This window comes from Nycticebus coucang, chromosome 7 (assembly GCF_027406575.1).
Source record: "Nycticebus coucang isolate mNycCou1 chromosome 7, mNycCou1.pri, whole genome shotgun sequence".
In the NCBI taxonomy this organism is placed as follows: domain Eukaryota; kingdom Metazoa; phylum Chordata; class Mammalia; order Primates; family Lorisidae; genus Nycticebus; species Nycticebus coucang.
In genome coordinates this window covers 134,354,237-134,476,131 of record NC_069786.1, presented here as the reverse complement: position 1 = coordinate 134,476,131, position 121,895 = coordinate 134,354,237, and the positions used below count along the sequence as shown (strand labels likewise).

At 47.2% G+C, this 121,895-nt stretch overlaps 2 protein-coding genes and 1 long non-coding RNA gene across 10 annotated transcripts; 1 reads left to right on the top strand and 2 right to left on the bottom strand.

The window, feature by feature from the left end:
* Positions 1-610: 610 nt before the first annotated feature.
* On the bottom strand, positions 611-46,253 carry SCLY (selenocysteine lyase). Of its 6 annotated transcripts, none has more exons than XM_053597150.1 (12): positions 46,098-46,253; positions 43,258-43,370; positions 37,245-37,345; positions 28,341-28,521; positions 12,824-12,951; positions 12,456-12,620; positions 11,168-11,274; positions 9,147-9,183; positions 6,807-6,890; positions 5,588-5,687; positions 3,512-3,587; positions 611-1,740 (listed from the first exon to the last, which is right to left on the bottom strand). In XM_053597150.1, the coding sequence occupies exons 1-12, from the start codon at positions 46,184-46,186 to the stop codon at positions 1,584-1,586; spliced, it is 1,338 nt and encodes a 445-aa protein (XP_053453125.1). In that variant the 5' UTR covers positions 46,187-46,253; the 3' UTR covers positions 611-1,583. The 6 variants fall into 6 exon arrangements, with proteins under 6 accessions (XP_053453125.1, XP_053453126.1, XP_053453130.1 ...); XM_053597151.1 differs by having other exon boundaries at positions 12,824-12,948; XM_053597155.1 differs by having other exon boundaries at positions 46,063-46,249.
* Positions 46,254-46,356: 103 nt separating this feature from the next.
* LOC128590065 (uncharacterized) lies at positions 46,357-51,475 on the top strand. Its single transcript, XR_008381204.1, has 3 exons — positions 46,357-46,789; positions 47,525-47,793; positions 51,211-51,475. It is a non-coding gene; the product is annotated as an uncharacterized LOC128590065 (long non-coding RNA).
* Positions 51,476-56,704: 5,229 nt separating this feature from the next.
* Positions 56,705-119,700, bottom strand: UBE2F (ubiquitin conjugating enzyme E2 F (putative)). 3 transcript variants are annotated; one of them, XM_053597431.1, is made up of 11 exons: positions 119,529-119,607; positions 115,327-115,460; positions 105,539-105,568; positions 103,908-103,973; positions 95,986-96,015; positions 85,916-85,983; positions 71,154-71,224; positions 66,203-66,260; positions 64,804-64,836; positions 62,143-62,205; positions 56,705-57,464 (listed from the first exon to the last, which is right to left on the bottom strand). In XM_053597431.1, the coding sequence occupies exons 2-11, from the start codon at positions 115,442-115,444 to the stop codon at positions 57,414-57,416; spliced, it is 588 nt and encodes a 195-aa protein (XP_053453406.1). In that variant the 5' UTR covers positions 115,445-115,460; positions 119,529-119,607; the 3' UTR covers positions 56,705-57,413. The 3 variants fall into 3 exon arrangements, with proteins under 3 accessions (XP_053453406.1, XP_053453407.1, XP_053453408.1); XM_053597432.1 differs by lacking the exon at positions 95,986-96,015 and having other exon boundaries at positions 119,529-119,700; XM_053597433.1 differs by lacking the exons at positions 95,986-96,015; positions 103,908-103,973; positions 105,539-105,568 and having other exon boundaries at positions 119,529-119,641.
* Between the last annotated feature and the right edge of the window lie 2,195 nt (positions 119,701-121,895).

Below are 121,895 nucleotides of genomic sequence, written 5' to 3'. Positions count from 1 at the left end.
GCCCTCAGGAAGCCCTTGGCCCTAAAGCAGTGGTTCTCAACCTTCCTAATGCTATGGTCCTTTAATACAGTTCCTGTGGGTCGCCACCCACAGGTTGAGAACCACTGCCCTAGAGACTCCCATGAACCTTCAAGGAGGCTGGTGGCCCCGAGGGGCCTGTGACCGGGTGCAGGGCCCTGACCCTAGGTCTGTCCAAGTGTGCAGGGCAGGAGGGCTCTAAGGTGAGGGCACGGGTCTCATAGCTCCAGCCTTGGCCATCTCTAACCCAGCAACTGGGTCCTGTGGCCATAGCTAAAAGGCCACAAAGGCACATCCTCCAGCTGCCAAGCGTCTCCCCACAGTGTTCTCTTCAGGGCCCTGCCAGGAAGAGGACCACTGCGGCCTCTTGCTGAGGACAGGAGGGAGCTACAGAATGGAGACTCGCTTTCTAGGGGCTCCCAGAAATATAATTTCAAGAGGAATGTCTTAGCTAATGTGTGACCACACAGTACTGCCCTGGCAGCGAGGCCACCCTCCACCCCACTCAGTCACTTGTGCCCTGCCCCGAGTATGCCGGGCAGAGGCCTGCAGTGCCCAGAGACACAGGAGACAGCCAAGCCAAACACTGGAATCTTTAATCAGTCATTTAATTTCCACAATTTCATCACATAGTTCTTCCTTCCTCATACCACACGTTGAAGGTGTCACTGCACTGACACCACCCTATGCAGACATCCACATATTATGTGGCCACCGTGTGCACGTAAGAGGGACCTCTGCAAATAAAATCAGGATGAAAGCCAAGTGGGGGGCATCTAGTTTTCTCCATCAGGAATGATCCAGGGTCGCACGGAGACCCTGTGACTCTGAGGATCATGGGCTGCCCAGGACTCTCAGGCATTTGTGACAGTTGAGCCCGAGTAAGAGATCAGAGGAGGGAAGGCTGCAGCCCCTGGGGTGGGAGGTGCACAGAGGCTCATGGCTCACGGCCTGAGTGACGCAGTGGGGCAGGGGCTTGTCTGCAGGTCTCCTGAGACAGGCAGGGCCATGGAAGCACTGGTGGGGGCGGTCCCCACACGTTGAGCTCAGGGATGGATGGTCAAGGGGGCATTTGTTAAGGGCCCGAGAAGGGGCTTCAGGGGCCCACTCTGCACACCCACGTGGGAGGCCATGATCAAAGCAGCAAGTCAGGTTTCCTATTTTCACGACAGAGATTAGCTGAAAATGAATTATAAGCACTTGGACTTTACCTTCCAGATAAAAACCCCACCTTTTAGGAAGGGAAGTTCATGACAGGCCCAACTCCCTATGGGCAGCGTGGATGTGGCTGAAGTCCCACTTCAATGTCACACCTGACAGTAGTAGCTGGGGGACGGTCCTATGTGGGCTCTGATGTCCTGGCCTGTGGGCCGCACGTGGGGTCTGTGTGCTGGGCAGACCCATTTCTGGGGAAGGATGCCCAGAACACCCCTGCACCCCCCCCAGACACCCCAGGGCAGAGTAACTACTTGAGAGACGAGACAGTCATCCCAGCACAGCCACCAGAGCGATGGAAGGTGAAGTGCCTGGTGCCCTGTGATATCTTCCTATGAGTGAGGGTGGCCTCACGAGGCCTGGCCCTCCAGCTGGGCCACGGCCTGCTTCAGGTCCTGCACGGCCAGGTCCACCTCAGCCCGACTGGTGCTGCGGCCCACGCTGAGCCGGATGGCGTTCCTGGCCACATCGAAGGGGATGCCACAGCTCAGCAGCACTGGGGATGGCCTGGAGAGGGAGGGACCGGGTGTCAGCTGGGACTGAGGCGGGAGCTCCCCGAGGCACATGGGGAAGAGATGCTAAACCTCCCTCCCTTCCCCCCTTGACCAAGGTCCTGAGCAGGCTGTTGGCCCCATGCCCAGCCACTGCCCCACCTCCCTGCTCACAAACCTCCAAGGCCTCCCTCAGCCCAAGGTCCAGCTCACTGTTGCCCCTGACCTCCCAAAAGGTTTCTCCCATGCTCAGCTCTCTCTGGGGATGCACAGCCCCCACTGGACCAGAACCCTTTCTCCCTGTCCAGGCAGCCAGTTGTGCCCGACTGGGTGCTAAGCCCTGAATCCACGGGCTTTCCCAAGGCCTTGGGGTCATTTGTGCTGACACGGTGCTGAGTTCCTTGCCTCTATGGGCTGCCTGAGCCAGCTGCAATTCCACAGCCAGCACCAGGCTCGGTGCTCGGCACATAAGGGCCAGGCCAGGATTTATCTGCCTGGGGCCTCCCTGAAGCAGGACAGCCAGAGGCTCCCAGCAGTAGGCGCTCAGCTGTGAGGGCGCACGGGGCGCAGTCAGCAGCCCGTCCCCACGCAAGCCCTCAGTCCCGCGTGCCTCTCACTATTTCCACGCAGCAACTCTTATCCTAGCTGAAGGCAGAGCAGAGGGCGGCAAGGACACAGTCCCCTCTCTCGGCTCTGCTGCAGCTCCCCGGCCTCCAGCCCGCAGCCCGCCCCAAGCCTCTTGCTGCCTGAGCCTTGCACAGAGGGGCCCTCGACGAGACCACAGGCCTCAGGGACACACTGTGGGCTCTAAGTCAATGCTCCTCCCCCACCCCTCAAGCCTCCCTCCATCCTCTTTCCAACCCCGCAGCTGATCTCACTTCCCAGTACAGGAGGGCACTGAAGCCCCCAGAGGGGAAACTCCCACAGGGTTACCGCAGCCCCTGCGCTCCCCCTGCCCTCCCAGGGCCTCTTGGGGCACTCATCCCTTCCAAGCTGTGCTGCCTGCCTCTCCTTCCCCACCCCTCTGCCCTCCAGCCTCTCCCTCGCCCAGTACCTCCTTCCCCAGCCAGGCAGGTTTGCTCCTCCAGGAGCTGGGCCCACGGTGCCACCCCACGTGCTGCCACATAATCCCCTGCCCAGACTGTGATGACCATGTGTCGCTGACCACAATCCTGCTGTCCCGGAGCCTGGCCTCCTCCTCTAGCTCCACTCTGACCTCTCCCAGGTGCCTCACTTACAGCCACACCGAACCCCTCCTCTTCCTCCAGCAAGTTCTGCCACTTCGGTGCCCACGGGTGCCTGGCCCCAGCCTTCTGCCATCAACCCTGCTCACCTGGGCCCTGCCACCCCATAATCCCTGCTACACCTCATGGCGGGGGCTTATCTGAAAACCTAAATCTGCTCACATCACTACCGGGGCAGCTCCCCTTTTCTTCAGGGTGACGTGAGCCCCAACATGAGACTACAACCCCCCCGTCCCCCCCACTGAGAGCTGTACGGCCTGGGAGCCCACCAGGCCCTGCCCACCGCAACTTCAGGGAAGGCACAAGCAGCCCCTTCTCCCACATGGGTCCTGGTCCTCTTTAGGCTGCTCCTTGCAGGCCTCTTCCTCTAGGAAGCCCTCCCTCTGCCCTCCTGAGGGCCCACGTAGGGCTTTACTTCCAGCCAGGCCAGAGCCTTGGCCCCGCGATGGCCACAACTGTCAAAGCCCAGGCCCAGTGGCTGCCCACCACACCCAGCACCCGGGGTGTCCACATGCCCTGACTGGGTTTGTGGAGAGCACTTACTGGTCCCCCTGGTCTGAGTGGCAAGCGGCCCCCACACTGGCCAGCAGCGTCCGGCACTGTGCGAGCACGACATGGCCTGCAGAGACAGAGTACACAGAGCCCCTGTCCTCCCCACCCTGGTCCTGAGCCACTCAGGCCCACCACCCTGCCCAGCCGCCTGCTCCAACGCCAGTGTAAAGGCCCTGACGGCAGGTGGGAGACCTCGGAGTGGGACCCAGAGAAAGCTTCCATGCTCAGCCATAGAGCCAGACACACTCCAGCCTCACAGAGCTGGCCTTGAAAGCAGCATTTAGCACAATAAGTGAGGTGAAGGTTATGTCAACCAGTTTGATGTAAGCATTCCAAACTGTGTATCAAATCAGCACAATGTACCCTGTAAATGCATTAACGTACACAGTTATTATTTAATAAAAAAAAAAGGAAGCGGCATTTCCAACTGCTGACTTCCCAGACATGGGGCAGCAGTGTCACTAAGTAAGTACTCTGTTGCTCTGGCAATACTGAAATTTACACCTGTTTTCTTTTTCTTTTAGTTTGCATCCAGGATTTTTTTTTTTTGTAGAGACAGAGTCTCACTTTATTGCCCTCGGTAGAGTGCCGTAGCGTCACAGCTCACAGCAACCTCCAACTCCTGGGCTTAAGCGATTCTCCTGACTCAGCCTCCCGAGTAGCTGGGACTACAGGCGCCCGCCACAACGCCCGGCTATTTTTTTGTTGCAGTTTGGCCGGGGCCGGGTTTGAACCCGCCACCCTTGGTACATGGGTCCAGCGCCCTACTCACTGAGCCACAGGCGCCGCCCCAGGATTTTTTTTTAATCGTTTGGGATTCATTGAGGGCACAGGATTAGGTGGCGCTGATCGCGTCTGTGAGGTAAAGCCCCTCTATAATTGTGCCCTGCCCTCTACCCTGTGCTTTCTAAGGTAGAGACACTGGGACTTCTCTCTATTAAGTAAGAAGGCACTTCCCTTTACTTCACAGACACAGAGATTAAACATTTTTTAAATCGAATGATTACAAGAATGTCTGTCTCATTTAAATCAAAATAGGTTATCACTGAACACCAAGTCTGGTCCCAGAAAAAAAGGGGGAGGGAGGGGCCTGGTGATGGTGAATGTTACCCTGACAGTGGACACATTTTGGCCCCCACTCTCAGGTCAGACATGGCTGCCGGCTTTCTCAGCCTGAGCCCCGTTGACAAATGAAGCAGTACCCCTTCTTCTAAGAAGTCAAAACCCTTCTGCAGACAGATGGTCTCAGGGCCACCACAGCTGCCTCCCAAATGCAACGCTGCGGCTGATGCCCTGGACTCCACCCCCAGGAGGCAGGTGCGGCTGGGCTCCGTGTAGGCCTGGATGGTGTCATCCTGGCTGCACATGGGTGGGAGGCACAGGCCACAGGACAAATGAAATCCGCAGACTGGCACTCACCCTTAACTCTTACCCAGTTTTTTAAAATCGATTACCTCTAATTCCCTTACTCTCCTAAAATATTTTATAAAAAATGCTAACAAAAATGAGCAAGTTGGGCTGGGGGCAGTGGTTCACATCTGTAATCCTAGCACTCTGGGAATCCGTGGCCAGGGGGATTGCTTGAGCTCAGGAATTTGAGACCAGCCTGAGCAAGAGTGAGACTCCATCTCCACCAAAAATTGAAAAACTAGCCAGGCATTGTGGTGGGCACTCAGGAGGCTGAGGCAGGAGGATCTCTTGAGCTTAAGAGTTTGAGGTTGCTGTCAGCTATGACGCCAAGGCACTCTACCCCAGGGCAACTTAGTGAGTCTTAGTCTCCAAAAAAAAGGGCAGCTGGTCTAAAATTTAGCTAGAATGTTATTTTCTGCACTGACAGCTTTCCAGAGTGTGCTAATACTGACAGGAGCCCTGAGCACTGGCCACATTTAGAGCATTGAGATGTGTCATGTTGAGGAAGAAAGCACTGCCCTCTAGAGCCCCAGAAAGGCTCCCTAATCCTGCTTTCATTGTGAGGCCAATGACCCAGCAAGGGCCCTCTGGTGGGATATCCACATGGTGTGGGAGCCACGCACCCCACAGAGAGACTAGCAGGAGGTAGGCACTCACCTTGAAGCTGGGGTCCCCAAATGGAGAAGTTACAGGTGTTGGGAAGCCGCTCAGCCCCTGGAAACTGGCTATTCAAATGGATTCTCTTATCAAATTCAGCCTGAAAAAAAATAAAATATTTGGTGACAGCTTCAAAGACCCCACCACTAGCAACTGCGTGAACGTCAGACTTCTCTGGGAAACAAAACCTCAAACTATAAATATTTCTTATCAATAAGCACCCACTGGCTGGATGCGGTGGCTCATATCTGTGATCCCAGCACTCTGGGAGGCTAAGGCAAGTGAATCACTTGAGTTCAGGAGTTTGAGACCAGCCTGAGTAAGAGCAAGACTCCATCTCTAAAAACTAGTTGGGCAGGGTGGTGCCTGTGGCTCAAAGGAGTAGGGCGCTGGCCGCATATGCTGGAGGTGGCGGGTTCAAACCTGGCCCCAGCCAGAAACTGCAAAAAAAAAAAAACAAAACTAGTTGGGCATTGTGGTGGGCACCTATAGTCCCAGCTACTCAGGAAGCTGAGGCAGGAGGGTTACTTGAGCCCAAGTTTTAGGTTGCTGTGAGCTATGACACCACAGTACTCTACCCAGGTTGACAGAGTAAGACTCTGTCTCAAAAAAAACAAAAAAATTTCCAGGCACGGTGGCTCACACCTGTAATCCTAGTACTCTGGGAGGCCGAGGGAAGTGGATTGCTTGAGCTTAGGAGTTCAAGACCAACCTAAGCAGAGTAAGACCCGACCTCTACTTAAGATACAAAAACTAGCTGGGCATTGTGGTGGGCACCTATAGTCCCAGCTACTCAGGAGGCTGAGGCAAGTGAATTGTTTGAGACCAGGACTTTGAGGTTGCTGTGAACTATGACACCACAGCACTCTACCCAGGGTGACAGAGTAAGACTCTGTCTCAAAAACAAACAAACAAAAAAACACCCAGCCCCCACCCATCACAGTTAAGGGGACTGACTGTGGAAAGTAATTAGGAGGAAAAATCCATGTGCAAACATGGATTGTCTATATAATTGTCAGGTGCGTGACCACCGGGACACTAGCATTTTCTTCAGGTGTCTGTGAAGGAAATCCCCCTGGTCTAAGGGCTCCTTTTCAGGCTTCAGACTCTACCTCCCTTCTCGCCATGGTTCTTCCCTCTTTCCTCATTTCCATGCACACGGGTTCTGCTGTCTGGCACCATGGCACCCTCCCACCTGGGCCCACACCCCCTGGCTCACCTCCAGCCTCTCCTCCAGATAATCCCGGACGTCCCTCATGTGGGCTGCATAAGCCTCACAGTTCTGGGCCACCAGCTCAGCGGCCTGGGGACACAGACACGTAATGTGCATGTTAGTACATTCCAGGTGTGTCAAACAGAGGGGAGGGAAGAAGCTTAAAGCAATACAGGTGACATCTTCTGACTCGAGAGGTGACATTTCCTCAAACTGCTGGCTCTTCTGAGCATCACAGACAGTCCCTTCCAGGGATGCTCTGAGCAGGTGGCTGCCATGCTGATAAGAACTTACCAAGCACTTCCTGACAGCACCAGGCAAACAGGGCCCTAAAGGCGTCCCAATCCTTAAGGAGCCCGTCCCAGAGAGAGAGGGACAAAAATAAGGGAAGAGGCGAACGGCCTCCCACCGACCAGGTCAGTGCTGTGACGGTTCCATGCAGGCTGTGTGAAGATGAGGAAGGGCATCCAGAAAGGCCTGCGGGAGACAGACAGCCCTGTCCCTGAACAGAGGGGCCCGTGTGGCGGATAGAGCACCTGAGGGAAGACAGCGGATCTCAGCATAAGGCCAGCAGGTCTGGAGGCAGGGACACAGGACCTGACTTGCATGTTTACTGGTCCTTGGTGGCTATGTGGACAATGGCAGCAGCAGACCCTCAGGAGGCCACCACATGTGTCTAGACCCTTGGCCTATGGGTGGTGGCCATAAGAATCAACAAGAGGAAGCTCCTGGACGTATTCTTGGAGATGGGACTGCTGCCACCTGAGATTCCGGGGCAGGAACAAGGGAGGACCAGGGGCATTTTCTAGACTTTTGGAGGAACCATCTGAGCGTTGGGAGGCGCCTCGGTTGAGGGGGAGGACAGGGGAGAGATCGTGAATGTTTAGGAAGCAGCTGGGACCTGGGTCTCCCAGGAGAAAGATGAGAACATGGCCAAAGGCATCAAGTTTAAAGACAAGAGCACTGGCTAGTGTTACAGCAACGGGACCCGGGTGTGATCCACGAGGGCACAGGTGCAGGGAGAGCTGCCAACAGGGACAAAGGCGGAGAAGTAACCGATGTGGGGGGCAGGCTGGGAGGGAAGTGTCTCGACAGCAGCCAGTGGCCAGCCATGGCCAATACTGCTAGTGAACATGACAATGTGGCGGAGGGCGGGGACTTTCTCAGAAGTGCTGGGAAGAGGAACAAGCAGTGGCGCGGGCATGGGGAGCGAGGGGGCCACTCCAAAGGGGCTTCTGGCAGGAAGGCAGCTGTAGGTGCACGGGCTAAGGGGTGCTTCCAGTAGGGCAGTGATAGTACAGCAGAGGGGTAACAGGAAGATCCAAAATATTTAGGAAGCTGCTGCTTCGAGGCCCACCTCGCAGGTGGGACAGCTCAGGGAGGCAATGCCACTGAGCCCAAGGCGTGTGGTGAGAGGATCCTCAGCCAGAGTGCTTCTGAGCCGGACCTCACTACCCCTCAACACTCAGCTGCACACACGCAGGTGCTGGACTCCCGCTCCAAACTCCCTTCCTTCAGTAAATACCACCTAAGTCATCTTAGTCCAAGGTTTAGATCAGCGGTTCTCAACCTGTGTGTCACGACCCACAGGGACTGTATTAAAGGCTTGCGGCATTAGGAAGGTTGAGAACCACCGGTTTAGATGCACCTGCGGTCAGTCAAGCGTATGGCTGTGAATACCTGAGTGACAGTGACCCCACTCATACTTCCCCAGGGGCCTGAGAAGCCCTTTCTTCTGTCACAAGGACACTGAAGCAGACAAGGCCAAGGCTGTGCTTGAGAAGCTAGGCATGTCCACACATACAGTACAGAAAGGACATTGGATGGGGGCAGCAAGGCAGGGTCGGGGACAAAATGACACTGAGGGACTCTGGATGGACTGCTGCTGTAGCTGCAGCTCACGGAGGGCTGCTCGGAAGAAGCAGCCTCTAAGTGGAAGCCTGTGTGTAGTGAGAAGTGGCTGCAGATGCTCAGGGCGTGACCCACCCTGCCTCCCCATCACACGGACACTGCACTGGCCTCGCGCCCCACAGGCCATTCATGGACTGAGCACCAGTGGTGCAGGGCTCCAACACCCACGGGAATGCGCAGACCTGTGGCAGGACACATCACCGCGGGGTTACTCTTACATTAGAAGAGGCGGAGACAGAGCTTTTCCTTTCAACCCATCCTATAGATCTCGAAAAGCACAGTTCTAGGATGTGAATAAAACCCTAGGCTTTTTCTTATCAGTCGGTTCATAGATCATGACTGTGACCTCCCTAAAGCCCTGGATTCCAGTGAAACCTGCTGAGGAAATGGAGGACAAGGCAACCGACTCATCTGCTCAAGGTAACCAGGGCTCACCTTCCCAAGGCCGGCAATCATTGGGGTGTTCTCTGTCCTGCAAGAGACAAGGGAATAAACAAGAATAAACAGATGTCAAAGGAAGGAGTCCTGCCTACATAAAAGTCATTGTGTTAAAATAAAAACTCACACCAACGTCTTTCCTAAGCTTGTGACACATGGTTGCCCAATGGCAGCTGCAGTCCCCAAATACCTCCCAAGTAAATTGTGACTCGTCCGGCCTAGCAACAGTCGTCATTACAGCCCGCCACGGACGACATATGTGAGCTGTCCACAGGGAAAATTCTATCTGGACTCTTTCTATCCAAAAAGAACGCTCCTCCTGCTACAGGAGCCAGGACATGCCTCTCTTTGGTCCCACGGCCAAACCAGCAAGTGTGAGGAGCCCCTTCGGGGACGGGCTGCCACCCCCACCGCCACCAGCAGAGGTCAAGTGGGAAACCAGACTTCCACCCACACAGGTTAGGGTTAGGATTTTCTATTTGGTTTTTTATTCTGGGTTTACTTTTTTATTCTCTCTTTTTTTTTCCATGTCTTCCTGTGGGTTACTGAACATTTTTCAGAATTTGATTTTGAAATATACATGTAATGTTTTTGAGTGTATCTCTTTATCGCTTTGTGTAATTTTTTTATAATTACTTCTCCAAGGGCTTTTTCTGCCTGCTCTTTCTCCTCTCTCTCCCGAGGACCTCAGTGGAATGCTGGATCATCTGTTACGGTCTCACAGGCTCCCGGTCCCTACCCTCTCTCGTTGGGCTTCTGTCCTGCTGACACTTCCCTTTGCCCCCTCTATCCTGCTGCTGAGCCCATCCACTGAGCTGTTTATTTTTGTTATTGTAGTTTTTAGTTTCAAAATTTCCATCTGGTCCTTTTTTACATCTTTCTCTTTGTTGGTACTTTCCACTTCATTTGCTTCAATTGTGTTCATGCTTCCTCACTGAAGCGGATTTGTGTCTGCCACGAATGTTTGTTAGATGAGCTTAACATCTTTGCCATCTCAGGGCAGGCATTTGTTATCTTTTTTCATTCAGTTTGAGAACTTTCTGGTTCCTGATATGACAAGAGATTTTCATTTGAGACCAGGACATGTCCGTGTTGTTAGGGGCCGGCTCTTATTTAACCTTTCTGTGTGTGCTGGCTTTTTCTGACATTGCTCTGGCAGAGGAAGGGCCAAGTGGAAGCACAAGTGCAGGCCCCTTACCGGCCTGTGCTGACACCCAGAGGGAGCGTGCTCCCTGTTACTGATGGCTGCGGGTCAAGTCTGGGTTGCCCGTGTGGGCTCCATGACACCACTCGGTGGGCCTGCCTCATGCTGGTTGGTAGGGACGTCTCGTGACAGCCCATGTGGGTGGAAATCTGGTGTGGGTGTGGGTGGCCGCCCCTACCCGGTAGTGCTTGTCTGGAGTAAAGTGGGTACTGTCTAAAAGTCATCTGTCTCGCTAGCTGTCCCTGTCCTGGCTGAGGGAAATATTCTGTCTGTCCTTCCTGACATTTCTAGGTTGCTAGCTTCTTCAGTTCTAAGTGTGGGATGGTGAGGCGAAAAGAAAACCCAGGGAAGTCACCTCTTATTGTGAAGTTTCTGACAAAAAAGCGTGGTGCTGGTACTAATTTCCCAGCTAACACTTCACTGTACACAGGGGACCCGGGAGCTTGTCCACATGGATCTGCTAATCCCGGCGATGAAGGGAGCAGCAGCCCTCAGCCAGGAGCTACCCAGTAGCATCTCTTCAGAGGACTGGGCCAAAATAACAAGGGGAATTAGATGGTTTGAAGTAGTTAAGAGAAACAGAGATTTCCTCCCTTGCTTGGAACCATCCCCAAAGAGACTGCAGATCTTGTGCATTCTAAGTGTGGAAACGGTTGGCAGAACCAAGACTGTGTTAGTACTAACATAGACTGTGCCATTACCAAGCTTCCAAGAGACAAAAGAAATAGCAAAATACCTCTTAGAAATGTTGCTGCGCTACAGACAAACACATGATCAATAGGTAAGAGACTCCTCTGCTAACTTTCTACCTTACCCTGGTCTGAAATTCCGCTCCTGTCCACCTCCAAACAGCATAGGGTACAGAGGGGTGAGCTCACCGAGCCCTCGTACGTAAAGTGCTCCAATCCTGGGACCGTAGAACTGGAATAGAAGGTCAATCATTTATTACAAGAACTCCCCCAGAGCATGGTGTGCTGCGCTGAGCACGTGCAGGCTCACAGGAGGGACACCCTGCAACACGAGATCCCAGTGCTACCTTGCGGCCCCTGGCTGCACATCTGTCACCTCTGTGACTTGCTGGAGTTGCAGGGCAGAGCCCCAACCTAATAGGCAGGGTAGTGCCTCCTGTCCACTCCTAGCTCTGTGGCAGGCTGAGCTCCCTGCAATCGTGGGTCAGAATTTGTAAAAGGAGAGAAGCTCCTAGAAATTTCCGCTGGTTTTTCCTGCATGAGATTCCAAGTTTCTAACTGGTAATGACGCAACATTGGTAAGTGCCACAGTGTGGGGCCAGCCTTTGGAAACCAGCTAAGGATCGTGCTGCAAAACAGAGTAATAACACTATTTCAGGCCCTCGTCGGCTGCCGGAAAGATGAACAAAAGCTTCAGAAGGATCTTTGCTAGTAACTACTCTCCCCATACTCCATCTAAAAGATACACTCACTACATTTATGAAGAGTCCTAGCTTTGTGCTGGTGGTGGAACGGGTCTTGACTCTGTCACTGGATAAAGTAGGGTGGCATCACCACAGCTTACCACAACAAGATCCTGGGCTCAAGTGAGCCTCTTGCCTTAGCTTCCTGAGTAGCTGGGACTAAAGATGTTAAGTTTTTTTGATTTTTGTAGAGATGAATTCTCGCTATGTTGCCCAGGCTGGTCTAGAACTCCTGAGGTCAAGCGATCTTCCCACCTTGGCCTCCTGAAGTGCTGAGATCACAGGGGTGAGCCACTGCCCCTGGCCAGAGCTGCATTTTAAATCAAATTAGGGAAAGCAATCTCTTGAATCCCACCTCTTCTTTCTGGGGTTCTACTGTGGCTGAAATGGCCCCTGCACGGGCTCTGCCTGCTACAGACGTCGCTCACGACCTGCCAGCCCTGCCTTGTCTCCTCCTCAGACTCGGTGCCTGCCGACCACCCCGCTGCCCCATATCCCTATCCTGGCCCTTGTCAGTGTCTTCTGGGAGGCTGCTGGTCTCCCTCTGCTGGTCCCCGCAGCCTCCCTGGGTTCCTCCTCAGGACAGGCTGGCAAGGCTCCCAACACATGCGTGATCCCCAGTGCTGTGAGCCTCTAAGTCAACACGACATGTCCCCCTAGGAAGACGCACCTTGTGCCCCACAATTGTGAGGAAGTCCACACCCAGGTCCTCCACGTCCACGCGCCTCTTCCCTAGTGCCTGTGCAGCGTCTGTGTGCACAAGGACAGGGGGCAGGCCGGCAGCTGCCCGTCTCTGGTTCAGGGCTTTAATGCGGTGACTGATTTCAGGGATGGGCTGAGTGGGGAAAACAGAGTGTGTTGCTTTGATTTGATGAAAACTGAATGAAAGAAATTAGTAGTAGTTAATAAGCACAGACCAAAAATTACAAAATTGAAGAGAGAAAAAACAGAGGCCCTAGCTGCGAAATACCATCAGAATCAAAGTCACTTTTCTTTCCCCATGAGATTTTTCTTAAAAAGAAAAAGTGGCCAACTCACCATGATGACACCGGTCTCATTATTGGCCAGCATGATGGTCACGAGGCTTGTGGTTGTGCGGACAGCGGCGAGGATGTCGTCAGCCTCCGCTCGCCCGCTCACCTTGGACACTGGGACAAAGGTGACTGCTGAGAACAGAACATAAGCACCAAGGTGAGCCACACAAATTAATGTCTTTTGAAATTTCATTTAGAGGTTAACAAAACTATTTTCCACAATTATAAAAGTTATATTATCAAAGTTTTTTTTATTATATTGTCAAAGTTCAGAAAACTATAATGAAGGAAGATAAGCCACACACGTAACCCCACCCAGAAATAACCACTCGGTTGCTTCAGATCTAAAGGCTGGATTTGTTCCATGGAACTCACTCCCTTCTGCATCCACAGGGAGAGTGAGGCAGTGACAGGGCAGGGGTGAAGGCCACCAAGCTCCACATGATCTCACAGCACAAACACTGCATCTTCACACACTGGACACTGAGCCCACATTTGTGAAGCATCTGCTGTGGGCTGGGTGCCTTCCAGGAACGAGTGATCTCACTACTGCAGATGGAAAATAAGCAGGTGTGAGAACAGTGAGCTTTTAGAACAGTGAGCTTTTTAGTTTAAAATGGTGGAAGACAAATGTATCTACTATCCCTTCAAAGTTCCACTGAAATGAAAGGACAGCTATTTCTCTAAATCAGAAACAAATCAAAACAATATCAAAGGAGGGTGTCACCTGTGAGCCAGTAACTTTGAAGAATCCACAAAATATAGGAAGATTAACAGGAGTAGGACAACCCACTTGGAACACTTAATGGCAAAATGGAAAGGAGCTGGTGATCACTCAAGTCCAGGATGAACAGCATGGCGAGCAGGGCCAGAGGTCAGCAGAGGACAGGGTTCAGATGCCCTGGCACCCCCACTTCACACCTACCAAGTATGTGGCAGAGACACTGGCCTCCTTCTGAGACAGAGCGCCCCAGTAATGGGTGGCAACAGGCAGGCTCCTGGGATGGGAGAGGGCGCTGGGAGAAGGCTTGACCCATCTGCTATAGGACTCAAAAGAGAAGCAAGGAGAGAAGCCAAGCCCAGGGTAGATACAGAGAAGGGGGGAACCGGCTTGCAGCTGCTGTTCCTGCCACCTCTACAGAGTCCCCAGACGGCCCTTTCTCGAGACCCCTCGTGGGAGACAGACCCAGGACTGGAAATGAGCACCTGACTGCCACACCCTACAATAGAATGCTTCATTCACCAACAGCAACAGCAAAGGATCCCCAAGACCCCCAGTAGAGACAAGAAGAGCCAAGACGGAAAGGCTAGTGACTGATTCCAGAGCAGATCCTAGCAGCAGGAAACCTAAACAGAGAATTCTAACTAGTCCTCAAAGACATTCAAGATATTCAGTATGCCTTAGCTTCTACAGTAAGAAAGTAATTATATATTCATTGCACTATAAAAATTCATTAACAGCCTTTTCTTTAAATAATCAACGATAAAAAAATGAAAGGTAAATTATACAAGGTGTGACAATTAAGTTCATAAACTTACCACTGTGCGCTTACATTGGCAGCTCTGTACTAACGGCTCACTAGGGTTTCATAACTGGGTGTACCAGTGTCCCACAGCTGTGTTCATGTGGACGTGTGGTGGTGTCTTATTGAGTGGCATTCATTGTTGCGTGTTTTTTTGCTGTCATACGAATGTTGAAACTTGAATTAGAGCAATGAACAGACATTAAATTTCTTATTAAACTTGGCAAGAGTGGATATAAAATCAGAGACATGTTAGTCCAAGTTTATGAGCATAATGCCATGAAGAAAATGGCAGTGTACAAATGGATTAAATGTCTTTCTGAGGGAAGAGAAAGTGTCACTGATGAAGAGTGGTCAGGGTGGCCAGAACTGAGGAAAATGTTGATAATGTGTCTAATGTGCATCAAAATTGTCCGCTGTCAGCAGCACAGCAGACCAAGTAAACACAGATAGAAAAACAAGAAAATCTTAACTGAAAATCTTTTTTTTTTTTTTGTGCTGCAGAGCCGATTTATTTCAGCAAGGGAGAGTCTCCCCCTAGTCACAAAAGGGGACCCAAGAGAGGGTTGTCATTAACTGAAAATCTTGGCCAAAAACTCATGGCTCTTGCATCACAACAATGCACAGCACTGTCTGTGAGGGAAATAACTTCACTGGAACACCCTTCCCACTTACCTGATCTGGCCCCCAGTGACTTTTTTCTTTACCCAAAGATAAAGGAAATATTGAAAGGAAGACATTTTGATGACATTTAGGACATCAAGGGTAATACAATGATAGCTGTGATGACCATTCCAGAAAGACTTCCCAAACTGCTCTGAAGGAAGGACTAGACACTGGCATCTGTGCACAGCTCCCTCAGGGGAGCACTTCAAAGGTGACGGTGGTGATATTCAGTAATGAGAAACGCAGCACTTTTACTAGGATGAGTTCGCAAACTTAATTGTTAGAACTCATAGTTACAGAAAAAATATAATTGTTTTAAAGCTTGACCATAAAAAAATAGTAAAATATAAAAAGATAAAGTAAAATATTTCACCCAAACTGAGACTCAAAGAAAAGATAGAGGTGGAAAGATGGACATGTATACTGATTTCCTCCTTTCTATATAAAAATGAATTGACAGATAATCTCTAAAATTGACAATTTAGGAAATGAAAGTTTAAATACAGGACTTAAAAAGCAACGGGCAGAGGGCCAGCTTCCAGAACAAGCTTCCATAGACTCATTCCCTAGCACAGTAATGATAACTGGTGAAAATTAAAAAACAATCAACCATTTCAAGTCTCCGGAAATTGCCTTAAGGGCATATGGTAAAGGAAGAAACATTTATTCAAGAAAATGGACTGGGCAGCGCCTATGGCTCAAGGAGTAGGGCGCCGGTCCCATATGCCAGAGGTGGCGGGTTCAAACCTAGCCCGGGTCAAAAAAAAAAAAAGAAAATGGACTAAATCTTGGTAACAATGAAGAGAGTCTGTAGCACCTGAGCTCTGCCCTGTTTCCCCCCACCAGCTCCATGTGATGAAAGCCCCACTCTGGGTGGGTACTGACAAGACCTAGGACTGCCTGTGACCAGCACCCTGTCAGGGGTCCGGTGCTGACATCTCTCAGCCCACCTCCTGGCTCTGGAATGCAGAGGCTAAAACTAAGAGAGCCGGTCAAGAGGTGGGGACTCCACCCCCTCACTCCCCCAGCACCCGCTTGCAGGGCAGAGGCTCTGCTACAGGTGCAGCAGGGGTGGGCAGTCCCGACGCCTTCACTCCAGCTTGCTGTGGGAGGGAGGCTCTTGCCCGGCCAGCACTCTGCCTGGAGGGGAGGGGACACTCTGACCAGTGGGCCTGTCCCTGCCCTTACTCCAGGGAAGTGGCTCCGAGGTCAGGCCAAGGGGGAGATAGATAAAACAGAGAGATCCAAAGTGCTCCTCAAAAGAAGCAACTTATTTGGACAGAGTGTGGGGAAGTTCAAGCTCACACATAGGTGCTCTCAAACAGTTGAGGTGTGGCTGGTGAGTAGTTAAGAGGAGGCAGGCAGTTTCATAAGAGCAACAAGCTAAATCACTGGCCAACGAGGTTACCAGACAGACCCCAGGAAAGACTGCTAAGAAGAGCCCACCTAGGGTCAGAACAAACTTCAAACACTATTCACAAAAACAATACACAAACAGGCCCAAATTTTACTGGACAGACTCCAGAGCAATTGAAGCCCCAGAGCATTGTTGAGAACAACAGAGCAACCAGCCCACAGTCAGAGGAGCCCAATAGCTGGCCAGACAAGCAACAAAAACAAGCATCAGAAAGAACACAGGAGATGGCACCACGTGCGGCCTGGAATGGACAGTCTTCAACAAAGTAACAAGACAGGCAGAGGAACAGGGACATGTAGAAAACCAAGCAGGAAAAAGGACTCACAGCCTACAAGCAGCTTAAAGAAAAGTGTAATGGCAACGTCTCATGGGTTGAGAAGGATCAATGAGATAGAGGCTTGGTGCCCGGAACACAGTGGTTACAGCGCCAGCCACGTGCACTGAGGGTGGCAGGTCTGAACCTGGCTGGGGCCAGCTAAAAAAACAAAAATAAAAATGTGGCATGAACTTTAAAAATAATAATAACAATGAGATAGAAATTATGAAAAAGAACCAAAGGGAAATTCTGGAGTTGAAAAGTACAATAACTGATATGGAGAATTCACTAGAGGGGCTCAAATAGTAGACTGGAACTGGCAGAAAAAATAATCAGTGAACTTGAAGATAAAACTTATGGAGCTTGTGCAATCCAAATATCTGAGAGAAAAAAGAATGAGAAAAATAAATGAGCCTCAGAGAAGTGTGGGTCAACACTAAATATACCAAATTTGCAGAATGAGATTAACAGGAGAGGAAGAAGAGGAAGAAGAAAAGTCTTTGAAAAAGTGATCAGACAGACATGGGTGGCTCACACCTGTAATCCTAGCACTCTGGTAGCCCAAGCTGGCGGATCGCTGGAACTTCAAGACCAGCCTGAACAAGGGCAAGACTGCATCTCTACTAAAAGTAGATAAACTAGCCAGGAATCATGGCCCAGGCCTGTGGACCCAGCTACTCAGGAAGTGAGGCAAGTAGTTGCTGTGAGCTATGATGATGCCATAGCACTCCACCCAGGGTGACACAGTGAGACTGTCTCAAAAAAAAAAAGAAATTGGGCGGCACCTATGGCTCAGTGGGTAGGGCGCCAGCCCCATATACAGAGGGTGGCGGGTTCAAACCTGGCCCCAGCCAAACTGCAACAACAAAAAGTCGCCAGGCATTGTGGCGGGCGCCTATAGTCCCAGCTGCTGGGGAGGCTGAGGCAAGAGAATCGCCTAAGCCCAAGAGCTAGAGGTTGCTGTGAGCTATGATGCTACAGCACTCTACCAAGGGCGATAAAGCAAGACTCTGTGTCAAAAAAAAAAAAAAAGAACTTTAAGAAAAAAAAGAAATTGGGGCAGTGCCTGTGGCTCAAAGGAGTAGGGCATTGGCCCCATATGCCAGAGGTGGTGGGTTCAAACCCAGTCCCGGCCAGAAACTGCAAAAAATAAAAAATAAAAAAAATAAATTGTTGAAAACTTCCCAAATAAGATAAAAAACATTAATCTACACATTCAAGAAGCTCCATGATTTCCAGGTAGATAAATACAAAAACATTCGTTCCCTGACACATAATAAAAATGTTAACAAGGAAAGACCAAGAAAATATCTTGAAAACAGCAAGAGAAATAAATGACTCCTTGTGTACAAGTGAATGCTAACAAAGTTAACACTTGACTACTCATTAGCAACAAAGGAGGTCAGAAGGCAGTGTGATGCTACTCAAGTGCAGAAAGAAAGTCAACCAAGAATCTCATATCTAACAAAACTGTCTTTCAAGAATGAAGGTGAAGGTCTCTGAAGCTTTCCCTGAAGTGATAGCGGAGAGAACCAGGCAGGCCAGAAACCTGGGCTTGGAGATTGGTTCTGCAGGAGAAAGGGCTTCATCATGGTGGATAACCTAAAGCAATTCCTGTATAAAAGGTTACCAAGTGTGGATGGACTCATGCTATTGTGTTGGATAGCAATGGAGCACTCATTATTAAAGTGGCCAGTGATAATACTCTGGAACATGCTTTGAGACCTAGTTTCTTATCTACTTTTCTCCCTGCAACAGACCAAGAGAGCAAACTTGGACTTACAAAAAACAAAAGTATCATCTGTTACTATAACACTTACCAGGTGGTTCAATTTAATCGTTTACTTTTTTTTTTTTTTTTGTAGCAACAGAGTCTCACTTTATCGCTCTCGGTAGAGTGCCGTGGCGTCTCAGCTCACAGCAACCTCCAACTCCCAGGCTTAGGTGATTCTCTTGCCTCAGCCTCCCGAGTAGCTGGGACCACAGGCACCCGCCACAGTGCCCAGCCATTTTGTTTTTTGTTGCGGTTTGGCAGGGGCCGGGTTTGAACCTGCCACCCTTGGTATATGGTGCCGGCGCCCTACCCACTGAGCCACAGGCGCCACCCCCTAATTGTTTACTTCTGATGGTGAGTTTCACAGCCAGCGGCAATGCCAATACAGGACTAATTGTCAACCTAGAAAAGGATATTTGAAGAACTGGGACAAGCTGTAGAAGTTTCTTAATCTGACAGTAGTTTCAGTTTGTACTTTATGTTCATTACAGCAACATAGTATTAGTCCAAGAGTCTGCAGATCACAGCAATACTTTTATCCATGTGCTCAAGTAAGGGCCCCTTTTTACACCTTATACTAAAGAAAGAGCTTAAAGATATAATTTTTAGACAGATTGTTACATTTTGGGGGTAGGGTCTTTTCTTTTTTTTTTTTTTTGTAGAGACAGAGTCTCACTTTATCACCCTCGGTAGAGTGCCATGGCCTCACACAGCTCACAGCAACCTCCAACTCCTGGGCTCAAGCGATTCTCCTGCCTTAGCCTCCCGAGTAGCTGGGACTACAGGCGCCCGCCACAACACCCAGCCATTTTTTGGTTTGCAGTTCAGCTGGGGCCGGGCTTGAACCCGCCACCCTCGGTATATGGGGCCGGCGCCTTACCGACTGAGTTATAGGCGCCGCCCGGTAGGGTCTTTTCTTATTTAGTGAGATCTGAGGTTACCACAAACATGGTTCTATTACAGCTCTCATGGAGTTAGTCCCATCACCAGATAAGGACAAGATTCCATTCAGTGAGTCAGAATCAAAATGGTGCATTGATCCACCTGGGGCACTAAGTATTCCCCAGTGCACAGTATGCCCAGGCCTACAGAATGAAGCAGACTCTTTTTATTGTGAATAATGATAAGGACATATTTTTTTTCAGATTATGTTTTATTTCTTTGTACTGAGTGCAAGGAAAATAAAATGGCTTAGTAAAAGTAATAAAATCAGTACAATCAGTAAAAAAAATAAAGAATAAAGGTAAAATAAAGACATTCCAAGATAAACAAAAATGGAGAAAATACACTGCTAGTAGCCTGCCTTGTAAGACACACGAAAGGGAATTCTTCAGGCAGAAAAGCAACCCAGATAGTAATTTAAATCCATGAGAACAAAGACAAAGAGCAGCAGCAAAGGCGGCTATTGAGTCACAGGAGGCAGCGCAGCTGGTTTCTTCTTTCTTCTCTCTTTCTTTTTTTTTTTTGAGACAGAGTCTCACTTTGTCACCCTCTGTAGAGAGCTATGGGGTCACAGCTCACAGCAACCTCCAACTCTTGGGCTTAAGCGATTCTCTTGCCTCAGCCTCCCGAGTAGCTGGGACTACAGGTGCCCGCCACAACGCCTGGCTATTTTTTGTTTGGAGTTGTCATCATTGTTGTTTAGCAGGCAGGCCTGGGCTGGGCTCAAACCCACCAGCCTAGATGTATGTGGCTGGTGCCCTAACCACTGATCTACGGGTGCCGAGCCACTTCTTTCTTCTCTTAAGTGATTCTAAAGTATCTGTATAAAATAGCATGCACACACACGTATATGTATTTGGGGGTTATAACATAAAAGAATGTAAAATATTTGGTAATAATAGCACAAAAGAGGTGGCTGGGACCAAAACTGTATTGGACTAAGGAATTGACACCAAGTGATAATTCAGATTCATGGAACAAATGAAGATAATCAAAGACAGTAACTAAGGAGGTGAACAGAACAATTTCTAAAAATGTACACTTTTTCTTTCTTCCCTCAGCTTCCTTAAAAGACATTAGATTAAGTAATAGTTGTTACAATGCGCTGCTGCGTATGAAACATATACAGATGCAACGTGCCCAACAATAAGAATACACAGACGTAACATCTCCATAATCTCACTGAAGTCAATGCTGATAAGTTAACATGCATGTAGTAAGCCCTAGGGTAACCACTAAGAAAGCAACTAAAATTTTAAAAGTAAAAAAAACCATCAAAGGAATTAAAATGTTATACCAGGAAATGTTCAATTAATGCAAAAGAAAGCAGTAAAGGAGGAATAGAACCAAAGAAGATACGAAACATCTAGAAAACTGACAGCATAAATCCCACTGTATCAATAACAACACTAACTGTGAATGGATCAAGTTGGTGCAACCCGAATCAAAGACGAGCTTTAGACACTGACTGACGTAGCACTATGACAAGACGGACAGCAAAAGCAGCAGGTAGCACAGGCCTGTGCGGTCAGGAATCAGACGACACCATTCTCAGAGTTTGGGGGATTCCTTCCCCTTTCTTATACTTGCATTCAGTCCAGGTCAGTTGCCGGATTTTTGTTTCAGAAAGGGAGTGTAAACTATTCTTTAAGCTTTCCTTTAAGGTTTACAAGAGTTGCATCAATGTTTAGGTGGTCTTGTTTCCTGGAAATCCCCAAGACAGACTTTGAAATCCCCAGATGTGTCATCATATTCCTAACTGACACACAGTCACAGTGTCAGCAATGCAAGATGTTTGAGTGGGCCTCACATTAATCATTAATCTTATACCCACAATATGTCTCTTATAGTATATGACAACATGTCAGATTCAAAGATATAAAAAGATTAAAAGGAAGGAAAGATATATTTATGCTAGCAGCAATGATAAGCTAGCTGGAATGGCTATACTATTAATAATATCAGATAAAAGAAACTTAAGACAAAAAATATTACCAGAGATATAGGGGGACATTGTATAATGATAAAAGAATCAATTCATCAAGAACATATAACAAATATAAACACATATGTACCTAACAATAGAGCCCCAAAATACATAAAGCAAGAACTGACAGGTGTGAAAGGAAGATACACAACTGAGCAGTGATAGTGGGATAAGTCAAAATTACATCCTCAGTAATAGCTACAATAACTAGGCAGAATTTTAACAAAGGAGCACAAGACATGAACTACACTGCAAACCAAGAAGACCTCTCAGACACCCATGAGATGCTCCATCCAATACTAGAATATATATTTTTCTCAAGTGCACACTAGGCCATAAAAATAAAAAATTTTAAAGAAGTAAAATTAATGCTTTCTAACCATTATGGAATAAAATTAGAAATTCATAATAGAAAGAAATCTTAGAACTTCAAAAGTAATGTGGAAATTAAACAACAGACTCTTAAATATCAAATGAGTCAATGAAAAAAATCACAAGGGAAACTAGAAAATACTTTGAGATGAATAAAAATAAGGATGAATCAGGCCAGGCATGGTGGCTCACGCCTATAATCCCATCACTCTGGGAGGCCAAGGCAGGTGGATTGCCTGAGCTCACAGGTTTGAGACCAGCCTTAGTAAGAGCAAGACCCCATCTCTAAAAATAGCTGGGTGTTGTGGCAGGTGCCAATAGTCCCAGCTACCTGGAAGGCTGAGGCTAGAGGGTCACTTGAGCCAAAGAGTTTGAGGCTGCTGTGAGCTGTGATGCCACAGCACTTTACTCAGGGTGACAAAGTGAGACTCTGTCTCAAAAAATTGAAAGATACTAAAATGTTAGATGCAGTTAAACTAGTGCTTACAGGGAAATTTCTATCCATTAAGAAAGGAAAATCAGGGCGGCACCTGTGGCTCAGTCGGTAGGGTGCTGGCCCCATATACCGAAGGTGGCGGGTTCAAACCCGGCCTCGGCCAAACTGCAACAACAAAAAAAATAGCCGGGTGTTGTGGCAGGCGCCTGTAGTCCCAGCTGCTTGGGAGGCTGAGGCAAGAGAATCACTTAAGCCCAGGAGTTGGAGGTTGCTGTGAGCTGTGTGAGGCCACGGCACTCTACTGAGGGCCATAAAGTGAAACTCAGTCTCTACAAAAAAAAAAAAAAAAAAAGAAAGGAAAATCACTTCAAATCAATAATTAACTTTCCACCTTAAGACCCTGGAAAAACAAAAGTCCAAACTAAACCTAAACTAAGTAAAAGGAAAGAATTAAGGGGGAAATCAATAAAGCAAAGATCAGAAAAAATCAAAAGAAAGATATGGATACATGGATGGAGCTGGAACATATTCTTCTTAGCAAAGTATCCAATGTACTCAGCCCTTCTATGAAACTAATTTATAGCTTTCATATGAACCCAATTACAGCCCAAGAATATGGGGAAGGGTCAAGGGAGGGGAGGGGGAAGGATGGGTGGAGGGAGGATAATTGGTGGGACCACACCTACGGTGCATCTTAGAAGGGTACAGATGAAAGTTACTAAATGCAGAATATAAATGTCTGAACATAATAACTAAGAAAATGCCACGAAGGCTATGTTAACCAGTTTGATGAAAATATTTCAAATTGTATATAAAATCAGCACAATGTACCCCATGGTTGCATTAATGTACAAAAAAAAAAAGAAAGAAAGATATGGAAAGGATTATATACCATGACCAAATGGTATCTATTCCAGGAATGTGGGAGAGGTTTAATATCAAAAATAATGTAATATACCATTATCAATACAATAAAGAATCGTGATCATATCAGTTAATGCAGAAAAAAGCACTTAACAAAATCCAACACCCTTTCCTCCTAAAGACATTCAAACAAACCAGGCACAGAAGGGACCTTCCTCAGTCCGACCTCACACACTCCTCCTGGGATCCGCAGCAAGGCAAGGACTCCACTCCCGCCATTCCCACTCAGTGCTGTGCTGGAGGTTACAGCCAGGACAAGGAGGCAAGAAAATAGAATCAAAGGAATACAGATTAGAAAACAAGTAAAACTAGCGCTATTCACAGATGACAGAAAATCCAAAGGAACCCACTAAAAAACTATCAGAGGTAGCAAACAAGCTCAGCAATGTTGCAGTACACAACGTTAACATACAAAACCAATTGTTCAATAGGTCCTTGAACAACATGGCGGACAGCGCACAGGCGCCACCCCAAGAAGCTAAAAATCTGCATATAACTTGATTCCTCAAAAAATTAATAGCCTACTGTTAACAAGATGCTGATAGCAAGAGCAGTTGACCAACACGTATTTTGTATGTTAACATGTATATACTGTATTCTTACAATAAAGGAAGCTTTGCAATAAAGGGAAACGTTACTAAGAAAATCATAAGGAATAAAAATATATTTACTATTCATTAAGCAGAAGTGGATCATCATAAAGGTTTCCACCCTCTTCACACTGAGTAGGCTGAGGAGGAGGAGAGTCTTGGTTTTGTGTGAATAGCATAAGTAGGAGAAAATCCACCAGTGAATGAATGACCCCAAAATGAAATGAGAAAACAATTCCATTTACAATAGCATCAAGAGAGTAAAATACTTAGAGATAAATTCAGCAAAAGTGTAAAACTTAACTCTGAAAACTAAAAACTTGTTGGAAAAAATTAAACAGAAAGACATCACATTTTCCTGGGCTGAAAGGCTTAATATAGTTATGATGCCAATATTGACCAAATTGATCTACAAATTCAGTACAATCTTTATCAAACTCCTAGCTAGAATTTTTGCAGAAATTAACAAGCTGATCCTAAAATTCTTTTGAAAATTCAAGGAACTCTGAATAGCCCAACAATCTTGAAAAAGAAGAACAAATCCGGAAGACTCTTAATTTCCAATTTCAAAACTTAATATAAAGCTACAATAATCATAACAGTTAGGTAACAATCTAAGAATAGAAATACTGATCAATGGAATAGATCAAAAAATAAACTCTCATGTATTACAGTCAATTGATTTTTGGTAAGGATGTCAAGATCATTCCTGGGAGAAGAGTCTCTCCAAAAATGTGCTGGGACAACTGGATACAAAAGAATGAATCTGTACTTCTACCTCATATCACACACAAGATTAACTCAAAATGCATCACAGACCTGAGTGCAAGAGCTAAAACTAAAAAACTCTTACAAGAAAATACAGGAGTACATCTTTATGATCTTGGGTAGATAAAAATCTTTTAGATACAGTGCAATGGACAAAAAAAATCAAGACTTCATCAAAATGAAAAACTTCTGTTTTCCAAAGGATACGGTTAAGAGAAAGAAAACCTGTACAATGAGAAAACATTCAAAACGTATTTGATAAGAGACTCATCTCAAGCATATACAAAGAACTCGTATGACTGAGTGAAAGGAATCCAGTTAAACTATGGACAAGGATTCTAAGGGACATTTCTGCAGAGGATATATGCAAATCACCAATGAGTCCCTGAAAAGACACCCAACACTGTCAGCCACAGGGAGCTTGTAAATCAAAACCACAGTGAGGTATCACTTTACAGCCACGAGGAAGGCTATTAAAAAAAGATGGATAACAAATGTCAGTGAAGATACGGAGACACACGGCTGATAAGAATACAAAACGGTGCAACTACTTTGGAAAACAAAGTTTAAGGTTAAATTTCCTTGAAGTTGTCAAATAAACACGTGACCCAGCAATTCGACTCCTAGATATAAACCCAAGAGAAATGAAAACACACGTCCACCCACAGACCCATGCGCCGTGCTCGTAGTCACACACCACTCACAACAGCCAACAAATGGAGTAGTCTAAAGGTTTATGAACTGGTAAATTAATAAATAAAATGTAGTGCATGTGTACACCATCTTTTTTTTTTTTTTTTTTTGAGACAGAGTCTTACTTTATCGCCCTGGGTAGAGTGCTGTGGCGTCACGGATCATAGCAACCTCCAGCTCTTGGGCTTAGGCGATTCTCTTGCCTCAGCCTCCCAAGTAGCTGGGACTACAGGCGCCCGCCACAACGCCCGGCTATTTTTTTGTTGCAGTTTGGCTGAGGCCGGGTTTGAACCCGCCACCCTCGGTATATGGGGTCCTTGCCCACTCACTGTATGTATGATCTTATTCATTCACAAAAAGGAGTTAAATACCATGCTGTACCCTGGGGGAGCCTTGGAACACTGTATAAAATGGAAGAAGCCGATCACCATCACAGAAGACCACGCCTGTGTGTTCCCACTCACAGGAAGGCCCAGCGGGCTCCACGGATGAAAGCAGATTAGTGGCCGTGTAGTGTTGGGGAAATGAAATTTTACGGTTGATTGGTACAAGGTTTGTTTTTTGGGGTGACAAAAATGTTCTATAATTGACAGTTACACACTCTGGGAACACACTAAAAACTGCTGAACTGCCCACTTTAAAAAGGTGGACCATATGCCGTTGAAGCTGGTTCTATAAACCACACTTTGTGTTTACACCTCAGGCAACAGATGCTTGTGTTTGTAAACCAAGAAAGGAGGGGAATTGGATTTTTTTTTTTTTGAGACAGAGCCTCAAGCTGTCGCCCTGGGTAGAGTGCTGTAGCATCATAGCTCACAGCAACCTCAAACTGCTGGGCTCAAGCAAGTCTCCTGTCTCCGCCTCCCAAGTAGCTGGGACCACAGGCATCCGCCACAATGCCCGGCTATTTTTTGGTTGCAGCTGTCATTGTTGTTTGGCAGGCCCAGGCTGGATTCGAACCCGCCAGCTCAGGTGTATGTGGCTGGTGCCTTAGTGGCTTGAGCCACAGGCGCCGAGCCTGGGAATTGGATTTTTAAATGATTTATCATAAACCAAGAAACTAGAGATTGAGTTTTTAAGTGATTTAGCATTAAGCTGGAAGTAATTAAAATGACAATGCCCACAAAGGAAACTCCAAGCAAACCCTAAACACTGGTTGCCCCTCCAGGGGATCACACGCAGCCCAGGAACAGGCCTGACTTTTACTTTGTACTTTTGAATAATGTTTTAACTATTTACATCACATGCATATCTTTACTTTTTTAAAATTTGTATCATTTTAAACAAAAGGTTAAATATAACACTAACTAATAATGCTAAGTTACCTTACCCTGTATTAGATGCAGGGAAAAAAAGACACCAGGGGTTAAAAGCAACCATAATTTAAGAAAGGTAGATCTGACTTTTTTTTAAGTGATAAAAAAATTAATCTTGGCATCTAAATCCTTCATATTTTTACTTATTAGCAAGCACTGAGATAGGACCATAAAGGGGAAAAAAAATTCCAAGAGTCTCACAGGAAAATCAATAAAAAGGCTTCATAGTCGAAACCAGTGGTTCTCAACCTGCGGGTCCCAACCCATAGGAACTGTATTAAAGGGCCGTGGCATTAGGAAGGTTGAGAACCACTGGAAACCAAGCAGCTCCCTGCCTCCCTTAATCTTCAAGACAAAACACTTCCCTCTATTCCCTTCCGGGTCCCAGGCAGATTAGACTAGAAAGCTGTGGTGGTTAAGAAACCCCAGAGTGTTACTTATTGGCTCCCTTGGGAGGTGACTCTTAATGTTTTCACTAGTTAAGTGTCTAACCCTGTGAACTCACTCCTAACTTGAGAATTCCTAGTCAGGAAAAGTGAGAGAGGGCTCAGCCACCTTGCTGGCCTGGCCCCCTCTGCGCTGAGATGGGGTGTGGCAGGAGCGCTTTAATTCTTGTTTCACACCTAAGTTTACTCCGATCCTTTTCCTCAGATAAGTGGGAGCTGTGAACCAAAAATCCCAGGGTTCTGAATGATCCCTCTTGACCAAGGGGACTCTAGAAACACCTTAAAACTGTGTTCTCGGTCATGCTGGGATAGAAAAAGAAAAAGCACGATTACACGTGTGTGATTTCCCCACACAAACCTCAGAATTACTAAATATGTATCATTGACTCCCTGGCTCCATATGAAATCCTGCAGCCTTTGGTCTCTCCTTCCAAGCTCAGGTCCCTGGTTTCTGGCTGCAGCAGGCTGCTACCCCTTGATGAGAAATAAAGTTCTCCGTTTTCCAAAGTATAAACCTCATTAATATTTTTTTTTTTATTAACAGAGCCAAGATTTAACTATTAAAAGCAAGAAATAAAAAGTATATTTGTTGGCTCGGTGCCCGTGGCTCAAGCGGCTAAGGTGCCAGCCACATACACCTGAGCTGGTGGGTTCGAATCCAGACCAGGCCCACCAAACAACACCAGGCCCCACCAAACAACAATGACGGCTGCAACCAAAAGAAAAGTATATTTGTCAATTTGTAGATATCCTATTTAAAGGTTATTACATACAAGAATTTCAAATATCATTCCAAACATAAATGACTAGTTCTTTTTTTTTTTTTTTTTTTTGTAGAGACAGAGTCTCACTTTATGGCCCTCGGGGTAGAGTGCCGTGGCCTCACACGGCTCACAGCAACCTCCAACTCCTGGGCTTAAGCGATGCTCTTGCCTCAGCCTCCCGAGTAGCTGGGACTACAGGCGCCCGCCACAACGCCCGGCTATTTTTTGGTTGCAGTTTGGCCGGGGCCGGGTTTGAACCCGCCACCCTCGGTATATGGGGCCGGTGCCTTACCGACTGAGCCACAGGCGCCGCCCATAAATGACTAGTTCTACACATTTATCAGCAATGTCGTGCCAAAGGAAAAGTGTGGTGGCATTGCTAGCTGGCAGCACGTGCAGCCTCGGGAGGCAGAAGAGCAGCCAGGAGCCCCCCCAGCTGGTGGAAATCACTGGCAGGTGCCATGGGGTCTGGCTCCCTCTAGGCGGGACCAGTGAGTCAGGGGAGTGCAAAGCTGAACCCAAGGCCACCTTCCTTCTTCCCACTGGAGGTGGCAGGTGGGTCCAGGCTGGTCCCTGTCATCACTCACCGGCCACTTGCTCTTTCACCAGCTGCTCCAAAGGCAGGCGGATGGAGTCGTGTTCCACTGTGGAAGTAATGAAGTGGGGCTTGGCCCCCTCCACATGGCTGTGACACTCAACTGCATCCCTCTTTGAGGTCTGGTTTTCATGGAAATGTTTCACCACAGAATGGATTACTAAATTATTTGACTGTGAAGATACAGCAGAGAAAGCATTTACAGAACTTGTCCTAAAGGAAGAATCTGAGTAATAATCTCTCTCACTCATTGTTTTCTCTCCTGGCTAACATTTCTTTTTTTTAAAGCTTCAAAGAGATTAAACTTCCTGAGTTGTACCTTTTAAAAGACTTGGGAGTTTCAAACTTTCAAAAACTTGGGATTCATTTCAGGTCAATTATGTCTGTGTTAAGCAGTATTATGAATTTCCAAATTTTATAAATCTGTCAAAAAAGAATGTTTTGCTCAGGTAACCACTGCTGGCTACCTCGAGAAGGGGCCTCTAGGGGAACTTGTGCAGTATGCCCTGTGACCCAGCAATTTATCTCTTGCCTTTCTCCTAAACCAGCATCCATGCTGCGGCAACACACTGTGTAAGGGCTCTGAAGCGCAGTGCTGTGTAACAGCAGAGCCCCAGGAGGCCTTTGAATGTTAGATTACACAATGTCCAACCAGTTGTAGAAAACACCAGGAAAATGCTCTATGTGCTGATATTGAAAGATTTCAAATATACTTGTAAAATACGAAGAGGTGGCCAACATTGTGTATAGCATAGCACACTTTATTTTAAAAGGGGAGATACATACACATTTGCTTATAGGTGTATGTGAAAAAAATACTTGAAAAGGGGGCCGGGCGCGGTGGTACATGTCTGTAATCCCAGCACTTGGGAGGCCAAGGTGGGTGGATTGCCTGAGCTCACAGGTTGGAGATCAACCTGAGCCAGAGTGAGACCTCATCTCTAAAATAGCCGGGCGTCGTGGCGGGCGCCTGTAGTCCCAGTACTTGGGAGGCTGAGGCAAGAGAATTGCTTGAGCCCAAGAGTTTGAGGTTGCTGTGAGCTGTGACACCACAGCACTCTACCAAGGGTGACAGAGTGAGACTCTATCTCAAAAAAAAACTTGAAAAGATAAAAAGGGAAGAAGAAAAGAACACATAGAGGTAAACACATGCCCTACTGTGCAGCAGGCCATCTCCAGAGGACACGAAATTAATAACATTGGTCTCCAGTAGGGAGAAGTGAATGACTGCAGCACTGCGAGTGGCAAATTTAAAAAAAGAAAAAAAAAACTTTGTTGTTAATAATAGCAGAAAAGTGTGTAAAATATAAATGTGCAGCTTAATGAAAAAGCATAGCAGTGAGTCTCTGAGCACTCAAAGAACCTGTCCAGAGCACCGGCACTGCAGGTCCCCACAGCCAACTCCTATCCTGATCTGCGTACTCATCACTCTCCGCCATCTCTTTACACTACGCTTCCTATGTGAGCATCCCTAAACAACACTGGCTTCTTTTTACCTTCATCTGAATGGAACTGAACTGAATTCTCAGTGAAGTAAAGATCCAACCTATGTGAGTGTCTGAAAATCTGGCTAGATGCTGACATGACATGCTCTGAGCCACTCACGTCCAGCCAGACTGTACTCAGAAGACACAAAATGCCACAGACAGCTTAACAGGTGCACCTGGGGAGAACTAAGGCAGTGAACTGAGTATGCTACCCAGGTCTGAGATACATCAAATTAGATAAGGGGAGGAGACTCAGGGCTGGGCAACACAGATACGTGCTTCTGTAAAAAGGCCGTGTTCCTGTAAAGGTCCCAGGTCATCACCTTGTGAGAACACGGACAACCAGCAGAGTGATTCCAGGTCCAGGAAGACGCCTCCTCCGCCCCATGTGGCCGTGGTGGCCCTTTAACCCCAGTAGAGGGGTCCTTTGGTCACTGGAGGAACCCAAGAAGCCAGAGAGGTGTAACAGATGACTCAGACAATGGTGATGTCCTGGCTCCACCTCCTCAGCCATCACGGGGGCTGCCAAGAGCAGGCTGTAAGTCCACATTGATTGCCAGAACCCCGTCATTCTCAAGAAACCTGGCAATGGCCGCACTGCCCCAAGGGCACTGGGAACACAGTGGCTATCTGTCACAACAGTCACATCTAAAATGCACCTATGCCCTCCCTGGCCCCAGACTGAGAAAAGGAGGGCCCCATTGGGAAGCTGGGCCAGGGGGGGCTCTTCCTGGAGAGTCACAGGGAGTCTGGTCCTGGGGTCAAAGTTGAGCGCCCATGCCATGGCCACATGCTTAACCGCCAGGTAGCTCTGCTGTGCTCTGCTGGGCAAAATTTGTCCTTCTGACACAGCGTCATCTGTGTTGTACACACAGCTGTGGCCACACAGCATTAATAGCCATCCATTCTGATTCTGAAGGACACCTGGGCTGCTCCCCATCATTGGCTGTTGTGAACAATGCTGCTGTGAACTTTCCAGCACTGGTTCCCCAGTGCACCACTTCACTTCCTGTGCTGTCCCCCCGCACACCACTTCACTTCCTGTGCTGTCCCCTGTCCCCCGGCACACCACTTCACTTCCTGTGCTGTCCCCTGTCCCCCGGCACACCACTTCACTTCCTGTGCCTGTCCCCCGGCACACCACTTCACTTCCTGTGCCTGTCCCCCGGCACACCACTTCACTTCCTGTGCCTGTCCCCTGGCACACCACTTCACTTCCTGTGCCTGTCCCCCGGCACACCACTTCACTTCCTGTGCCTGTCCCCCGGCACACCACTTCACTTCCTGTGCCTGTCCCCTGTCCCCTGGCTCACCACTTCACTTCCTGTGCCTGTCCCCCGGCTCACCACCTCACTTCCTGTGCCTGTCCCCCGGCACACCACTTCACTTCCTGTGCCTGTCCCCCGGCTCACCACTTCACTTCCTGTGCCTGTCCCCCGGCTCACCACTTCACTTCCTGTGCCTGTCCCCCGGCTCACCACTTCACTTCCTGTGCCTGTCCCCCGGCACACCACTTCACTTCCTGTGCCTGTCCCCCGGCACACCACTTCACTTCCTGTGCCTGTCCCCCGGCACACCACTTCACTTCCTGTGCCTGTCCCCCGGCACACCACTTCACTTCCTGTGCCTGTCCCCTGGCACACCACTTCACTTCCTGTGCCTGTCCCCCGGCACACCACTTCACTTCCTGTGCCTGTCCCCCGGCACACCACTTCACTTCCTGTGCCTGTCCCCTGTCCCCTGGCTCACCACTTCACTTCCTGTGCCTGTCCCCCGGCTCACCACCTCACTTCCTGTGCCTGTCCCCCGGCACACCACTTCACTTCCTGTGCCTGTCCCCCGGCTCACCACTTCACTTCCTGTGCCTGTCCCCCGGCTCACCACTTCACTTCCTGTGCCTGTCCCCCGGCTCACCACTTCACTTCCTGTGCCTGTCCCCCGGCACACCACTTCACTTCCTGTGCCTGTCCCCCGGCACACCACCTCACTTCCTGTGCCTGTCCCCCTGGCACACCACTTCACTTCCTGTGCCTGTCCCCCGGCACACCACTTCACTTCCTGTGCCTGTCCCCCGGCACACCACTTCACTTCCTGTGCCTGTCCCCCCGCACACCACTTCACTTCCTGTGCCTGTCCCCCGGCTCACCACTTCACTTCCTGTGCCTGTCCCCCGGCTCACCACTTCACTTCCTGTGCCTGTCCCCCGGCTCACCACTTCACTTCCTGTGCCTGTCCCCCGGCACACCACTTCACTTCCTGTGCCTGTCCCCCGGCTCACCACTTCACTTCCTGTGCCTGTCCCCCGGCTCACCACTTCACTTCCTGTGCCTGTCCCCCGGCTCACCACTTCACTTCCTGTGCCTGTCCCCTGTCCCCTGGCTCACCACTTCACTTCCTGTGCCTGTCCCCCGGCACACCACTTCACTTCCTGTGCCTGTCCCCCGGCACACCACTTCACTTCCTGTGCCTGTCCCCCGGCACACCACTTCACTTCCTGTGCCTGTCCCCCGGCACACCACTTCACTTCCTGTGCCTGTCCCCCGGCTCACCACTTCACTTCCTGTGCCTGTCCCCCGGCTCACCACTTCACTTCCTGTGCCTGTCCCCCGGCTCACCACTTCACTTCCTGTGCCTGTCCCCTGTCCCCTGGCTCACCACTTCACTTCCTGTGCCTGTCCCCCGGCACACCACTTCACTTCCTGTGCCTGTCCCCCGGCACACCACTTCACTTCCTGTGCCTGTCCCCCGGCACACCACTTCACTTCCTGTGCCTGTCCCCCGGCTCACCACTTCACTTCCTGTGCCTGTCCCCCGGCACACCACTTCACTTCCTGTGCCTGTCCCCCGGCACACCACTTCACTTCCTGTGCCTGTCCCCCGGCACACCACTTCACTTCCTGTGCCTGTCCCCCGGCACACCACTTCACTTCCTGTGCCTGTCCCCCGGCTCACCACTTCACTTCCTGTGCCTGTCCCCCGGCACACCACTTCACTTCCTGTGCCTGTCCCCCGGCACACCACTTCACTTCCTGTGCCTGTCCCCCGGCACACCACTTCACTTCCTGTGCCTGTCCCCCGGCACACCACTTCACTTCCTGTGCCTGTCCCCCGGCACACCACTTCACTTCCTGTGCCTGTCCCCCGGCACACCACTTCACTTCCTGTGCCTGTCCCCCGGCTCACCACTTCACTTCCTGTGCCTGTCCCCCGGCTCACCACTTCACTTCCTGTGCCTGTCCCCCGGCTCACCACTTCACTTCCTGTGCCTGTCCCCCGGCTCACCACTTCACTTCCTGTGCCTGTCCCCCGGCACACCACTTCACTTCCTGTGCCTGTCCCCCGGCTCACCACTTCACTTCCTGTGCCTGTCCCCCGGCACACCACTTCACTTCCTGTGCCTGTCCCCCGGCACACCACTTCACTTCCTGTGCCTGTCCCCCGGCACACCACTTCACTTCCTGTGCCTGTCCCCCGGCACACCACTTCACTTCCTGTGCCTGTCCCCCGGCTCACCACTTCACTTCCTGTGCCTGTCCCCCGGCACACCACTTCACTTCCTGTGCCTGTCCCCCGGCACACCACTTCACTTCCTGTGCCTGTCCCCCGGCTCACCACTTCACTTCCTGTGCCTGTCCCCCGGCACACCACTTCACTTCCTGTGCCTGTCCCCCGGCACACCACTTCACTTCCTGTGCCTGTCCCCCGGCACACCACTTCACTTCCTGTGCCTGTCCCCCGGCACACCACTTCACTTCCTGTGCCTGTCCCCCGGCTCACCACTTCACTTCCTGTGCCTGTCCCCCGGCTCACCACTTCACTTCCTGTGCCTGTCCCCCGGCTCACCACTTCACTTCCTGTGCCTGTCCCCCGGCTCACCACTTCACTTCCTGTGCCTGTCCCCCGGCACACCACTTCACTTCCTGTGCCTGTCCCCCGGCACACCACTTCACTTCCTGTGCCTGTCCCCCGGCACACCACTTCACTTCCTGTGCCTGTCCCCCGGCACACCACTTCACTTCCTGTGCCTGTCCCCCGGCTCACCACTTCACTTCCTGTGCCTGTCCCCCGGCACACCACTTCACTTCCTGTGCCTGTCCCCCGGCACACCACTTCACTTCCTGTGCCTGTCCCCCGGCACACCACTTCACTTCCTGTGCCTGTCCCCCGGCACACCACTTCACTTCCTGTGCCTGTCCCCCGGCACACCACTTCACTTCCTGTGCCTGTCCCCCGGCACACCACTTCACTTCCTGTGCCTGTCCCCCGGCTCACCACTTCACTTCCTGTGCCTGTCCCCCGGCACACCACTTCACTTCCTGTGCCTGTCCCCCGGCTCACCACTTCACTTCCTGTGCCTGTCCCCCGGCACACCACTTCACTTCCTGTGCCTGTCCCCCGGCTCACCACTTCACTTCCTGTGCCTGTCCCCCGGCACACCACTTCACTTCCTGTGCCTGTCCCCCGGCACACCACTTCACTTCCTGTGCCTGTCCCCCGGCTCACCACTTCACTTCCTGTGCCTGTCCCCCGGCTCACCACTTCACTTCCTGTGCCTGTCCCCCGGCTCACCACTTCACTTCCTGTGCCTGTCCCCCGGCTCACCACTTCACTTCCTGTGCCTGTCCCCCGGCACACCACTTCACTTCCTGTGCCTGTCCCCCGGCTCACCACTTCACTTCCTGTGCCTGTCCCCCGGCACACCACTTCACTTCCTGTGCCTGTCCCCCGGCACACCACTTCACTTCCTGTGCCTGTCCCCCGGCACACCACTTCACTTCCTGTGCCTGTCCCCCGGCACACCACTTCACTTCCTGTGCCTGTCCCCCGGCTCACCACTTCACTTCCTGTGCCTGTCCCCCGGCACACCACTTCACTTCCTGTGCCTGTCCCCCGGCACACCACTTCACTTCCTGTGCCTGTCCCCCGGCTCACCACTTCACTTCCTGTGCCTGTCCCCCGGCACACCACTTCACTTCCTGTGCCTGTCCCCCGGCACACCACTTCACTTCCTGTGCCTGTCCCCCGGCACACCACTTCACTTCCTGTGCCTGTCCCCCGGCACACCACTTCACTTCCTGTGCTGTCCCCCGGCACACCACTTCACTTCCTGTGCCTGTCCCCCGGCTCACCACTTCACTTCCTGTGCCTGTCCCCTGGCTCACCACTTCACTTCCTGTGCCTGTCCCCTGGCTCACCACTTCACTTCCTGTGCCTGTCCCCTGGCTCACCACTTCACTTCCTGTGCCTGTCCACCAATGAACCACCTCATCTCCCGTCCCGTCCCCCGGTGCACCACCTCATCTCCTATACCTGTCCCCTGGCACACCACTTCACTTCCTGTGCCTGTCTGCCCATGTACCATCTCATCTCCCATCCCCGGCCCTGAGCACGGCCTCATCTCTTGTACCTGCCCCCAGGAGCACTGCCTTAGTTTCCAGGGCACATACCTGTGTGTGGAACTGCTGGCTGGCAGGAGTTCACTAGACAATGCCAACCCATATTCCGAAAGGGTTTTGCCATTTATACTGCTGCCAACACACCCCAGGTCAACGCCTGGCAGTGTTCACTATTGTTTTGTGTCACTCTGATTCTGCTTATGTACAAACCATTTGGCTTCTCCTTTGTGAAGTGTGTCTTCGAGTGGAGAGCCCGTCTTTCTGCTGGGCTGTCTGCTGGACGCTAGTCTGTGTCAGTTACTGTTGCAGACCCCTCCTCCCACTGTCTCACTTGTCTTTCTATTCTCTTCAGAGTGTTCTTTGACGAACTGATGTTGGTTTTGTTTCGTTGTGATAGATTTCATCAATATTTTCCTTTATGCTTAACACTTTCTGTATCTTATTTAAGAAATCTATTCACTCTTTGACATCATAAAGATATTAACTGATCACCTAAAAGTTTTATAAATTTTTCTCTTCACAATTTGGTCTTGATTCCAACTAAAGTTGTATTTTTTGTATATTTTGAGCAGAAGTCAAATGACTTTTACCTTTGGGATGGCACGACTGTCCCAGCACCGTTACTAAAGAGCCTGCTTTTCTTCCCACTGTCAGTAAGGCAGGGCGGCCTCATGATCCGCCACCTCCCGGAAGACACGGGGGAGTTGGGGGCATCAGCACAGCTGTGCCAGGTCAGTGGGTGCACAGCAAGACGCATGGGCCCCCTGGTCACAAGAGTGTCTACCCACCCAGGACTCTGTCCTTGCCCTGAAGCCACCCTGCCTCACTCACCAGACCTTTATAAAAGGCCGGGCTTCAGGTAGAGTAGTTCTCTCCCTGGGCTCTCAACCTTCGGGAGTCTCGACTCTTCTCAGTCTTTTCTCTTTCCACACACGCTAGTTTGTGAGATTCGACTAAGAGTGCCCAAATTTTGATTGCAACTACAATGATTCTACCAATCTGGGAAAAAGTGACATGAGCCTTCCAATCTGTGAACATGAGGTATTGCCCTATTTATTTAGAACGTCTCTGAAGGCTCTCGGTAGTATTTTTAACTTTCCCAGTGTGTATACTCGGTGGCGGGGTGCAGGGGATGGGGGGTAGGGGAGTGGTGGTTACAAATTCTTTTTTACTAGATTTATATACTAAGTATTTAACTTTTTTATTTGATGTTCTGGTAAATGCTTGCTGCTGGAATATAAAAATACAATTGGTTTTTATATCTAAAAACTTTATTAAATTTTCTTATAAGTGCTAGTCCTTTAGCTGTACATTCTTTTTTTTTTTTTAGAGACAGAGTCTCACTTTGTTGCCCTCAGTAGAGTGCCGTGACATCTCAGCTCACAGCAACCTCCAGCTCTTGGGCTTAGGCGATTCTCTTGCCTCAGCCTCCTGAGTAGCTGGGACTACAGGCGCCCGCCACAACGCCGGACTATTTTTTGTTAAAGGTTGGCCAAGATTGGGTTCAAACCTGCCACCTTTGGTATATGGGGCCAGTGCCCTACTCACTGAGCCACAGGCACCGCCCTAGCTGTAGATGCCTTTGGGTTTTCCACGTGGATAGTCCAATCCCCAGGGAATGGCCTTGGGCCCTCGCTCCCAGGAAGGAGATGAGATTGGGAGTGTTACTGACTGAACAGAAGCCCTGGCGCCCACCACACTGTCTTTGAGCATCTTCTATCAATTTAAAAGTGAGTACATTTGGAATGGGTCAAGCCCTTAAACTCTTAATAGGGCGAACAAATTAGCAGGGATTCAAGGAAATGATTGAGGGCAAAAATGAAGGGGAAACCCTCTTTATTGAAATACCAGTATAAAACCAGTTACTTTATATATTATATTATAAATATCCTACCAGCCACTTAGACTTTACTTATTAATATTAGCTAAACATCTCAAGCTCACTTGCAATATAGCAACACCATGCATCACTTACTCTTACACCCAGAGGGACCCACTTCTGTGCGGCATTACCTCAGTGCCCCCGGAAGTGAAGAGCACGTCTCGAGCAGGGGCTCCTATCATCCTCGCCAGGCTCTCCCGAGCAGCCCCGATAGTGTCCTTGGCCTTTCTGCCTGGGGACCAAATAAGGAAACGCGTGAACAATGCTTACCCAAGTCCAACCAGCACACTAAAAAGAACAACCACACAGAGGAGGAAGAGATCCGAGTGGACAACTCTAAGACGAAACACGTCCTGCTAAGGTGAGCACAACACACGCTACAACCTAGAAGTAACTCGGCAAGAGAGCAGCAGTGAGGTGTTAGTGAGTCGGGAGACTGCCGGAATTCACGCAACTTAGTGAGATCCAGCGACAAACACCGAGGATGCCTGGGGACCCCGAGGGCCCTTGGACACGCTGTCTTCTTACCGGGTGCTGAAGGAGGGAAGCTGTGGCCATCTGCCTTGCTCCCCATTCATCAAGACAGCACCATGAAAGGATGGATAATTTGCTTAAGATCACACTGCAAAACAACAAAAATAAGCAAAAATAGAACTTATAACTCCTCAACACAAATCCTGATGCCGTATCTCACATCATAAGTCACCCAGGTGCTCCTAAAATCAAAAGGTTACTGCCTCAGGGACACATCTGCTTTTAAACAGGGGCTCCCCCTCCAGCTATTACCCAGTTCCATTGGCCAGATGGAAACACAGAACCAAACTTCGTGTGGTAGAGAAAAGCCCTAAGATGGGAATTGCTAGGAGAATGGGGACTGAAGACCCCACTCTTGGCAAGGGAAAGCACCCCCAGAAAAAGGAAAATTAAAAAGTAAGCTGAGTGAGTCAGAACAAAGAAAAGTCAGCTAGTTTACATTTAAGCTAGCCATTGCTAGCAAGCTTCCTGCCTTTCCTGAAATTCTAGCCTGTTGGGGATACAGCTTACAAACTCCCCTATTGGGTAGTGAGCACTTTGAGGAAAAATGGCCATAGAGGAGACCATGAGAAAGACCTAGAAAGATATTAACTGGGTCGTTTCCTGCTTACTAAACAGGCAAAGCAGATACCCCTTGTGGAGATATGGGCAGAAGAGCTTATATCCCTTATCACAGAGGAAGATCCTCTGTGGTGGTGTCAGGAAGAAGATTCCTCCCTCCCACTGATTCCTCAGAGGAGATTAACGCAGGTGGTATTTTACTCCACAGGGAACTAGTGGAGTTTAACACCTCCCTAGAAATCTGTGTGTGTGCGATCTCAAGCGGGAGGCTCTCCCAATACAAGGCTCAGATTTCAGATTTCTCAAGGCTGCCCTTCAGGTTAGTAATAGTAACAACAGGAGCTGGTCTGCTCAGTCAGAGACACTGCTGGCATCTTGGTTCCCTCCCTCATCTTTCCCTCTGGGCAAACAGACTTCAATAAAGCAGAGTGGAGCAAACACTCGGGGCCATTGCTGGGATCCCCCTAACGGGCAGTGGACCCCCGAGCTCCCGCCCTTCATTCTACACCACGTCTCTTGTCTCTGTCTTTACCGTCGTTTCTAACTCTGGATTTCTTCAGTCAGCCTCCAGTTTCCACGGGTCTTAGAGGACCCTGCTCCTGGGGCCAGACCCTGACAGGGAATTCTGAATGCTTTGGTGACCATTCTTAGTGTATAGAACAGTAGTCTCCAAACTTTTTTGATTATTCAGTCTTTTTTTTTTTTTTTTTGAGACAGAGTCTTACTATGTCACCCTGGGTAAAGTGCCATGGTGCCACAGCCCACAGCAACCTCAAACTCTTGGGCTCAAGCCATCCTCTTGCCTCAGCCTCCCATGCAGGTGGGACTACAGGCACCTGCCACAGCGCCTGGCTATTTTTAGAGATGGTGACTCATTCTGGCTCAGGCTGGTCTCAAACCCATGAGCTCAGGCAATCCACCTCCCTGGGGCCTGCCAGAGTGCTGGGAGCCCACCACTCCTGCCTAATTATTCAGTCTTATTTGTAAAAAACAAAACAAAAAAAATTAAGCAGGTATTACTAAAATATATACATATGTTATAAAACATCATAAAAATAGAAATATAAAAAGATGATTAAAATAAATATGTAAATAATTCTTATGCTCTGTAAAACTGCTGTATAGGTTTTAATTTTAAGTAATAAAAGTCTATGGTGTTTAGGAAAACTTAGTCATCTGAACTGACACTACATTAAAAGGCCTGTAATAAACTGCCAATAAACTTGGCCAGGACACCTGGGACATGCTCGAGCTCCTCTTGGGATTCTGCTCACATCCTGTCCTCCAGACACATTCCCCTTCTTCCTTCAGGATTCTGTTCAAGGCCTCCCCTCTGAGAAGCCACTGGGCCATTCCAAAGCAGCGGCTCCCTTGTTCCTGCTTCCCTTCCCTCCCCTCCCCAGGGAGACACAGCCACCTGACTTCCTAACCTCTGATGTACTCATACAAGCATTTCACAGGTTTTTTCTTTCCAAAAATGGGTTTCATAATTTACATATTGCTTTGCAAATACTTTCTGTATTCCACTTACCAACAAGTCTGGAGACCCGTCTATGAAAAGGACACACAGGGCAAACTCACTACCACTACCTACCAATCAGCAGCCAACTCAAAAGACTTCATCTTCCAGGGTTTGGGAGGGAGCAGAAGGGGCAGTGTGCCCACCTGCTGCCACCACCTACTCTTTAAAGTCACGTGTACATCCTAGGTACTTACAGTAAATACGGCTCACTCAAAAGAAAAGAAAGCATGTGACTGTCCACAGGCTCGACACAAATGTTTGCTGCAGGGTTACTCACAGCAGCCCCAAACTGGAGACAGCTCAAGCACCCACCACCAGATGAATGCGTAAACAGAATGTGGTTCCTCCCTCCAACAGAATGCCACTCAGAAAGAAAGAGGGACGCACCACTCACACCCCAGCCACAGGGAGGAGCCTCAACGCAACTGCACTGAAAGAAACTAGACCCGAAGAGCCTGCCTCCATTGCCACAGAACTGCAGAAAGCGCACACTGACACAGGGACAGAGAGTGCCTTGGTGGCTGCCGGGAGGGGTATGCAGGGAACCAGGAAACTGCTGAGAGTGACAGATACACATGTTGAAGACATGCTTTTTTTTGTTTTTTGCCCTGTGTAGAGTGCTGTGATATCACAGCTCACAGCAACCTCTAACTCCTGGGCCCAAGCGATTCTCTTGCCGAGCAACTGGGACCACAGATGCCCGCCACAACGCCTGGCCATGTTTTGGTTGCAGTTGTCATTGGTTGGCAGGCCTGCCAGCTCTGGCGTATGTGGCTGGCACCCCAGCCGCTTGAGCTACAGGTGCCAAGCCTGAAGACACGCTTTAGAGACACACATGCTTTACTCCGGTAGTGACCCGTCTCGCTGGCTGTGACTCCAATGACTCAAGAAAACTCACATAATTTTAGAAAGAAAGAGATGAAGCAAACATGGAGAAACTGTTGGATCTGGGCAGAAGATTCACGAGTGTCCCCTCTGTTACTCTTTCCACTTTCCTGTGTGTTTGAAGTGGGGAAAATGCACCATTGTTAGGGTAACAAATGTAAACAGCAAAGTTACAAAACCACAGAGGCAGAAAATAATCCAGTGATTGAAACAAAGCATCAGAGGGGAGGTGAAGTGAACTCAAGAGTAAACAAGGCGGGTGTGTGTGTGTGTGTGTGTGTGTGTGTGTGTGTGTGTGTGTAGTGAACTCAAAGTAAACTCAAAGTAAATAAGCAGAGGGGGTGGTGTAGTAAACTTAAAGTAAACATGCCGGGGGGCAGTGAAGTAAACTCAGAGTAAACAAGCATGGGGGAGGGGGGTGAAGTGAACTCAAAGTAAACAAGCAAAGGGGGGGGCGCAGGCCACCCCTGGGCCGCCCCTCACTCTGAGACCCTGACCCCTACCTCCCCCCAAGCCTGGCCCTCTTTTCTTTCCCTTTGCTGTCTCCACTCTGTCCTCTGTCTGAACCACTGAGGGCAGGCGCTCAGGCTCCAGGGCCCCGTACCTCAGCCTGACCCAGGTGTGCCTTGGTCCTCACCTCTGCCGCCCCTGTAGCTTTCCCCTCCAACTCCTTCCCTGTCAAGGCCAAGGCTCCTCAGTCTCCTTGCTGGGCCCAGCTCTGATTCCAGACTGCAGGTGGCCATGTGCCCCACCTGGCTCCTCAGACCTCCCCACAGCAACTCAAGACTTTGATCCCCAGTTTCCAGCCTGGACTTTGCTCTGCACCTCACTCTCTCCACCCAGATGCTCGAGGATGGAGGATAAGTGCCTGATCTCCCCCCTCCTCTTCTCTTGGCCTTTCCAATCTCAGCCCGAGGGCTCAGCCAAAGTGCCACACTTCCCTTCCTCAGGCCCCACCAACCGGCAAACCCTGCAGACTCTCCATCCACACATACTCACACCTCGACTCCTCTCTCCACCACCCCAGCCACACCAGGTAAGGCCACTGCCACAGGATTCTCCTAGCAGGCCCTGAGTCCAGTGACCCCAAACATGGTCCATTCTCCACGGAGGGGACAGACTAATGCCTCAGAAAGTCATTTCGTGCACTGCACTATCTCCCCCCAGACCAGAGGAGGCCATGCAGCAGGTGCCTGGGTAAAGGCTGGGTAGAACAGCTGCTCTCACATGTGGTTCAGGAAAGCCTAGAGCGCCCAAGGCCCCCTCAGGGATTCACAAAGTCTAAAGTATTTTCATCATCTGCCTTCCTCACCCATCTCTGGGGATACCTTTCTGAGCTACGTAAGTTAGACCCTGGTGTCACACAGGATAAGCCAGCTGTCTGCCACTCAGCAGACACTGAAGAGATTTCAAAGCCACTTGTCTCGCTAAACTTGTTCTGCTGTGCAAAAGACAGTTCATTTTTCATAAAAGTTAACATGTAATGAATTTATTACTATCTTTAATGAATTACTAAATACCTATTTTTTAAGTTTCTCAGTTTAATTCCTGCCCACATATATAGCCTGCAGAAACAGAAGCTTCTTGGAGTCCTTAGTAATTATAAGAAAATAAACGGGTGGTGAGACCAACTGAGCAGCTCTGGGTTGAGCTGAGTCTTCCACACTTTACTCAGGACAGGGACATTCTTCTCCCAGTCTTTCCCAGACTCCTTCTTGATAGAATGCTCTGTATTGGCATTCACCATTCTACATATTTTCAAGTTTAAAATATCAGAAAGTTCGATTTTAGTAGAGGAGAGATCGGGTATATAGCAATGTCCAGAAAAGTAGCCAGAATACAGGTACTGAATAAACCAACAGATAAACTGATGAATGACTAGTACCTGCGTTGAGAAACCTCTTAGTTAACAAGTTGCTATGAAACTTTCATAAGGAAATGGATATGGGAACACATTAAACCCTATAAAGTTGAACTTAAGTATTACCAAATCGTAGGGCTTGGCAATACTCTGTTCAAAGCTATTTTAGGTCATCACGATCCACAGAAACGGTTTAACTTACCCTGAAACATTAATCAGAAAGGTGAGCTTCAGCCTGCCTGTCCTAAAGTCAACACAGCTCTGCACTAACTCCTGACTTGAGGCAAATTACTTTCCGAACCACCAATTTAATATTCTGCATTATAATAATCAGTCAGAAACAATTAAGAATATCTGTAACTAAAGTAATGAATTAAAGGTCATTTTCATTTTTTAAAAGGCCAGGATTATATGTGATTCTGATGTTTTAAAAATATATTTTGTAAATTCTATCAAAATCAACTGAGATAAGGCACAGGGTTTAACAGGTACTACTATTGCAAATAACTCTCAGTCAGACACCTTTCTCACCTGGGAAAGGGTACAGGACAGCATGTTAAATATTAAACATTAAAGGTTAAAGATTACTGTATCAACAAGGCTCAGCTTACAAATATGGTCTTCTCAGGAAAAAAGTACCAAAATTTACAGCTAAAGATTTGCAGTTAACAGAAAACCCATTCAAAACAGAGCCATCACACGTGGGGATACCATCTCTCTACACCTGCCTCTGCCCCATCGTCTCTGTGGATGTGTGCCTGTGTGCACCCTCTAGAATCACCTGCAAGATAAGGACTGCTGGGATTTCCCCAGGCTTCCCGCATGGCCTCTGCGATGGCCTGGATGACCTCTGGCTCCAGGGGAGTGGTTGCATTATAGTCCATATAAACTTTCCTGAAGGAAAGAAAAGAAAGACACATCTTTTAAGAAGGAGGTGGGACATGGGAAAGGCAGCTGCACCATGTCTAGCACATTGACAGGAGTGAACAACATGAAGGGCACAGTGACCCTCTGCATAAAAACTGCCAATTCCACAAAGGGCATTAGGAATCTCCAGATCTTCATTGGTTATAGAAAACATGCATAATTCCTGATAACCTAGAATTTTCCAGTTTCTTTTATAATTGATGAGATTCCGATTTTTAACATTTCTTTTTTTTTTGAGACAAAGTCTCACTACGTAGCCCTCAGTAGAGTGCAATGGCATCACAGCTCACAGCAACCTCAAGCTCTTGGGCCCAAGTGATTCTCTTGCCTCAGCCTCCCAAGTAGCTGGGACTACAGGCGCCCGCCACAATGCCCGGCTATTTTTTGGTTGCAGTTGTCATTGTTGTTTAGCAGGCCCGGGCCAGGCTGGAACCTGCCAGCTCCAGGGTATGTGGCTGGAACCCTACTCACTGAGCTATGGGCGCTGAGCTGATTTTCAACATTTCTTTTTCCCCTTCCTAGGATTAATGGTCTGAAGGGACTGGATTACCCTGCTGACTGCTATGAAGGTCAGACAAGCTACCCTCTCTCCTAATTGGAGGGTGGGATGGGACAATGTCCCACATTCCTGAGGGAATTTCCTGCCCACTATTTTAATTCCACTGGTTTTCTTTAATTTCCCTACACCTGTTTCTGCAATGGCCTGTGAGACTGGTGATTTTCATGCCACTTCCTCCTACACTCCCTCCTCCTTGGGTCCCACCACACTGACCTTCACCCTGGGGGCTCTAGCCCTGGACTTTGCACTCTTGGTTTTCTTTGCCTAGAATGACCCCATCCTGCCCCCACTGTTTTAGGTTTTTGCTCCAACTGTTCTTTCTTGGTGAGGCTTCCCAAACTCTATTTAAAATTGCAGCCATGATTTTTCTCACTGCTTTGTCATCAGTGAGAGACCATGGCTGCCACATGGCAGGGATTTGATTCATAAGATGACAAAGTAAATGCCACAGAAAATTCAAATCCCCTGAAAGATCTCTCATTAAGTAAAATTTATCTGAATATCTTTTTATCAATACCCAAAATCTTCCAAAACCTTCAGAAATATATCAACATATAGCAGGTAATTCTGTCTAATACTATCGATAAATTAACCTAATTTTAAATAAACAATTGGCTTAAACCAACCCACATGAAAACTCAGATATGAGTAACTAACCATGGCTGTTAAACCACAGAGCAGGGACAGAATGCGCATTAGTTTCCTGTTCAAAATCACCCAACAGGTACAAGGCTCTGGGGGTTTAACTCGTCATCCTCGACCACTCTGGTATTAGTATCAATCACCCAGGAATGTCGCAGCCGCACTGTGACTCTGCACATGCCCTGTATATCTGTTCTTTCCTACAAGTACCCCACAGTACCTCAAGCCACTAGTGTTTACTGAGTTGACTGCAGCTTTTCAATCTATTGTCTGTCTGAACCAATCTACGGCTTGAATATCAGATCAATACTTTGTCAGTACTTTATAAAATAATCTTCTATTATTTGCCACTTCCAGACAGTGCTACCAATATTGGACAAGGAAGCTAAACTTTATCAGTTTCATAACCCCCAACCAAAAAGACATGGGAACTTCCTCTCCACTGTTTCCCCAGGGGACACTTTCCAGGCTTGTCTCACTGTTCCAACCAAAGAAGAACTCTAATGACAGAGACAGGTGATTCCCGCATGGTCCCCAACTTTAAAGACACACACACCCCCTCATACTCTAGGCCTAAGTAGTGAACAAGACTATTAAATAAAAAAAAGGGGGGGCGGTGCCTGTGGCTCAAAGGAGTAGGGCACCGCAGCCCCCATATGCCGGAGAAGTGGCAGGTTCAAATCCAGCCCCAGCCAAAGACTGCAAAAAAAAAAAAAAAGCATTTAACACACTCCTGAGTTGGAGATAGAAAGCAAACGAACAAGAAAATGCACACACACCCGTCCTGCCCCGCGCAAGCATGAGAGGCCGTGTGGAGACCAAGTGCTCCCTGTCCTCCTTATCTGCAGTGCTCAGACCAGCAGGCTGAGAGGCCTCCCTCTTAATCCTTCCTCCCCCTACACCCCAGCCAATCTCCACCACACATCCCTCTTTGGGTCCCCCCCACACCACTCTTCTCCTAGATTACTACGAAAGATTCCCAGATGGTTTCCCTGCTTCCTCCCCGGTCCCACAGCCACCTGCCCCTACTTCCAGAATTCCACCACAGCACTCCAGCCGTACTGGGCACAGGGCCACCTGCTGCCCTGGAGCCTCTTCCTCCGGTGAACTAAGACAAAACCCTCAAGCCCCCGCTGACGGAATGGAGTCCTTGGCCAAGGGAACCCCAGAAAACCTCAAACCTAAAGCCTCTTTCTGTAGGTTTTTCTGCTAACTCTGCCATGCTCTTCTTTCCCAGGCCTCGTAAACCTGAGCGCTGGATGTCACTCAGGTTTCAACTACATGTCGGCTCTCCCGCCTCGCATCCCTCCTCCTCAGCTCGAATCCAGGACGCAGGCCTTCCCCGCGGACATCCCCTGGCAGGACCCCCATCTCCGGGAGCGCCACCGGCCCGCCGCCCCCGCCCTCCGGGTGGGACCCCCAGACCCCTCGCCCCGCGGCGCCCGCAGAGCTTCTCAGAGGGGGGCGCGGGCAGCCTCCTCAACGGCGCGCACCTCTCGGGCGGGCTCTCCTCTCGGCAGCCGTCGGGCAGACACGCGGCACGTCCCCGCACATCCCTCCTCGGCGCCGCAGCCGCCTCCATCCAGGCCCGGCCGGGCCAGAGCCCCCCGCACAACTGCACGGCGGGAACCCGCTGTGCCAGCCAAGCCGGGGCGCTGGAACGGGGAGGCGCGGCCACGAGGCCGGGGAGCGTTCGGATTGGCTGAGCGGCGCACCCTCAGCCAATCCGCGCGCGCTCGTAGGTGCACAGGGCGGGGCGACAGGGCCAGCCGGGTCAGGTGACCAGCGGGGGCGGAGCCAGGGCGCGTCACTGCAGAGCCCGCAGAGCCGGGGAGCGGATCGCTGTGGCCCCGGCTCCTCGCGCCCTAGCACTTTTCACTTCCGGGCAAGACTGTGGCCTTCGCTCTCCCAGGCAGGGTTCACATCGGCCGCGACCCGGCAGCGGGCGAACGGGCGGGCGGAGCCCGAGGCGCGGGCCTCCACGCCGATGCCCCCCCTCTGCTCGGCAACTGGGGGAGCTCCTGGTGCCCGCCTGCTCCCCGCGGAGGCTGGCGCGGACGGGGGGTTGGGTGGCGGTGCCGGCCGTGCCTGGAGGCTCCTCCCCCGGCCTGCCTCGCTGTCCTCGCGGCGCCCAGACGGGATCGGGCCGAGCCGCGCTCGGCCGGGTCCCTGCACAGAGGGCTGGGTGGGTGAAGTTAATCATCTACTGAGGGTGGGTTTGAGGGGACCTGGGGTAGAGGATGGAAGTCCAGTTAAGAGGCCGTTAAAATACTCAAGGCAAGAGATGAGGGGCACCAAGCAGTGGGCGTGGACCTGCGGGAAAAGATTAAGTCCAGGAGTGTTTAGGATGTGAAATAGGAATTGGGGGCGGTTGCCTGTGGGCAAGGGTTACCTAGGTAGCTGGGAAGATGGTGGTGCCTTTATCTGCGATGATAAGAAGGAGCCAGGCGAGGTCAGGATGACAGGTGGAGTTCTCATGTCTGTGAGACAGTCAAGTTGAACTACCTACCATTCAGTTGTACCACCAACCATAAAAGAAAGTAACTTATGAGAATGTTTTAAAAGAAAAAGGGCAAAGATCCATATTTTTAAATTCTAATGAAGCCATCCACCATATCTTGCTTTTCTGGCATAATAACAGTTTTTAACTTTGAGCTATGAACACATTCTGGGCACTCTTCTAAGCATTTTTTTTTTTCACATCTTCACTAATTTAATCTTGATAATTACCCTATTTGGTAGGTACTGTAGTTCCTCATTTTATATATAAGGAAAATGAAAAATAAAAGTTAAAGTATCTTGCTCAAGTTCACACAGGTAGTGGCAGAATATGAACCCAGGCCTGCTTTGCCAAGAGATTGGATTTTAATTGTCTTTTCATAGACTTTCTCCGTTTCATCTCCTTCCTATTGGGGTCCAGAAGAACTTGGCATTTCCAGCACAACCAACCGGAACATTCTGGACTCATTTCCCTTCATTCTTGCCTGCAAACCGACCTCATTTCTTACCAAATGCAGCCAGTAACAGGGCACAGCAAGGTTTAAGGATACACAGGCACCTAAGCACAATGGAAAGAGAAGAAAAGGGCTCAGAAGAAAAGTCAAAGAAGCCAAGCATACAGATAAAGTGCGGTGGAGAGGGAGTCTGCAAGGGTCTGCTGTGATAAGCAAGCGAAACGTCAGGAACCAGGTGAGGACAGGGTCAAAGTGCAAAGAGCTGAAGAATAAATGGGATGTGAAAGAATGGAGAATGAGTCAACTATTGTAAAAAAGCTAGGAAAGAGGTGCTAAAAGGCATATAAGATTAAGGGCACGTTAACAGAAGGAAACTGAAATAGAAAAACCAAGTGCTGGAGGAGATGAGAGAGAATGGGGTTAGGAGCAAAGGTGGGTAGGGAAGTTGACAGGTGAGGAGAGATTTCATTCTTGAAATCTACAGAGGGTGCCCCAAAATTTATACACATTTTAAGAAAGGAAACAACTGTGTTAAAATTGCAATACTCAATATATACCAGTAACAAAATATGAATACAAGTCATGTGTGAGGGGGAGTCTCCTCTTATAGTTGCAGAAGATAAACATGATTTGAGTATTACAAATTTAATACATTTTTTTCCTTTCTTAAAATGTGTATGCATTTTTTGGTATCCTCTGTATTTGCAAGGCTGTAAAGATGGGCGTTGGAGGGAGCCCAAGGACAAATGGCAAGGTGATTCATCTCGAGCATTCTTTGGGCCAATTGGGCAGCCACAAGAAGGTTTGTGTTTGCAGATAGAGCAAGTGCAGTGGTGGAGACAGAGAGACAAGATAATGTCCAGCATGGCTGTTGGTACCCAGGAATAAGAGGGCACCCCCACACTGAAGACAGCGTATGGTGCAACACGCAGACAAGATAATGTCCAGCATGGCTGTTGATACCCAGGAATAAGAGGGCACCCCCACACTGAAGACAGTGTATGGTGCAGCACGCAGACAAGATGTACAGCTGGCTGGTCAGCCCATAACAAATAACTTAACAGGATGTCTGTGCTACAACAGACAAGTGCCCGATAATGACCAGACGTTTAAGGAATGCTATGTCCAGGGTGATAACACAGGCAACAAATAGAACTCCACCTAAGGGGGAAAGGTAATAGAGCTATCAGAGCAAATCTCCAATAGAGAAAGATCTACAGGAAGATAAATGGATATTTTATCAAAAAAGTGGGCAGTTGTGAAACAAGAACAAAAACAATGAAAAAAGAGACATTAGACTTTAAAATTGTAATAATTGAAGTTTAAAAACAATTGAGTTTTCAGGGGCTAGGGGAGGGAGGGCTGAAGAGGCAGAGCATAGAGAATTCTTAGCACAGGGAAACTATTTTGTATGATAACGGGAGATCCGGGTTGTTTTTTTGTTAAAACTTACAGAAACTACAACAATAAGAGTGAACCTTAATGTCAGCTGTGGGCTAGGGGTGATTATGATGTGTCATTGTAGTTCATCAATTGTAACAATGTACCGCTGTGGGTGTTAAATTCATCACTAATATTTTCTTATTTTGTGTTGTTGCAAATAGGATTTTTTTCTTAATTTCATTTTTAGATTTTTCATTGCTAATGTATGTAACACACCTGATTTTTGTATATTGACCTAAAATAGTTCTACCTGGGAAATGTACTTTTATCATCAGTGAGGTCTAAGATCAACACAGCCCTGCAAGTGGGGTCTTCCAGGGAACTACCAGATTTGTTAAATAATGATGCATCTCTCTTATGAATGTGTAGGTGATTATATATTGGTTTCATAATAGTATAGTGTACATTGGAACACACTGTACCCCATAAATGTACACAGTTATGATTTAATTTAAGAAAAATAATGACGCATCTCTCTGGGAATGAGCTCCCTCTGATGGTTACCAGGCTGCGAATTTTCACTGAGAATGTATTTAAGGATACTGTGGAGGTAGAGAGTGGGGAATGGGCCTAGTCTAAATTAAAAATGCCATAGGGCAGTGCCTGTGGCTCAAAGGAGTAGGGCACGGCCCCATATGCTGGACATAGCAGGTTCAAACCCAGCCCCAGCTAAAAACTGCAAAAAAAAAAAAAAAAAAAAAAAAGACATAAACCTCTGTTCTTACTGAGTTTTTTTTTTTTTTTTTGAGACAGAGTCTCACTTCGTAACCCTTGGTAGAGTGCTGTCACAGCTCACAGCAACCTCAAACTCCTAGGCTCAAGCAATTATCTTGTCTCAGTCTCCCAAGTAGCAGGGACTACAGGCGCCTGCCACAATGCCCAGCTATTTTTTAGTAGAGACAGGGTCTGGCTCTTGCCCAGGCTGGTCTTGAACTCCTGAGCTCAGGCAATCAACCTGCCACGGTCTCCCAGAGTACTGTGATCACAGGTGTGAGCCACTGTGCCAGCCAGCCATATTGTTTCAATAGTCTTTTAGTTCATCTCTCTTCTCTTGGAACTCAAATAGTGAGAAATGTTGGATCTTTTGTTACTGTCCCATTGAGGCCTTGTTCCTTCTTTCTGTTTCTCTGCTGTTCAGAGTAAATAAATTCTATTGGTCGCTCCTCAAATTTATGGATTCTGCCTTTTTACTATTGAGCCTATCCAAGAGGTTTTTTTTTTTTTTTTTTGCAGTTTTTGGCCAGGGCTGGGTTTGAACCTGCCACCTCCGGGCGCCCTACTCCTTTGAGCCACAGGGACCGCTCCGGGAGGTTTTTTAAGTTGCTATCATTGCACATTTTAGTTCTGTAATTTCCAATTGGTTTTCTTTCTTTCTTTTTCTTTTTTTTAATTTATTTTTTGTAGAGACAGAGTCTCACTTTATCACCCTGGGTAGAGTGCTGTGGAGTCACACTGCTCATAGCAACCTCCAACTCCTGGGCTTAGGCGATTCTCTTGCCTCAGCCTCCCGAGTAGCTGGGACTACAGGCACCTGGCTACCAGTTGGTTTTCTATAAAGTCTGTATTTTTTGTGGCGATTTGATTTTTTTTCCACCAAATTTAAAATGAGTTTCTGACACTTATTTATCACGAGTGCTGTAAAATCCTTGTAAAATAATTCCACATGACTTATCTCATCATTGATGTCGGTCAATTGCCCTTTCTCACTTAGATTGCAATGTTCTTGGTTCTTGGTATGATGCATGATTTTCATTTGTATACTGGACATTTTGTCTATTATGTTAGGAGACTGAATTTTTTTTTTGAGACAGAGTCTCAAGCTGTCGCCCTGGGTAGAGTGCTGTGACATCGCAGCTCACAGCAGCCTCAAACTCCTGGGCTCAAGCGATTCTTTTGCCTCAGCCTCCCAGGTAGCTGGGACTACAGGTGCTCACCACGATGCCTGGCTATTTTAGATTTGTTTTAGTCCTAAAAATATTTTGGGCTTTGTTCTGGGACACTTACTTTTGAAACAGTTTGATCCTGCCCAGGCTTGGTTTTAGGATTTTTGGATGGAACTAGCACAGCCTTTAAAGGTTACTTTCCCATGACTTAGCCAGCACCCTTCTGAGTCCTCTACTCTGGCCTGTGGGAACAAGACTTTTCCTGTCCCTTTGTGAGCTCTTAAGTGTCATTGTCTCTGCTCCATTTAGGTGGTTCTCCTCCCCAGCAGGTGTTCTCACAGCAGTGTGTCAGTATCTGGCTGCAGGCTGGAGAGGACTTCCCTGCGGGAGTTGGGCCTGTGCCCCTTGCAGCCTCTTCTGGGTGCTCTGCCCCGGGAGTTCTGTGCCTCTCTCGACTTGATTCCACCTCAAGTCAGGGAGCCTGTAGGTGCCACCCAGAGCTGACTTCACTGTGTTGAGACCTACCAGGTCTCAGCGATCACTGTCCGGAACTGCCTGCTGTCCAAAGTCTGGAAGTTGTTTTTCCACATGTATTTTCAGGTTTTTGCTTATTTCATAAAGGAGGGTAAATCCAGTCCTTGTTATTCAAGTTGCAAGCCCAAGACCTCTCTGTTCTTTCCGTTATCATCCCTCTGACGGCTTTTGTGTCTCCTGCACGCTGGGAGTGTTTCTCCATCTGTCTCCACGTGGTCACCTGTTTCTCCGGCACCAACCCTGCCCTCCCTGCTGGGCACGTTACCTTTAATCCAGCTGTGTTTCACTTTGGTCTGTTGTTCACTTGGGACTTTTATCCTGAGTCACAGGTGCAGTTTACTGCATTTTCCTGAATGTGGATATTTTCGAGGTCCTGTTCTACCCTTACAATCTCCTGCATGTTATTTCTTCTTTTCAGCTGTAGTTTTCACAGGCACATTTACTCAAAGAAAACCCTTTTCAACCCTGACAAACCCTGTAGCCTGTCAGCTGGTGGGAGGTGGTGGCCGCTCTGCCAGCTGCTCCCTAGAACAGACTGGCATCTGCATTCTGTGCTCCAAAACTTCTCTGCATTTACTCAGCATTAGGTAGTCATGTCGTCATAACCTAGTGAATTATGGCAGCTGGCTAAGGTAAACACTGTGCTCACAGTGAGTGCCTCCGCAGAGGCAGGATACCCATAACAAATGCAGTCCACCCCCTGGTGCTTTGGGCACCCGGAGAGATGAGGATACCTCAGGGGGTGCCGTCCTCCGTCTGTAAGCGCAGAACAGCTTCATAGCAGTGACAGTAACACTGTGTGAACTGAATCTTGAAAAGGGTCTCAGCAGGGAAGCTGAGTGTCCTGGTGGAGTGAGGCTCTGAGGCCAGGCTTCTCGGGCAGCAGCTGGCAGGGCAGACAGGGGCCCGTCACAATGGGCTCCATAGGCCAAGTACAGGGATGCTTCCTCTTCTGGAGGAGTCTGGCAGCAAAGTGGGGAAGATGTAGACAGCCCATCCTCTTTAGTGTGCTTTGGTGTCATCCGAATGTCTGGCCAGCTCTTCCTTACACTGACTGTGGGTTCTCACTGTTATTGATCTGGCAAAGCACATGTGACACCAGTGGGATGCAGGGGGCTGCACCTGTCTCCTGCCCTACCTAGAGTCCCTCACCAGTGTTCCCAGGGGGACAGGTTTTATTTTTTAAACTAATTTGAGGCCGAATGTCTCAGGAATAGGAAATAATGCTACTAACCTGCAGTGCTACACCCAACCGTGTCTGTTCAACCTCACCATGGCCCAGAGAAGGAAGGACACAGGTGGATAGGGCAATTGAAGCTGGGATAGAATTTTTTAAAAAGAGACGCTTGGTAATACTGATGACTGGCTTGAGACAAAATAATCTTCAGCATCAAGCACCATGCATTGCAGGGGAGAGATAAGTTGCTAGGAAGGTCAGGAGGTCACACTGGTCATGAAAATCCAACACCAAAAAATTACAACACAGCCAGAGAGAGGAGACCTCTGAAGCCAGAGGAGGCCTCCAGGCATCACACAGATCATCAGAGGGGGAAGCTCCCCCGGACATGAACTGTGGGTCCAAGGCTCAACAAGGACAGAATGCAGGCTAAACCAGCACGTCCACCGTCCACCCGCCTCCCGGGTACTGGCTCCTCCCTGATGAGGACTCATCCCAGCTAAGTGTGCACAGAGGTCCTGTTCACAGGTCTCTCCTCCTCCAGCACCAGAAGTTCCTGGGATGTGCACTGTTGTTTCCAACTGATCCTGAAATAAGCTTAAAAAACAGAGTTTTGGAAGAACTCTAGCTCAGTAAATTGGTAATGAAAATGAATGAGACTTAAGCTGAAGCTTTTGGAGTGGCCATTTGTACAACTCAATGTGGACAAAGAGACATTATTAACAAAGCAAGGAAGGCCCGGCGTGGTGGCTCACACTTATAATCCCAGCACTATGGAAGGCTGAGGTGAGTCAATTGCCTGAACTCCGGAGTTTGAGATTAGCCTGAGCAAGAGCAAGACATAGTCTCTAAAAATAGCCAGGTGTTGTGGCAAGGACCTCTAGGCCCAGCTACTGGGAAGGCTGAGGCAAGAGGATGGTTTGAGCCCAAGAGTTTGAGGTTGCTGTGAACTGTGACGCTACAGCACTCTACTGAAGGCAATAAAGTGAGACTGTCTCAAAAATAAAAAATTAGAAAACCAACACCCCACCCAAAACAAAAACAAGGCAATGTTCCCAATTGCCTCCATCATAGCATTTTTAAAAGAATTTTTTCAAACCACAATTCTTTCAATAAATCAAATAAACCAATAATACATTGGTTAGTAGCACGTGGAAACCCAAGGCGAGACAGGATGGGCGATGAAGATGCCTCTGACGGCCCTTGCATGCTGTAGGACATTTTCTATTTGAAGCAGGGCTACAGGTGGGAGGAGAAAACGGTGTGACAGGTTTTCTCATTTTTCAAGTTCTTTGGCAAAGGAAAAGGAAAACATTTACTAAGGTTATATCTTAGCATGTTACTGGACACTGTTTATTTTTATTTTATTTATTTTTTTGAGACTGAGTCTCACTATGTTGCCCTTGGTAGAGTGCCGTAGCGTCACTCTTGGGCTTAGGTGATTCTCTTGCCTCAGCCTCCCAAGTAGCTGGGACTGCAGATGCCCGCCACAATGCCTAGCTATGTTTTTGTTGCAGTTCATCTGGGGACGGGTTTGAACCTGCCACCCTCGGTACATGGGGCCGGCGCCCCACTCACTGAGCCAAGGCACCACCCTGGACACTGTTTATTTTAGAAAGAAGAGTGGACTTATAGCAAACCCGAAATTCCAAGATTATCATGTGGATGAAAGTGAAAAATCCTAGCTTGGTGGTATCTTCTGTTGGAATTTTTACATAAAAAAACATCTGCTTGATCTGATTCAAAGCCAAGGCTGATGTTAACAGGAATTTGTAACTGACTTTTACAACCTCTCAGGGAGTAAGGTCCCAGTTAACAAAGGTAAATTGGAACACACCATCAGGTCCAGAAGAAACTGGAACAATTGATCAATTTTAATTTGTTCTGAGAAATTTTCAAGCAGTTCTTTAAAGAAGGGAGTAGGGGTGGCTGGAGAATAGAGCAACCCCAGGGAACAGTGAGAGGCGTGGTGTATTCCCTGACAACGTGTAATGGATTCTGATCACCACAGCCTGGTAGTTTGCCCACTGGGATTCTTTTAGAGGTAGAGAGCTTGGCTATTCAGTCTCTCTGCTGCCGTAAGATAAAATAAAAGATATGCAGGGTCTGCCCCTAGCTGGCCTCTGAATGGGCCAGGACTCTTGATGAGAGTGACCTGGCCATGGCGAGCCCTTGGGAAGAACACTTGGCTCCTGTATCCACAGGTTCCCAGACAAGTGCGTAAGCTGAGGACAGAGAGAAATGTGCACGGGTGCTGTGAAACATTTAAACTGCCAAATACCGGGAAACACATTCCTTTGAAAAAAATGTACATTTCAAAGTAGTTTAGCCGCAGAAATAGTCTGACATGGCCTGAAAGTTTCTGCATGCACTTGTGTAGTGCTGTGGCATTTCCAGCAGGCACACAGCCTGGCTTACTTGGTGGTTGCTGGGAACCAAGTGAGCAGCCTCTGAGGCTCAGTGTGGAGGTGGGGGCAGGTGAAGACAACCCTAGTCCAAGGAGCTGGGCTCTGCCACACTGCCGTGCAGCATGTGAGAACCACCAGGTTCAAGGAAGGAGGCACAGACCAGAGGTCAACACTGAGTTGACCAGGGCTCCTTAGCAGGACTGCAAAGGGGAAGTCACCTGCTGGTGGGAGAGACGAGAGCCACCTTCTGAGAGGCTGGCCTCCTTGGCCAAGTCTATAGACTCCTCTCCTCTCACCACCTATTACCAGGTTGGCCAGGGCACACAGACTGGAGCCAGATGTGTCACTTGGCCTGAGGGTGAGGAGATGCCAAGAAGCCAGTGGGCCACAGGTCCCACCAGGCCACAGCCAAGCACCCACTCAGTGCCAGCACTCACTGCGATGGAGCTATCCAAGTGAGCCCCTGGAGATGGGGAGGGGTTATGTGTGCAAAATATCTCCGAAGGATGCCCACAGAATAGAATGGGGTGTTATCTGGACATGCCATTTTTTAAGAATGCTTAATCTCTGATAATAAAGTATTTTTCTACTGTGCAAATACTTTGAGGTCAGAATAATTGCCATTATTGCTTTTGGTGTGGTCCAGAGGGCACAGTCTTTCACCTCCACTGAGTGAACATTTCCATCGAACAGACACAGTGGCACCGTTTCTCCTACAGACATGCCCTTGTGACAAAGTTCATGTTGACACCTGCACCACCTGTCAGCTTGGGCAGCCCCAAGAGCTACTGTGGGATGTGCCATAGCTCAAGCTCAAGATTGACACAGGGCAGAGATAGGCATATGGGCAGAACAGCCACTACCCTGGCCTCCTACCTAGCAGAGAATGTCTCATGGTAAGTGTGTAAGGATCCCTCCCAGGTCTTGGGAAGTGGAGATTACCAGGCCTCCCAGACAGGCCCCACGCCCACCACTCATTTTATCCAGCCCCACCCATCCCTGCTCTGGGCACCGATATGTGTGGCCCATCAGCAGAGGGCCACCCTCACATCTACTGGCCACATTCTTCACCTGCTGGAGACTGATCTCCTCATCAGAGACTCTGAGCAACTAAACCTGGGAGGTGGCAGACTGGGGAATCCAGAGGTCTATAGAAGCTGGCAGTTAAATCTGAGTGTTAGGCAGGCAGCATATGAAACCAGACAAACATTTATTTTGCACTCAACTTCAGTGGTTCAAAGGTCTCAGGGCCTCTCTTTGAGCTCCTCTCTGCAGCAAGTGAACCTGGCTGAGTCTGCCCTGCACCCAGACAGGGTCAGAGCCAAAACAGACTCAGAAGACCACAGGCACAGTCTCAGTGGCATCAGACACTGTTTGGGCTGATGGCTGAGGTACCTCTCCTGCCTCTTAGGACAGTGAGGGTCTAGCACTCTGGTGAGTAGCTACTAGCTCAGGATCACATGACCAGAACAGAAACACCAGCCCCCACCTGGTGCAGGATCCAGCCAGTTTCCTCTGGGCAGCATGTGAGAATGGGCTCCCTGCCTTTTGTTGGTTTTGTTTTTTTTTAATTTTTATCATCCAGATCTAGATCTAGCTTCAAAGGGCTCTGGAATGTCCTTGCCACATATGGACCTGAAAATAAGAGTTGATTTTTAAGAGCCAGATTCTTGTTGTATTTGGACAGAATGAATAATGTGCTTCATATTTTCTTTGTATTTCTCTTCAATAGTTGATTGACCCAACATCTTTCTGTCTGCTCTATACAATGAAAATACAAACTAAATGAGAATAGAAAAAATAATTAAAGCATTGAATTGTACAAATTACAAATCTGTTCCAAAATATACTTACATTAAATAAAATACGCATTTCATTAAGAGATCTACAGTGGATGACTCTATGCATTCTGGAAAGCTTCACGACACCTAGGCAGGGCCAACATTTGTGGAAGAAGCTAAGAGAATTTGCATCCAATCACAGTTTGTAGCGGGTTTCTTATTGCCAATCTGCAAGTTACACTGAACACATCATTAGCGTCACTAGTGCAGGAAACCAATTTTGTTTGGGGAAAGGGTAAGCAAGCTCTAGCCTCAATTTTGAGTTCATTACAACTTTCAAGAATTTCACCAACAACCTATACAGTACAATTTCAAAAAAGTAAACATGTTAAGGTAAGCAGACAACTCTTTAGAAGCCCAGACACATGTTCTTGCTGTGTTTATGTTGAACTCTCCATCTACAATGGGCAGTCATGAGGATGATCTCCTTCGGACAACATGGTCACAGGGCTGGGACAATCCAGAGGGGCTGAGGGAGCGTGAGGATGGGGAGTGAAGGGGCCACCTCTTGCTACTTCACGTTGGAGACAAGCTGCGTCCAGTCCATGGGCCTGCACGCGTCCCCTTCATCATCTGGCGTAGCGCTTGATGTAGTCGTCCACTTTGTTCCGGAAGTCCTCCTGCAGTGGGAGGAGCAGGGGAGAAAGAAGAACAGGGACAGTGAGTGAGAGTGAAGCTGCACCCCAGGCACCAATCAGAGCCACCCACTAAAGGCCACGTGTGAGAGGCCAGGCCTCTCGTCACCAAGGTGGCAGAATGACCAAAGACCTGCCCAAGTGTAAGGGACATTCTCCATGACTCTGGTGCCAAATGTGCACCAGATGCTGTGCTGGGCACTGTGGGGGTGGGGCACAAACATGGGGTCTGGGCTGAAGAGCCCTAAGACAACATCTCGCCCAACTGCTTGCTTTGCAGATGAGAGAAGTGTGGTTAACTCAAGCCAAGACTCCTCTACCCACAGATGGGCGTGGGCCACAGCAGCAATTCTCAGGAAGACCCTCGTTTCCTGATCTATCCTTCCAGAAGGCTTCCCTGGGCCTTGCTGCCCACTATTCCCAGCCCACACATGGCCGCACCCTTGGTGACCATGGGGGTGGGGAGTGTGCTGTGGAGCTCCAGCGAGACAGCTGCCTGGATGCCTCAGGGGCCCAAGGCAGCAGAGACCTAGGAATCACCACTGGGGGTCGGTCGGCCTTCTCAGATCTGGCCACTACCCTAGTGTGCCCCAGGCCTGCTCTCCCCAGGACTAGAAGCAAAACCTATAGGCTGTGAGGATGACCTGCAGTGCTGAACACTCACCCCCACTGTCCCCGATGACCCTGCAGGGTCTTAATGCCAGGCGGTGCACAGGGAACACAGCACAGCTGTCAGTTCTTTAGTGGACCTGACTTACACTTCCTCAACTATGCGCTTAGTCCAGGGGGATGGGCCTGTTTTCCAACACCAGAGTGTGTGCCTCATGCCAAGGCAGGTCCGCCTGCCCAGAGGAGGTCCTGCCTGGAGCGTGGCCTTGGGCTCCTGCCAGCAGGCCAGGTCCTGCGCAAGCTTAGTTCAGCACAGCAATCTGGAAAGGGCCAGGTATATTCTCAGTGTGCGGCTATGAAAACTGTCCTGTGAAAATTGTTTGGTGACTTGTTCCTAAAGCTATGACTTTGCCCAGGTCGCTGTGCCAGCCCTTGCCTCAAGGACTACATCTGGAGACTCCCACGCTGTCCTTTTACTCCAGAGGGGGACTGTGCAGGAACCCTGCCCAGCTTCTGGCAAAAATATCTTCTCAAGCTCATTTCCATAGTCCTCAGAGGTAGATAATACCACCAGGACTGCGAAAAAACTTACAGTATGTGAAATGAAGACCCTGTAAGTTCTCCCTGCCCAACTCCCACGTCCTACCCTTAGGAGAAAAGATACCACATGCTTCGGCCCTGCTGCTCCCTCCTCTCCTGCCATGGCCTCAGAGCACAGGACCAAGTGAAGACCATGGACGCTGGAGCCAGGCTGCCTGGGTTCAAATCTTAGGCTTCCCCCTCACTAGCTGGATAATCATGAGGTCTCCAATTCCTGATGGCTGTGTCCTCAGCAGTCAATAGGGACAACAGCAGTCCCCTACTGGGGTTGTGACAAGAAGCAAGTGCCTCCTGTGCCATGTGCGTGGAACAGTGCCAATCACACTGGCCTGTCACTCTCCTCTGAGCTCCCAGCATGTCCCCACCTTGGGGCCTTTGAGCTAACTATCCCTATTCTCTGAAGTACTATCCCCACCACCCTGCATTCCCTTGCCCCTCTCATCTCTGTCCCGCCTCCTTCTACTAGAATGTGTGCTCCACGGATGGAGCAGGGACCATCACTGCCACAGCCTGCCCAAGCACCCAGCACCACGCTGGCACGTATGTGGCTCTCAGCTAAAGCTGTGATGAATGACCATGAGATAAAGTGAGTGGGACATTTGCCACTGATCCTAAGTCATGGTGATGCCCCATAACTTTGCACAAAGACTGGGCTAGGGCTGGAGCATTTCTTGGAATTCGTGTGGAGGCATCACTTTGGAGACTTGAGGTCCATTTCATAGTGGAGGCTAACAGTTTGTCAACTGCAAAGCATTCCCCTATTTCATACAAAGAAAGGTCAAATGAAAGGCATCCTTACCAAACCTCTGCCTTGACCTGTGGCAGTGCCTTCTATCACATCACTGTCACTTTCTCTAACAAGGGCTGAGTGGAATGTTCTCGTCAGCCCCAATGACAGCAGAGAGGAGTACAAGGGTGGACAAAGCCTCCAAAGAGGTGGGAGCCAGAAGCATATCTGTCCAGGCTGTGGCAGCAGAGTACCAGACCTCTGTCAGATAACGCAGCCCACAGGGACACCCGCAGCAGGTGCCTGGGGCCAAGGTCGCCTCCCATCACAGGCACTTCTTTTTTTTTTTTTTTTTGTGATTTCTGGCCAGGGCTGGGTTTGAACCCGCCACCTCTGGCATATGGGACTGGCGCCCTACTCCTTGAGCCACAGGCGCCGCCCCATCACAGGCACTTCTAAGGACCCCAGCCACTGCAGACAGCCTGATCTGCCCTCTCAGTCACACTGAACACCCTGCTGTCCCCACTGGATGTCTGGGTGGTGCTTGTCTCGCCTCCCTGACACGGGTGCTCCTGCCCACTCTTCAGGCTCTGGAAGGCACCACCTCCTGGTCTGAGCTTAGGCTCAGAGCTGGGGAGAGGACCAGGAAAGGCAGATCTCAAACGCCGCACACAGGCATGGTGAACAGCAGTCTAATGTAAACAGAAGCATCACTCTGATCATTCAACTTGATGGCTAGAGCCGTCTTGATGGCTTTCATGGGTGTGTACAGAGCAATACCAACCAAGCTAACAGTGGTGGGTGCCAGTCACAGGCAGAGGGGAGGCTGTCATAGGGAAGCTGGGTCCAGTACAACACTCAAGGTTCTACCACTCAAGCCAGGCAGAGCAGTGTGGGCCCTGAGTGCGGCTGAGCTGCCTGGCCAGATCCACAGGCCCAGGGCAGTCGCTCCAGACCCCTTTTCGGACAGCGTTTCTCTCCGCAGGCTGTGTGGCTCCTTTCGGCAGTGACAACCACCCGCTGCCATGCTGCTTACACACAGCTGACATCCAGGGACCGTAATTCTGTGCTAGCTCAGGTTTTGTTATACTTTTTCCTTCCTAATAGGTTTTAGTATTTCTAGGCAAACAGTCTACTTAAACAAGTGTGTTCCTGGAAGCTCCTGAAGTCCACTTGTAAACAGCAGCACAGAAGCACAGTCTGGAGACTTAACCTGACAGTTGCAAAAGTGACTGACCAGATTCATGTCTCTAACAGGCACAGACCCCCTAAAATTCAAAGAAAATTTATCTAATAAAAGGATGGCTCAAGGGGCGGCGCCTGTGGCTCAAGGAGTAGGGCGCCGGTCCCATATGCTGGAGGTGGCGGGTTCAAATCCAGCCCCAGCCCAAAAAAAAGGATGGCTCAAAAGTAAGAACAAGTAACTCAGAGATGCAAACAGGTAATACACACGACATAAAAAGACACTGGCTGGGCTTGGTGGCTCGTGTTTGTAATTCCAGTGCTTTGGGAGGCTGAGATGTGAGGATCACGTGGGGTCTGAGATCAGACTGAGCAACACAGTAAGACTCCTTCTCAAAAAAAAAAAATTAGACATGGTGGCATGGGCCTATAGTCTTAGCTGCGGGAGGCTGGGGTGACAGACTGAGACTCTCTTCAAAAAACAAAAAAATAGGAAGTTAAAAAAAAGACCCCAACTCTCTGGGAAGTCAGAAAGTAGGGGATACCACCGCATTGCAGAGCACACAGGGAAATGGGCACAGAAAAGCAGGGTGGCAAAGGCTATTCAAATTAAGAATACATACAATCTGACCTAGCCAGCTCTAGGACTCTCCTCCATTAAAAAAAAAAAAAAAAAAACCCAGAATTTAAGGCTATGCGTACAAGATATTTATTGTATTACTGTTTGTAGTTGGGGAAAACAAATCTGAGAAGAACCAAACCTGACAGCCTACCAAGGAGAGAACAAGACAGTAGCTGCCCTGTGGGATACATCATGCAGCTCCGGGAGTGACAGTGATGGTTTATATATTGACTTGGAGGAAAACATATAAAAAAGGAATTAAAGATCAAGAGTAAATATATAATGGGAGGTGCCTGTAGCTCAGTGGGTAGGGTGCCAGCCACATACACGGAGGCTGGCAGGTTTGAACCTGGCCCGGGCCGGCTAGATGACAATGACAACTGCAACAACAACAAAAAAATAGCCATGAGCTGTGGCAGGTGCCTGTGGTCCCAGCTACTTGGGAGGCTGAGGCAAGAGAATCACTTAAGCCCAAAAGTCTGAGATTGCTGTGAGCTGTGATGCCACGGCACTTGACCCAGGGTTATAACTTGAGAATCTGTCTCAAAAAAAAAAAGAGTAAATATATAGGACCTCATTATTTAGGGTAAAGATCAAAACCAAATGTTCGTGCACATGTCTGAGCTCAGCAAAAGGTGTGAAGGGACAAGGCAGCTGACACTGCCCATGCTCCTCCACACCCTGCATGTTAACGAGGTGAAGGACAAACCACCTATTTAATTATTCAGACTGGATTCTGTGAGGAATCAAAGCAAATAAAATCTACTTCCCTCTGACCTTGGGTTATCATGACACATCGTTTACAAACTGCTTTAATTCTAGCCCTGCACCCCATCATCCTCAGTTTCTCACTCATCCAACCCAGAGACAGTAGTGACTGCCTTTGTGCCGAACACGCCAGACCAGAACGAGCCACTGCTCACCTTGTCCCGCAGGTGATGCTCTGCAGCCTCAATGTTCAGTGGGTCATCAAAATTCAAAAGATCCTTAAAAAGAGAAGAAAGTCATAGTAAACATTGGGAAGAATCCCTTTTTCCTCTGTTAAAGCCTTCACCTCATAAAGCAACAATTTAAGTCTAATTAGCACTTTGCTGACCAACACGGAGAGTTGAGAATTCCATTAAAAATTCAAGTCCTAAAAAAAAAAAAAAAAAAAAAAAAAAGAAGTCCTTTCAATATAAAAAGTATGTTTTTCAGAATGGTGGTTCAGGGCGGTGCCTGTGGCTCAAAGGAGTAGAGCAATGGCCCCATATACCGGAGGTGGCAGGTTCAAACCCTGCCCCGGCCAAAACAAACAAACAAACAACAACAACAAAACCCCTGCAGAATGGTGGTTCATAACTGACTGAAAGCAATCGGGCAGAATGAAAACCACTTTCATTATGAGTACTTCCAAATAAAAATTCCATTCTTTTTCATAAAATTATTTTTCTTCAGGCTGGGCCTGGTGGCTCACACCAGTAATCCCAGCATTCTGAGGTGCTGGTCTCTGTGGTGGATCGCCTGAGCTCACAGGTTCAAGACCAGCCTGAACCAGAGGCTGAGGCAAGAGAATCACTTGAGCCCAGGAGCTTGAGGTTACTGTGAGCTGTGACGCCACAGCGCTCTACCCAGGGTGACAAAGTGAGACTCTGTCTCCAAAAAAAAGAAAAAATTAATTTTCCTCTTTTAATTTATTTTATGATTAACAACTTTGCCTTTGTGAGCCTATGGCTTACTTGGGCCTTCACTGGATTTCCCTCTGTATCTTCTGACTCACTTTGCAAGCCTTGCACTCATAGCTGTAGGGTACCACCCAGAACATGACCAAATGCCAAGGTTTATTTTTCTGCCAAGGGACCTGGGCAGACCCAGTGGCTCCAGAAAGCATCCACGGTGGAAGCTGAGGACAAGGACAACGTGTGGGTCCCTGGAGGGCACCTGTCCTTTTCACTCTCTCAATCAAAACTATAGGTGCAAAGGCTCAACATTACAATGAAGCATGCCCACTGGGTGGATTTGAAGTCCTGCTCAGCATTCAAGGCTCCAGAGTAAAACTTCATTCACTTTAATAAAAAGCCAAAAACAAATCCCAACACAGTGACAGAGACCCACAGGAACCGATCCAGATGTCTGAGTCCAAGTGTCTGTCAGGCATTGCCTTCCCACAGGGACACAGGGGCCTCCTGAAATCACTGGCAGCATCCTGCTGCTTTGCTGGTGCTGTAGGTGTCCACCCAAGAACACCAGGTTAGAGGGCAAAGGTGGGCAGGGACTCCCTGTTGAGTTCGAGGCTCTAGTATTTTTTCTCCTCCTGAATCTGAATGTGTGCCCTTGGGTGCAAGTGTCCTGCAGGCACATCTGTGGCTGCATCCAGGTCTTGGTGGGCTATCTCATGTGTTCATTTTCATGGAGGTGCCTGAGGTTTTACCAAAAAAGTGGCAAAACCTTTTTTTCCCCCCAGAGACAGAAGCCTGAAGCTTATTTCTTTAAGAGCTCTTTTATGACTCAAAAAACAAAAGTTCAAAGGAATAAATACTTTTACATTTAAAAAGTCCAACTACCAGTGCAGATCCTCCCCCAACTGGTGATGAAGATACAGCAGAAAAGGATGAGTTGTAGACACTGATCTGCTAGTGCTATGATATTGTAAATACTGGACTCAGGAACTTTCGTTAGGAAAAAATTGAGAGAACTTCAGTCTTGAATGTAATTGGAATCTTCACCTTGGAGTGGAGTTGAAAATGCTATAGCCCAAGTGGCTGTTTACTGCTTTTCTTTTTTTTTTTTTTTTTGTAGAGACAGAGTCTCACTTTATAGCCCTCGGTAGAGTGCCGTGGCCTCACACAGCTCACAGCAACCTCCAACTCCTGGGCTTAGGCAATTCTCTTGCCTCAGCCTCCCGAGTAGCTGGGACTACAGGCGCCCGCTACAATACCCGGCTATTTTTTTGGTTGCAGTTTGGCCGGGGCCGGGTTTGAACCCGCCACCCTCGGTACATGGGGCCGGGGCCTTCCCAACTGAGCCACAGGCGCAGCCCTGTTTACTGCTTTTCATTAGCAGTTGCTCACATGTCTTGGGGTGGGGGGAGAAGAAGAATTGGCTGTCTTAAAAACTGGGTATAAATGCTGGGTTAGGGCGTGTGTTCACCTTACATATGTTCTATTTAACAATTGGGTCATGTGCATCTGGTGTAGGAACTTTTTTCTACCATAAGTGACACCAATAAATGTTTGTTATTTAAAAAAAAAAAAAAAAAGTCCAACTACCAGCTTTTGGCCTCTTCCCATCCTATGGCCACAGTGAGATGTGCTGCTTCCTGAGCATACAAACTTCTGCAGCTTGTCACTGACAAGGAGGGACAGTGCTAAGGTTCTGGAAACAAATGAAACCACTTTGTCCCCCAAAGGCAGAGGTAGCCACCCCATGAACAGAAGTGGGGGCTCCTGGTCCCACAGACTCTGCACAAGCTACTCCAAAGCCCCCTAGGCCCTGCCTCACTGTTCTACTCCTAAAAGAAGGTAATTTAAACACATTTTTGTGTTATCCTTAAGGTGACATTTAGAACCAGTGGTCAGAGAAATGGAGAAAAACTTTATACTTACAGTAAACAAAGAGTTTAATCCCCAAACAACATCCTGAAATAAGAAAGAAAATAGGAAACATGTTTGAGGCTATGGTATATATAAAGCCTTTTAAACCCACAGCAAGAAATGGCTCTTGTACTGCTTAAAAAATCTGTCCTCAGCATGTGCCGTTTTTCTTAACTCAGAAAATTCAAACAACCTCTCTTCAAGTGTAACAACAAACTCTGGGAAATTTAAGAGCTCTGCAGTCACAAGAGCGAAACAGTAAGAGAGAAAGAAACCAGCGCCCTCCACGGTGCCCCAGAGCCCACAGATCAGCTGTGGGCCTATCACCTCATACAGTCACCAAATAGGATTCAGACTTCTAAAACAGTACCTCTGAAATAAAATCCATTGTTTTTTAACATTACTGCCCCTTGGGGTCATAGATAGACTGAGACTCCTCAATAATTTTCCTTCAGTTACTTCAAGAATCAGAGGAACCAACATTTCAAAGATCAGATTTTCATTAAGTGAAATTAAAACCAATGTCCTATCTGTCTTGACTCACCTCTGTGACTCAGTCACGAATGCTTCCTCTCCACAGCTCACCTGTCCTCAAGCTCACCTCTAACACTCTCCTCGGTGGTAATTTCATTTGCTCTTCTCTGCTTGCTCTTGTCCATCCCTCTATCCACCCATCACTGACCTCATGGTGTGAGTCTGGCCTAGAGCTGGAGCCCCACTGTCTGGTGGAGTGGGTCAGATAGACAGGCAGTGTCCCCCCAGGCGCTTAACCTGGGAGGGGAGGCTTCATGGAGGAAGCAGCAGCTACCTGAGGGGGCCTGCAGGGGAGCAGGGTCCATCAGGCAGAGGGCTGTGGGAGGGAGGCCTCTTCCCAGCAGAGCCACAGCCTGTGCAGAGGCTGAGCCATGGCTAGCGGGTGACAAGAGGCTAGAGAGAAGGCCAGGTGGACCGCCTACCACAGCAGAGATCACGGCTCAGGAGGTGCTGGATGTGACTGCAGTCTGCAATGTCACCTGATGCTGGGCCAAGGCAAAAACCCCTTCCTGTGCTGTTCTCAGGATCCTTGCTTGGTCATAGAGATCTAATACCTGCCAGTCCTCTCTGGCTGTGGCAAGCGGTCTGCACGTCAGTGTGAGCCCTCTCTCTGGGGGCAGAAGGGCTTAGGACACCGCTGCTGAACAGTGGCATGAACATTCCCCTGGTGAATGGCAGTGTGGCTCTGAAGTCTGCAATTTGGGCTCCTGTCTCTGGTTCTGGAGTGATGCCAGGCGCTGGTCACCAAGGGCACGCATCCTATCCAAACTGACCAGGCCCACTGACTGGCTGGGTACCCCCTTCAATGGGCAGTGGGGAGAGGAGGGGGCAGTATGTGCCCGGCCACCAGTGTGGACTTGACAGGCACAGGCCCTACCTTCAGTGTTCGTGTGGGAGCCCAGCCAGTGCCATCGATCGAGTGTTCTCTCAGTAAACTGAAAAAGACAAGCACAGAAATGTCAGTGAGGAGCAGCTGAGGGTGACCTGAGCCACAGGCGCGAGTCTTTGCACCACACAGCACTCACTTTCTCTGTGATCTGTCTTCTCCTCGTGGCCTTTCAGTTTCATATCTTGCTGAGGAAGGCGTGCTCTACCTCCAAGGCTATACATATGTTCAGTTATGTCTTACATTATTTTTATCTATCTAATGTACACAGAGATCTTTAATCCTTGACATGGAATATAAGGAGAGGTAAAGCATGCTTAAAAAAGAATAAGAAAGAAGGCCTGGCACGGTGACCCATGCCTGTAATCCCAACAATCTGGGAGGCTGAGGCAGGAGGATCCCTTGAGCTCAGGAGTTAAAGACCAGCCTGAGAAAGAGTAAAACCCCATGTCTACTAAAAACAGAAAAATTAGCTGGGCACTGTGGGTATGGAGAGAGGGGTGCTCTAACACACTGTTGATAGGATTGGAAACTAGTACAGACTTTTTGGGAGAAGTATGGAGAATCCTCAAAGAGGTAAAAGTAGATTTCCTATTAGAGCCCACAATACCATTACTAGGTATCTACTAGAAGAAAAAATAATCATTTTATTACAATGACATTAGCATTCGAATGTTTATAGCACTCAATTCATAATTGTCAAGTTATGGAAGCAACCCAAATGCCCATCAACTCATGAACAGATTAACAAATTGTGGTATATGCATACCCTGGAATACTATTCAGCCAAAAAAAGACGGAGACTTCACATCTCTTGCATTTATCTAGATGGAGTTAAAAACCATTCTCCTTAGTATAAAGTATCTCAAGGGTGAGGCCTGTGGCTCAGTGAGTAGGGAGCTGGCCCCATATACTGAGGATGGCGGGTTTAAACCCAGCCCCGGCCAAACTGCAACAAAAAATAGCCCGGCATTGTGGCAGGCACCTATAGTCTCAGCTACTTGGGAGGCTGAGGCAAGAGAATCAGCTAAGGCCAAGAGTTAGAGGTTGCTGTGAGCTGTGATGCCACAGCACTCTACTGAGGGTGACAAAATGAGACTTTGTCTCTCTAAAAAAAAAATACAAAGTATCTTAAGAATGGAAAACCAAGTATCCCATGTACTCAATACTAATTTGAAACTAGCAGATGAACAGCTACAGGCCCACATGAAAGAAAAATATAGTTAAATTCAAGGGGTAGGGGGCTCAGTAAGCTCAGACACTACCTAACAAATGCAAATAGTATAACCCAATCATATGTACCCTTATATTAATCTGAAATTTAAAAAAAGTCAAAGAACAAAATGATCAAATCTTTAAGCTAAAAAAAAACAAACATACAAAGAACATTTGTCAGTTTACTATTCAGAAAATGCCTAGACTGACAGGAAGGATGGCAGTTATGACTGAGGCGAGAGCTCACTCTGTGTGGCGGGCGCCTCCCTTGGTGCTGAACGCCCACCACAACCCATGTGGGAATCGCCACCACCTTCCTGTCTCCAAAGGAGGAAACTGAGGCACAGAGAGACGCGCCTGAGGGCACAAGCCTGGAAAACTTTCTTTCCACAGCTTGGCAATGTGAGGTACTCACACAGGACATTTTAACAGCTGGTTTTCACAAGTTCAAAAGAAAAAACTCAAAGATAAAAGCAGATAAATAGAAAATTCTGGATATGAGTCACTCCTTGGTTAGGAGGCCCAGGGCAGGTGACTTGGGTTTTGGAGGTATGATGAGTCCCAGCAGCTGTAAATGCACGCTTTATAGCTCACATAAATGATTATCAGAAACTTTGAAAAATTACAATTTAATGGAAACTTCCTTTTGGAGATGAAATTACTTTTGTATTTGTTGAATTCTTTTATCATGTTGTGGCTTTGACCTATACATAAAGGTCCCTAAGCTAATATGTCAGTGTCAGGCTTTAGAGGCCATACTTGTTACCAGCGGCAAGTTTTTATATTAGACTGTTTAAATTCACATAAGTCAATTTAGATCAGGAGAAAATATAAATATGTAGAATTTGAGACAAAGCTATAATCTTAATTGTATATGAAAATCAGTTGCAAAAAAAAATGTTTAACTATTAAAGTTTACTTTGAACTTTAAAAAGAAAAACCACATACCCTACCAACTAGGTAGATGGCATTCTACCCAACAGAGGTATCAGGGGCTTGTGGATCTGAAACTTCTACAACTTTTGAATAAATTTTTGGGAACCATCTATCAAATCCTAGTGGCTTTTATTATCCAATGTAAGATTCTGTTGCTAGGATGGGGGAACTATTTCTGATATAGCTCATGCTTTTCTTTATAGACTTAAAGCAACCCTTAGTTACATGCTTGTTTTCTTTTTTTTTTTTTTAAGACAGTGTCACTATGTTGCCCTTAGTAGAGTGCTGTGGCATCACAGCTCACAGCAACCTCAAACTCTTGGGCTTAAGCGATTCTCTTGCCTCAGCCTCCCAAGCAGTTGGGACCATAGGCACCTGCCACAACGCCCGGCTTCTTTTTGGCCCAGGCTGGATTTGAACCCACCAGCTCCAGTGCATGTGGCTGGCGCCCTGGCTGCTGAGCTATAGGCACTGAGCCTGCTGCTGTTTTATTGTTTAATGCCCATCTCACCCAGCAGACAGCAAGGTGATGCAAAGTGCTCCCCAATGTACCTGGCTTGATTAGCATCAGCTGACTAGAGGAAGAAGGATGGAAGGAAGGAAGCTGGCTCACAGTAGGCCTGGCAACACCCTCCTGAGCTTGCTGTCAACAGCACAGCCAGAGCAGGTGGGCTTCCACCTGGAGGCAGGGATCTAGGGAATACCTGGGCAGCAGTGAGGCCCATCTGGGGTGCAGCGTCCCTAACCCTGGTGGAGGTTCCAGCCTGGCCACAGCAGAGAGTAGTTCCAGTGGAAGTTCAGGTGACAGAGGCACTCAGCCATCAGGGGGCTTACTACGCAGGGAGATGAAGATCTACCCCAGGAACTATGCTGGAAGTGTGGACTTCGAAGAAAAAAGCTGAAGTGCAACAAGAGAGCTATGATAAGGCCTGCAGTGCAGCCTGGGCATCAGAGCCAGACCCTGTCTCTGAAAAGAAAAATAAATAAGGACGGGTGCGGTGGCTCACACCTGTAATCCGAGCACTCTGGGAGGCCGAGGAGGGTGGATTGCTTGAGCTCATGAGTTTGAGACCAGCCTGAGCAAGCATGAGACCCCCTTCTCTAAAAATAGCCGGGCATTGTGGCAGGTGCCTGTAGTCCCAGCTACTTGGGAGGCTGAGGCAAGAGGATTGCTTGATCCAGGAATTTGACGCCATGGCACTCTACCCCAGGGCAACTGAGTGAGACTATTTAAAAAATAAATTAGGCTCAGTGCCTGTAGCTCAGTGGTTAGGGTGCTGGCCACATACACCAGGGCTGGCGGGTTTGAACCTGGCCAGGGCCTGCTGAACAACAATGACAACTACAACAACAAGAACAACAACAAAATAGCCGGGCATTGTGGCAGGCCCCTGTAGTCCCAGTTACTTGGGAGCCTGAGGCAAGAGAATTGCTTAAGCCCAAGAGTTGGAGGTTGCTGTGACCTATGACACTACAGCCCCGTACTGAGGGCGATAGAGTGGAAAAAAAAATTATTTAATTAAAAATACAATAAAATGAATACTAAGTGCACTTTGGAGAAAGAAAAAGGGATCCTGACGTAAGCCTTCCCAGGAAGTGGGGTGCAGCCAAAGTTTATACATTTCTTAAAGGTGATTAGTGTTTATTAGAGAAATGAGAGAAAAACGCCACAGCAGAGCCCGAGAGCTGACTAGGTTAACTGCACGTCATGTTGACAGTGAAAGAAATATGCTGAGATCTTCAGGCCGCTTCCCACCTTGTGCCTGAGTGTGCGGCACAGGAATGTGAAACCAATGCCCTTGAGTCCTACAGCCACCAGTGGTGAGGCCGTACCAGAGCCCTGCACTCAATGCCACTGCCTCACTAGAGGAAGGAACATGTATTAAAGTAAAGCCCAAATGCTAAACTTAACCAACCCATCCATCTTCTTCAGCAATGTTAGGAGGGGGAAGTCACTGATCCATTAAGGATGGGACACACAGGTCACAGCAGACATGAAGCCCTGCCAAGCTGCCCTGCTCCAAGAGTGCTGGGCACATCTCAAGGCCACTTTGGTAAAGAGAAGACATCTTAAATATAAGTACCAAGTATGTCTTAAGCCTGTCATCTATGTTTTATTCTCCCAGGTGTCTATCAATAACCATACTTTCCCCTCTTAGCTAGAATCAGTCACATGGAGGGACTGGGAGGGCTCGTGTAGATAGGAGGGGAGACGGAAGTAAAGGCCCCAGAGGGTCCTTCTTGGGGTGGAGGGTGGTGCTGAGCAGGCAGTGCTGAGAAGTGGCAGAGCGTGGTCACCAGAAGGCAGCAGGAGGATGCTGGTCTGGAGTCAGAGCAAGGCCAGGGGCCTGGGACAAGCAGGAAATCACAGCTGCTCCTGGTGGAGCCCAGGCCTTGCCTGCCTGATCTAGGCCAGGTGCGGTGGCTCACATCTGTAATCCCAGCACTTTGGGAGGCCCAGGTGAAAGGATCACTTGAGGTCAAGAGTTCAAGACCAGCCTGAGCAAAAGTGAGACGACCCCCCCCCCCCAATCTCTACAAAAAATAAAAACATCAGCCAGGTGTGGCAGGTGCCTATAGTCCCAGCTACTTGGGAGTCTGAGGCAGGAAATCACTAGAGCCCAGGAGTTGAAGGCTGCCATGAGCTATGACGATGTCTCTATACTCGACCTGGGTGACAGAGTGAGATGAGACCCTCTCTCAAAAACAAGCCTAAAAAACAAAACAAAAAAGGCCAATGCTCACACACAACACTCAGAAATGTGGAAGACTGGAAAGATGAGAAACTCACCTTAGGCAAATTTCACCTGTCTCTGTGATGTTGGGGTGCCAGATCCTGGTCAAGCATTTCACCTTGGGAGGCTGCAACACAGAGAATGAGAGAGATCACCCGACAGTCTCCCCACATCACGTCTCTGGGCAAAGCCTTCCCACACCCGGCACCAAGAGGCTTGTTCCAGGGCTTACTTCAGCACGCAGATGTACTCATCCAGCGGGTCCCACCCTGAACACCTACCACTCATCCCCTATGCAGAAGTGCAGGACAAATGGGCACTCACAGTGCCAGTCTATAGCCGCAGAGCACTGCTCCAAGCCCTGTGTCTTCCTGGCACCTGCCACCCCCTCTAATTCGCGGGCTCAGTGCTGTGCAAGAGGAGTCTGAAGGGCACCCTGGGGCCACGTTCCAACCAGGAGCCCACAGATTGCTTTGCACTAAGTTACTGAACTGTGGCTGAAAGTTATTGCTCCTTGCAAGAAGAGCCTCTTCCCTTGCTGGGTGTTTTCAAAGATGCTATTGTCATATGCATTTTCCTAGATAAAAATCTTAGTCCGCTTTATACTTAAAGGAGTGAGAAAGAATGAAAATGAGGGCATGGGGATAAAGTATATCATCATTTATGGCATTTTTTGATAAAGTTCTTTTTAAGATTCTTCTATTATAAAACCAATACATCATTCAAGAAACAAAAACGAAAGGAAATATATGTTTATTAATAGATAATAGTATACACAATATATAAATAATATAATATAAATTACATACATGTTATATTGTATGTTTCCTTTTACTCTTATTGCCTTTTATATAAGTATACACATAAATACTCCATAACTCCACCCGGAAATCATCTCTACTGACACCTGATGTACATTTTTGGAGCCCTTTTTCTGGGCCACACACACACATAACACATTCCATGGTACAGACATCTGCCACCAGCAGGTTACTCCATCTGCCTTGGACATGTAGGTTGTTCCCACCCCCCTCCAAGCCCTGCTATGTCAAGGCCCATACCTTTGCTCACACCTGTATGAAATGTTTCCTTGGGACAAAGCCCAGGGTGAGCAAAGGGCTCCTGATACTGTGCCAGTTCCTTCAAAAGGACCCTCTTCCAGGTCCTCTCCCACTGGGAGGTCTCCTTGGTTGACACAAAGTGTCATCTCACAGGATCTTATCCAAAATGTCATCTCAAAAAGGGATCAACCATTTATCAAATGGGGGTAATACCTTCCCTGTTTACCATTTCTATTAATTTTTATTTATGATGTTTTCTAAGGAATGAAAAGTTTTATCTTTGTAATCAAATTTTTATCTTTATTTTCTTTTTTCATGGTGTCCACAGGGAGAATTTTTATCTTGGTTGTTGTACTGAGGAACTACTTCACCATCCAACATTCTCCTGCAATTTTCTATTACCCTAATAGTTTTATCTTTATAGTTGTATAAAGCAAACTTACTTTTCAGGTCCCTAGTGAATTTTCTTCCTGATTTCAAAACACTACAAAATCAATAAACTCAAAAGAAATGATTAAACTGTGCAAATTTATGTGTCTTAGGACTAAAGAATTTAGGTCCTGAGTGAATTTTAATTTGCATGGTTAGAACTTTTTCTGCAAATACAAGGGAATACCTTTGGGAGACTATCCCTTACTTCCAGTGAGGCATTCGGGCTGCAGAGGGAGGTCAGACGCTGCTCAGGCAGGGCTGTGCTCCCCTCTCTGCATACTGACGCAGTGGCAATCCGGTCGTCGGGCTGAGTCACTGACTCAGCTTTGAAGGAACCCAACAAGCTCACTCCCCCTCCCAAATTGGGTGCCCTTTCTATGAAGGTCCCAGTACATGACCGCCAGCTTAGTGTTACTCCATCTGCCAAGGGTTTGGGGGCATCTTCCCTTTCTCTTCCTGTCCCTTCACATCATCCATAGTTAGATGTTCACAGATACTTCTTTGGCCAATGGTTCTTTTAACTGTGGTCTCAGAACAGAGAGCAAAAACTCTGCTCGGGACTCTGACAAATACACTTTCCAAACTGAACTCTTTTGTAGCCCTCCTGTTCCTCCCAGACAAGCCAGACAAGCAAGAAATGCCCAGCCCCACCCCTACCTCCCCTCTCTGTGCTGGGCAGGGCATCTGCTCAGCCATACAGCCAAGGCTTCAACATCCCACAGATACAACATCAAACCAATGGGGAAAATACAGCTTGTTCAGTGGTACTGGCTGCACATTAAGAAAAATACAATTACAGTCCCATTTAGAACTTTATTAATGTACATTATATTTAACATTAAAATTAAACATAAAAGAGAACTGTAAGAAAGCTGGAAGAAAGTGCAGTGAGTGGTCTGAAGCCTGCTTTAAGCATTTCATAATAAAAAAAATGAAGAAAAGGATTTGACTACAGTAGCAGAACAAAAAAGCAAACGTTTATAGAACAAAAGATAAGTGCAAAACAAAGAAAAATATTTATAGACTAAGAAACTGAAGGAAAAAGTTTCACATTCTTTATATATAAGAACTCTTGGGCCAGGCACGGTGGCTCATGCCTGTAACCCCCACATTCTGGGAGGCTGAGATGGGTGGATTGCTTGAGCTCAGGAATTCAAGATCAGCCTCAGAAGAGTGAGACCCCCGTCTTCACTAAAAATAGAAAAACTAGGGCGGCGCCTGTGGCTCAGTCGGTAAGGCACCGGCCCCATATACCAAGGGTGGCGGGTTCAAACCCGGCCCCGGCCAAACTGCAACCAAAAAACAGCCAGGCGTTGTGGCGGGCGCCTGTAGTCCCAGCTACTCGGGAGGCTAAGGCAAGAGAATCGCTTAAGCCCAGGAGTTTGAGGTTGCTGTGAGCTGTGTGAGTCCACGGCACTCTACCAAGAGCCATAAAGTGAGACCCTGTCTCTACAAAAAAAAAAAAAAACAACAACAAAAAAATAAAAATAGAAAAACTAGTAGGGTGTCATGGCAGGTGCCTATAGTCTCAGCTACTCAGGAGGCTGAGGCAAGAAGATCGCTTGAGCCCAAGAATTTGAGGTTGCTGCAAGCTATGATACTACAGCACTCTACCCTGGGTGACAAAGTGAGACTGTCTCTAAAAAAAAAAAAAGCTCTTATAAATCTGTAAGAATAACAAAGAATAACAAATACCACAGTGGAAAAATGGGCAAAAAGACTTAATAGTGGCTCATAAAAAATATAAATAATAGGGGGAGGCGGAGCAAGATGGCGGCCGAGTAACAGCTTCCTTGCATCTGGGCACCGTGAGTCTGGGGAGATAGGACTCCAGGCATCTCTGGCTGGTGGGAACTGCCTATCATCACTCCTATGAGGATACAGGGAGTCAGCGAGAGACTTCTGGACCCCAAGAGGAGGACTAAAACAGTGGAAAACCTGCAAGAGGTCGCGTGTGTTCAATCTGTCTAAACCCGCCCACAACTGTAAGTTCAGTAGCAGCGAGACTGCAAACCAGAAAGGCCTTACCTGTGAACTGTTTTGGTGTCTTTGGACTTGGCACTCAGCTGAACTGCCTTGGGGAGAGCCTGAGCGGGAGTGCGGAGAACTTTGGCCATTGTCTAGGGCCCCAGTCTGAGCCGCTGAGCCAGACGGAGCTAATAGTGTTTGGCGGTGGGTCACACGGAACCATTGTCAGTGATCTGCCCCAGCAAGCTCCGCCCTCAGGGTCGCAGAGCTAGAATTGGGTGGGAGCTGGTAACCCAGCAACCAAGTAGCCTAAGGGTGGGGTCTGAGCCGCCTTGCAGCCCTAACCCTCAGGGGCGGAGTGAGACCGGTTTTGGCACACTGGGTAAGTGGATAGCCACTTCAGCAGTGATTCCAGCGAGAAAGCTGGGAAAGCTTCTGCTCAGCAAGTTTACAAGTTCAAAGTGCCTTTTAAGTGGGCTGAAGAGAGATTTAGGGTGTCCACCTGCTGGGGTTTGAGAAATCAGCAGCCTCCAGTCATATCAGAACTGTGATTAACATCTCATACCCCAGAAGACCACGTGTTGCCCAGACAATATTCAATAACATATACAAACTGGTTTGTTTTTGGTTGTGTATTTTTTTCTTTTTTTTTGTTTGGTTGTTTTTTTTTGTTTATTTTGACGTTGTTGATGTTCTTTTGTTTTTTAATTTCAATCTTTTCCATACAGATCCCTTTTTCGTTCTCAATTTTTCTAGTTTAATTATAATTTCCCATTGCTGCCTTTTTCAATAACTAGAACTTCATTTTTGCTAGTGTTTCTACCGCTATCATTTAGTTTTTCACCCAATTTTATCCCCGTAAAGTTTTCTGTTTGCTTGTTTTGGTTTGATTTACAGCATTTTTGTCTTTCCTCTCTACTTGGTGGAGGTGGGGTACTGTGTCTGATCAGGTTAGCAAAGAGCCGCTGACCTCAAGGGAACCACCCAACTGGGCACCCCCAGAAGGTGGGGTTTTTAAAGGTTATGTCAAAGTACCCTACTGTATACCTATATTGCCCTGTCTCCCTCTTTCTGTGCCTCTCTTCTTTTTGTCAATATTCCTTATACCCACCCCCTCTCCTTTCTCTATCTTTCTTTTTTTTCTTATCACTCGGTCCTCCTTTCTTTCATCCCTTTTTTGCTCTTCAACCTTCTCACCCTTCTGGTCCTGTAACCCTTAGTCCACAGGAACAAGAACTTAAAGAGCAAGAGGAAGTGAAAGGAAAACTAGGGCAAGGAAACAGATAAAAGAAATCACTCATGAGGAAGAATCAGCAGAAAACTCCAGGCAACATGAAGAACCAGTCTAGAACAACCCCACCAAGGGACCATGAGGTAGCTACTGCAGAGGATTCCACCTATAAAGAAATGTTAGGAATGACAGAAAGGGAATTTAGAATACACATGTTGAAAACAATGAAAGAAATGATGGAAACAATGAAGGAAATGGCTAATAAAGTGGAAAATAACCAAAAGGAAATCCAAAAACAGAATCAAATAAGAGATGAACGATATGAAGAATATAAAAAGGATATAGCAGACCTGAAGGAACTGAAACAGTCAATTAGGGAACTTAAAGATGCAATGGAAAGTATCAGCAACAGGCTAGACCATGCAGAAGAAAGAATTTCAGAGGTAGAAGACAAAGTTCTTGAGATAACTCAGACAGTAAAAGAGGCAGAAAAGAAGAGAGAGAAAGCAGAACGTTCACTGTCAGAATTATGGGACTTTAGGAAGCGCTCCAACATACGAGTTATAGGAATTCCAGAAGGGGAAGAAGAATGCCTCAGAGGAATGGAAGCCATACTAGAGAATATTATAAAAGAAAATTTCCCAAACATCACCAAAGATTCTGACACACTGCTTTCAGAGGGCGATCGGACCCCAGGTCGCCTCAACTCTAACCGAGCTTCTCCAAGACACATTGTGATGAACCTGTCCAAAGTCAAGACAAAAGAAAAGATTCTGCAAGCTGCCAGGAGTAAGCGCCAGTTGACCTACAGGGGCAAATCCATCAGAGTGACCGCAGACTTCTCTAATGAAACTTTCCAAGCAAGAAGACAATGGTCATCTACCTTTAATCTACTTAAACAGAACAATTTCCAGCCCAGAATTCTGTACCCTGCTAAGCTAAGCTTCAAAATTGACAGAGAAATCAAATCATTTACGGATATACAAACATTGAGGAAATTCGCCATAACAAGACCAGCTCTACAGGAAATACTTCAACCTGTTCTGCACACTGACCACCACAATGGATCAGCAGCAAAGTAAGAACTCAGAAATTAAAGGACAGAACCTAACCTCCACACTGATGCAAAAGATAAAAGTAAGCAATGGACTCTCACCAAATAAGACGAATAGAATACTACCACACTTATCAATTATCTCAATAAATGTTAATGGCTTGAATTCCCCACTGAAAAGACATAGACTGGTTGACTGGATTAAAAAACACAAGCCATCCATTTGCTGTCTGCAAGAAACACACCTGGCTTCAAAAGACAAATTAAAGCTCCGAGTCAAGGGTTGGAAGACAATTTTTCAGGCAAATGGAATTCAGAAGAAAAGAGGAGTTGCAATCTTATTTTCAGATACATGTGGATTTAAAGCAACTAAAGTGAAAAAAGACAAAGATGGTCACTTTATATTGGTCAAGGGAAAAATACAACAAGAAGACATTTCAATTCTAAATATCTATGCACCCAATTTAAATGCTCCCAGATTCTTGAAACAGACCTTACTCAGTCTGAGCAATATGATATCTGATAATACCATAATAACAGGGGTCTTAACACTCCTCTTACAAAGGTGGACAGATCCTCTAAACAGAAATTAAACAAGGATATAAGAGATTTAAAAGAGACCCTAGAACAACTGTGCTTGATAGACACATATAGAACACTACATCCCAAAGATAAAGAATATACATTCTTCTCATCACCCCATGGAACATTCTCCAAAATTGATCATATCCTGGGACACAAAACAAATATCAACAGAATCAAAAGAATTGAAATTTTACCTTGTATCTTCTCAGACCATAAGGCACTAAAGGTGGAACTCAACTCTAACAAAAATGCTCAACCCCACCCAAAGCCATGGAAATTAAACAATCTTCTGTTGAATAACAGATGGGTGCAGGAAGAAATAAAACAGGAAATCATTAACTTCCTTGAGCATAACAACAATGAAGACACAAGCTACCAAAACCTGTGGGATACTGCAAAAGCAGTTTTGAGAGGAAAATTCATCGCTTTAGATGCCTACATTCGAAAAACAGAAAGAGAGCACATCAACAATCTCACAAGAGATCTTATGGAATTGGAAAAAGAAGAACAATCTAAGCCTAAACTCAGTAGAAGAAAAGAAATATCCAAAATCAAATCAGAGATCAATGAAATTGAAAACAAAGAATCATTCACAAAATTAATGAAACAAGGAGTTGGTTTTTTGAAAAAATAAATAAAGTAGATAAACCATTGCCCAGACTAACTAGAAACAGAAAAGTAAAATCTCTAGTAACCTCAATCAGAAACAATAAAGGGGAAATAACAACTGATCCCACAGAGATACAAGAGATCATCTCTGAATACTACCAGAAACTCTATGCTCAGAAATTTGACAATGTGAAGGAAATGGATCAATATTTAGAATCACACCCTCTCCCTAGACTTATCCAGGAAGAAATAGACCTCCTGAACAGACCAATTTCAAGCACTGAGATCAAAGAAACAATAAAAAAGCTTCCAACTAAAAAATGCCCTGGTCCAGATGGCTTCACTCCAGAATTCTATCAAACCTTCAAGGAAGAGCTTATTCCTGTACTGCAGAAATTATTCCAAAAAATTGAGGAAGAAGGAATCTTCCCCAACACATTCTATGAAGCGAACATCACCCTGATACCAAAACCAGAAAAAGACCCAAACAAAAAGGAGAATTTCAGACCAATTTCACTCATGAACATAGACGCAAAAATTCTCAACAAAATCCTAGCCAATAGATTACAGCTTATCATCAAAGAAGTCATTCATCATGATCAAGCAGGCTTCATCCCAGGGATGCAAGGCTGGTTTAACATACGCAAGTCTATAAACGTTATCCACCATATTAACAGAGGCAAAAATAAAGATCACATGATCCTCTCAATAGATGCAGAAAAAGCATTTGATAAAATCCAGCATCCTTTTCTAATTAGAACACTGAAGAGTATAGGCATAGGTGGCACCTTTCTAAAACTGATTGAAGCTATCTATGACAAACCCACAGCCAATATTTTACTGAATGGAGTAAAACTCAAAGCTTTTCCTCTTAGAACTGGAAGCAGACAAGGTTGTCCTCTGTCACCTTTACTATTCAACGTAGTGCTGCAAGTTCTAGCCAATACAATTAGGTAAGACAAGGAAATAAAGGGAATCCAAATGGGAGCGGAGGAGGTCAAACTCTCCCTCTTTGCTGACAACATGATCTTATACTTAGAGAACCCCAAAGACTCAACCACAAGACTCCTAGAAGTCATCAAAAAATACAGTAATGTTTCAGGATATAAAATCAATGTCCACAAGTCAGTAGCCTTTGTATACACCAATAACAGTGAGGATGAGAAGCTAATTAAGGACACAACTCCCTTCACCATAGTTTCAAAGAAAATGAAATACCTAGGAATATACCTAACGAAGGAGGTGAAGGACCTCTATAAAGAAAACTATGAAATCCTCAGAAAGGAAATAGCAGAGGATATTAACAAATGGAAGAACATACCATGCTCATGGATGGGAAGAATCAACATTGTTAAAATGTCTATACTTCCCAAAGCAATCTACCTATTCAATGCCATTCCTATCAAAGTACCTACATCGTAATTTCAAGATTTGGAAAAAATGATTCTGCGTTTTGTATGGAACCGGAAAAAACCCCGTATAGCTAAGGCAGTTCTTAGTAACAAAAATAAAGCTGGGGGCATCAGCATACCAGATTTAGTCTGTACTACAAAGCCATAGTGGTCAAGACAGCATGGTACTGGCACAAAAACAGAGACATAGACACTTGGAATCGAATTGAACACCAAGAAATGAAACTAACATCTTACAACCACCTAATCTTCGATAAACCAAACAAGAACTTACCTTGGGGGAAAGACTCCCTATTCAATAAATGGTGTTGGGAGAACTGGATGTCTACATGTAAAAGACTGAAACTGGACCCACACCTTTCCCCACTCACAAAAATTGATTCAAGATGGATAAAGGACTTAAATTTAAGGCATGAAACAATAAAAATCCTCAAAGAAAGCATAGGAAAAACACTGGAAGATATTGGCCTGGGGGAAGACTTCATGAAGAAGACTGCCATGGCAATTGCAACAACAACAAAAATAAACAAATGGGACTTCATTAAACTGAAAAGCTTCTGTACAGCTAAGGAGACAATAACCAAAGCAAAGAGACAACCTACACAATGGGAAAGGATATTTGCATATTTTCAATCAGACAAAAGCTTGATAACTAGGATCTATAGAGAACTCAAATTAATCCACATGAAAAAAGCCAACAATCCCATATATCAATGGGCAAGAGACATGAATAGAACTTTCTCTAAAGATGACAGACGAATGGCTAACAAACACATGAAAAAATGTTCATCATCTCTATATATTAGAGAAATGCAAATCAAAACAACCCTGAGATATCATCTAACCCCAGTGAGAATGGCCCACATCACAAAATCTCAAAACTGCAGATGCTGGCGTGGATGTGGAGAGAAGGGAACACTTTTACACTGCTGGTGGGACTGCAAACTAGTACAACCTTTCTGGAAGGAAGTATGGAGAAACCTCAAAGCACTCAACCTAGACCTCCCATTCGATCCTGCAATCCCATTACTGGGCATCTACCCAGAAGGAAAAAAATCCTTTTATCATAAGGACACTTACTCTAGACTGTTTATTGCAGCTCAATTTACAATCGCCAAAATGTGGAAACAGCCTAAATGCCCACCAACCCAGGAATGGATTAACAAGCTGTGGTATATGTATACCATGGAATACTATTCAGCCATTAAAAAAAATGGAGACTTTACATCCTTCGTATTAACCTGGATGGAAGTGGAAGACATTATTCTTAGTAAAGCATCACAAGAATGGAGAAGCATGAATCCTATGTACTCAATCTTGATATGAGGACAATTAATGACAATTAAGGTTATGGGGGGGGGAGCAGAAAGAGGGATGGAGGGAGGGGGGTGGGGCCTTAGTGTGTGTCACACTTTATGGGGGTAAGACATGATTGCAAGAGGGACTTTACCTAACAATTGCAACCAGTGTAACTGGCTTATTGTACCCTCAATGAATCCCCAACAATAAAAAAAAAAAAAAAATATATATATATATATATATATATAAATAATAAGTAGGAAGTAATATTCAACATCCTTCTTAGGAAATGAAATTTCAAATGACAACTGGATACCAAATGAGACACCATTTTCTTCCAAAATAGCAAAAAGAAAAAAAGAATAAAAATATTCTATTTGTATAAGTATCTGGTGGCTCAGACCTGACATCCCAGCTACTTGAGAGGCTGAGGCAGAAGGATTGCTTGAGCCCAGGAGTTTAAGACCCACCTGAGCAACACAGTGAGACCCTCACATCCAAAAAAATAAATTCAGCTTGGGGAGAGTTTAGGGAAAGGAAATTTTCCAATACTGATGGTGAGAACACCAACTGGTATAACCTCTCTGATGGGTGGGTTTTTTTTTGAGACAGGGTCTCACTCCGTCACCCAGGCTAGAGTACAGTGACAGCCTCATAGCTCACAACCATCTCAAATCCCTGGGCTCAAGTGATCTTCCTGCTGAGCCTCCTGAATAGCTACAACGACAGGTCGTACCACACACCTGGCTAACTTTCTTATTTTTTGTAGAGTTGGGGGTCTTGACATGTTGCTCAGGCTGGTCTTAAACTCCTGGCCTCAAGTAATCCTCTTGCCTCAGTCTCCCAAAGTGCTAGGATTACAGGCATGAGCCACCACAAGCAGCCTGGAGAATAATTTAATAGGATTTATCAAGAGCCTTAAAATGGAGCATCAATTACTCAATACCCATAATGCCACTTCTAAGAATTTATGCAAAGGAAAGAAGTAGACAGACACAAGATGTGTGTCTTGGGCACACCTTACAGCTCTATTCTAGGGGCAGCAAACCACAGCCCACAGAACAAATCCATATCAGGCCTGTTTTCCCATAGTCAAAGATTGGCTTTTGCATTTTTAAAAGGTTTAAAAAAAAAAAATGGAGCAGAGACCATATGTGGTCCCTAGAGCATAAAATATTTATTACTTGGCCCTTAACAGAAAATCTGGTTTATACTGTCAAAAAACTGGTCAATCAAAGACCAAATGATGATAAAAGACTGGTTTAAAACCATGAAACCATCATGATGGACCACCCTTATTATTGACACATAATGTGATACTGGCTGTGACATCACGTAGCTATGATATTAATAACCAGAACACTCTCAAGTTACCAGGTTATGTGTTCTGTAGGTCCATTAAAACATCGTGGTGATTATGTCTGGTGGGGAGGTCCCAGGTGATAAATACTCTATTTTTGCATAGCAAACTTTCTCAATTTCCTACAAAGTATAGTAAATTACATAAAAAGAAGAGGGCAAGGGGAGGTTCAGGTGTACTTGTGGCCATCATTCCTGCTGTTTGACGATGTCCCTGGCTCTCCTCAGGCCAAGTGGCAGGGCTGCCCTTCCTCCTCCCCTGTAGGCTGGCTATGGCCATGATACTTGATTTGGCAACAGCATCAAGGGGATGTGACATCTGTCACTTCTAGGAGGAAACAGTCAAGGAACAAAAATTACATCCCCTTTACTAGCCAGTTAGCAGCCAGCACACACGGGGACCCTGTGATACCGTAGGCGAGGTGGTGCCTGGGCTGAAGCCCCCCTACCCTGCCCAGAGCTACTAGAGCTGCATCATGGGCCTCTCCTCTGGGCATCTCCACACCCTGAGGGATTGCCACCACCACGTCACCACCTGGGCTCACCAGCGTGGCTCCATCTGTCTTCTAGGAGACTGCAGTCCTTAAAAAGCTGCCAACTGTACTCCTCTGGCCCCCAGCGTCTGACAGAGCCTGGCCGCTGCGGGAGCTCAGCAAGAGCCAGCATGGCCAGTTTCTAGACTGACAGCTTAGCAGGCAGACCTCAGGCCAGGAGGTGAAATTCAGGGATAAAGCAAAAGAAAAAAAGGGGGGAGGGGATTTTAATTTTAACTGCTGGTATAGGGGGGCATATTAAATTACTATTTTTCTTTTAAAAGTTTATTCTAAAATAATGATTAGAAGTTTTGCAATTTACAATCTTAATAACAGAACTTCATTGTAGGAATTATAACAGGGGTTTAAAAATGTCCTCATGAAGTACAGAAATCTTACCAGAAAAGTCATGGCAAGGAGGCCGATGCACCCCAGGAGTGCCCCCAGCCCTCCAGGGGCTCAGGCTGGACGTGGGCCATGTCTCCTGCCAGTCAGCGTGGTTCCCTCAGAGCTTGCTCTCTCAATCCCTACGCCAAATACCTGTACCTACACATCTCACATGATGGGCAAGTGCAGTCTGCTTTCCATAATGTGAAGTTTGTGGAGGATAGACAGGGTCACCCCAGGACAGATGTGTGTTCTCACCCAGCGTGAGAACAAGAGCACAAGCCTGCACTGAGCAGGGAAGACGCCCACAGCCTAGTGGGCAGACACTGACAGAGTTCTGGAGGTAAAAAGCATAGCCGTACACATGGAAATGCACCCATTTTTGTATCCAACTAAGTACTTCTTCTAGTGGTCCCCTCGAGACTCCTCACATACACTGGCCTGGCACTAAGGAAGTTGCCCCACACAGGCCTGGACAAGAGGCAGAGAGGAAGGGAGGGTCAAACAGGACAGGAGCCGGGTCCAGTCCAGAGCCACCTGCTGGCTTTTCTCAGTGCTTCTGGGCTTGAGGACAGGGGTTTTGCTCCCGATGAAATGTGACCAGCCCATCATTTAGAAGCTTCCAAGGGAGAGGGCAATGAAAATATAAAAATGTTAGATCACCATAACAAAGCTAAAAGTCAATGCTGCACTCAGAACTTGAGAATGGCTGCAGGGATGAAGTGTTTCTGCTTTTCCGTGGGGCCTGGGGGCAGGGCTGAAGAGTGGACGACCAAGAGAGAAGATACCCACGGGGACAATCCAAATTTCACCCTCGACTACACTCTGACAGTAACCAATTACCAAATCTTCCTAACCACTCTGTACTCCATTGTCTCATCTCTCCATTTCTTGAAATCGCTTATGGGACAGGACAGAATGATAGACATTTCATCACCACCTGGCACAGAAGGAAAGGCCAGCCCCGGACGTGAACCAGCTGAAGCATTCAGCCATCTACACCGGCAAAGCTAACCAGGGTAGTTTTAACATTACCTGTCTGAACTCTACCCTCCTGATGTATAAATATGCAACTATTAAGGTCACCCAGTGAAAAAAGGAATAAAGTGACGTCAGCAAAGACAGCTGGCACAGGGCGGTCAGCAGGTGCCTGTGTTCGTGGTGTATCTCACATCCTGCTCTCTTCCTATAAGAACAAGAAGCTCCATTGCTAAATGATGCCCAGTGTACCTGAAGCGATGGTAGTCCGATGTCTCGAGGCTTGTCTGGAAAGCTTCTCAGCCTGTGCCACACTCCCTCCCCCAGCTCTTGGGAAGCCCTGTGTCACCCACTCACCCTCTTCAACTTTAACGTTCTTACTTTTGATCATAATCCACACAGATGGCCTATGTGGCCTATGGCAAGTCTAGAATTGCAAATGCTGTACACTTGGTTGTTTCCAGAAACCAATAAATAAGCCCCAAATTCTAAATACCTGTACTTAAACCAAACCTCTCAGCCAAGATAGCACACAGCACGCTGCCTGCTGTCTCTCAGCTGTTATTTGAAAGGATGGAAGCTTTAGTGGGGAGCTGGATGGATGGACAAAAACCTGAAATATATAATGTATTTTCCCAAATTTGCCTAAAAAGTAAAGGTGTTTTCTTGGACTGCTCACTCTTCCCCATGCCCATAGTTACAGTTCAAAAAGAACTTTTAATACAGTAGCCCAGTAAAAAAGATCAGTTTCTACAGAGTAAGCTTTGACTCAAAAAAAAAGTTGTTGCAGCCGCTGAACTCAACCCTAGTGGCTGAGGTCAAGGGACAGCTCCACTTGTCAGGCGGTGGGAAGCACACACGCTGCCAGCCATTAATGAGGCCAGCAGGCTAAGGAGACAACTTTCTCATTATGCCACCTTCAGAATTTTCTTTCCTGTTCGAGGGGCCCGGAGAGGTAGAAAATATCATGGGGACATGTGCACATGTGTGTAGTACACACATAAGTAACAGTAAGTTCAGGCAGAGACCAGCCGCACTGGTCACTGAGGCCCTGCTCAGGGCTGTGTGCAGTTGTTCAGAATCTTCAACGGCTTCTCACTGCCACACTGAAAATGCCCGACACAGCACCCAAGTCTGAGTTTTCTCACCTCACCCCATCCCTCCCCCACCCCAGCTCTTCACTCAAGCTGACCTGGTCCTCTTGCCTTCAGGGGACTGAGAGTTCTCATGGTCACACTGTCACCCAGAACACCTGCCAAAGATTCTGGACCACATAGGGACACCAGACATTCTATTTCTGCTTAAAAGCTTAACTGCCCTCAACTACTTTCCAAAAATGGTCATTTCTTTTCTTTCTCTGAATTCCCCAAAATGAGTTTTCTATCATCAATATCTCTACTCTCTCCTACTCACCACTTTTATTACTTCACCAACTTTCTACACTTTACCCCACCTCCCGAGTTGGTCTGCAAGTTTCTCAAAAGCAAAGATAGAATGTGGTAGTATAATCATTACCTGGAAGGGTCTTTGAGGGATTAACACAGATCTATGAGCATAAATCACTTGGTAATTACAAATTAGTGCTCTCTGAAATTCTAAAATATATATTTTCTCATACCAAAAACAAAGCTATAGTCTTAAATAAAATGTTTCTTCTCTTCAGTATCAGACTTCAACACTTCACATCACATACGCAGGCAGACTGCCCGGCACAGAGTACTCACATGTATTTGTTGAATAAATAAATTTTTCAACTGATACTCAATATTGCTGATGCGTGACATTCACCACAGAAACACTGAATTTAGTGCTCAGCCACATGTGGACACACCTGGAGGACAGGGCTTGGGCAAGACAGCAGTGGGCACCAGCCACAGGCTCCCCACCCACAGGCCGACGAGGCTACTCACCACCATGTTGTACGCATCGGGGACTTCAGTTTCAAACTGAAACTTTCCACCCTGGTAGTAACCCTCATCTATCAAAAAACACAAAAACAAAACAAAAAAATCCTTTAAATTAAAAAAAAGGAAAGAAAAAGCAAATACTATGTTAGGATATGGCAAACACAGAGAATTAAGATTTAAAACCTGCCTGCAGCGCTCCTTGGTGCCTTCACCAAATGCAGGCATGTGAGGGAGCTCCGGACTGGACCCAAAGAAACTGCTCCCTCCACAGTCACCTGCCTGCTGTGGGTCTCCCAGGCACAGTGGGCAGGGGCAGGATCCACACTGTCACCTGCCTGCTGCGGGTCTCCCAGGCACAGTGGGCAGGGGCGGGATCCACACTGTCACCTGCCTGCTGTGGGTCTCCCAGGCACAATGGGCAGGGGCGGGATCCACACTGTCACCTGCCTGCTGCGGGTCTCCCAGGCACAGTGGGCAGGGGCAGGATCCACACTGTCACCTGCCTGCAGTGGGTCTCCCCGGGCACAGTGGGCAGGGGCAGGATCCACACTGTCACCTGCCTGCAGTGGGTCTCCCCGGGCACAGTGGGCAGGGGCAGGATCCACACTGTCACCTGCCTGCAGTGGGTCTCCCCAGGCACAATGGGCAGGGGCGGGATCCACACTGTCACCTGCCTGCAGTGGGTCTCCCCAGGCACAATGGGCAGGGGCAGGATCCACACTGTCACCTGCCTGCTGTGGGTCTCCCCAGGCACAATGGGCAGGGGCGGGATCCACGCTGTCACCTGCCTGCTGCGGGTCTCCCCAGGCACAGTGGGCAGGGGTGGGATCCACACTGTCACCTGCCTGCTGCGGGTCTCCCCAGGCACAGTGGGCAGGGGTGGGATCCATAGTCACCTGCCTGCTGCGGGTCTCCCCAGGCACAGTGGGCAGGGGCAGGATCCACACTGTCACCTGCCTGCAGTGGGTCTCCCAGGCACAGTGGGCAGGGGTGGGATCCACACTGTCACCTGCCTGCTGCGGGTCTCCCCAGGCACAATGGGCAGGGGCAGGATCCACACTGTCACCTGCCTGCTGTGGGTCTCCCCAGGCACAATGGGCAGGAGCAGGATCCACACTGTCACCTGCCTGCTGCGGGTCTCCCCAGGCACAATGGGCAGGGGCAGGATCCACACTGTCACCTGCCTGCTGTGGGTCTCCCCAGGCACAATGGGCAGGGGCGGGATCCACACTGTCACCTGCCTGCTGCGGGTCTCCCCAGGCACAGTGGGCAGGGGTGGGATCCACACTGTCACCTGCCTGCTGCGGGTCTCCCCAGGCACAGTGGGCAGGGGTGGGATCCATAGTCACCTGCCTGCTGCGGGTCTCCCCAGGCACAGTGGGCAGGGGTGGGATCCATAGTCACCTGCCTGCTGAGGGTCTCCCCAGGCACAGTGGGCAGGGGCAAGATCCACACTGTCACCTGCCTGCTACGGGTCTCCCAGGCACAGTGGGCAGGGGCAGGATCCACACTGTCACCTGCCTGCTGCGGGTCTCCCAGGCACAGTGGGCAGGGGCGGGATCCACACTGTCACCTGCCTGCAGTGGGTCTCCCAGGCACAGTGGGCAGGGGCGGGATCCACACTGTCACCTGCCTGCAGTGGGTCTCCCAGGCACAGTGGGCAGGGGTGGGATCCATAGTCACCTGCCTGCTGCGGGTCTCCCCAGGCACAGTGGGCAGGGGCAGGATCCACACTGTCACCTGCCTGCAGTGGGTCTCCCAGGCACAGTGGGCAGGGGCGGGATCCACACTGTCACCTGCCTGCTGCGGGTCTCCCCGGGCACAGTGGACAGGGGCAGGATCCACACTGTCACCTGCCTGCTGCGGGTCTCCCAGGCACAGTGGGCAGGGGCAGGATCCACACTGTCACCTGCCTGCTGCGGGTCTCCCCGGGCACAGTGGACAGGGGCAGGATCCACACTGTCACCTGCCTGCTGCGGGTCTCCCAGGCACAGTGGGCAGGGGCAGGATCCACACTGTCACCTGCCTGCTGCGGGTCTCCCAGGCACAGTGGGCAGGGGCAGGATCCACACTGTCACCTGCCTGCAGTGGGTCTCCCAGGCACAGTGGGCAGGGGCGGGATCCACACTGTCACCTGCCTGCTGCGGGTCTCCCAGGCACAGTGGGCAGGGGCAGGATCCACACTGTCACCTGCCTGCAGTGGGTCTCCCAGGCACAGTGGGCAGGGGCAGGATCCACACTGTCACCTGCCTGCTGCGGGTCTCCCCGGGCACAGTGGGCAGGGGCAGGATCCACACTGTCACCTGCCTGCTGCGGGTCTCCCCGGGCACAGTGGGCAGGGGCAGGATCCACACTGTCACCTGCCTGCAGTGGGTCTCCCAGGCACAGTGGGCAGGGGCAGGATCCACACTGTCACCTGCCTGCTGCGGGTCTCCCCGGGCACAGTGGGCAGGGGCAGGATCCACAATCACCTGCCTGCTGCGTCTCCCTCGGAGAAGGGCAGGAGCAACTTCACACCTGCCTATTCTGAACATGTCCTGAGGCCCTTCTCCTCCTAACACCTCTCACTACATAAGCAATTTCATCTGCTTATTGTTCTTCTCCCCTGAATGTCAGTTCTCAGGCGATGACAAGGTGCTGACTAGAGCCAAATGCTGTATGCCCAGGGCCTGGTAAATAGCTGACAGGCCCTCCACAAACACTGACTCAGCACACACCCTCCACAGGGTGTGGTTTTAGGCCTTGGGGACACAGCAGTCACCCAGAGAGTGTTGGCTGCCTTAGGGCCCTCTTGAAATTCAGGCTGGTGAGCATGCAGGATGACCAGGGCTGCCACCAGCAGAGGGCACTCTGGCAGGGATGAGCCTGGAAAGCCTCCCTGGAATTAAATTATTCTCACCTTTCAAATGGGACAGAATTCACACCATCTTTAAAATGAAGTTTCAACTTCCCCCAAAATATTTATCACCATGGTAATAAATGAGCAATATTAAATCTTATATCTTTTCCTAAACTTTTCCCACAAAATGAACATTTAGCAAGTTGTTAGTCTCAAATCATCACTAAAAAATTCTATTCCTTAAAGAGTTTTGAGACCACATCAACATTTATGCTGTCCACCAGTTAGCACCAGCATTACCTGGACCCTAAGGTCTTTATTCTTTGCCAGTTTGACAGAAGAGACATACAATTTATAGAGAAATACAGTCTAAGTCTCTTTTCTTTTACGTTATCTGATGAATACTAGTGAGGTTGCAGAGTATTTCATATTATATTGGTCATTTGTATTTTTTGTAAGAATTGAATGATCAATGTTCTTTAACTCTTCTTTTACTAAGGTATTTGTCTTTTAACTATCAATATAAAAAAGCTCTTAAGAAAATTAGCCTTTGCTTCATCTGTTTTAGATTTGTTAAAAGTTCCCCTCACCCGCTGTCTGCCTTTTCATTTTGTTGTCTCTCAACACTAGTTTCCCATTTTGCAGAAGCTGTTCTTTCTTCTGGGTTCCTGTCTTGGGTATCATGCGTAAAAAAGGTCTTTCCCAACCACATTTATACAAATACCCCTCCCTCCCTAGTAATTTTCTGCTTTATAGAGCACATTTAATCATCTCGTTCGCTCACCTGGAGTTTATTCTGTTGTACAGAAGAAGGCAGAATACTTTTTATTCTGTCTTCTCCACTTACTTGGTACATATATTTCTAATTTTTATAAATACACTTGGATTTGTGGCTGACAGCATAAGTTCTTTGGAGAAAATACTTGTTAGGGAAAACTTTTAACTCCAGATATGAGAACTTTTCTAATAAGTGATAATCTCAGAGCACACCTTGTTCACTGAAGGGCTCGTGTGCTCTCACATTGACTGCTGTGGTGCAGAGACCCCATGTCAGCCTTAGCTCTGCAAACCACAGTCCCCTCTGGGAGCTGCTGTCTTGGTTCTGTGCCCTCTTCCTCAGGAAGGACTACTGTTCACGTGAGACCCAGGTCTCCTCACACTGCGCTCCAGGCGCTCCGTCCTGCTGCACTGTACTTCTCTGGTCGGCTTTCCACTTCACTGTTTACGTGGCTTCAACTCTGCTGCCTACCAGTTTCAAAGATGTCGCTTGGTCTACCATGGTTCTGGAGTCATCACACTCCCTCTGCCCCAGTCAAGTTCCCATTTCGTAATTATTAGGGTTAAATCTTCTCTCAACTCACTGGAAACTGAGAATACACGGTTCTAATTATTTTCCCTCTCAAGAAACAAATCTCTCATGAAAATTCTTTGCTCCTAAGTTAGTCCTTTTTTTCTCTTTAAAGCCACACAGATTTTAGCCCTGATCAAGTCTGCTTACTTGTCATTGAATTCCTATAGTCCAACTTACAAGGCAGCTGGGAAGGACAGACTGACATGGAACCTAAGAACGCTGCAGGTGACTTCTGATTCCCTGTCTGCACCCAGCCCTGCAGTGCACCCACCTCCGGAGCTGGCAGGGGAAGGGCTCAGTTAGTGCGTCTGTAAACATGGTGTGAGCCACAGCCCAAAGCACCGAGTTCAAGCCCAGACAGAACGATGCTATGTTAACACTGTCCACAGCTTCTGGGGCCAAAAGCATCCTTCTTCTCAAATAACTGAGTTTTAACACACAAAAATGAGATGCAGCAGGGAAACTTTCTGGCATTCAGCTCTAATCAGCCAGCTTGGCCTCCATTCGGCCATTATAATGTGTTGGCTAACTCCCTCCTATCTTCAAGGAACCTCATAACGGTGTCTTAAAAGGAGGCTACAGGTAACCCTGGGAAACAAACCTTCACAAGGGCATGTGGGCACAAACCACTTTCACAGAACCTATTTCTGGATTCTAGATGGCCAATCTCCTAAACAAATCCATGGACAATGCCCTCGAGGCCAAGCAGCCACGCCAGCTCGCCCTGCCCACTCCCTCACTGCCTCTCCCACCTGTGAAAGAAGGCCTGCCTCTAGGCTCTCCTCTTTCTAGGACGCACTGCCCCAGGCATGGACACATCCCCAGGGACAAAAAGCACTGGTTGTCGCACTATAACAGCAAGGCATTAGGTAGGTATTTTTAAAAATATATCAAATTTTGCTTCAATTCATTATTTATTCCACAAATGTTTGATGAGTGCCTACAATGTGCCAGACACTGTTGTGGGCACTGTGACTCAACAACAACAGCCAATTCCTGCCTTTGTGAACTATACATTCTAGTGGAAGGGAAAAGAAAAAAAATACAGGAGGGCTGTGTGAACAGGGAGGGCAGAGAGAGCTCCGACTTGGAAAAGGAGGGTATCAGGGGAGGGATGATCCAGGTGGGGGAAGTAAAGGGAGCTGGCAAAAGGCTGGAAGGTCCTATGAGCTCCAAAGAAGCCAGTGTGGTCAGAGAGAGAGGCAGGCAAAGGGGAGCCGAGGCCAAAGAGGGAGAGGTGCACACTGCGGCCAGCCCTGAAGGCCCTGTGAGTACACTTGCTTGGATCCCAAGATGGGCCACAAGAGGGGTCAGAGCAGAGGGAGGCCAGGACCCCCACTTGGGGGTAGCTGTTGCATCACCCAGATGAAAGATGATGGTGGTTAGGACCAGAGTGGGAGCAGGTGAAGTAGATAAACTTTGAAGGTCGCTAGCAACACCAAAATTTGCTGACAGATTAGGCATGAGGCGGGCAAAAGAAAGGAAGCAAAAAACTTCTAAGATCTTTCACTTGGCAGTGGAAATGGCAGATCTGCCACCATGAAGATAGAAGGACCGCAGAGGGCACAAATGCAGGAAGGTCAACACCGGACACAGGAAGATGCTGAGTCAACGTCCGAGGGGAAGTGTCAAGTGCGCAGCTGGCAGACCTTTTTGAGGGCAGGGAGAGGTCAGGCTGGCGAGAGCAGTGTGGGAGCCGCTTGGTGTATAAACGCAGCATTCTAGTGTTGTAAAATGGCAAGGTCACCTGGGAACTGGCTGTGGAGATCCAAAGACACGATAAAGCCCTGAGCCTCCACTTAGAGGGGCTAGAGATGAGGCCGAGGCAGGCTGGCCGGAGACAAAGAAGGAGAACCAGAAGTCAGGAACCCACACAAACAATTGAACAACCGTGCAAAAGAAACGTTTGACACTTAAGAATCTTATTGTTCAGGAAATTTTAAAGTGGTTAAATTTATCTGTCTGTCTATCCAGTTACAGAAGGGTATGAAAGAGTGACCTATAAATATAAAAATGTTTATGCTAAGATGAAATTCTAGGGAACAAGCGAAATAAAAATATGAGTGCCAGGAGAAAAAGTAGCAATGAAAAATTTCCAACCATTGAAAAAGAACTTGTTCATAATAATAATGATGATGATGATGATAAAAAACATATGATGGTGGGCATACCTATGGTATTTAGATTCCATACTGAAAACATTTTAAAAAGTAATACCAATATTTTTATTGGTATTAAATAAATGCCAATATTTACAGCTCACTGGAAATTAGATCCTATGCAAATTTTAAACTTAAAAGGCAGGAATAAGGTTGTCTTGAGGAGATGACCTTGCAGGTCAGGGCCATCGAGTTTTTTTCTGTAAAGCACTCGAGAGTACTGCAGGCTTTTGGCCACAGAATCCTTTCATGTATTCTATGTTTTATTTTGCTTTTTTATAGCTCTTTAAAAATGTAAAAACCATTCTCAGTTTGAGGGCTGTACTGACACTGTAGGATGTGGCCCACAGCCCTAGTGTGCCCATCAAGGGTGAAGTGTATGAAGGACAAAAACGTGGCATTTACCAGCCCGACACCAGGCACATGTGAAACTCGTTCCCAGGCAACTGGCCTGGGAGAGGCAGACAGACAGGGACAGAAGTTGGTGAAAGCAGAGCCAGGAGGCAGAGAGACAGGGGACCCGGCTACAGATGGAGACGCCGCCCCCTGCAACACAGAAATGCCGAGGGTTAGAGGACACAGGAACACATAGGAACGTAATGAGGAAAGAAATGGATAACTGGGAGAAAGGAACCAACTGAACATCAATAGCCAGAAAACATGATATCTGAGATTAAAAATTCACTGGATGGGGTTGACAGCCCAGCAGGTACTGCAGAAACAGAAAGTGTCCAAAATGAAGCTCAGAAAGAGAAGTGAGAGGGACCTGTGACCCAAGGCAGATGTAACTCACAAGTAGCGATAATCCACGAGATACATCCATAGATAATACATAAAAAACCGGAGTCCCAGGAAGGGATTAAGAAACAAATATTGGTTAAATTTAAATTGTTTTTAAATTTGATGAAAATTACAACTCACAGACCCAAATAGCTCAATAAAACTCAATCAACCCTCAGTGAGATAAAAAGAAAACCACTTCAAAACACATTATAATCAAACTGCTGAAAACAGTGAGGAGAAAATCTTGAAAGCAGCCCGGAAAAAAAATGCGCATTGCATAAAATGGAACAAAGAATTACCACTAACTTCTCACAAGAAAAAAATGCAAGCCAGAAGGCAGCAGAGTGACATCCTTAAAATGCTAGAATTGTTAAGTCAAGAAGTCAATATTCAGCAATGACAGAATTCATCCTGAGCAGCCCTGCACTACCAAAAATCCTCAAAAATGCTCTTTTAGGCAGAAGAAAAATACCAGATAACCCTTATCTAAAAGAGGGAGTGAAGGCCATAAGTAATAAGTACACAGAGACACACATTTTTAAAAGTAGACTGTTTAAAGCAAAGATATTGTATTCTGCATCACAACACACGTGAAAGTAAAACAAATGAGAACTATCAAAGGTTGGGATGGGGAAATGGAAATATAGTATTTGTCTAAGCACCCACCTTAAAAATTAGAAAGAGTAAATTAAACTGAAAATAAGCAAAGGAAGGACTGACAAAGACAGGAGCAGAAAAACATACTAGAGGAAATCAGTGAAACCAAAAGCTGGTTCTTCACAGAGATTAATTAATAAAATTGATAATCCTCTTGCTATCTTGATCAAGAAGAAAAAAACACAAAAATTCCAATATCAGTCATCAAAGAGAGGATATCAGCACAGAAGCTACAGAACTTAAAGGATAAGGAGATGTTAAGGACGACCTCATGCCAATAAATTTGGAAATGTGGTTGACTGGAACAAATCCATTGAAAGACACAAAATACCAAAGCTCACTCAAGAGTAAGTAAACTAAGCAGCCCTGTATCTGTTAAAAGAAAGTATTATTTGGGCAGCACCTGTGGCTCAAAGGGATAGGGTGCCAGCCCCAATGTATAGAAGGTGGCGGGTTCAAACCCAGCCCCGGCCAAAAAAAAAAAAAGAAAGTGTTATTTATACTTAAAATCTTACCATGAGAACAAGATAAAACAGCACAAATCTAGACCTACATTGTTTCACTGGTGCATTCTACTAGTCAAAAAAGAATTAATACTGTGGAAGCAAGTAGGAAAAAAAAAATAAACAAAAAAAAGAAGTAATATTAATTCTATGCAAGCTTTTCCAGAAAACAGACAGGAACACTTCACCATTCACTCTAAAACCAGCATTACCCCAGCACCAAAACTAGACAAACATATTACAAGAAAATTATAAACATCTCTCACAGACAGATGCAAAAATTCTTAACAAAAAATTAGTATCAAATTGATCAATATAGTAAGCCATAATACATGATGAATACACATAATACATAACGAATTATGGTTTACCTCACAAATGCAGGATTGGCTCAACATTGAAGAAAAAAAATCCATCAATGTAAGTTACCATATCAACAGACTAAAAATCTACTCAACATCTACTAGAATTGAAAGACTTATCAAGGTTATAGGACATACGGTCACTATATAAAAATCAGTTGTATTTGTATGTACAAGAAAAAACTCATGAAATCATGGATATCATGAAAATAATTTAAAATGTGTTTGTTTTTTAGATAGAGGTTTACTTCTCTGCCCAGAGTGAGGCCCAGTGGCATCATCATAGCTCACAGCAACTGCAAACTCCTGGGCTCAAGCAATTCTCCCGCCTCAGCCTCCTGAATAGCTGGGTCTATAGGCACCCGCCACTACACCCAGCTAATTTTTCTATTTTTTATGTGTGTGGAGACATAGTTTTACTCTTGCTCAGGCTGGTCTCAAACTCCTGGCCTGAACTGATCATCCCACCTTAGTCTCCCAAAGTGCTAGGATTACAGGTGTGAGCCACTGTGGCCAGTGCTAAAATTTCCTGTCTTTAAAAGGCAGTATTTAGGAAATAATGACAAGCCACAGACAAGGGAAAAACATTATAAAAATACACATCTGATTTATAAGACACCTACAATAAAGAACTCTTCAAATTATGTCATAAAAGCTTAATTTTAAAAAAGTGAACAACATAGTTAAGCACACACTTCTCCAAAAAGAGGCAGCATTAGAAAATGCAGATTGGGCGGCACCTGTGGCTCAGTGAGTAGGGCGCCGGCCTCTATACAAACGGCGGCGGGTTCAAACCCAGCCCTGGCCAAACTGCAACAAAAAAATAGCCAGGCGCTGTGGCGGGTGCCTATAGTCCCACCTACTCGGGAGGCTGAAGCAAGAGAATTGACTAAGCCCAGGTTGCTGTGAGCTGTGTGATACCACGGCACTCTACCGAGGGCAATAAAGTGAGACTCTGTCTCTAAAAAAAAAAAAAAAAAAAAATGCAGATTAATACCACAATTAAACGTCACCACGTGCCCAAAACAATGACTAAGGTTTTTTAAATTAAAAGCTTGTGAACATATGGATTAACTGGAATTTTCATACAGTGCTGGTGGGAATACAAAATGGTACTCCTGCTTAGGAGGACAGGCTACGTAGCTTCTTCCAATCTGAACATACGTTACCATATGAGTCAGCATTCCCTATATATTTTCCTAAGAGAAACGAAAATTTATAGCCACAGAATGACATAAGAGCAAATGTTTGTAATAGCTTTAGTCACAGTTGCCAAACACTGCAAGCACCACCTGGTGAATGGATAATCAAACTGCGCCTCATCCAGGCTGAAATGACTGCATCATGGTACCAAAACCAAAGTACAACAGCATGGAGGACTCTCAAAAGCAGGCGCCAAGTGCAAGAAGCCGTACATACCATTTGGGTTCACTCCTGGAAAAGGCAGAGCTACAGGGAGAGAAATAGGAACAATGATTGTGAGGGGCCGGGGTCCTGACTAGGGGAGGGTAGTAGTTACCTGGCTGTGTATGTCTGTCAAAATGCAGAGAATTGTATTCTTAAGGAGGCTAAATTTACTATCTGTAAATTATCGCTCACTAACCATGATTTTTGAAAAAGATAAAAAGCCTACACCACATAAAAGGCACCACTGGTGGCATAAGAAACTGAAAAAGTGCTGGTAATTTGTTAAATGCCAAAAAACTTAAGATTTAAACATCATTGTCATTTTTGGAGATTTTATACACATTATATACATTTTCAATAGTGACACCCCAAAGGTATTTTTAACCAGGGAAGTGAATGGCTTTTCAAACTATTCATTTCATACTCACTCAGGGAGCCTGAGCATCCTGTAGAAGTCCACTCAGAGCCATGCTCAAGGCGGGGACACAGACCCAAGTAGGACAGACTGGGGGTCTTAGATGATGGCACGGCCTAGTCAGCAGGCACAGTAAGCACAGAAGTACCCCCAGCAGAGTTCTTGAAAGGAGTAAGAAAAGCTCAGTGAAAGTTTGCCTGACCAAAGTTAAGATGATGCTTTGGCAGATAACTCATGTTTTAAGAACTAACATCACATTTCTATTCCATATCCAAAGAGAACTGCCATCTGTATTTTTAGGATTATTTGACAGAGAAGATATACTAGAGAAATTTTAAAAACCTGTCCTTCCTTAAATTTATTGTCCTCATAGTGGTTTTCTCTATACAGAAATAAAAATCCAGGGACGAGAGCATACCGTTCATGTGCCTAAAAACCTCGGCGTGTTAACAGTAACCTAATCATGACCAGGATGTGAGTCAGGCCCCCAGGCGGCTTCAGTGCTCTGATCTTCTAATTCTCTTCAGATCCCTAGGATTCTTTAAATATTGTTCCAAAATGTTCACACATGGAACCAAACCTGGGCATCAGGAGTACTAATCATATTTCTTTGCTCAGAATTTGGGATCTTCCTTTAATATACATTCAGAAACATATTCTTAATATAATTCCAAAGCTCTGAAATAAAGCTAGGAATGACCCCAAACTAAACGTGAAGGAAAGGCTCACAAAGACATGAGCAGCAATAAAAAATATTAGAGAGGAAATCAATGAAACCAAAAGCTGGTTTCAGATAAATCTGAAAACAGATAAACCCATGAAAATTTCATGACTCAATGTAAGCTGGACTTTCTTTCTTTTTTTTTTTTTTCTTTCTTGAGACAGTCTTACTCTGCCCAGGCTAGAGTGCTGTAGCGTCATAGTTCACAGCAACCTCAAACTCCTGGGCTCACATGATCCTTCTGCCTCAGCCTCCCAAGTAGCTGGGACTATAGGCACCTGCCACAACACCTGGCTAGTTTTTCTTTTTTTTCTTATTTTTAGCAGAGATGTGGTTTCACTCTTGCTCAGGCAATCTACTTGCCCTGAGCTCAAGCAATCCACTCACCTAGGCTAGGATTATAGAGGTGAGCCATCACCCCTGGCCTCAAAATGCTAATTTCTATAACAACTGGGTGAATCTCAAAGGCGTTAATGCTACATAAAAGAATGTAACCTATACTTGGCTTGGCGCCTGTAGCTCAAGCAGCTAAGGTGACAGCCACATATACCTGAGCTGGCAGGTTCAAATCCAGCCCGGGCCCACCAAACAACAATGACAGCTGCAACCAAAAAATAGCTGGGCGTTGTGGCGGGCACCTATAGTCCCAGCTACTTGGTAGGTGGAGGCAAGAGAATTGCTTGACCCCAGGAATTGGAGGTTGCTCTGAGCTGTGATGCCATAGCACTCTACCCAGGGTGACAGCTTGGGGCTCTGCCTCAAAAAAAAAAAAAAATGTAACCTATACCTCAATCAACATTACTTTTTATTTTTATTTATTTATTTATTTTTTTGTAGAGACAGAGAAAACAATGATCTCGATTCCACTTTCAGAAGCTAGAAAGGAAGAGCATATTAAACCCAAAGTGTAAGAAGAGAAATAATATAAAGCAAAAATCAATGAAATGGGCAAACAATTGAGACAAATAAAAGTTGGTTCTTTCAAAAATCAACTGTATATACCTTTAGCTAACTTCATCAAGAAAAAAAGAGAAGCCCCAAATTACTGTATCAGGAATGAAAAAGAGGATATCACTACAGATCTTATAAAGATGAGTAGAGTAATAAGAAAATATTCCAAACAACTTTTATGTCAACAAATTCTGCAGCTTAAGTGAAAAATTCCTTGAAAGAAAAAAATTACCAAAGCTGACTTACGCACAAACTCTTTTAGCAAATAGAAGAGAAACACTTCTGACTATTTTATCAGTCAAGCATTGCCCACATGCCAAAATCACAACACGCAATTTCAAGAAAAGAAAAATACAAACCAACATCCTTCATATACTGACACAAATTCTCTAATGAAATACTATACTGGCAGTTCATGGGTTATGAGCGAGATATGTTCCATAGGTTTGTTCTTAAGTATTTGCATGTAAGTTGGGACAGGTACAGCCATCTAACAGCCCCTGTTCGTAAGTACAAGTTGTCAGTAAGTCAGATGTTTGTAACTCAGATACTGCCTGTATTAGCAAATTGACACGAGCAATATGTATTTTTTTAAAAAGAGGTTACTATACCATAAACAAATGGTGTTTATCACACAAGTACAAGCCAGTTCAACATTCAAAAATCAATAATTCACTATATTTATAAAATAAAGGAGAAAAAGCATACGATTTTCTCAACTGACATAGGAAAAAACTCAACACATACTCGTGATAAGAGCTTTCAGCAAACCAAGAAAAAGGAACCGCTTCAACTTAATAAAGGGTATATACAAAAACCCTACAGCTAACATCATATTTAATAAATAATAACCTTTTGCCCTTAGGATCAGAAATAAGGCAGATGAATGCTCTCTCATTACTTCTGTTCAGTACTGTACTAGAGGTCACAGCCAGTGCGGCAAGTAAAGGAAGTAAAAGGCATACACACTGATGAGAAAAAAGAAAAAAAGTCTTTATTTATAGATGTAATGATCATGTTCATAGAAATCCCAAGAATACATTAAAAACTACTAGAGTAAGTGAATTTAGCAAAATCAGGATACATGATCAATGTATTTAAAAATCAACTACATTTTTATATAGTAGCAAAATTTTTTTTTTTTTTTTTTTTTTTTTTGCCGTTTTTGGCCAGGGCTGGATTTGAACCCACCACCTCTGGCATATGGGGCCAGCGCCCTACTCCTTTGAGCCACAGGCACCGCCCCGTATAGTAGCAAAATTTAAAATTAAAAAAAAAAACACACCATATATTAAAGCTTTAAAAAACACAAGCTACTTGGTGATAAATTTAACAAAGTATTTACTTGTAAGATCTATACACTAAAACTACACCCAGGCTCAGTGGCTCATTCCTGTAATACCAGCACTCTAGGAGGCCGAGGCAGGTGGATTGTTTGAGCTCAGAAGTTCGAGACCAGACTGAGCAAGAGTGAGACGCCATTTCTACTAAAAACAGAAAAACTAGCCAGGCATTGTGGTGAGCGCCTGTAGTCCCAGCTATTTGGAAGGCTGAGGCAAGAGGATTGCTCAAGCCCAAGAGTTTGAGGTTTCAGTGAGCTATGATGCCATGGTACCCCACCCAGGGCTACATTCTACACAAAGCAACAGAGTAAGATTCTGTCTCAATAAAAAAAAAAAGGCTCCATATTATTAAGAAGTAATTTCTCCCCAACTGGTCTACAGAGTCAATATAGTCTCAATAAAAATCCCAGCAGCCTCGGATGGCGCCTGTGGCTCAAGGAGTAGGGCGCTGGCCCCATATACTGGAGGTGGTGGGTTCAAACCCAGCCCCGGGGCCAAAAACTGCAAAAAAATAATAATAATAAAATAAAATCCCAACAGCCTCTTTTGTAAAAATATGTAAGATGACTTAAAAATTAATAACAGAAACAAAAATGTAGTGAACCTTGACTAGCTAAAACAGTTTTTAAGAAGAACAACATCAAAATATTTATACTATGTGCTTCAAAATAAATAGGTACTACAGAGCTACAATGATTGAAACAGTGTGGGGCCTAAGGGTAAACAGAGAGCAAAGGAACAGAATAGAGTCCAAAACACAGACCCAAGACATATATCCAGCCAATACTTTTTGACCAAGGTATTGAGGTAATTCAATGAATAAAGGAAAGTCTTTTTCTTGAAACAGCTGGATATCCAAATAGATAAACTGAACCTCTCTCTCACTCTATAAACAAAAATTTATTCAAGATGGACCATTATCTTTAACATAAAACCTAGAATCATAAAACTTCTAAAGAAAAACAATATATTTGCAACCTTGGGGTAAGCAAAAATGTCTCGGATGGTCTTAAAAAGCACAGATCATAAAAAAATTGATAACTCCATATCATTAAAATTAAAATTTTCTCAACAAAAGACAGCATGGAGAAATGAGTACAAAAGTCACAGAATGGGAGAAGATATTCACAGCTCATGTATTTGCCTGACAAAGTACTTGTCCAAGAAAATATTCACAGCTCATGAATCTAACAAAGGACTTGTATTTTCACAGAGAAAAAGCCCACAAAATGAAAAATTTTAAAAGAGACAAAAAGACTTAGATACTTCACAAAAGAAGATACTACCACATACAAACTTCCCAAGCATGAGCAACCATACACACAAAACTATGAAAGTGTTACCAGTGTGAACAGGAGCCATGAGCTGAAAAACGCTGGTGCAGTTCCTCCACCCCACAGCTGAGGTGTTAGTGAGTTTTCAGACTTACCCCCAGGACCACTGGCTGCAAATGAGCCAGTTTCAAAATGACTTGCTTCACACATTGTTAAAACTTCACTACTAGGCAAGTGATTGTATTTTCTTTCTTTCTCTTTTCCTTTTCCTCCTCTCCCTCCCTTCCTTTCTTTCTTTTCTGAGACAGGGTCCTATGGTATCATCACTCAGGCTGAGTGCAGTGGGTCACCATAGCTCACTGCAACCTCAAACTCCTGGACTCAGGGATCTTCCTGCCTCAGCCTGGGTAGCTGGGCCTACAGGCACTTGCCATCTTACCAAGCTAACTCTTCTTCTTCTTCTTCTTCTTTTTTTTGGTAGAAATGGGGTCTTGATATTGCTCAGGCTGGTCTCAAGCTTCTGGCCTCAAATGATCCTTCCACCTCATACTCCCATAGGATTATAGGCATGAGCCACCTTGTCTAGCCGTTTTTTTACAATACTAAGAGGAGTGTGACTTCAAACAACTTTTTTCTCTAAAACCTGTAATATGATGTAAATTTTTAGGGGTGGCAGGTCTTGGCCAAACTCTTCTTAATAAACAAAGGGCAGGAACTACCACTGCTTTGTGATTCACTGACACCACAAAATAAGGGCACATAAATAGTATCTAAAAAGCATGCTGAGCACACAGCTCAATGTGACAATGTCTCTAATGTGCACTTATTATTTATTTATTTTTTGAGAGAGTCTCACTCTGTCACCCTGGGTACTATGCTATCATCATAGCTCACAGCAACCTCAAACTCTTGGGCTCAAGTGATCCTTCTGCCTAAGCCTCCCAAGTAGCTGGGACTACACACGCCCACCACAGTACCCGGCTAGTTGTTCTATTTTTAAACCACCAACAATGAACAAAAAACAGTTTTCCTATCTTTAGTAGAGACGGGGTCTCACTCTTGCTCAGCCTGGTCTCAAACTCCTGATCTCAAGGGATCCAACCTCCTCAGTCTCTCAGAGTGCTAGGATTATAGGTGTGAGCCACTGTGCCTGGCTGATGTATACTCATTAATCTATAAATATTAATAAGTATTTACAGGCACCAAAACACAAGTTACTTTTTTATCTGACAGAACAGTGAATACAAAAGCTATAATGGCTATGCTCCATTTTCAAGAACAATTGTAAGAACAATATCAAAGAGGTTATCATATATACAATCGCAACAATCATTAACATTCATGTGAGTCATTAAAAAATTTCGGTTGAAAAAAGAAAATAAACGCTTGGCACCTGTAGCTCAGCAGTTAGGGCAACAGCCACATAACACTGGAGCTGGAGGGTTTGAATCCAGCCCGGGTCTGTCAAAATAACAATGACAACTACAACCAAAAAATTAGCTGTGTGTTGTGGCGGGCACCTGTAGTCCCAGCTACTCTGGAGGCTGAAGCAAGAGAATCGCTTAAGCCCAAGAGTTTGAGGTTGCTGTGAGCTGTGATGCCATGGCACTCTACCCAGGACGACAGCTTGAGACTTTGTCTCAAAAAAAAAGAAAGAAAGAAAAGAAAAGAAAACCATCCAGAGGTTAGGCCTGACAGAAACGTAATTATACGCAATAACAAGCCTGGGAAAAGAGGTCTCTGAGTGGCCAAGGACCACAGGGCCATGCCTGGGAAGGGCGAGGCAGACAGCTGCTAAGGCACCCTGGAGAGGCAGAGGGAAGAAAACGCTTCACGGCAGAGAGCTGGCCTCAAGCACTGCAGAGAGCTGGAAACTCTCTTTATTTCAGAAAATAATTTCTGAAAACATCCTACAGTGCTTCACAAAACAGTAAATGGTATCTGTGACAGTGACCATGAGTCCCCAGGAAAGCATTAGAGTGTGCTCAATACCTCTTGCTAAAAACAGCAGAATGTGCAACATGTTCTAGGAAGGCAGCCAAAAGGATGGGCAGAGTTCTCATCATTTCCTAGTTAAAGTCCTCCCCTTATCTACAGACATCAGGTATGTGGAACGCCCCATCCCTGAACTAAGTGCCATATTCAAATACCTCTGCATCTCAAGGGACAGGAACCAGACTGAACTTACACTCCTGTGTACCAGAGCCCTTTGTGGAACCACCAGGCACATAAAACAGTTTTAAAACATTTTCAAGCATATTTTGAAATTGAGATTTCTCATGTTATTATAAAATATTTTCCACAGAAAAATACCCATCCCACCCACAGAGAGACAAGGCCAGGGATTATTCATGGGCTATTATTACTTACTGAAATTCTCTATTCTCCCCACTTGTTAATTAGCCAGTGACTCATTCTTCTGATTTTCTCATTCCCTTTCCATCCCCCAAATAAAATAACACCTTATATTTCAGGCACCAAATGTCCTTATGTTAACTCCCTTTGCTCTCCTGTCTTTCTTGCCGTCCAGCAGCATGGACAGGCTGCCACCTACCTTCCAACTTCCTACCTTCCTACCAGCAAGCTGGGAAGTGCAGCAATCTGCAAATCCTGGAGTTGCACTGTAACTAGAAAAAACACCAGACCTCCTTCGTATGGCCTGGTTTGACAGAGGAGAAATATGTTGCACCCTAGGGCAGCCTAGAGATTAGACACTTATCAGTCCTACTGAGGACAGCTGGTAATCTCCGTCCACTTTCACGTGCCAGACCAGGCCTCAAGTGCTTTGCCTACACTATCTATTTAAGCCTTACAACTGTCTGTTGAGATAAGTCCCATCTGATCCCCACTTTGTGGTTAGCTGGACTACAACTAAGGGTTAAACAACTTAAGCAAGTTCATACTCCTTCTAAGATGGAGAGCAGGATCAGAACTGCTTGTAACTTCAGAGCCCACACTCTTCACTACACACCCTATGGCCTCAACTGCCCTTAACTTTGTAGTTAAGGTTCCACAGAGCCACTGGGACTACACTCAGAATGCCTCAAATTCACTTTACTATGCTTTATTTGACTGCAAAGCATATATCTTGTCTTCGTATAAAATGGTTATTAATGTATCAACTTTTTAAAAGCTAGAGGACAGATCAAGCCAAAGATTATAGATTTGAGCAGCCTTTAAAATTTGCTATCTGAAAATCACTTTCATGATTAAGTATGTAAGAATATTACCTGGGGTTACAGTTAGTTGAAAGCAATGAAGCTTGTTTGGATCAGGAAAATGCACTTTACATGTACCTGAAAAGAAACAGCACATCAGGAAGGTCTGGTAGCAAGAAACAGTCCATATGTTGAAGGCTAACCTTCTTTTTTTTTTTTTTTTGTTTGTAGAGACAGAGTCTCACTGTACCACCCTCGGGTAGAGTGCCGTGGCGTCACACGGCTCAAACACACACATAGTGGTGCTGGAGGAGTTACATAGTTTATGAAATAAGTCAGTAGATCTCCCTCGCTATTTGTTTGATAATGGTTATGCCAATATGCTAAAATTGCAAATCAGTGGTTTCTGCTATGTGTTTTTCTTATAGTCTTTCACTGGTTAATTCCAAATTGAGATGTTTTCCTTCAACCTTTTCTTCTCTCCCTCCCTCCTTTCTTTATTTTTTGAGACAAAGTCTCACTCTATTACTCTCAGTACAGTGCCATGGCATCACAGCTCACAGCAACCTCAAACTCCTGGGTTCAAGTGATCCTCTTGCTTCAGACTCCCACAATGCCCGGCTATTTTTAGAGACAAAGTCTCGCTCTTGCTCAGGCTGGTCTCGAACTCCTGAGCTCAAGCAATCCACCCACCTTGGCTTCTCAGAGAGCTAGAATTACAGGCATGAGCCACTGCAACCAGCCTACCTCCAACCTTTAAATGATCACTAAAAATTAACAGCTTTTCCCATTAATTTTAAGAATTACGCTATTTTACTTCATATCTGAGGGAGATTAATGTATGTGGGTAAAGGCTATCTAAACATGGAAAAACCAGAAGAACCCAGGTCAAACTTCTAGCCTGTTCCCCTAGCACCACAGACATTCATACCAAGCACAGTAAATGGAAATTAAAAAGTGCTGCCCAGGAGTTAGCTCTCACCCAGAATTTACCATAATGGGGTTTTAAACGTCTTCACCACCTAAGTGGTAACTCAACTTGTTTTGTTGGTGAGCTGATGCTCTGCTGACCCAGATGGCAACTTTCTGTGCCCTCTGGTCTCAAGCCACAAGGAGCCTAAGTCAGGACACTGAGCTCCTCTGGGAGAACTGGTGCAGTTCTCTTGCCCCAGCTCCCTGGTACAGGCCAGGGAAATTGGCTATATCCCACATCTGCCTCTTTCAAACAAATGTCACAGAAGAATGATAACTACCCAAGGAATAAACATCCAAGAAATCTAGAAAAATAAAGAGGAATTTTCTGTATTTATCTATAAACTCAAAAAATATTAGGCTTAATTCTGTAGTTTGCTTACTGGCTTTATTTCTCACTGGTCTCACCAAAAACATTTGTTTAGTTTGACAGTAATGTGAATTTTCATAAAAAATAAGATAATTAAAATTTAGACTTCCAAATGGCTCTAGAGGGTGGCGACAGGAGGTATAAAATCTAACCAAACACACCTCTGCCGCAGTCAGGAAGACAGCAGGGTTGTTCTTACTAGATTCTCAAAACAAGTCTATCTTTTGCACAAAATTAAAATTCATTCCTGACATATATGAAAAATAGGCTCTCTGCTATGCCAAGTTCCTAAAAGACAGAAAGCATACTTTATGCACTTAGTTTACAGTACTTAATGTTTGATTGGGGATGCTGTACTCACAAGGTAAATTAGCTTCAAGTTCTGCAACCTCTGTAGAAACAAAGAAATTGTTGTTAATATTAGTCAATTACTTCAGAAAATCAACAGGTCTAAATTGTCAATTGTCTCTAGGACACAGAAGGAAAAAAAAAAAACTGAAACCTGGTCTAAAGTTTTTTGTTTTTTTTTTTTATGGCCGGGGTTAGGTTTGAACCCTCCACGTCCGGTATATGGGGCCAGGGCCCTTACTTCTTTGAGCTACAGGCGCCGCCCTGGTCTAAAGTTTAGACTTCAGGCCACTTAGTAGCTTTTAGATAAACAAAGTGACTTGCAGCATGCCAACACATGTAAAGGTCCTTGAAAATTAACATTACTATGAATGAAAATCATTTTAAATCAACACAGAAATTATTTACAGTCATTATAATGTTTCTGAAAACTGTTCTCCCAAGTAGACCAACTCCCCTCAAAATCTGATTTATGTATCTGTATCTATGTCTTTTCCCAGACCTATTTTCAAGTTGCCTCCTTATAGCTACATACCTTGGTCCCAGGCCTCTCTCTCCTGGGGCCTCAGACATCTAATTCCTCTTCTCTCAGTCACTTATTTGTCATTTGCACCCAGCACCCTCTGTAGGACAAAGCTGCAAACCTCCACAAGCCTGCTATTAAAGATCACCGACCCATCTTTTCCTCTAAGATCTGGTATAAGATAAAATACCCAACACAATACTGAAAGTCTTAGCAAGAGTAATCAGACACCTAAAAAGAAATAAAAGCCATCTAATAAGAAAGGAAGAAGTAAAATTAACCCAGATTGCAGGTGACATATTCATAGGATAACTCCACAGAAAACTATTAACACTAATAAATGAATTCAGTGAAGTTGGAGGATACAAAATCAACACACAAAAAATCATTTGTGCTTCTATGTACTAACAACAAACTATCCAAAAAAGAAATCAAGAAAAAAAAATGCTTCAGAATAAACTAAGGAAATAAATTATCTAAAACTGGACACTAAAAACTGATGAAAGAAATGGAAGACACAAACAGAAAGATGTTCATGGATTGGAAGAATTAATATTGTTAAATTCCAATGGCATTTTTCACAGAAATAGGAAAAAAAATTCTGAAATCTGTCTGGAATCACAAAAGACCCCAAATAGCGGAAGCAACTTAAGAAAGAAGAACAAAGTTGGGGAGGCATCACACTTTCTGACTTCAAAATAGATAACAAGCTATAGAATCAAAACAGCGTGTTACTGGCATGAAAAAAGATATACAGCCCAATGGAACAGAATAGAGAGCCCAGAAATAAACTCAAGCACAGTCAACTAATTTATGACAAGGGCACCTAGAAAACACCATGGAGAAAGAATTGCTTCTTCAATAAATGGTGCTGGGAAAAATGGATGTCCACACGCGAAGGAATTAACCTGACCTTTTATCTTCACCATACACAAAATCAACTCAAAATAGATTAAAGATTTAAACATAAGACCTGAAATTGTAAAACTTCTAATACAGGAAATAAGCTCCCTGAAATTGGCTTTGCCAAAGATTTTTTGGATATCAAAGCAAAAGTTCAGGCAAGAAAAGCAAAGATAAACAAGTGGAATTATATCAAATGACAAGCTTCTGCACAGCAAAGGACTCAATTGGCAAATGAATAGGTAACCTATGAATTGGGAAAAAATATTTGCAAATCATGTATCTGATGAGGGATTATACCTAAAATATATAAGGAAATCACAGGATTGTATCTAAAATATATAAGGAATTTACATACTCAACAGCAAAAAGACATAAATAATCCAATTAAAAATGGGTAAAGGAGGGTATTGTCTGTGGTTCAGAGAATAGGGTGCCGGCCCCATATACCGAGGGTGGCTAGTTCAAACCCAGCCCTGGCCAAACTGCAACAACAAAAAAATACAAAAATAAATAAACTTAGTTAAAAAAACTAACTTCAGACATTTCTCCTGAGAAGAAATAAAAATAGCCAGCAGCTCTATGAAAAGGTATTTGACATCACCAATCATCAGAGAAATACAAATCAAAATCACAACATATTACCTTACACATAGGATGGCTATAAAAAAGAGAGCTAACAAATGTTGGTGAAGCTGTGAAAAAAAGGAAACCTCTGTACATTGATGGTGGGAATGTGAACTGGTACAGCAATTATGGGAAACAGTATTGAGGTTCCTCAAAAAATTAAAAGTACCATAAGACCCAATAATCACACTCTGGGTATACACCCAAAGGAAATGAAATCAGTACTGGAAGAAATATCTCCACACCCCACCCCCGTGTTCTTGCAACATTATTCACAATAAGTGAAATATGGAAACAACCTAAGTGTCCTCAACTAGAAACAGTTGAGAATAAAGAAATTATGGTCTATGCAATATATGTAATGAAACATAATTTAGCCTTTAAATAAGAGGAAGGGAAGGTGGAGGTCAGAATGCCCACAAACCTGGAAGAGTAGGAAGGCTGGCTGAGGCTACTCCAAAGCTCAGCATTCAAGAGACCCACAGGCCTTCCAGCCTAGCTCTTTTTGTGAAGCGACTGGGCACATGGGTAGAGGCAGGTGGCTCACTAGTGTACTAGCTCTGGGGCCCAGGTAGATGAGATGGGCACCCAGAAAGTGGAATGGGCCAGAAGAGGAGCCAGGGAGAGGAAGGGGGACCATGGCCGCTCCCTTGTGGGCCCAAGGCTCCATGTACCATGTTCTAACAGGGCACAAGGTCTCAGGCTGAGACAAAAAGCAAATCTCTTCAGGAGGATTGGGTGTGGGAGAAGAGGAGGAACAGTTCATCATCTTCTTTCTGTGACTAGAAATGGAACAAGCTCTGTGCCTGAACACAAGCCTGGGAGTCCATCTTTGCAGTCTTGTGTGACAGTGCAAACATTAAAGAATAATTCACTTAGGCAGGAGGCTGAGGCAGGAGGACTACTTGAGCCCAGAAGTTTGGAGTTGCACTGAGCTATGATGAGGCCACTGCACTGCAGCCTGGGTGACAGAATGAGATCCTATCTCAAAAAAAGAAAACAAAAAAAAGAACTTGAATTCCAAGATGAGTGCAACATGTACATTTGGTGTTCAATATTGTACACTCAGGGAAGAGGAATGAAGCTAAGGAGAGCCTGGGGCCAGCCTACTGATGACACCTACCACAGTCGAGGTCCCTGCAGGCTTCTCATCTGAAAGCTAGTGAGGCAAGGAATATAATCCTGAGGCACAGAATTTTAGTAAGGAGGCTTGGCATTTTGGTTCAGCCCAGTGCAGAATATAAGATAAGCCAGACCTTCATATGCTGTGCTCCTCTTAGGGAGCCGTCACAAACGACAAGTTTTTCTGCACTTCAATTGATTGATGGCAAATAATAACTCACTAACACAACACATAAGAAGACTGGGACCAAAAATACAAGCCAATTGCTTTGAAAGCTTGGAGGCCTGTTGGCAAAGCTGCAGCCCTTCCCTGCATACCCTTACCACCTGAAGGACACTACCCCACCTGCGAGGTATATTACAGCCATTTTTAAACTGCTGAAGTCTCTCCTGTTCCAAGCTGCTAACACCCCTACCTCTGAGTGGCCTAGCATTTCTGGGAGAAACCTGGCACCTCGCGCAATCCCATGGCTGCACAACTTCCTTCTGAGAAATGAGACTCTTTTTCCTTTCCAACTAAAGATCAAACCACAGGGCCCACTTGAAGCATTACTGTACTGAATATCAGATCGCAAAATCCACCTGATCGCCACATCACCCCCACAGAGCACACACACATCACCCCCACAGGGGCCCACAAAACAGGGTTCTCTAGCTGGTTCTTTGCTGCCAGCCCCAACCCTGTGCACTCTTCTTGGAGGGTCTGTACAGCCTGCTCCAGCCCTTCAAACTCAGCACCTTACACTGGGCTGGGAACACATGGGATGCTGGGGAAATGTGGGCACCTATGTACACCTGCCTGCAGGGTGGCAGCGCCCCTGCTGTTAGCACCCTCTGAGACGATGGTAAAGCCTTACTCCTCATACAGGTGGGAAATAAAGAGACATTCCAAAGATGCTGTGGACTGAATTTGTGCCAACTCCCAAATTCATATGTTGAATCCCTAGTCCCCAATGTCATGGTATTTGGAGATGGGGACTTTCGGAGGTAATTAGGTTCAGATGAGACCATGGGGGTGGGGCTCCCATGATGGGATCAGTCCCCTTATTATAATAAAAGGGATAGGGACTGGAGCTCCTTGTCCATCCTTGGCGTAAAGACACATGAGGAAGAGGCTGTCTGCAGTAGCAAAAGAGAAAAGGTACCAGGAACTTGATGTTGGGCTTCCAGCCCCCGGAATTGTGAGAAATAAATCTGTTTAAGCCACCCAGTCTATGGTACTTCGTATAGAAACCCACGCTGACTAAGACAAAGGCCAGTCACACAGAGACTCAACTCCTGGCAAGAGCCAGCTCCAAGCCCCATCAGACAACCCGGGCAGAGACAGCAGCTACTTCTCGGAACACCTGACAACTTCCTTCCTCCTGAACAACTGTCCCAGAAAATTCTCCAACTAGAGCTTGACCTCTTAGTTTCTCATCTGTCTTTACGCATTAAAATCTTCAGATGCCACCTTCTGTACTCCGAGTCCACTTGCATCACCCTCATCTGGGAGACACTTGAATCCATGCAGGATCTGGCTCCTCCAGAGCAAACACGGCTATGGCTGCGCCCCACACTGTACAGTGCAGACCCTGAGTACTCCCGAACCCCTCCACACTTTGGGGAGCAAGCTATAACCCTGAAAAGCAGCCAAATCCCCTGGGAAGAGCCTGGCATCACTGACAACGGAGCCCCAAGGCCTCATGCTACTTACTTTCAAGGCTAGCACAGGTGATGTCAACTTCAGCCCTCAGCAATGGCTTCCCCAGGTCCTCCCCACCCAAGGGGGCTGCCAAGTCTCCCGGGCAGCTTCACTGCTACCTACCCCTCCAAAAAAGCACGTAGGGTCAGCCTGTGGCCAACCTCCTCACCTCAATATCAACAGGCTCCTCCTCTCTGAGCCACTGCTCTAGTTTTAAAACATGTGTTGCAGCAGGTAACCTCCCAGCTTCACGAGCTGCTAATCTGTGACTGTCCTGACAACGTGGCAGGCCAAACCTGGAGCCCACCTGCCAGAGTTTGGGCCGGAGAGAGAGTAATTCTGGAGAACATGAAATGGTTCTCTGTCTGCACTTCTTCTAGGAACCATACTGGAAAGGGGATGTGTGGCAGAGGTGGTATGGAAGGTGAGGGCTCCTACCCAAGACCAGCCTGCTCAGACAGGCACAGAATCTCCCACAGAGGGAGGCCCTGCACCAGAGACCCGAAGTGGGCAACCAGCTCGTCCCCCCTGCAGGGCAGGCTCAGAGCATGGGGCCTAGAGCCATGCACACCACGGCTATGAGAAGTCAGCAAGCACCAAGGCGCAGGGCTGACGGAGACAAGGGCTGCACAGAGTCAACTCCTCTAGTTCCCCTGATTCCAGATCCCCACATTTAACAAAGACAAACACAGGCAAAGGTTCCTGCCAGCTGCCCAGAGCTCCTTGAGGTCTTTGGGGATCATCAGCAGGAGACTGGTGCCAAAATACTTGCTGGGTGAATGAATGAAAGAGCAGGAGACAGAGAAGCTTTCAGCTGTGAGATGAAAACAGGGCCTGACTTTGGACAGAGAAGGAAGCAACAAGTCCTACCCTGAGGTGCTGCTGGGGTGAGGAGGACCGCCAGACTCAGAACTTAATGGGACTCAGGTGACACAGGGCTGCAGGGAATGCCAACAACACTGGCGATGGCTCCACTCAGCCCCACCCCAAGTGGGGGCTGACAGTGAACCCACAGACCTACCCTTGTCCCCTCAGCAACCCCAGCTTCCAGGAGTCAGGCCAGACAGCAGCCCAGAAACCTTTGTTCTACACCCTCTGGGAACTGCTTCCCCCAGCGTGTCTGCAGCTCCAGCCCAGAGGGTGCCTTCAGAGCTGTCTGAGGGTGCTGACCAGCCCCCAACAAGTGCCTGAGGGGCACCTATGACAGAGAGGGGACTCCCCCCTCCCAGCCACTCCAGGGCAGGCCAAGCATTTCTAGGGACCTGGAGTTGATCAGAGAGAGCTGACTTCCGCTCCCATCATCCTTCAGAGCTGGTCTACTATCCCAAGAGAAAGAAATGGTATGCAGCCACGACTGGCCTCCTTCAGCTCAGCCCTGCCGCTATGTGCACGAACCCAGAGCCTAGATCACATAGGGGCAGCAAGGCAACGGCACTACTGTGAGACAGCACCCAGATCCCCTCTCAGCTGGGCTGTGGGCAGACGGCCGGCAGCAATCAGACCTTTCAGGGATTTTATGGCTGCACAGACCCCTAGTCCAGGCCACACCCCTCCCAGGACAGCCCCATCTGGCTGATGGTTCAGAGCAGGAAGGACAGCTCTGAAGGCCCGCCCTGCTCTGGAGCAGAGGCTGTCGTGGGGCTGTCCTTGCGGCCTGAGTGTCCCTTTGTCTGCTCCTGCCTACCTCATTTCCCCCCATGGGGGTCCTCCTATGGATACTCCTTACTAACAATCCTGCATTGACAAATTCCCCAGGTTCCCTTCTGGGAACCCAGCCTATGGCATTAAGTCCCAAAGACACATGGACAGAATTCCCAACAACCTATCGATCCTCGTGGATAACATCCTCACCTGAGCCCAAGCCACAGTCAGGATGAAGATTCTGACTGGAGCAATCTTGACGAACAAAAACACCACTACTCACCAAGTCCCAAAAGGGGGTTTTGCCTGGAAAGGTTCCCCATCATTATTACCAACCCTCCCTTCGCCCCCCAGTGCCTTGCCATGCCCTCCACCATGGCACTGCTTCCACTATCACAGTCCAGGGATGGAAGGCTACCATATCCAGACTCCAAAAGGGTCAAGCAAAGCAAAGGAGCACTGTGGGTGCAGGCCAGCACCCCTCACCCATCAGAGCATTCTGGACATACTTTGTGTTTACCCACCCACACTTTTTCCCCAACTTCCCCCCAAGCCGTTCACTACTCAGCCCTCCCAGCCTGGCCCAGTGGCCCCTAAGGCAGATGGTGGGACCAGGCCTCCAGAGGGGTATGACACTGAGCTCTACTGCCACTACTAGCAAACGCTCTGGGCCCCTGAAGCATCAGTGCCCCAGCAGAACAGAAACGGTGGCCTCAGGAGTTGGCTGTGCACCTTCAAAGGACCTTAGCTGGGCCCAGATGTCAACCTAGCCAAAGACATCTCCTGTCCTTGGTGCTACCAGGGAGTCTGGCCTGGTGTGCCACAGTGGGCTTCCCTGGGCTCTGTCAGGCCCTGGAGCCATTTGAGAGCCCAGGGAAGCCCACTGTGGGAGGGGTGGGGGGAAACCCTGAGCAGGGCAGGTGTGGAGGAGACTCAGAGTCTCCTTGAGCTCTCTCTGTTGTAGTCTTACACTTTGGTCCTACTCCTTGAGTTTCTGCTTGTGGAGGGAGCTCCTCCAGAGCCTGCCCTGCTCTGGACTATGGATTTGGCCATCTTGCAGCAATAAAGCTATAACCTGGGCATGTTTCTGAGTCTCAGTTCTTCATTGGTAAAATGCATCACTCACCTGGAAGGCTTTGCAAAAATTAAACAAGAATTACCCCATAAAGTGCCTACTATGGTTTGAATAGGTCCAAAATTCACGTTGAAGCTCAATGGCCACTGAGGTATTAGAGCTGGGGCCTTTGAAGAAGTGATTAAGGCATGAGGGCTCTGTCCTCATAGATGGGATTTGTGTCTTATGAAAGGGTTGGAGGGAACTAGCATAGGCCCTTTCTGCCTTTCTCTCTCTTCCACCCTGTAAGGACACGGCGTTCAACCCCTCTATGGGATGCAGCAACATGGTATCATCTTGGAAGCGAACAGCAGCCCTCACCAGACACAATCCTACTGGCACCCTAATCTTGGACTTCCCAAGCCTCCAGAACAGTGGTTCTCAACCTTCCTAAGGCCCTTCAATACAGTTCCTGTGGGTCGCAACCCACAGGTTGACAACCGCTGCTCTAGAAGCATGAGAAATAAAGTTCTGTTGTTTATAAACTGCCCAGTATGTGGTGTAAAGTGGTCAGTGTTAACCAGGATGATGACTGGGTGAGGAAGACGGGGCAGTCTAGCTGCCAGCCTCTCCCTGCTCCTCCTCAGTTGACACCTGGCCCTTTTCACTGCAACTCCCTACGTGCTAAAACACTCTCCACTACAAGTACCACAACATTTCCCGTACTCCTTTATCTGCCTTGTTTAGCACCTGGCTTCTGCTGCAGGTGTAACCTTTAAAGCCAGAATCTGAGAAGGAGACTCAAGTCCCATTAGGCCCACCCACGTGAGGTGCTCCAGCCCTCACCCCACCCTCTGACCCTACGTCACTGTAACAGACTCTAAAGTTAAGTCTAGTGTTCTCCCAGATTTGGTAGGTAAAACCGAAACATAAAAAATGATGCTAACTCCACTTTTAACCAATCACCCATCACGCTGGATAACCCAAAGCTAAGTCAAAATTGAGGGGCAGAGGGAGAACAAGAAAAAAGCAGTCTATTAGGTCTACAGAAACCCAGGGCCTTCCTATTCCCATTCCTTCCCAGTTCAGCAGTCATCTGTGTCTGGGAAGGCCCAGTGCTTTTGCTTCTGCCACTGGACTCTTTCGGCAAGTGCAAATGCCAGCAATCCCCACTTACTGGATACACATGATAGCAGGCAGTCCTCACACACTACTCAACCCTCCTTTGCTTTCTAGCTGCTGTACATGTTAAGAAATGTAAACACTTGTTAAAAATAAAGTAAAAGTACCGCAAACTATAAGCTCCTTGAAGGAAGCAATTGTTCTTTCATCTTGAAACAATTTTCTCATGAGCATAGGAAACTGCCTGTGCACCTAAAAATTATAAAAGTTTGCTCAATAAACAAATGCAAAGTTTATACACAAACTACTGCATATTTTCATACACACATACCCTGTTTCCCCGAAAATAAGACATCCTCCGAAAATAAGACCTACTTACAGGAAAGATAAGACGTCCCCTGAAAATAAGACCTAGTGCATCTTTGGGAGCGCACCTTAAAATAAGACACTGTCTTATTTTCGGGGAAACAGGGTACTCTCACATATTTTATCAACCCTTTTTCAAAGACAAAGTCTTCTCTCGCCAACGCAGATGGCAGAAGTGACTACAGCTTTAGAACACTATTTATGTTATCGATTTATGAAGAGAACTAATCTTGCACAAGACTCACCATAAGCTCTGTCCTGAATAAAAAGGAAAGCACCCTGAGATTATGGAATTCAATCCCCTCCCCTTTATAGACAGAAACTGGCACTGAGAGTCAGGGAGAGAGGAAGACAACCGCAGCTCTGAAACCAGCCTCAGGCCTCCCACCACCTTATTCTCTCCGATAACCTTAGGACAGACCCAAAGAACATTCCAAGTGTGTAAGATAACCAACCACCCGTTCTAAAGCCACCTCTCTGCCATTAGCATTTCCCTATCATCTGCATGATACAAAGTTCTTCCACTACAAGTGACAAGCAACTGTGCTTTTTAATCTTTTCTAATAGGTATTTCTTTTTTTTTTTTTTTTTGGTTTTTGGCTGGGGCTAGGTTTGAACCCGCCACCTCCGGCATATGGGACCGGCGCCCTACTCCTTGAGCCACAGGCGCCGCCCTCTAATAGGTATTTCTATTCAGCAATAAGCTGCTTTGTATTCCAAAAGAGCCTCCAAACTCCAGCTCACATGGATAACCATTACCTTTAACAAGCAACTTGTCTCTCACAGAAACCCTCCGAGTGGAATCCGATGCTGTGGCTGAAGACCGGGACCCTTTGAGACCATCATCGCGCTTCAGCTTGCTTGCCAGCGTTAGCATTACTGCTGCCTTTACCCTGAGAGACAGGAAAAAGTGGGGTAAGGACTGTGTCTCTACACAATGGCTAGACACTGAAGAAAATGTACAAGTGCTTTTTATTTTTATCTACTTATGAAAAGTTTTGCACACATTAATAAGACTGGATTCCTTCAAAATGAATTTGGCTAAGCTGTACACTATCTTCTCTAAGTCTAACTTCTTAAAGTATGAATTAAAATTTTAAAAAGTAGGGCGGCATCTGTGGCTCAATAGGCAGGGCGCGGGCCCCATATACCAAGCGTGGTGGGTTCAAACCCGGCCTCGGCCAAACTGCAACAAAAAAATAGCCGGGCGTTGTGGCGGGCGCCTGTAGTCCCAGCTACTCGGGAGGCTGAGGGAATCGCCTAAGCCCAGGAGTTGGAGGTTGCTGTGAGCTGTGTGACGCCACAGCACTTTACTGAGAGCGACAAAGTGAGACTCTATCTCTATTTAAAAAAAAAAAAAAAAAATGTAAAAAGTAGAGTCACACAGAACACTCAGTGGGTACCAGGCCCTAGGATGTGGTTGGACAAAGCTTCCAGGAACGCATGGTCTGGGGGCCCCCACAATTCTCCGCCAGCGTGCCCTCACCAGTGGATGCCACATGTTCCCACTAGTAAGTCCGCCATCCTGCTGCAGGGAGTCACCACCCAAGTGTGGCCCCAGGGCATGAACTGAGGGAGCATCAGCCTCTAGTGGAAGGGATCTCAAAGCTTTGCTCCCCTTCCTCCTTTCAGAAGCATCTCCCTGTTATTCATTTTGTGTTTCATTTATGTATGTTTGACAACATCAGCACCAAGACCAAGTTATAACTGATGCCCTGAACTAGAGCTTCTTCACTGGCTGCTTTCCATCCATCTGTCCCATCCACCGAACACAGGTGATGCCTCGACCAAACAGGGGAGGTGCGGAAGAAATGCTACCTTTTTTAAAAAGACTTTATTATTTTTTAAAGGCAGTTTTTAGTTCACAGCAAAACTAAGAGGACAGAGATGCCCCATAGAACCTCTTTCCCTACATGCACAGCCTTCCCCATTATCAATACCCCCACCAGAGGCTGAACCTACATTAACACGTTACCACCCAAAGGCCATAGTTTACACTAGGATGGCACCAATTTTATTTTTTTTATGTTTTTACTATCCACTATACAAACAAGAAAGAATGCCACCAATTTTATTAGGTATAAAGAATCTGCCTTCTATTCCTCCTAACTATGGTCAGAGATACACTCTGGAACTTCTTCTGATTAAGGACAAAAAGTAGTCACTAGTTTAATATTTGCAAAATTTCCTTTGTTGCTTTCATATCATTTTCTTTCAATACCATCCTGATTATTTGCAACAGAAAATGATTTAAAAATTCCATATGAAAAGCTTGACTTAAGCACAGAAATTTTAATTTGAGGTTTAGAGCCTTAAACTTAAAATCAAAATAGAAAACTCCTCTTCTCATTGACATTTAAACCATTTTAACCCATGTAAATTTCAGAAGATCAGATTCAATGTAGTGTCACAACACAATAGAAAATGAAATCTGACAGCTATAGAGAATACACTGAGGATGGTGATCTTGTCAGGAATTCATCAAGCACATCTGGACCACAGAACAGCCTTTGCCTCCTTGGCCAAGTTCACTGTCATGAGCCAAGACTTGAGCACAGCAGTCCCACCTCCTCAGTCAGGGTAACCTGATGATGGGCCAAGATATGCATCTATTTAATTGGGGGTCAGCTGTAAGCACTGGATGTTTTATGCAAGGACCGCCAGGTTTTATGCTCAGGCTAACCTCAGCAATGTAAATAGGGCAAAAAGTTAAAAATCAGATAAAAGCACAAGTGTGTAGTTAATAAATGAGTTCTGTACCCAAGGAAAGTCCCTACGAAAGTGAAAATGAAGAACAGTGTCACAGAAAATCAAGCCAAGTCCACACCCAGCTCCCTGAGGACTTGCCCTGAAGAAAGAGTGCTCTGGCAAGAGTGCTCACACAAAGAAAGGTCACCACCAAGACACCCTTCTCTTCTCACCACAGCAGCTGAGGCTGTGCTTCATGCTGCTGTACCCCCACCGCCCTCTGTGGGCAGAGGGTGCCCCATACCCCACTCCACCAAGAGTAATTTCCTGGCTTGCTATCTCCAACAAATATGGGGCCCTTAATAAGACACACTGGGCACTGACTGCGCAGTATATAAAATATAACACTGGTGTTCTCTTTTCCACAGAAAATAATACAAAATGTACTTTCCTAACATTCTAGGAAATCTAAGTGTATTCTCTGTTCCTCTATCATAATCACATACTACCTCAAGGATAAACCAAAGGTCTAATTTTGAAATGTTTCCACAGCTAGTAGATTAAATCTATGCAAAAGGATTCAAACTAAAGTTATTATTCAAACTGTCAAGAGGTTTGCTGAATACCTGCAGTTGCTTCAGAATTCTCTTTTCCTTGTCCAATATGCCTCACCTCTTGAAGATCTGGTTTAAAACTAAACTTCTCTTTTATTGTAAATTACACTCTGCCTAAGGCAGCATTTTGGTAACAGATTAGCTATTCTGAATAGCACAGCTTAGTCTCCAAATTCCACAAGTTGTAATTGGCTCAATTAAGTTCCTCCTCTGGGTGGGCCTGGCTTTCAGATGGTCCAAAGAAGAGATTCTTGTGTGCCACTTACTAGTGTCACCATCAAGTGATATTTACTCATCACCACTCCTGTACAGAGTGGAAAACCTCAGGCTATGTCACCTGTGCAGGGTCATCAGGGGACAGCCAGCTCAAGGTGAGAACTCCTAATTTACCACTCTTCCTGCACGAAGAGTCCCAATCCAAACACAAAAGAAGGAACTGCAGGTCATTAGGGGACACTCAATATTTCCTCAGCCAAAGAGGCCCGTATCAGGACACATAAAAATACACACCCCACTCTTTCACAGCATGTCAGGGGCTGGGAACCTCCCAGCTGGCACCAGAGTTCCTCTGGTTGGCTGACCATCTTTGGAACTCAGCCCCTTTTATTTTCACCAGTAAACCTGCCCCCTCCTTCACTGTCCACTACCTCAATGGCAGGTGTGTCTAGACGAGGGACTTTAAGCCCCACATCCCCTTACCTGGTGGTGAGTTCCCCAGCCAGGAAACCTCTGCACCAGGCAGGCCAGTCCCATTGTTCCTCAGCAGCACCTTGCTCATTTCCAGAAGCTTCTGTTCAATCTGACAGCCAAGTCTGGAATGCCCTCCTTCCCCTTCATCACCTATTCCTTCCTTAAAAAGAGATTCCTACGTAGATTCCAGCGTCTGCTCCTCCAAGAAGCTTTCTCTGGCTACTCCAACCCACCCTGAGCCCGAGGAAGGAAATGCAGGGAGGGAAAGGGCGGGGCCCGGCCCCCGCCTGTGACAGATGAGGAAACCGAGTCCAGGGAGGGGCACGTTACACACACACCAGGAGAACCAGGTCTACAGTCGGGGCTCGGATTACCAGTCGTTCCGAGACGCCCTCCCCTTCTTGTCTCCTCCGCCGCTGTAAAATTTCCCCAACGAGCCCAGCGGCCCCCAACTGCAGGGAGCGCCCCCACACACTTTGCGCTGCAGGGACGCGGACCGGGCGGGAGTGGTCGCCCCTGACCCCGTCCCCGCTCCCGACGGCCTAGCGCGACTCCCAGCCACGAGTCCCAGTCCCGCTTCCTCCGTCCACGTCCGGGCCCGTGACCTTGGCCCGGAGCTCGACGCCCCGCTTCCTCCGGACAATGCAGGCGGCGGCTCCTGCGACGCGAGGCGTGGAGGCGGCGGGGTCTGTGCGGCGCTCGGCGCCCGGCCCGGCCCCCGCCGTGCTCGGTCGGACTGTCCCGCGAAGCCAGCGCCCCGGCCGCCCGCGCCGCCCGCGTCCGCGGCCCCTTGCCACTCACGCTACCCGGCCTCGCGTCTCAGTGCCGCGCCCGCCCGGCGCCGGTGTGAGGACCCGCGGGCCTGAGGCGCGGCCCCGGGACCGCCCGCGCCCTCCGGCCCGGCCCGCAGGCCCGCCAGTGCACCGGCGCGACGGGAGCCGGCGGCAGGGCCGCGCGATCGCTCCTCACCTGGGCACCCGCAGACAGGCGAGGCGGGCCCGGCGCCCAACACCATGCCCGGCCCGGGCGGCGGCGGCGAGACGCGGCCCCTCACAGCCGCACCGGCTCCGGGCGGCGGGACCGGAAGTGGCGGGGCGGGGACTCGGCGGCTCTCGCCTGCCCCGGCCCAGACAGCGGCGGGCGCTTTAAAAAAAAAATTCAAAGCCAAGAAGAACTTTATTTAGATCCTGACACGCGAACAGAGGCCTGCGCGAGCCGGTCTGGGCTGGGCAGCCGGCCGCTTGAACTTCGCTCATTGGCAGAGGGCGCGGCCGGGGGCGGGCCCGGATTTCGTAACTCCCGCTGGTTGGAGAGTGGCGGCCTGGGGCGGAGCCTACGGTTTCGCTTGGGAGCTAGAGCAACCCAGCGTCGGCGTCCCGGTGGCTCGGTGCCTGGGCTTCTGCGTGGCGTTCCTACCTCGGTATCTTTAGTGGTCTGAGAAGTGTGAGGCTCACAAGACTGCGGCGTAGCCTGCTCTGCAGGGGCCAGCCACATTGATGGCCTCCGTGGACCGGGCTCCCGCTGCGTCCAGTAGAGCCTAGGATGAGCAAGGATGAGGGGGACCCGGCTATCGGACGTACGGCCAGCAGCCCCAGTGAGCTTCGCACCGGTCTGCGGGGCAGAGTGGGTGAACCCTCTCCTGTTCTCATCACTTTATTCCTTCTTTTATCTCTTACGTATGTTTAGCATGCTTCCTTTAAAAGTCCGTCTCAAAATGTTTCCAGCTTGCAGAGTACAAATTCTCGCGTCCACTGTCCTGAGCGATTGGTGATGGGCTCACCACGGAGACCCAAGAGAGAGCCCAGGAGTCAGACTTTTATTTCCAAAACCCCACTGAAGGATTTTAAACAGAGAAGTGACGATATTAGGTTTTCCTTCTAAAAGAGGCTTTCGGGCCGGGCACCGTGGCTCACGCCTGTAATCCCAGCACTCTGGGAGGCAGAGGCGGGTGGATTGCCCTGAGCTCACAGGTTCGAAACCAGCCTGAGCCAGAGTGAGACTTGGTCTCTAAAAAAATACCCGGGCGTTGTGGCGAGCGCCTGTCGTCCCAGCTACTTGGGAGGGGAGACAAGAGAATCGCTTAAGCCCAAGAGTTTGAGGTTGCTGTGAGCTGTGACGTTACAGCACTCGACTGGGGGCGACAAAGCGAGACTCTGTCTAAATAAATAAGTAAATAACAGAGGCTTTCGGCTCTGAGTGAGTGGGTGGCAGGGGAGCAAGGCAGAGAAGAGGGGGAAATCAGGAAAACCGATTAAGAACACAACTCATTTTTCCCCCTTCTGTTTGGGAACGTGGACATCACTTTCTCAGAGCAGGATGGGCCGGCGGGCGGGGCAGGTGTCCTCTCTGGAGCCCAGCACTTTCTCCTTCCTGGTGCTGAGCATTTGTTCTCATTGCTTGTTTCTCTGACTAGCTCAGCTCCTCAGTCCTCTTCACCTTCTTGCATCCTCCTACCATCCCCTTCCCATTCTGAGTCATAAACGTGATCAACACACATCTCCTTAGCCGGGTGTTGTGGTGGGCCCCTGTGGTCCCAGCTACTTGGGAGGCTGAAGCAAGAGAATTGCTTGAGCCCAAGAGTTTGAGGTTGCTGTGAGCTGTGACGTGATAGCACTCTATCCAGGGCAACATAGTGAGACTCTGTCTTTAAAAAAAAAGAAAAAAAAAAATCTCCTGCCTAACTATTGTGTGAACCTATTGTATGTGCATGAGTCCTGGCAAGATAAGGTAAGGGCTTGAAGCAAGGCAGTGGGTGAAGGGACAAATGGAATGGCTTGAGCACTTGTCTCACTAAGGGGGTCACTGTCTGCAGAATGGGCTGCACCACACATTGGCCCACGTGGGCCCATACTTCACCATTGCAGAGAAATGTAGTCATTTCTATCTCCATTTTGTGAGACTGCCTCATACCTTTACTTTAGTCTTATTTACAGCTTAACTAGGTTATTAACTCATTTAATCTTCACAATAACCCCATGAAACATGTATTTTTATCCCCATTTTATAGATGAGAAAACCAAGGCACAGGAGTTAAGTAGTCTGCCCAATACAACAGAGCTGGCATTTGAACCCAGGCAGCCTGACCCTGGGATTTGTCCTGGACCAGCATGCTCTGGCCCTGACACAGCTAGTGATGACAGCAGCAAGGGAAGAGGCTAAACTGGTACCTGGAGTAAGAGTTTGTCTTGATCCAGGGCTCCTTCAGAAACCAAACCTGCACTAGCTTAAGCACAAAAGATTCAAAAGACAGATGTATTCACAGAACCCAAGGAGGTCCACTCTGAAAACCTTGGGATAGTGCCAGGAGTTCATTGCCTGGCCTCGGTGGGCTGGCCT

Bases quoted from the DNA above. Each gene is read 5' to 3' on its own strand.
- SCLY (XM_053597150.1), bottom strand. From the start codon at position 46,186: ATGGAGGCGGCTGCGGCGCCGAGGAGGGATGTGCGGGGACGTGCCGCG. The intron at 37,346-43,257 runs GTGATTCTAGAG...TTTGGTCCCCAG, and splicing joins CAGCAGTCCTTATCTTGCAG to GCAGAAAGGCCAAGGACACT. The intron at 3,588-5,587 runs GTGAGTGCCTAC...CTGTCTCTGCAG, and splicing joins TTGGGGACCCCAGCTTCAAG to GCCATGTCGTGCTCGCACAG.
- UBE2F (XM_053597431.1), bottom strand. From the start codon at position 115,444: ATGCTAACGCTGGCAAGCAAGCTGAAGCGCGATGATGGTCTCAAAGGG. The intron at 105,569-115,326 runs GTAATGGTTATC...TTGTTTCTACAG, and splicing joins AGACAAGTTGCTTGTTAAAG to AGGTTGCAGAACTTGAAGCT. The intron at 103,974-105,538 runs GTGAGTACAGCA...GTTTCTTTTCAG, and splicing joins ACTTGAAGCTAATTTACCTT to GTACATGTAAAGTGCATTTT.